Source organism: Clarias gariepinus, chromosome 18 (assembly GCF_024256425.1).
Source record: "Clarias gariepinus isolate MV-2021 ecotype Netherlands chromosome 18, CGAR_prim_01v2, whole genome shotgun sequence".
In the NCBI taxonomy this organism is placed as follows: Eukaryota; Metazoa; Chordata; class Actinopteri; order Siluriformes; family Clariidae; genus Clarias; species Clarias gariepinus.
In genome coordinates, this window is record NC_071117.1 from 27,380,991 (window position 1) to 27,525,169 (window position 144,179).

The 144,179-nt window shown below is 38.9% G+C and overlaps 4 protein-coding genes, 2 long non-coding RNA genes, 2 other non-coding genes and 1 pseudogene across 10 annotated transcripts in view; 2 read left to right on the forward strand and 7 right to left on the reverse strand.

Moving 5' to 3' along the window:
• Nucleotides 1–5,194: 5,194 nt before the first annotated feature.
• LOC128506406 (interferon-induced GTP-binding protein Mx1-like) lies at nt 5,195–27,865 on the reverse strand (annotated as a pseudogene).
• A 14,767-nt stretch (nt 27,866–42,632) lies between these two features.
• Nucleotides 42,633–50,271, reverse strand: LOC128506405 (interferon-induced GTP-binding protein Mx1-like). Its single transcript, XM_053476822.1, has 12 exons — nt 49,940–50,271; nt 48,606–48,758; nt 48,267–48,421; nt 48,007–48,145; nt 47,691–47,889; nt 46,949–47,027; nt 46,735–46,857; nt 46,193–46,334; nt 45,560–45,718; nt 45,327–45,403; nt 44,943–45,206; nt 42,633–43,115 (listed from the first exon to the last, which is right to left on the reverse strand). The coding sequence occupies exons 1-12, from the start codon at nt 50,127–50,129 to the stop codon at nt 42,891–42,893; spliced, it is 1,905 nt and encodes a 634-aa protein (XP_053332797.1). The 5' UTR covers nt 50,130–50,271; the 3' UTR covers nt 42,633–42,890.
• Nucleotides 50,272–54,775: 4,504 nt separating this feature from the next.
• LOC128506408 (uncharacterized) lies at nt 54,776–57,243 on the reverse strand. The gene is made up of 5 exons (XR_008355707.1): nt 57,133–57,243; nt 56,586–56,760; nt 56,319–56,371; nt 55,156–55,193; nt 54,776–54,922 (listed from the first exon to the last, which is right to left on the reverse strand). It is a non-coding gene; the product is annotated as an uncharacterized LOC128506408 (long non-coding RNA).
• On the reverse strand, nt 55,017–55,105 carry LOC128507099 (small nucleolar RNA SNORD60). Its single transcript, XR_008355777.1, has one exon. It is a non-coding gene; the product is annotated as a small nucleolar RNA SNORD60 (small nucleolar RNA).
• LOC128507098 (small nucleolar RNA SNORD60) lies at nt 56,456–56,543 on the reverse strand. Its single transcript, XR_008355776.1, has one exon. It is a non-coding gene; the product is annotated as a small nucleolar RNA SNORD60 (small nucleolar RNA).
• Nucleotides 57,244–80,712: 23,469 nt separating the features above from the next.
• On the forward strand, nt 80,713–90,602 carry LOC128506407 (interferon-induced protein 44-like). Its single transcript, XM_053476824.1, has 8 exons — nt 80,713–80,878; nt 80,971–81,012; nt 81,878–81,908; nt 83,759–83,951; nt 86,447–86,590; nt 88,040–88,211; nt 88,907–89,007; nt 89,197–90,602. The coding sequence occupies exons 2-8, from the start codon at nt 80,973–80,975 to the stop codon at nt 89,395–89,397; spliced, it is 882 nt and encodes a 293-aa protein (XP_053332799.1). The 5' UTR covers nt 80,713–80,878; nt 80,971–80,972; the 3' UTR covers nt 89,398–90,602.
• Nucleotides 90,603–111,676: 21,074 nt separating this feature from the next.
• On the forward strand, nt 111,677–122,500 carry LOC128506903 (interferon-induced protein 44-like). 2 transcript variants are annotated; one of them, XM_053477516.1, is made up of 8 exons: nt 111,677–111,764; nt 112,114–112,143; nt 112,769–112,799; nt 118,630–118,819; nt 118,968–119,114; nt 119,562–119,733; nt 121,879–121,979; nt 122,099–122,500. In XM_053477516.1, the coding sequence occupies exons 1-8, from the start codon at nt 111,725–111,727 to the stop codon at nt 122,273–122,275; spliced, it is 888 nt and encodes a 295-aa protein (XP_053333491.1). In that variant the 5' UTR covers nt 111,677–111,724; the 3' UTR covers nt 122,276–122,500. The 2 variants fall into 2 exon arrangements, with proteins under 2 accessions (XP_053333491.1, XP_053333492.1); XM_053477517.1 differs by lacking the exon at nt 112,114–112,143 and having other exon boundaries at nt 111,683–111,764.
• Nucleotides 122,501–129,286: 6,786 nt separating this feature from the next.
• Nucleotides 129,287–131,966, reverse strand: LOC128506775 (interferon-induced protein 44-like). The gene is made up of 7 exons (XM_053477359.1): nt 131,795–131,966; nt 131,453–131,486; nt 131,154–131,352; nt 130,726–130,875; nt 130,399–130,570; nt 129,943–130,043; nt 129,287–129,558 (listed from the first exon to the last, which is right to left on the reverse strand). Exons 1-7 carry the CDS (start codon nt 131,856–131,858, stop codon nt 129,376–129,378), a joined length of 903 nt encoding a protein of 300 aa, XP_053333334.1. The 5' UTR covers nt 131,859–131,966; the 3' UTR covers nt 129,287–129,375.
• Nucleotides 131,967–140,762: 8,796 nt separating this feature from the next.
• Nucleotides 140,763–144,179, reverse strand: part of LOC128506700 (uncharacterized) — a 4,381-nt gene continuing 964 nt past the window's right edge. The window contains exons 2-4 of one of the 2 annotated variants that reach the window (XR_008355743.1): nt 143,260–143,360; nt 142,291–142,443; nt 140,763–141,049 (exon numbers count right to left, since the gene is read on the reverse strand). This is a non-coding gene — a long non-coding RNA (uncharacterized LOC128506700). Of the gene's footprint in view, nt 141,050–142,290; nt 142,444–143,259; nt 143,507–144,179 lie in introns of those variants that run through there. The other variant, XR_008355742.1, reaches the window with a different exon arrangement.

Sequence of the window (144,179 nt, forward strand, 5' to 3'; positions counted from 1 at the left end):
ACGGGTAAAGAGTTTGTAGAAATAGTTAAAAGGTTAAAGCTAAAAAATAATCTGCTAATCTTTAATGTAATCAGTGATATTATTATTATTATTATTATTATTATTATTTCAGGTTAAAGCCCACGTACATGTCTGCGTGTCTCTCTGTACAGCAGAACTCTCTGTCTAACTTATTAATACAAAGAAATCCCATTCTGTAAGGTTAAGCATCTTATGCCTTGTTTACACCAAGTTGTCCTTCTTTCATCGGAGAGTAAATCACAGATGAGAAATCGTAATGATAAAATTTTGTCTTAAAATGACTCCAGTACGTTAAAAGTAGCGCTACTGGTCCGGTAGTAGCAATAAGTAGCAAGCTCCCATTTCCATAAAGCTAGGAGCTAATGTGAGTAGTGCTAATACTAGTAATAATGCTTGTCTAACCCTACATTCACTATTTTTTGTGTATTTGTTTATCAGAATCAAAAACTACTTTACAAGGTAGAAAGTTTTCTCAGTACGCCTGACCAGCAATCAGACTGCCTGTCTTAAACACTGGCCTCCCAGGAACTCATTTATTGTCTTAAACATGTAGAACTGTCTTGGAGTGAGGTCAGGACAGTACAGGGGATGTGGCAATAACTGTAATGTGTAAGTGGTGTTGGAAAATGATTGTGTGTACAGTTTACACAGACACAGGCGTCTGTTCTTTCCGTAACAAATGATCCATTGATTTTCAAGGATCAGGCGTTCCAGTTGCTGAATGGTCATGGGAACAACTGCAGTGGGCTCTAAAACAATTGAATGAAATGTCATTCACGGATGTCTCAATGTACAATCTGATCATTTTAATTCATACAAATTCACATTTCATACAAACTTCCATAATTCTTATGATTGTGTAAATCTGCTTTATTGTTGTTAAAAGCGCTATACAAAGAAAATTGAATTGAATGTACGGCCTTCTTTAAAACGTTTGCACAATTCTTTTGCACAATGTTATACTACTAAGAGTCTCATCACCGTATTGTCTTTTGTCAATCCCATTTATTCCTGTATTCCCTAGAAATTTCACCGCAGGTCGCGGGTTAATTTTGAGATTTGACTTAACATCCCGTGGAGTCAACTGCTAGCTAGCTGCCATTAGAAATCACATGACTAACAATTTCGATTGCTAGCTCCTCGTGTTCCGGAAGTTTCTCTAAAGGCTGTCAATCTTTTCCAGAAACGATGATGTGACGCACTCATCTCATGTGGGGGCTCAGTGTGTTAGGGCTCTGAGTTACGGATCAGAAGATCGGCCTTTCGAGTTCCAGCTCCGCCAGGTTCCTTGAGCAAGGCCCTTAACCCTGTCTGCTCCAGAGGTGTCACAAAATGGCTGACCCTGCTCTCTGACCCCTGCCTACTAACAAGAAGGTGGGATATGCGAGAAATAAAGAATTTCTCTCTGCAGTAATCTATACAGTATGTGTGACAAACAAAGGCTGAACTTAGTATGTTATGAGATTTGCATAAATTGTTGACGTAATGTTTCTTTATGGCTATGAACCAGAGGAGATGCCTCCAGAGATAAGGATGAGAAACATTAGGAGGTTTGTATTATTTATGTATCTATTAGCCATACCCAATGTAAGTCTATATAAGCCTTGTACATTTTTTTAAATAATATTTAACAAAATCGGAACAGTCTCTGCAAGCGGTCTAGCGCAACCAGTAGAGTTAAAGTTTTTTTTTTTTTCTTTTTTAATAATGTTTGTGGTTTATTCATGATACAAACCTAAATTTGATGCCAAAGGCACCAGACAGGAGGCAAATGCAGAAGTGTAACAGGTTAGAATTGTCACAAATTATACCATCTAGTACACTTTTGTATTTACAGTATCTCATACAGCAGGTGTCAGTATTCACCTAGTTGATGTCTGAGCCGCCAATAAACACAAAGAGTACAAGGAAGAGAAATGTGATCAGTTAAGGCTGAATGAGATCGGAACGAAAAATTCCCGAGGAGACAGACGGTGTTGATGACAGTGTGTTCTCAATAACAGTCCCCTTCCTATTCAGGACTGTATGGATTTCATGTTTGATTCGAGCCGTACCAGAGAACACCATACCATGTTCAAGACCACCTTGGGCCTACTGTATGCAAACAAACTGAACTTTGGCTTCAAGAGTACTCAGGTCTGAGCCTCAGTCCACAGTGTGAAAGCAGACTTAAAGACCTCATCACAAGGGAGGGAAAGACACTTGATGTGAATTCACCTGTAGAGTCTTGATCAAGCTCACTTACTCTGGTTGCTTGTTAATATCTGATTAATATCCTTAATCCAGATTTTATCAATCAACGACATAACATTTATCTTAGCTGGATGGTCTAATTCTCAAAAACGTTTAACCTAAAGTAAGACTTAAGACACTATAACTAGAATATTTACAAAACTGAAAGGTTGTCTTATGAATAATAATAAAAACTAAGCAGATGGGCTATAGAGCAGATCATATTATGAAGCTTCTTTCCGCTCTGTGACCGCACTGAAATCCGACACGACACTACAGTAGGCTACGTCTTGACTCATTTGCATACATGAATAATTACACACAGTGGAGGGACGGAGACATGAGGAAAATCTAATACTGTATTGTGTAGTGTCCCTTTTTCAGCGGATTTTTCCGCTACCGCAGATCATTTTATCAACTTGTAATATATTTATTTTGTGAGTATATTAACATGTGCTTTCTCAACATAGCAAAATTTCGATTTGTGGGGACAATACTTTTATTTGAGGGGGCGCTACCCCCTCTTGCCCCTGCGTAGAGCCGATGTTGTTTGTGAGATGGCTAACAAGTATGTACCCTAGTATTTTTCGATTAATTGATTTATAAATTTTTGTTGACAACATTTTTTTGGGTGGATCATCTATAACACTATGACCACCTGCATAATATTGAATGGGCTCCCACTTGTCACTTAAACAGTGTGTTCTGATACCTTTCTATGGAAAACAGCATTGACCTTTTCAACAAATTTAGCTACAGTGTTAATAACCTGCAATGGCTCTGCCCTAAAAACTGATACTGACTAATATTTTTTCTTCTTTCATTCTTTTTTTTTTTTTAACTGAAAAGAGGGCATTATTGTGATCACCATAAAATTATTATCATTAACAAATAACAGAGAATTTCACCAGCTAATACAGGAAAACAGAAAGAGTCAATCTGATTGGTTGGTTCTTGTCCCATGACCTGCAGTGCACTTGCGGCATTCTGAACATTTGGGATGTTTTATCTCACTGCAGCATGGACACACATGGAAAACGCTTAATGCTGCGAATTGTTGTTCTCTTTTGTAAGTGTGCTTGTCACGTCTTCTTCTTTGTCTTTCGAACCTCAACATCTTTAGCTCTGCTATCTCCAACTCTGCCTCCTATTTTTTCTTCAGTGGCACTGTCTCTAAGCCGTAGAGCATTGCTGGTCTTGATAGCCGTAGAGCAGACACTGTCCTGTACACCTTTCCTTTCATTCTCACTGATACTCTTTTATTGCACAACATGCCTGACCCATTCCAACCTGCCTGTACCCGCCTCTTAACCTCCTTTTTCACACTCTCCGTTACTCTGGACCATTGACCCTAAGTACTTCAAGTCCTGCACCTTCTTTACCTTTGCTCCCTAAAGCCTCACCGTTCCTCTTGGGTCCCTCTCATTTACACACATGTATTCCGTCTTGCTGCGACTAACCTTCATACCTCTGCTTTCCAGAGCATACCTCCACCTCTTCAAATTTTCTTCCACCTTTTCCTTGCTCTCGCTACAAAGCACAGTGTCATCTGCAAACATCATAGTCCAAGGAGACTCCTGTCTAACCTCATCTATCATCCTGTCCATCACCAGAGCAAACAAAAAGGGGCTTAGAGCTGATCCTTGATGCAGACCCACCTCCACCTTGAACTCTTCTGTCACACCTACAGCACATCTTAACACTGTCTTACAGCATATCCAGATGCTGTTTTGAGAACATTGCTCCGGCGCTTTGCAGACAAGCCAATTGATTCCCTCTCACAGGCAGGGGAGGGGAAACCTGTTTAAGCTGCTGGAGCACCATCTTCTCTGGCACACAATTGAACTAACACCTGTCATGTGATTTAGATCATGTGACCCCTTTGTGTCTACATTTGCCAGAGTTACTGTACTTCCTGTGCACCAAACAAATGATGAAGGTGTTTGGATGAACACTGAAACGTCTTGTGTTTTTAAGTATGTTTGTAAGTCCAAGGTTTTTGTAAATTAAACTTTATTTAGAAAAAAATTATCAATAGGCGGTTTGTTCAATAAAATTAAAATTATACACTAATGGTTGATACCTAAAAAATAAGACTGTCATTTGCATTGACTAATTATGAAAATCAGAGAACTGGTTAACAAACAATCACAATCTTTTTATAATAAAATGTGTTTGTGAAACTGTTCTAAAAAAGCAGTATCACACACAAGCTCATGCTGTTGTGCTGAATATCAGCACTCCCTCAATTGCTTAAATGTATTACACAAGCATTAGGAATTGTTTTCCTGATAAATATTGCAGTGTTTGACATTTATGTGTAGGCCACAGTACATGTGAATGGTTTTTAATATATGAAATTGGAAACCACTCTCTTCTGTCTGTTTCATTCTTTTGTGATCAAGCTCTTCCTCCCTTTCCTTTCGGTCTTGTTGGTCTTTCGGCTGCTCCCAGGAAGGGGACGCTAGCATTTCTGTATATCATTCATGTTTTAAATAAGATCAATATTCAGCTTTTGTAGCTTTAACTTGACTCACTGTATTTGAATTGAAGAAGGAAACAATAAAATAATAATGTAAAGAACCACAAATATTAGGATTGAGTTAACATTACTGTATTCTAGTTATCGTAGGTCACACAGATCAACAATTCCCAACAATAACTTCTGTTTGCAAGTTTTACCCACTTTCCTAAAGGACCTCAAGTCACTTCTACAAGTATTCTACAAATGTTCAGTACAGTTGCTGAACTGTACTGGAGGGAAGACAATCATTCTAAGCTGCTGGGAAATCTGGGCACCGAGCATAGGTAAACTTAGATGTGCGGTAATGATTCTGCTACCTACAATAAAGTATAACTATCTTGTGCTTTGTATAGTTCAAAATGTTTGCTTCAGATGTGAAGGCAAGGTAACCAAAACAAGACAAATCCAAACAATATCAACATTTCAATCAGTTTTATTGACACTGTCTTTTCAACTTTTTAGTTATTACAGCATTTTGCGCATGTTTAGGGTATATACAGATATATAAATAAATAAATAAATATTTATTTATTTATTTTACAGTATATACCTGACAGATAATTTCACTAATTATGCAAACTAAATCTTATTATATCAAAGTTCTATTTAATAAGCTAAATACTTTCATAATCAAAGCTGTTTATATAAAATACAGTACATAGTGGTTGTGGGTTTTTTTCCTTACTTCAGAGTGATCAAGACCAACACCATTTCCAAAGCAGAAACAATATGTGACTCTAAAACTTGACTAGGTAGTTCCGGGCCTCCATCAGACGTTTCTGGCGGTTTTGCAGGTTGTTGCGTTTGCTGCCGACGTCATAATCTTCTTTCAACAGCTGATCTGTGTTGGCTTTGTCCTGAATGAGCTGCAGCATTTCCCTCTGCAGCTGCATCGCCGACTCCTGCAGCAGCAGGTACCTGATCACCAGCGGCAGCTGATCAGCCAGACGCTTACTCGCGATCTAAACACATGTTCAGTTAAGAACAAAGTCAAACTCATGGCTCCAATGCAAAACTTGAGAAGAAAACATCAGAGACCCACTATGTTCAATTTTGGCAAAACAAATTTAGTTCATTACACTAAAGCTATATGAAACCAGCCTTGAATCTGTTATTTACTTATTCATTGATGTTTTTGAATAAAGTTACACATCACTTAAAGGTTTATACATTACAGAAAGCTTCATTAAATACTCTATTTGGGTGGAACGGTGGCTTAGTGGTTAGCACTGTCGCCTTGCACATCCAGGGTCGATTCACAGCCATGTTTAATTTGCCTTAGTGTGCTTGGTGCTTGCATGTTCTCCCTGTGCTTGGTAAGTTTCCTCCGAGTCCTCTGAGTTTCTCCCACAGTGCAAAGACCTGCAGATTAGGCTAATTGTCATTCCCCTAATTGCTCTTAGTGTGTAAATGAGTGTGTGTATGTGTGTGCACCCTGTGATGGATTGGCACTCTGTCCAGGATGTACCCCGCCTCGTGCCCCAAGTCTACTGGGATAGGCTCCAGGCCCCCCGCGACCATGAATACAGGATAAAGCGGTATAGATGATGAGTACATGCTTTCAAATGACTTAATATGGCTTAAAAAAATGCTATCCTTGTGCATACTTACACTCAACAGTCCCATCACTAGTTATACCTATTCAACTGCTTGTTAAGGCAAATATCTAATCATCCAATCATATGGCAGCAACTCAATGCATTTAGGCATGGTCAAGGCGATCTGCTGAAATAAACATCAGAATGGGGTTTAAGTGGCTTTTGAATGTGGCATGACAGTTTGGTGTCAGACAGACTGGTCCGATCATTTTCAAAAGTGCTAATCCACTGGGATTTTCATGCATAACCATATCTAGGGTGTACAGACAATGTTCTGAAGAGAAATTATTCAGTGAGTGTCAGTTCTCTGGAAAAATGCCTTGTTACTGGCAGAGGTCAAATGAGAACCAGTACATACTGGTTCGAGCTGATCAAGACTGACAAAAGTAACTCATCTTGTTACGAATGAGCTATGCCAAAAACATCTGCACAACAGATCAAACCTTAAAGCAGATGTGCTACAGCAGCAAAAAAACACATCAGGTGCCACTCCTGGGAGTTAAGGACAGGAAACAAAGGCTGCAGTTTGCATGGACTCCCAAAAACTAGACAAGACAAGATTGGGAAAATATTGCATGGTCTGATGAGTCTCGATTTCTGCTGTGACATTCACATGGTATGGTAAACATTCGGTGTAAATAACATGCAAGCATGGCTCTATGCTGGTGTTATGGTGTGGGGGTTATTTTCTAGGCACACATAGTACCAAATGAGCATCGTGTAAATAAAGTGGAATAGAGCACCTTTTGGGAAGTGGTGGAACGGTAGGTACTTTGTGTAGCAGACAAATCTTAAGCAAATGCATGATGCTGTCAGTATAGATCAAAATCTCTAAGGAATGATTCCAGCACCTGGTTGAATCTATGCCATCAGGAAAACGTAAACAACCAGTACTACATAGCTAATAAGAGATGAGCTCTACAACATACAGTACTTGTATAAAATATTTATAGGCGAAGTTTAAAATTGATTAAGTTTATTGTTAAGCATAAGGTTTTGGAAATCATTGTTGTGGCATTTACTGTGGTCAAGTAATGTTAAAATTGCTAATAATAACAACATTTATGATTCTAAAAGGAGCCAGCTGTTAACCAACCACTTACATTGTAGTAGGACTTGAGGTGACGCTTCAGTTCCTCAAGTGTGGCTCTGCTGTCTGAGTGACTGTATAAACTATATGAAGCAACATGAGACACACGAAAATTTTTTTTTTTTTCTTCTTCTTCCTCCTCATGCTTGAGCGTACTTAAGGTGTTGCTTTACATGCTGTCTTGGGTGTAGACAATCAGCTCCATCTTAAACTGAGTCCTTAGCATTGATTCTGCCTCTGCCTCCTTCACCTGCTTTATGGACTCTATCTTAGTCTGTGGAAACAACAAAGAACTGTTACACCATTACATGCTTAAACATGACATGATAGATGGCATCATATTTATCTGGTGCTCTTGGTCCATCAATCATAGCTAGAGATTGTCTGTAATGTTTGTTGGTCATACCTTTGCCATTTTGAGAAGATTGGGGAAGCCTATGAAGCTGTTCTGAGCCAGTTGAATGAAGGCCCTTCGAATAAGATCTAAAGATAGATTAGGAAACCTCTGTAAATATAACTTCCTGTAATGAATGCTAATAATGATAAACCCTATGTTTGTAGTCGTGATTGGTGGAAATACAGTATAATAATCTCGCTATCTACGTGGTTCCCGTTTCGCTACCATTGAGATGTTCCTGCTTACTGCTCTGCGCTTACTGTAGCTCCGCTTTGCTCCTATATCTGTACTTTTCTGCATACCTTCACTCTAGGAGTCAGATAACTAAAAAAGCAAGTCAAGAATCTTGGGGTGATTCTGGAGACAGTTTCAGTAGCCATGTTAAAGCAGTAACTAAATCAGCATACCATCATCTCAAAAACATTGCAAGAATTAAATGTTTTGTTTCCAATCAAGACTTGGAGAAACCTGTTCATGCACTTATCACCAGCAGGGTGGATTATTGTAATGGTCTCCTCACCGGCCTTTTTCAAGAAGACCATTAGACAGCTGCAGCTCATCCAGAACGCTGCTGCCAGGATTCTGACCAGAACCAGAAAATCTGAGCACATCACACCAGTCCTCAGGTCCTTACACTGGCTTCGTGTAACATTTAGGATAGATTTTAAAGTACTTTTACTTTAAAATTACTCAATGACCTAGGACCTAAATACATTACAGATATGCTCATTGAATTTAAACCTAACAGACCGCTCAGATCGTTAGGATCGAGTCAGTTAGAAATACCAAGGGTTCACACAAAACAAGGGGAGTCCGCTTTAAGCCATTATGCTGCCCGCAGTTAGAACCAGCTTCCAGAAAAGATCAGATAAAACATTAGTCACATTTAAATCGAGACTTAAACTCATCTGTTTAACTTTGCATTTATTGAATGAGCACTGTGCTACATTCGAACCGACTGCATTATTTTATGTTTACCTAACATTTTAAACTGTTTTATTTTTATTTAAAATTAAATTAAAATTATTTTTAATTAGTTTTCTATTTTTATTTTACATTAAATTTTAGATAGTTTAAAAGTTTCACTGCAAACTGTTTTTATTTTTATTTTAATTTAAATTTTTTTTATTGCTATTATTTTCTGTTTCATTTTATGATTATTTTCTTTTCTTTTATGTAAAGCACTCTGAATCACCATTGTGTATAAAATGTGCTATACAAATAAACTTGCTTTGCCTTGCCTTATGTGGGTGAGCCTTTAACTCAAACAAGATGACAGCATTCACCTGAGATTTCCTTCAGCCTCCTGATAGCAGGTTCCTCCAGCTGCTTGATCTGGTCCTTCACCATCACCTCGAAGGTCTTATAGTTGATGAATCCTGGGAGTTCTCTGCCTCTGTATATTTCTTCATACTCTTTCAATTCCTTGTCGATCCTCCAGTTAACTAGAAAATTCCCCCCAAATACTTGTCTTAGGGTACTTAGGGTCACCAGTCCAGAGCAACAGAGACTGTGGAAAGGAGGTGATGAGGCATGTGCAGGCAGGTTGGAATGGGTGGAGAAAAGTGTCAGGTGTTTTGTGAGATAAAAGAGTATCAGCTAGAATGAAAGGCAAGATGTTAAGACTAGTGGTAGGACTAGTGGTAAGACTAGTGGTGAGACTAGTGGTGAGTATACGGCTTAGAGGCAGTGGCACTAAAGAAAAGACAGGAGGCAGAGCTGGAGGTAGCAGAGATGTTGCAAAGAAGATGTTGAGGTTCTCTCAGGGAGTGACAAGGATGGATAGGATCAAGAATGAGTCCATCAGAGGGACAACCCATCATAAATCAGAGAGGCCAGATTGACGTAGTTTGGACATGTTCAGAGGAGAAATTGTGAATACAATGAAACCTCGGGTTGTGAGTAACGCTTGTATGCGTGTGTACAGCGCATGTGTAAAGCAAAAGCAAGTCTCATTAGAGTCTCTGCTCAAGGCTCAGCCTGCTCTTTGTGTCTTTGCGCGCTCGCATCATTGGACACCGTGCCCCCCTGCCCAAACACACACATACACAAAGACCCCTCCTACTTTCTCCTACAGACACACACACACACACACACTCTTTCTCTCTGCTCTACACAGAAGCACTGCTCTGTCGCGATTCTTTTCAAAGGTAAAGTGCAGGTTTATTTGGTTTATTTTTACTTTATAGCAGTGATTCCGTTAGTGTGTCGCCCAATCGAGTGTCATTAGAGAGATTCTTGTTTATTTTTTTAAAAACAGTGTTTCCGTTGTGCGCACGCATGTGTGTGAAAAGAGTGGAGGAAGGGTAACTGTGTAAGATGAGAGGGGGGAGCTTACTTTACATTTACACATACCTGTCGGGATTTATTTTTCCTTTTTTTTAAAGGTAAAGTGCATGTTAATTAGTTTTCTTTTTACTTAATATTTTGCGTTAATTATTTTTATGTATTTTTTTTTTTTTGTGCTGTGGAACAAATAATTAAAGTTTCCATTATTTCTTATGGGAAAACTCTGGTTTCTATGGTTAACAAACGTTTTGGAATACGAGCCCAATTATCGTAATCCAAGGTTCCACTGTATATCTGTAGAAGGAACTGCCCGGTAAGAAGTCTACAGGATGACCAAAGAGGAGATTAATGGATGTAGTGTGAGAGGACGTGAAGGTAGTTGGTGTAAGAGAAGAGGATGCAAAGGATAGGGTTAGAGCGAGGCAGATCCAGCAGAGATGAATTGCTGTGGCGACCCCTGAAAGGGAACAGCCGAAAGACAATGAAGTGAAGAAGAAGTATATCACTTTTCCCCTTTTAGGCTTTAAACATTTGTGATACATCATCACACCACTACTTACACGTTTCTCCTGAGTTGTCCAGGTGATTCTTCCAGAGGGCAAACTGTCTTCGCAGACCCGAAAAGATGTTTAGATGTTGGACGTTCTTCAGTTCCTCACCAGTCGTCAGGTTAATCCCATCCTGAGTGAACGCTGTGACTTTCTAATACACATCATAAGAACGGAAATCATTAATGAATATAAAAATCCCTTAATAGACTTTATAGGAAAGCCAAACAAAACCTAAATGAATCTTCTTTGTCTTTCAGCTGTTCCCTTTCAGGGGTCGCCACAGCAAATCATCTGCTTCCATCTAACCCTATCCTCTACATCCTCTTCTCTCACACCAACTAACTTCATGTCCTCTCTCACTGCATCCATAAATCTCCTCTTTGGTCTTCCTCTAGACCTCCTGCCTGGCAGTTCCAACCTCAGCATCCTTCTACCGATATATTTACCATCTCTCCTCTGTACATGTCCAAACCACCTCAATCTGGCCTCCCTGACTTTATCTCCAAAACATCTAACATGGGTTGTCCCTCTAATGAACTCATTCTTGATCCTATCCGTCCTTGTCACTCCCAAGGAGAACCTCAACATTTTCAAACAAAACCTAAATGAATAGAGAACACCAAATAAAATGGTGATTTCCAATTTATTATCCAACTATGCTAGCTTCTTATGTGGGAAAAATACAATATAATACAATACAAGATTCTATATGTGCATTTATAGAGAAGAATTAAATTCCTGGTTGTTTTAAATTTGTTATATGGCCATTTTTATGCAGTTGTGCTATAATTAATATAATAAAACTTCTTGTTTTGTCTTGACTAGCTTGCTAATTTGAAGTTGCAGTTATGGCACAAACTTGCAGATTTCTGTATAATTTTTAAACTTGTTATTTTAGTGTGTGTTACTCACATCAATCAAGAAGAAGATCCTCTCTGATGGTTCTGTAGGAGGTCCTGAACCATAGCGATCCATTTCAGCTTGTATTTCAGCCAACTTTACTTCAATCTGCTCCTCTAGTCGAGGCAGAGATCGCTAAATACACACATACACACATTTGAGTACCAGGATGGATAGTTTTCCACACAATCTGAGAAATAAAATTGCGTAACAAAGCTATCTTTACTTCAATGTGATTGACGAGTTCAAGTGTGAGTTTCTCAGCCAGTTTAGGAATGGTGGCCGTGCCTTCCTCATACAGAGCGCTGTAAAAACATCAACCACACTTTAGTCCAGCTATGTCAAATCTGTTTGAAGAATAACAGACAGAGAGAGATTACAGCCCATTTTTTCAGATTATTTTATCTTTAATAACTAATTGCTATTATGCTTTTAATGTGCAACCCAGATCTGTAATAATAGGAATATTATAAGTCTGTTTCTTATCAATTTTATTCAAATGACTCTCAATGCTGGAATAATACTAATGGTATTAGGATAACGTTATGCCTCACAAGTATAAATTCAAATTTAAATTTTGTTTGTCACATAAACAGTCATACACAGTACCATATGCAGTAAAATGCTTAGACAACTGCCCGTGACCCTAAAATAAAAGACTATGAATAAAAAAATATATATAAAAAAGAAAACAAAAGGGAAATTTAACTACGAAAGAATAAAATAAAAATAAAATAAAATAACATAACTGTACAGTACAAAATATACAATATAAGAGAAATATATGAAAAATATTGAAAATAAGAAACAGCTGTACAATACAGACATGTAGAATTTATGGACTTTTTGTGTGGGAATGAAGTTGAATATAAATTGAGTAGAAATGGAAATGTCACATATTTAAAGTGTTTAAAGTGACTTGTGCATCCGGGTAACAGAACGTCCAGGAGGGTGTGCAAATACAGTATGCTTGAAAGTAACATATTAAAAGTGACTTGTGATAGGGGTAATTGGGTAATTTAACTAATGTCCACGAATGTGTAGTTGTGCAGTGGCCACTAGTGTAAGTGAATGTCCAGAATGTCCACAGTGAGTGCAAAAACCATGTGTTTGGCTGTGCAAAATGGATCAGTACTCTGTGGTGTATTGATTAGGAGACCGTATTGCCTGCGGGAAGAAGCTCCTCCTCTGTGTTGGTCTTCAGGGAGCAAAATAGCTTTCCTGACCTCAACAGAGAGAACAGTCCATTGCTGGGGTGGCTGAGGTCCTTCACTATCTTCCTGGCCTTGGTCCAGCACCGCTTGCTGTAGATTGGGTGCAGGTCAGGGAGCTCGGTGCGGATGATGCGCTCAGCTGATCGCACCACCCTCTGTCCTGCATCCTGCATGGTACTGTTTCCAAACCAGGTCGTGATGTTTCCCGTCAGGATGCTCTCTTTGGTACAGGAGTAGAAATTCCTGAGCACCTTAGAGGGCAGTCTGAAGTCTCTTAAGCATCTGAGGTGGTAGAGACGCTGTCGGGCTTTTTTCACCATGGTGTTGATGTGACAGGATCATGACAGGTCCTGCTTGATGTGAACACCGAGGCATTTGAAGCTCTCCACTTTCTCCACTTGGCTCTCGTTGATGATAGGGGTCTGGTAGTTCCTCTCCTGCTTAGTGCTAAAGTCCACTATCAACTCCTTTGTCTTACTGACGTTTGGAAGGAGGTTGTTCCTCTGGCACCAGTTCTCCAGATTCCTAATCTCCTTCAGGTAGGCCGACTCATTGTTGTCAGAGATCAGGCCCACCACGACGGTGTCATCAGCAAACTTAATGATGGTGGTGGAGCTGGTAGTGGCCACACAGTCATACGTGTACAAAGAGTACAGCAGGGGGCTCAGAACACAGCCCTGGGGGGCTCCAGTGCTGAGAGTGAGGGAGGCTGAGACATGTCCACCCATCCTTACTGCCTGTGGTGTGCCAGTTAGAAAATTAGAGATCCACTGGCACAGAGATGAGTTGAGTCCCAAGTGCTCCAGCTTGGTGGTGAGTGTGGAGGGATTTATGATATTGAATGGTGAGCTGTAGTCGATGAAGAGCGTTTTAACATAATTCCCCCTTCTAGTGTCTAAGTGAGTAAGTGTTGTGTGGAGGAGATGAGAAATAGCATCATCAGATGAATGGTTTGGACGGTAAGCAAACTGTAGTGACTCAAATGGTTTCTTTGGAACAGGAACAATGATGGACTTTTTGAAGCATGTGGGGATCACCGACTGAGGAAGATGTTGAATATCTCTGTGAACACAGGTGCTAGCTGGTCTGCGCAGGCTCTGAGGATACGGCCTGAGATGCCGTCTGGTCCTGCTGCTTTCCTGGTGTTCACTTTCCTGAAGGCTCTCCTCACATCATGCTCGGAGATGATGAACGGGTTTCCGGTGCTGGCAGTGTCTTCCTGTGTGCAGCCGTTAGCGCCGCTAGCATAGTCTTTCAGTACACCACAAGGTGCTACTTGGACACATCATCAGTGATAAACCCGAGGTCGTAGGATGTTTCGGGTCTTTGATCATCAAACACCCTCGCTCGGGCGACCCAGCCGGAGGTGATCAGTCCCCAATTTGTGTCCAAGTGGCCCACTACTCCTCGGATCCCCCCTCCGGATCCATAACCATCTTGAGGCCTTTTCAGCAGCCTCTATGATGGTTTTGATGGCTCTTCTGCACAGCTGCCCTTTTATTCCAAGGAGTTTAAGCATGCGGGGTAATGACTGACCAGCGAAGCCCCGGCACCCAACCTCCACTGGTGGTCAAGATGTATTCTGGGAACTTGAGTTGTCTCCCCAGGTCGGCTTGGAGTTTCCAGTCTTGGGCAGTGTTGAGAAGCCCTCCAGGTGGACTTGGCCGTTGTTGTAACTTCTGCCCAGCTCTGACGAAGGTGATGGACTGCTTGGAGGTGTGTTGGTATTTGCAATTGGTGATTGCCATGCTGACTATGTCTGCCAGAGCCCTAAGTACCTGGTCGTGACGCCAACGGTACCGCCCTTCCCCCAAGGCCTTCGGACAGCAGCTGAGGATGTGCTCCAGTGTGCCCCTCTTTTTGCACAACTGGCATGCAGCAGTGTCAGATAAGCCCCACCGCAGTAAATTGGTTGGACTGGAGTTCGCATCTCCAGAGCTCTGACCAGGTGATTTTACGCTGTTCGGCGTGCTCCCACTTTGTCCAGGCGCCTTGCATGGCATCCTGCTAACTTCTTCCACCTCTGCTCTTACCTCGTCCTGCACCATTTGGCGTTTCTCCCTTCCTCTCGCCTTATCGTAGCGGGGTTTGGGAAAGCTGCCTAGTCCTGCTCGGCCCACTGCAGTGTTACCAACCAGGACGTTATGCTGCAGCCGTGCCTCAGCTCTGCTGACGGCTTCCTGTGCCTTCCACTTTCTTCCGGTTTTCACCAGGATTCCTGCGGAAGCAACCTTTGTGTCAGAGGAGTACCCGTACATCATCAACTCCCTGGTGGTATGACCTTAAACTCTTCTGACAGGCCGCTGATGGGAAGCTGCAGAATAGTGGAATGGCCATACAGGGCAATGCTGCTAAGGGATCGAGGGAGCCCAAGCCACCTCCGGAGGAACTTGCTGATGGTGCGTTCCAGCGTCTCCACAATGGACATGGGCACCTTGTAGACAAGTAGGGGCCAAAGAATCCTTGGCAGAACTCCATATTGATAGATCCAGGTTTTAAATTTTCCTGGTAGCCCCGACTTGTCTATTGCTGCAAGCCATATTGTCAAATCAGCCCTGATTTGCTGTAGTGCGTCTGTATCTCTTAGGGAGCTATTGAAAACCTTGCCCAGGCTCTTGACAGGTTTTTCCGTCACCGATGGAATTGGTGTCCCTCCTATGATAAAGCGGAACCGATCAACCACTCTGCCTTTCTTCAGGACCAGAGACCTGGATTTGACAGGCTTGAAGCTTATCCTCGCCCAAGAAATGAGTCTTTCTAGCCCCTGGAGTAGCCATCTACAGCCTGGAACAGAAGTTGTAGTCACTGTGAGGTCATCCATGAAGACTCTTATAGGGGGTTGACGAGTGCCAGATTTTGATAAGGGTCCTCTGCACTCCACCTCTGCTGACTTCACAATCATGTTCATAGCCAAGGAGAAGAGTGGCACTGAGATGGTGCAGCCTGTTATAATGCCCTTCTCCAGGCGTTGCCAGGCAGATGTTAACGATCCCGATGTTACCCTCAATTGGAAGTTGTTGTAATAATCCAAAATGAGGTTGGTGATCTTCTCTGGCACATTATGTCTTGTCAGTGCGTTTTCGACCAGCTTGTGAGGAATGGATCCATAGGCATTTGTGAGGTCCAGACAGAGTGTTGCCAAGTTTCCTTTGTTTTGCCTTGCCTCCCTGATTAGCTGGGATACCACTCCAAGGTGTTCCAAGCATCCCGGTATGCCTGGGACTCCCCCCTTCTGCACTGAAGTGTCAATGTAACCGTTTTTCAGGAGGAATTCCATTAGCTGTTGGGACAGTATCTTAAAAAAGATCTTCCCTTCGACGGACAACAACGAGATGATGCGGAACTGCTCGATGTTACTGGCCTTCTCTTCCTTGGGAATCCAGACTCCTTCGGCTGACCTCCATTGGGCAGCGACCCTTCCCCTTTGCCAGATCACCTTGATGATCCTCCAGAGTCGTACGAGGAGCTTGGGGCACTGCATGTAGACTCTGTATGAGACTCAGCTGGGTCCTGGAGAGGAGCTTGATCTGGAGGCCATTACTGCTTCCTTGACCTCTTTCAGGGTGGGCTTTGAGATGTTAAACTTAACCAAGGGCTCTGGCGGCTTGACCAGCGCCTCGCAAGGGCCCAGTTCTTGTTCTCTTAAAGGGTCACCAAAGGTGATATTGAGGTGGTGATTGATCTCCTCTACAGTACACGACAAGTTGCCACTCTTCTTCTGTCCCAAAAGTCGCTTAGTGAAGCTGAATGGGTTGTTGATGAATGCCTTGCGCTTCTTGGCCCTCTTTTTTCTTTTCTTTCTGTGCCACTCGGCTCGTCTGAGTGTGACAAGCTTTGTTCTCATGATTCTTAATGAGCTCAGACAAGGCACTTCTCTCCTCCTCCTTTGCTACTCTAAACTTGCGCTTAAGGGTTTTCACCTCCTGCCTAAGCTCACTGATCTTATTCTCCCGCCGGTTGGGTCTTGCTGATTTACTACCCGTTGACTGTTCTGCCACCCCAAACCGCTCTGCACCGATGGTCATTATGAGGGTGCACATAGTGAGGAGTTTGTGGTCTGCGTCGCCCTTTGATGTTGTCTCCATGATCTTATCTATGTCCTCGTCCAGCTGGGGCCACTCCTTGCTGTTGGCAGCAGGCCACTTCACCCAACGGTGTTCTGGTTTTCCGCTCTGCAGGGGGACTGGTGCAGCTTGGAGGTTCCGGGCACTGTGGGGTGACTCCGGGCCTGGCTCCTCCTTCGTCTTACCAGGGTCAGTGACGAGCACTTTGTTACTAGTGCGTGCCACTACACCTGTGCATTGCCTTACTTGTCCTCCCTTCAGACAGGCCATCTTGGTCTGGTGAATTTTCAGACCTGTTGGGTTTTTGCAAACCTTGCCGCAAAAGCAGACTGTGCTCTTTGTCGAATGTCCATTAGCCAAGTTCGTTACCAGTAGTTCTGTCCGTTTGGGATTCTCATTCTCCCCCCCTCTCGGGAATCCCTGGGGGTATACTTCGGAAGGGTTCGTCGTAGCTTATTTTGGGTGCTCCTTCACAGGAGCTGCAGTTTGGGGTACTAGCCCTCACTGCCCCGGTTGCCATCTTTCCGAGCAGTCAACTGTCTCTCCAGTCATCACCATCCTGTTCATGGTGGTCATCCAGTCTTTCCCGGCAGTCACTGGCAAGGCCAGGTACAATAGTTCTTCAGTACACCACAAGGTGCTACTTGGATACATCCTCAGTGATGAACCCATCGCTAGCGTCTTTAGCTGCAGCCTTGAAGCGAGCATAGAATGTGTTCAGCTCGTCTGCCAGAGTCGTGTCCGCATTCGTCATACCAGATGTTGGTGCTTTATAGTCTGTTATTGTTCTCAGTCCCTGCCACAGGCTCCTAGAGTCACTCTGTTGGAGCTGTGACTCTAGTTTCCTCCCGTAGTGCTGCTTAACCTCTTTTACCGCCTCCTGGACATTGTATGACGCAGCCTTGTACGGTTCCATGTCCCCCGACGCAAGTCCCGCGTTGTGGGCAGCTGTGTGAGATTTCAAAGCGTCGCAGATGGTTTTATCCACCCACAGCTTCTGGTTGGGAAACATTCTGATAGTTGTATTCTTCATGGTATCATCCGCTAGTTTCCCAATGAATCCCACACCACTACCCTAAACACGCTGATGTCATCATCGGAGATTGCAGTCCTGAATGTCTCTCTGGAACTTTACCCTGGCCCTGAGGTCATCGAGCTTGTTTTCCAGTGACTGGACGTTGGCGAGCAGGATATTAGGCAGAGATGTGCAGTGTGCACAGGCTCTCACCCTGTTCCTGACGCCGGCTCGTTTCCCTCGGGGCTGCTGCTTCGCGTCGCGTCCTTTGTTCTGTTCTCTCAGGATCTTACTTGGCCAGCTCGAATCCGGAGTTAAAAACTTTGAATTGTAAGCACATTGTATACCAGTAGAAACAAAAGTGTCTCTATCGTACCAAATGAACTTAAAGGTGATAAATTAGCCGGTTTAAAGTTACTGAAAGATAACTTAACAGACGAAAACAAAGTAAAATAGGTCGGAGCAGTCATGATGGCAGCCAACCTCACTCCGCCATCTTGGAAGCAATAATACAGTGGAACCACGGATTACGAGTTTCACTTTACCTTAGAAAAGAATCGTGACAGAGCAGAGTTTCTGTGTAAGGCAGAGAGACACGCATGTCTGTATGTGTGTGGAAGCCGAGAAGAGGGGGAGTGAGAGGGGGACTGTAAAGGAGAGAGAGAGTGTGTGTTCCTACATACACAAACACACACACACACTCTTAACCTTACACAGAAACTCAGCTTTGTCGCGATTCTTTTTAAAGGTAAAGTGCAGGTTAATTTTTTCTTTTTTCTTTTTTACTTTACAGCAGTGATTCCTTTAGTATGCTCTCATGCGAGTGTGATTAGCAATGTTCCTTGCTAATTAAAAAAAAAACAGTCTCTGCGTTCAGACACAGCGCCTGCGCGCATAAACGGAAATACTTATCTGTCTGTACTTTTTTCATTTTTTTAAAGGTAAAGTGCAGGTTAATTTGTTTTATTTTTACTTTATATTTTGTATTAATTAATTATTTTTATGTATTAATTTTTTGGGGCTGTAAAACAAATAATTTTAGGTTCCATTATTTCTTATGGGAAAATTAAATTTGGTTAACGAGTGTTTCGGAATATGAGCCCACTTCCGGAACAAATTATGCTCGTTATCTAAGGTTCCACTGTAATCTGTAAAATAAAATAAAAAAATCAACAAAAACATGATTCCAAATAGGTTAAATTCCACTACTGTAGGTCAAATTTTAAATCTTTCTTCATTATCAACTCAATATGAATTTGAATTTTCTGCCTGACCCTTTCAAAATAAAACAGAGCACCTAAAATGCGGATGGTCTTTAAAGAAGTCCTTTTCTTTCTCAGTGGCTTCATGCAGTGAGACGCGGTCCATGATCTCCTTCTGCCCTCGACACCTGACGATCATGTAGCCTTTAGTGAGGTAAATGACTTCATTATGGAGGATGGACACCACTGTCTCCTCCGTGCCTTTATCCACCAGGTCAGGCTTTGTTAGAATGCCTTTTAGAGTTAACACACACACACACACACACACACACACACACACACAGACAAGCTCAATGAAGACATTGTAATTCATGTAATAAAGTTAAAGAAGAAGAAAAAGAATGTCAACAGAATTATTCTAAAGGCTTCACAGACCGAGGGTTCTCTCGCCATTTGGATCGACCTCTTGAGCCATCTTCAGTGCCTCAGTAGTAGCGATGTCCACGTTACACGGCACCACCACCAGGTTGATGGTTTCTTGCTTTTCGATGAACTTTTTGATAAGTCTTTTAATCTAAATGAAAGTTATTAGGGTGTATTAGCATTTATAACAAAGCATCATAACTATGACTAAGGATAAGACAACGTACACTAGGCCTAGATCATATGATAGATGCTTTACCTGTTCTCCAATGTTCTCCGGTTGGCCTTTGACTGCCACACGGGCAATACCTGGCAGATCGATGAGTGTGAGGTCGGGAACATCAGCTGACGTCACCTCCAAACTGATGAGCTCATCACTGATGCCCACACCGACACCAGCCATTAGGTCCTGAGCTAAAAAGTGTATGCACACAAGCCAATTACATGTCTAAGCAGTAGTAGCTAGGTAACTATTATTAAGAAATATACACAAACTGGTGTAGTTAGCTAACACCAACCAAATTGGAAAAAAGTGATAAAGACATGAAATGAAAGACCAAAAGATCGGAACAGAGATCTGCCTATAATGAGTAAACAATGGTCTCAGTTGGAGCATTACCTTCTCTAATTCTTTTCTCCACATCTTCTGGATTATCAATCTCTTCCTCATAATCCTGATCATGATCTTTCTTGTACTTGATCTTTCCATGCCAGAAGTCTTCCTCTCGACTTCTCTTCATTTTCAGCTCGAGTGGACATCTTGTCACGATACCTGTATATTTCGTAGTGTACAGTATATCAACACTTATTTTCTTGACTTGTGGATAAATTGTCATCAGGCAACCGTGAAGCTCCCTTGCTAGTTATGTGGCTAAATAAAAACACTATAGTGATATATTGATGAAGTTATGTTGTGTTTACTAAATGCCATCTTGTAGCTAGATCCCCTTTCATGTGGACAGAGAAGGATTTAGATACGTGACCATTATGCTCATATGCATCATCAAATTCTACCCTCGCTTTCAAAAGTTAGTCTCCCTCTTTGTTACATTAACAGCCTCCGCTTTTGTGGGAAGACTTTTAACTAGATTTTGAAACATGGCTGTTGGTGGCACTGATGACAGGTGAGGATTCTCTGGTGCACAATCAATATTCCAGTTCATACAGAAAGTTCTCAGTGGAGTTAAAATCATGGCATTATGCAAAAGGCTTGTTCAATCTGGAACTGGTTTTTTCCCCTTAATTCCAATGAATGTAAGAGATAATTGCCCTTCTTTTAGCAATTCCGCCATGTACGTATGCTTACAACTTTGTGGCCATGTAAATCCTCACATCTCTCTTTCATCTCATACTGTATTTCATCATATTGTAATGTCTCTTTACACCTGACCTGACTAAAAACCTATACAGTGGTTAATCAATCGGACTGTAGGTCCTACCGTCGCCGCGCTCGGCGGTACCGTTTGGCTTTGTGCGTTTGCTGGCTTTTACCGTTGAGTGGCGCTATATAACTACAGGCTGACGCCTCATGCCTTAGTTCATTCTCTGCTGGATTAATGAGACACAGAGTTTTAGAACTGCACGTAGTAGCGGATAAAATCAAGTAAAACATTGTAGTTAAACAAATTTATAATCACAGAACTAAAATGACGATACAAATGTAGAATTTAAATTAAATTAAATCTTATTAGGATCAAATTTAAACAAAATAAATTTTAACACAGTGAGCCTTTAAATTTTATCACGTGTAATTAGAAAAGACGCGTGTAGGGTTTTGTGTCGTCTTATATCTTGTGTTCTTTAAATTTATAGTAGATTTATTAACTAAAATAAATGACCATAAAAATTATAACATTGTCAGGACGTTCTACTGCGTCAGCTGATGTCGGTCATTCAGCCCCGCTTGTGTTTGTGCGTTATTATAAGAATGAAATGCAGTAGACTGTTATGATCTGTAACGGATTCGACCCATGTTGCACGGGCGGCACCATAAAGCACGGACACGAGGCGAGGTCTTACGGGAAAGGGGTAATTTATTTAGGCAAAATGGGGAAGGAAAGTGTTGAAGGAGGGAGAAAGGAAAGAATGGGATAAAGGTTGTGCATGTGCAGTTCCGGGGGCTGTGCCACACTGGCATGCGGGCACACAGCTGACGATGAGTGTTGGTGCGAGTGGCAGAACTGAGCACGCGGAGGCAGCGCTCCTGCACGCTCCCTCGTGACGGCGCTTCTCCCGCTGTCGATGGCCGGCGCGAGTTCTCGCTGACGCAAAAACCTAACCACACTTTTCCTTTTCGGCAGCGGGGCTGAGAGGGCGGGCGCGGTGCGGGAGTGAAGATGCCGCGGGAGCTCGCGCAGCTCTTTCTCGCGCTGTCCTCAGCGCGGAGATCAAAGGGCGGAATTGTTGTTTAAAGTCCCTGGGGCGCGTCACATCTCCCCACTGACATGCTTTTTTTTATATTCTCCATTACATCACGTACTTCCCAGACCTCAGACAAACCTCCGCGCCTTGCTTTTATAATGCGGAGCAAGCCCGAGATCATATTAACGTTAATTATCGCCAGCCGGCACAAATAGGCGGCTCCCGTCCCTTTGCTGCCTATTCAGGGAGCCTACGGAGTGAGGGAGTAGTTATAGTAGATTTGGGCGTACACCCATCACACGCGCACGCCGTGGCAGATCATCATAATTGTCCTAAACTTGTATTTCATAAGGTTTTCCGAGCGGTGGTACAGCGCAACGGGGGTCATTATTTACTATTAAACATTAAACGAATTTACAAAACTTTATGCGTGCGATTAAGCGCTGATTCTACGTAGGAAAGTAAAGAAGAGGATCCTGATGCTCAACATTCCGGAGACCAAACCCCATTTAAATTAAATTAACAAATATTGCATGTAAATAACAATAGCCCACGTTTAAAACAGCATTTTATTTAGATTATAAAAAATAATCCTGCATCTGCTTTAGGTGTTCCAGCTGCCACTGTTCTAGAATTTAAATTAAATCAAATCTTATTAGGATCAAATTTAAGCACAATAAATGTTAACACAGTGAGCCTTTAGATTCTATCACTTGTAATTAGAAAAAAAGCGTGTATGGATTTGTGTCATCTTATTTCTTGTGTTCTTTAAATTTATAGTAGATTTATTAACTGAAATAAATTACCATAAAATTAAAACAGTGTTAGGACGTTCTACTGCGTCCGCAGATGTCGGTCTTTCAGCCCCGCTTGTGTTTTTGCGTTATTATAAGAATGAAATGCAGTAGACTGTTATGATCTGTAACGGATTCGACCCATGTTACTCAAACAACTCAGTTCAGGTGTAAGTAAATGTCTGTGCTGTTTGGGGGAGGGACGTGCTAATGATTTGGTCGGCTCTGTGTGTGTGTGTGTGTGTGAGAGAGAGGGGGGTGTCGCGGTGGTTGATTATTCAGTGAAACAAAGGCTCAGCTGAAAAATGTTAGGCACATCAGTCACTTAACCCCCAATAAAAGGTATTTGAGTGTTATGATAATTGTAATATAACAGATGCGCACTGAATACTAAACCTAAACCAGGCACGGAGATTATTGAACCAAGATAGCCCCCATACCTGTTTAAAAAAAAATACCAAAGAATATTATTGTGTATAGACTGATTAAAAACAATGCAATTTATGCTATCATAAGGAAAATAACAAGTTCTTCCATTCCAATGATTAAAAAAGGTAACAATGTCAACTTTAGAATCTAGAATCCAGGAGATTAAAATTACACAAATTGAAATCACTGAAAGTCTCCAGAAGAGCCTCAGATTCAAGAGGTTTTTAAAGTGTGGAGAGGTCCATTACAGTTTCTCTGAATGTATAGGTGAGAACAGCCGATTCACACCTGGGGAGGGTGAATAATTTGTATTTGAATGTTGTCTGGCATTGTAAAGCACTATAGTGACACTAAAAGAACAACCCAGGATTAATAGGAATTATTATACTGCATACACATTATTTAGCACAAAAAAATTCCTCGCGCTCGGGAAAACTATGCGTGCGGTTGAGCGCTGGTTAGACTATAGGAAATTAAATCGGAGGGTTTTTATTTAGACTATTAAAAAAATAACCTGCGTCTATTTTTAGGCGTGCCAGCTGCCACTTTTTAGTTAGAAGTTTTCAATACAAAGCTTATAATGCCCACATGACATGACGGAATAAGGCACGGCTGGTGATGATTGGGGTTTGTTGGGTTACAGTGGATTTTACTACGCGGTGTGAGTGCAATGGCCATCCGTCTGCTCGCGCTGACTCTGCTCTCCGCGGATGGCCCCCTCCCACCTCTCGCTCCTTTGAAGTCACCGGGGCGCGTTCCATTTGCCCTGCTTGCATGCCGCACTTCCGCGTTGTTGCACGCGCGCTGCATACACAGCGCGTAGTAAAATCCACTGTAGCCCAACAAACCCCGAGTATTTTCTAGCGCGGAGTGCAAGCCCGGGCAACGATAGCAACGATAGCTCACCAGTCATGTGTAATTCTGCGGTCCCGCTGCTTCGCATGTCTGAAGGGGAGGCCGCCTAACTAGTGAGCGAGGAGCGATATTGATTTGGGCGCACGCCGTGACAGGCTGAAAAAACTGCTGTCAGATTAATGTGCAAAAACTATATAATAAAACTATATAAGACTACATGCCTTTATAAAACTTAACTTTTATTTAAGCGCAGTCACAATAACGAAAAAACGTTGTGATTTTGTAAGTGTTGTGATTTTATAAGTGTTGTAAGCTGTGCTGCTCTGTATTGTTTTTGGTGAACTTGAGCGCGTCAGAAAATGAACGCAAACGTTTTTTTTAAAGTCTGCTTGCTGTTTTCCCGACGCGTTCATAATCATTAGTCTACTTCTGCCGGTGCGCTCTGGAAAACTCCATGCATGCGGCTGAGCGCTGATTAAAACTATGGAGTAAATTAAAGAGGAGAATCACGATTCTGAAGTCCTGAGCCCAAACCTCATTTAAATTAAATTAACAAATACTATAAGTAAAAAAAAAAAAAAACAATAGCCCACGTTTAGAAACCGTTTATAAATTATTTCCGACATGAGTTGGCCCGGTGTTATGCGCAGAGCGCCGGGAGATTTCCTGAAGCTCAGAAATCACTGGGCATTTTTTCTAAATAGCTGCTATCTTTAATAACTGATGGAGGTTTTGAGCTGTATACACACGCATTCCTGCCTAAACAACTCTTAAAACTACACCTGTAACACAATAACAGTAATATTTTAAACATTCTGCAGGCTGATATTTGGAGAAAGGAAAGAATAATGAATAAACCAGTTGTTGGGTCAAAATAACCCAAGCAGGTGTTCATTCATAAACTACATCTCATATGAGCCAACATGAGCAACCCAACAATGTGTTTAAAGTACCTGAAATAATCCAGAACTTAATAAACAATAAACAGATACAGAGATACGCTGTATAACGGTCACTGTTGTATTTACGGCAACGAGCGAAAATGTCACTTTGCGCCACCTGGCGGCCATTTTACGAATGACTTTGAAATGCAACTAATTTATTTTGGCCGCTGACGTTTTTACGCGGCGGTGAGCGCGACAGTAATAACCATTCCAATTGATCAACTACTGTATTTCCTACTCCTCTTTGTTCATTATTTTTGTTCATTATTTCTACTTCACTATACAACCCAATAAAAAATTACTGATCTTGTTATTTGTTTAATACTCCATTAAATGTGGTATGGGCCTTTTCATCCACCAAACCCCTTCTATTTTATTCTCCCTTGTTAAATAAATTTTTTTATAAAGATTCTTTGTTTTCTAAAAATGTCCCAAAGACTTGCTACGTATAGAACTCTATAGAATTCAGTAAGACTTTGAAGAACATTTGCTTTGAGATGTTATACAAGATTGTTATTATTTCTGCAATGTAATTTCTGGTCTGTATAACTCTACAGACCAGCAGAACTTCTGCATTAAAATTGATGTTGTACAGAATTGCAACCTAATTCTATAGAACTCTAGGTTGTTTACTAGGAATCGAGAAGATATGTTCTATTAAACTTTTTCCTTGTTAATAGAATCTTTCATTTTAAAAGAAACCTGATCAGGTGTTAACTCCCCCCCCCCCCCCCCCCCCCCTTTACAATTTTATAGACTATCCACAAGTTACACAAAATTGTTCTTGTGCTTGCTAATAATTAAACATTGTTGCTTAGTCTTTAATGGATATTAAATTCCCTATAAATCCCACACTGCACAACATACCATTACATGTGCTGGCAGGAAGCCATTCTTGGCTCTCATGTGATCTGCCTACATACATGTTCAGTTTAAATGCAAAAAAACAATTTTTGTAAGTGAGTTGTTTCACACCCATTTTGTTAATTCTTTACAAGAAGATTACAATCGTCCAGATTGAGTATATATAAATGAACATTGTGGAATCAAAGAAGTTCATAACCAGTAAAAGTGCACATAAAATGGAAAATCAGGCACGTGCACAGGTGCTTGAGCTCTTAAAATCTAAAGATCAAGTGCTCTGCCATCTTTTCAACATGCAAAAAAATACTTACTTTCTTGCTTACCTACTTACTTATACTGAACAAAAATATAAACGCAACACTTTTGTTTTTGCTTTCAAACTCAAAGATCTGAAACATACCTGTATTCTACATACACAAAATACCCATATCTCTTAAAAATTGTTCACAAATCTGTCAAAATCAGTAATAGTGAGCACTTCTCCTTTGCCGAGATAATCCATCCCACCAGGTGTGCCATATCAAGATGCTGATTAAACAGCATGATTATAGCACAGGTGTCCCTTAGACTAGCCACAATAAAAGGCCACTTTGAAATATTCAGTTGTACCACACAGCACAATGCCACAGATGTTGCAAGTTTTGAGGGAGCGTGCAGTTGGCATGCTGACAGCAGGAATGTCCACCAGAGCTGTTGCTCGTGAATTAAATGTTCATTTCTCTACCATAAGCCATCTCCAAAAGCGTTTCAGAGAATTTGGCAGTAGATCCAACCAGCCTCACAACCGCAGACCACGTGTAACCACACCAGCCCAGGACCTCCACATCCAGCATGTTCACCTCCAAAATCATCTAAGACCAGCCACTCAGACAATCGGTTTGCATAACCAAAGAATTTCTGCACAAACTTTTAGAAACCGTTTAAGGGAAGTTCATCTGCTTGCTCGTCGTCCTCATCGGGGTCTTGACCTGACTCCAGTTCATTGTCATAACCAATTTTGACAGATTTGTGAACAATACTTGAGAGATGGTTATTTTGTGTATGTAGAAAATGTTTCACATCTTTAAGTTCATCTCATAAAAAATGGGAGCAAAAACAAAAGTGTTGCATTTATATTTTTGTTCAGTATATTTACCTATACAGTATAATTATTTTATTTACTTTATCTTATCAGCATGGGTAGATGGAAAGGGTTTGGGTTTTTTTTAAAAACTATAAATATCAATTAAATTACATGGTTAATTTAATCACATGAAAAATGCTTTTGTGCCTGCAGGTAATGTCGGAGAGTTACCATCCATCCATCTATACATCTAGGATCAAGTTTATTTCAGACCAGCAGGAAACACAGTAATATTTAATCAATTTCTATACCAAATGTTCATGCTTGGACTCAAAGTTTATAACAATGCTAAATGACTGGTCATTTTACCCATTTATGAATAAATGTGGGCGAATTAATTAATTACCTATTAATTAAGCAACATACAGTTAATTAATTTTTATATCAATTAATCTCTCTATTATCCAGTAGTCATACTTTTTTCATTGTTTTTTTGTTCCAGAAATTAAAAATCATCATGTGATATAACTTAACCCTTTCCATCCTTCTTTCCTTCATCTCTACATTTCCATTATAAAATACGGAAAAAGTCAATTTCAGATAAAGTTGGTAAAAAAAATAAGTTATTATTATTATTGTTGTTGTTGTTGTTGTTATTGTTGCCCCATGATGTCTCACCACTCCCGCGGGGCAGCGCGACTCCGGACAGCGCCTCCAGCACCGAGCTCTTCCCCGAGCTCTGGTCTCCGATCACGGCGATGGCGGGAAGCGCGAGGTCCTTCTCCACACCGAGCGCGCGCAGAGAGTCGATCAGGTCGATGCACGGACGCACCTTCTCCTCATATTGCTCGCTGAGGCTCGCGCTCATCTCCGACAGCTGATCTATTAGACTAATTAGCGTTAGTACGTGATGCTTATTTCGTGTCACAGGACGCGCTTTCACAGGAGCCTCGGTTGTGTTTGGTGCGCTTCTTAAGCAACCGAAACTTGCGCACCAGGATGCTTTATACCTGTCGTGCAAATCCAAAGAATCGGTTCTTAACTAAAGATCCGTCTGGTGGAGTCGATCCCGGGAATCCCTTAAAGGGTGTTGCTTGAAAGAACTGATTCGATACACGGAGTCGTTTTCTGCGAAAACGAAAGTAACGTCGTTTTTTCGACCATTTAATAGGTTTCGTTTCCTGGAAAGTTTCCAACACATCAAATGTCTTAGGCCATGTCAGGGGTGTTTCTAGGCTTTTCAGTTAAGAAGGGCTCAGCCCCCATAGATGTTTAACACATATTTGGCTTGTTCAGAATCAGTACTCAAATGAGTCTTTAATGAGGCTGTTTGCTGCATAAACCTTTTTCTATGTACAGGTACAATCAGTAAAATGTAAAAAAAAAAAACAGTGTATAACTTTAAACTTACATTGATTAGCAATAAAAAATACACACCTCTGAGGCTGGACAATGAAAACTGTGTGGTGCCAATAATGTCAAACATTTATCTGTTAATTCTTTGACAATACTGCTGCTTTTTGTTGGAAACTGGCAGACATAAAAAATGTGAAAAATAGTTTCTGATGCAAAGACTTCAATCAGTGTTGGGAACCCAGTGTTTATGTGCCTGAGAGGCTGCGCTTTCAGAGAACTGACCTGTAGAACTGAACAGAGAACTAGAGATGGAGGGTTCTTCAGGTTACATGGGAGTCGGTCTCCAAATGAGCAGCAGGTAAGGATAGAACATCTTTTTAATTTATTGTGACTTCCATCTTTTGAGCATCATGTTATCTAGTTTAATTTAGTGTTTTAGCTTCATTAATAAGACTGTAGGTTCTACATTCAACCACTTAAAATTTCATAGCTACTAGCCTATTTATTCAAATTCATTAATATAGACAAACATTGTTTTAATGTAATTTAACAAAGCATCTTTTTAATATGATTCTTTATTTTGTTTCTTTTCATTAAAAAATTTACTTTTTCTAAATCAAAGTGATAAAAACCTTTTAAGGCTAATAAATGTATTTTACGATTTGGGGCATTATTTAATACAATACAATATAAATTACAAAAAAAGGATTTTTCTATCTCTGTAAATCTCACTGCTATGCAGTTAAACCGAGTGCACTGAATGCTGTCTGTCACTGTTTTTAATCATTAATGTGTATAACTCTATGGTAGTTAATGCCATATGCACTGTGCAATGTTTTATATAGACAGTTAGGTTTTCCATTTAAACGAGACAGGGGTAGGTGCAGATCGGAGTAATGGGCGTGTCGAAAGGTAGGGGCGTGTCAAAAGGTTGGGGCGTGCCCAAAGGTCTTTATAATTGGTTGCTCAAGTTGCCTGTTTCACACAAAGGTAGGCGAAAACTGCAGAGAAAAATCTCTGTTTTTAAAAAACCCTGTCTACATGTGGACATGGCCCAAGGACGTCGCTAGGCCATTTTTCATCACACCCGCTGTTTCCTCTAGCGAAAATGAAGCCTTTAATACATACTTTATGATCCTATAGTCTATTTTATAAAACAATCATGCTGTTGCTGTTTTAATCAAGTAGGGATAACTGCAGGCTGGAGCAATAGGCATGCCGAATGGTAGGGGGCGTGTCGAAAGGTTTCTCATTGGTGAAAGGAGCTTCTGCATTGGCCAATCACCGGTAATCCTATTTATATGTAAGTACCTTTAGTTTAGCGTGGAAGAACATGTCGGCGATAAGGCCTGGTGTGCTTAGTCAATATAAATCATTGTTATATTTGCATTTAGCATTATAGCAAAAAAAAAAAAGCCTTGGTATAAGTAACTCTTGCCTTTTATTATGGAGACTGATTAGCAGTAATGGAGTATTGCAGGTGGCAGGTAGATATGTATTATGCCATACTCTAGGAAATTGAGTCTTTTCAGAATGTACGCTGGGCAAGAAGAAAAGTAGAGTTAGGCTGTATCCTGTATGATAAAGAAACACAAGGGTTTGTAAAAATGATAACAAAAGGATGTGGAACAGAAGCGATAAGTGCTTCTCAAGAATGAAAAAAATAGCTACTATCGTTTGTTGACTCCACAAACGTGTGGCGTCAACAAACTATACATGAGGTGAAAGAATGCGTTCTATGTGTCGTGTGATTGTTTCTTTGGGAAAGAGGATCAAATCTAACTGATGAGACGAATTTAGAATTTGTTTGTCACTTGCTTTTACCATTAAATAATATCCTGTCATTGGAGTAATTTGGGAGCTGATATAAACAGATGGCTAATTATTATTAGTACTGATTGGCTGAAGCTCGACTTTGTGCCAAATGCATATCAACTGACATAATCTGAAAAAAAATCTGATATTTATTTATTCAGTAATAATAAAGGCACAGATAGCAGTAATGATCTAATTATATAAATATTATGTGAACATAACAAGCAGAAGAGTGGTACAGTATTTATTATAAGCAGTTTTATTGCAATACTAAACTAAGGAGCATAAATATGATTCTAATCAGGAGCCTAGGACACATTTGAACAGAAGCAGGAAGTACAAGACAGTGAGACACAAAGTGTCAAAATACAGTGTTGTAAATACTCTAGTAAACTGTTAAAGTATCCTTGCTCTTGTCCAGTAAGTAGCTGAGGAAGTTATTTATACTTCGATCCTCAGCGGAAGTTTGTTATTTCACTCAGATATTCTCAGTGTCTTGTCTGTTTAGAGGATATCTTAATCAAAGCTTGATTAGTTAACATTGGACATCTAATAAATAAAAGTTATTTTTACTGAAATGAATTTGAAACATGGCTATTCAAGGAGAACAAGTATGTAACCCATTATTTAAGATGAATCCATATATAATTGTTACGGAAGGACCGACTCAATCAACCAGACTGGAGGAGGAAAACCCGAACGGGCACTTTTATTTGAGATGAAGAATAACAGAACTGTGATGGTGAGTGACTGAATGACCCGGAAAGTCTTATATGTGATATAGATGGAGCTGGTGGACGGAGGATCAGGAATGGCAGACGGGGTGGGCAGGATGTGGAGATTGGAGAAACACAGAGACGAGGAGACACGGAGACGAAGAAGCACTGAGGTGAGCTTGCTATCCTGATGCGTAGGTACTGTAGCATGAAGTCCTTGTCCATATTGGAGTCCAGACATTGAGTGAATGGAAGTGACGTGTGTACAGTATATATGTGTGTGGGTGATGAGGTGCAGGTGTGTGTGATCAGAATTCAGGAGATTGGCAGCGTTGATTGGGGCGGAGCCTGGCGTGTCCGTGACAATATTATTGTGCTTATGCTTTGTGTTTAATTCATGATTACAATATTTTTGGGCAACTGTGAAATATGGAGGCTAAGCATAAGCTAGGTAATTATTGGGGCAAACCACAAAATCTCCACTTTAGAAGATTAATACAGGCAGCTCAAAGGCAGAATGATAGAAACATGCTCATGAATGTTAACATTTTCCTCCGGTTTTAGGGCAATTTTGTGGACCAAACCTCATGACAACTGATATTACGCTAAATTTACATTTACCATAAACTGCTAAATCTACCTTTCTTAGATACAGTATAAAAAGATTCATACAAGTCAGGTGTGTGCTGGACACCAGGCATAATTACATATTTACAATAAGGATTTTATTTGGTTAGTTTGTGTAGTGCTTCTAAATAAATGTACAGAAGTTTACTATGTTAAAATATACTTAAACTTATACTTATTTTTTACAAAAATACATAAAGTATATGTCTTTTTGTAAAATACATGAAATGATAAAAGGAACTTTTAGTATTCAATCAAACTTGAAATGTACTGTTAGTGCACTTAAGTATGTTTCCCTTTTAAAAAAAGTAAATGCACAATGTTGATGTTAAAATTAAAATAACTCAATTAATTAAATGTATATTTAGTTTAATCCTGTTATTTAATCTGTTTTAGAGAGTCCTAGTGTTTTAGACTGAAGTTAGCTAACGAATTTAGCCGCGTGTCACAGGTCGGTCCACTGTATATATTTACATTATTTGGTAAAAAGTATATAAGTAGATAAGTATATATAGCAATAGTTATTATGTTATCCTAACTTATATCTGTGGTTTGAACAAAACAACATTGTAATAAGATCGTTGATAAAAGGGCTGGTGGTACATCACTAATTATATAGATATCTTTTTAAATAAACAGAATTTCTGCAGTATTAACTTTAAATTGATCTTTGTTTCTACCTAAATAAATATCTGGTACATTAATGCTAATAATTACTGCAGAAGTAACGGTATCGTTGGGCTCTTCAGAATACCACAATGTCCATTTAGCCTTCAAAAATTACAAGCTGCTATTAGATGGCATCAGATCACAGGTGTACTTAGGAAAGTGTTTTCAAGTTTGTGAGAAATCAGTGTGGACCAAAAGTTAGTGATCAAATACTAAACAACATTTACAGGGAAAAATGCAAACAGGCTCTTTGGAATTCTGTATCAGTCTAGTGATTTCATTTTTGCTTTTTTTGTGAGTGTAACAATAGGATACAGATGGCCGTGCTGCAGAGAGGGATCTTGAACATGTTGTATTTGGCATCAGCATCAATGTTGAGGGAGGTGATGCCACGACCCCTCCAGTTGTTGAAGTGCTTCATGACTTGGGAGACATCGCTACTGCATGTGCGCTCTTAATGGGTGGAATATATGCAATGAACCTCAGGAACTGAAAACATTCTTTGAGGTACTGCAGAAGATCTTTTTCCAGCTGGATGCTACCAGACTTTCACCAAAAGTACAAATTCTTAAAAACAAACTTTGAGTAAACCAACAATGAGCACTTGAGTTTGTTAGGTTCCACATAAAGGCCTTTTTTGCACTAATTGAAAATGTTTTGATGGGTTTTTTTTTGGATGCAATATATTTAGGCTAAAAGAAACTTTTATGTTAATATGGTAAATTAACTAATTTTTAGTCGCTATTATGGACCTTAAAGACAAGGTTGTGCATGATTCATACAGTGAGAACCTTTTTTTTTCTTCTATTTTTGTGGGTGACATTTTTTTCTTATGTAAAACATGTTGAGAACACTGTTGAAAGAAAAGTTTAAATGTGTCAAAGTTGACAGTAAAATTGCTTGTGACAGTAATGTTGTGATAAAATATTTGAATATGTGACAGATATTTTGTTGTGAAAAAAATAATTAAACCCAACATTTTTTTAAATGTGTGTGAGAATTAGATTGTTTGTGTTTTATGAAAGTATGGCACCTGTTATAAGTTGTTCCCTAATAAAAAAGGATATATTACATATTTACTGCTTCTGGAGTTTTCTTCAAGGGTCACTAAAGCATGGGAAAGTGGGGCTGCTAGTCATTATGGTATAACATCTAGTTGTAGTAACACGACTACATCGATTTTAATGAATCCCATTTAAACATATACTGTAGGATTAACATTAAGGAATAAATTATGTATAGCATGAATAGTTGAAGTTCAACAAAAAATAAGTTAAATAGAAATATTTAAATAATGTTCAATCAAAGTTAGCTGTTCATGTTAAATAAACACAAATATTTAAAGTTGGTTTAACATAATCCAATGTTGTTAAGATAATGTGGTGTAATCATGTGGAACCACTGTACACTATTAAATCATGTTCAACCAAAGTGCTTTTTTTTTTTTTTTTTAAAGCTTGAAGCTTCTGCTTCTGCTTCATTAGCGGTTCATGACCGCTGGCGTCTCGCTACTCCCCCTGCTGTATGTATGAAATGTTGACTTAACATGAATGGTTTGTGTTTAGACAATGTATTAGGAATTTGAATCAAGATGAGACAAAATTAGGTTACACTTAAACGAGAAAAAAAAAATTAAATCAACAAATACAATTATTATAAGTATACTGAAAGTAATTACATTATGTAAAGTGCACAACCTGCCTTTTTAATTTTTTTGAGTTGGATTGGTACCCTATAGGCTCCAGATCCCCTGCGATCCTGGATTTAGTGGTATAGATAATTATCCTTACTTTATCCATGAGACTGGTAAAAACAAACTGAATTTTAATACAAAACACCAAACAAACACTGCTTTAGGGACTTTAAAATAAATTTACATCCGACCACTGATAAAAATTAATTAATTAATTAAACAACAACAACTGTATAAGGTGACACGGTGGCATAGTGGTTAGCACTGTCGCCTTTCAGCTTTAGGGTTCAAGTTCGATTCCCGCCCCCGGTCTGTGTGCATGGAGTTTGCAGGTTCTTACTGTATGAATCATGCACAAACTTGTTTTTAAGGTACATAATACCAACTAAAAATGAGTTAATTTACCATATTAACATAAAAGTTTATTTTAGCCTAAATATATTGCATCCAAAAAAAAAAACATCCAAACATTTTCAATAAGTGCGAAAAAGGCCTTTATGTGGAACTTAACAAACTCAAGTGCTCAATGTTGGTTTACTAAAAGTTTGTTTTTAAGAATCTGTACTTTTGGTGAAAGTCTGGTAACATCCAGCTGAAGGAAGATCTTCTGGAGGATCTCAAAGAATATTTTCAGTTCCTAAGGTTCATTGCATATATTCCACCCATTAAGAGCGCACATGCAGTAGCGATGTCTCCCAAGTCATGAAGCACTTCAACAACTGGAGGGGTCGTGGCCTTCCTTTTAGCTCCTGCTGGAGACAAAACAACTTACCAAGGTGAGCAACAAGTAGCCTGCTCCTATTCCCTTAGGAACTAGTGTGAGTAGTTCTTATAATAACACTAGTAATAATGCTTGTTAGATAACCCTACTTTAACAATTTTTTTCTGTATTTGTTTATACAAGATGTGTTCAGGTCAAAGTGAGACTTTGATTGTGCAAAATAAAATAAGTAAGAACTATCTTTATTTATCCTAACCCAGTGTTTCACTAGTGCTTGGATGCCATCAAGGTAGAAAGTTTTCTCAGTATGCCCGGCCCATGCTCAGACTGCCTGTCTGATTTACTGTCTGAAACGCTAGCCTCCCAGGAACTCTTTTTACTGTGCCAGACATGTGGAAATGGCTTGGAGCGAGGTAATGATTGTATGGAGGATGTGGCAATAACTCCTATCTGAGTTTCTGTAATGTGTAAGTGGTGTTGGTGAATGATTTTACTGTCTGTTCTTGGCAAGTTGGCAACAAGTTATCCGTTGATTTTCAAGGATCAGACGTTCCACTTGCTTAATGTTCTTGGGAACAACTGCAGTGGGCTCTAAACCAATTGAATGAAATATCATTCATTGATGTATGGCCTTGTTTAAAACGTTTGCACTGTTCAGATGTTTTACTGCGGCTAAGAGTCTCATCACCTGTAAATGTCAATTCCATTTATTCCTGCATTTCCTAGAAATTTCACCACAGGTCTCAGGTTGCTTTGAGATTTGACTTAACATTCCGTGCTAGCTAGCTGATATTAGAAAACACATGACTAACAATTTTGATTGCTAGCTCCTCGTGTTCTGGATGTTTCTCTGAAGCCTGTCAATCTTTTCCAGAAACCAAAGTAAGCGGCACCTGCTTTACCCACCAAAAACCCTGCATCTGTTTTCAATGACGATGAAATGCTGCACTCATCTTGATACATCTCAATTGCACAAAGATATCATGAGATTTGTATAAATTACCATGATGTTTCTCTATGGCCTTATAGAGTGAACCAGAGAAGATGCCTCCAGAGCCAAAGATGAGAATGAAGAATATTGGAAGGTTTGTCTTATTTATGTATTTATAAGCCATACTTCCCCAATGTGAGTCTATGACAGCCTGAAGTACTGACAGTACCTTGTACTTAAAAAAAAATAAAAAATATTTAACATAATCGGAACAGTCTACGCAAGCAGTCTAGCGCCACCAGTAGGGCACAGTTAAAAACATTTCTTTTTTTAACGATATTTGGGGTTTATTCATGATACAAACCTGATTTTGATGGCAAAAGCGCCAGACTGGAGCACAGAAGTGCCACATATTCTGAACAAACGTATAGGTGACTTAGACTTCCTTCATACCATACCCAGCTATCATCGCTTTCCCTGCTAGCCTCCTGTACCATCTAGTACACTTGTGTATTTACAGTATCTCATACAGCAGGTGGCAGTATTCACCTAGTTAATGCCTGAGCCACCAATAAACACAAAGTACAAGGAAGAAAAACGTTAAGAGTGATCAGTTAAGGCTATGTACTTTAGAGGATGAGATCGGAATGGAAATTCCTGGGCAGACAGACGGTGTTGATGACAGCGTGTTCTCAATAACAGTCCCCTTCTTGTTCAGGATTGTATGGATTTCATGTTTGATTCGAGCCGTACCAGAGAACACCATACCATGCTCAAGACCACCTTGGACCTATGCAAACAAACTGAACTTTGGCCTCAAGAGTACTCAGGTCTGGGCCTCAGCTCACAGTGTGAAAGCAAACTTAAAGACCTCATCACAAGGGAGGGAAAGACACTTGATGTGATTTCACCTGTAGATGGCCCCATAGTTTGAAAATTTATAAACCTGCCCACAACTTGTGAACCATTTAACCTCAATTCAAGGTTTCTGGTTTTCTTTACCTCAAGTCTTTTTAATCAAACAGATTTGTGATTTGCGAAACGGGAAGTCAGCCATTTTCAAATGTAGTAAGAATTTCTTTTGCTGTTTCTCCTACAAACAGACTTGGATAAGGTCACAGGGTGCTGTGCGTGGGCTCGAGGTGGGGTATATACGCAGAGGGGAATAACTTTGGAAGTCTTTTAATAATGAAAACTCAACAGAAACAAACCAATTGGAGACAACATAACTGTAGCTAAGCTAAACAATCTAAACTCACAAGCAAAGAGAACTGCAAGATGCAGAGACATAGAATCTTTTCCACCATCTATCTAAACGGGATCTAAACATAAAGAGGTAAATCTGAAAAGAAGCTAAACATGATAAACACAAAGTCAGCACAACACCTTACCAATTTAGACCCAAAGCAATTGAACAAAAGGCTATTTATACAACACTAATTAGCTACCTCGGTTTAGGTGCGCGTCCCCCCCACCTGACCGAGGTGCATTCTGGGAACTGGAAGTCAAAAACAAAGAAATACACAAAACATAACCGAGGAGTCTTCGGACGCATGGCGCCCTCTAGGGGTTATCCGTGACAGATAAGTTGACAGACTTACTGAAAACATAAAGACAAATCCTGCAGCTGTATTTTCTTAGAAAGTCCCATTTAATAAACATAAAATGATATAAAAGTAAACACTCAAACACATCAGGGAGCTAAGTGGATTGCAGTTATTTTATTTGATATTATACAATATTTCACATTATTTATTATAAGCATGTGCCAGGCACTAGTTCATATATGCATATTTAATGGCTCAAAGGAAGTAATCAGGCTGTGTTATCACGGGGACTGGGCCGACTCTATTCTGTGTGTGTTCACGAGACGTTTTAGCCGCGCTCACATATGATCGTCAAACTCTTCTTGCCTTATGAACAGCTAAAGAAATTTGGAAAACAAACAACTATTTTGGTGAACAGTCGTCCAGGCTTCCACCACACCTGGCGTCTGTACCGGCTTACCTGTTCCGCTTACCACGCACCTTTAGATGGAGGAGATGCTCCAGAAAGCGGGGGAATCGAGGAGGTGTTTTGGTAAAGCTAAGGACACTCACATCGTCTGGCTGCGGGAATCCAGATCGCTTTTTCCCAAGTGAATTTCCAGTGATTTTCCGATCATTAGGGCGTCGCTGGATACAGCAGGTGTTTCCCATTCTGTCGACCGGCGACTCGTGCTCGTTTCCCAAGGAACTGAGTCGTCCATGGCAGAATTGGGTCCGCCCCGGCGGCGTAAATTATGCAAACCTCCGATCGCTACGGCGGGCCTCTCCACTGGCTTATGAGGAACAGACACTTCGTTTGGCTCTTTTAAACGTTAGATCAATAGCGAACAAAACGTTCATTAAAAACTATTTTTAAAAAAACGCGTAATTGGATTTTATTTTTCTCTCTGAGACGTGGGTGAAACCAGGTGAGTTGACTGCATTTACTGAACTTCTTCCCCCCGATTGTTTATTTTTTAACCCCCCCCGGACCTCAGGCCGTGGTGGTGGACTAGCCACAGTCTTTAAATCGGACTATCACTGCAAATTACTACCTGCAGATGATTATTACCTTTGTTGTTAATTTTAAATTTCATGTTCTCTTTGCTCTAATTTATCGCCCACCAAAATTTAACAAGGATTTTATTAAAGACTTTACTGACTTTTTAACGGATATAGCATTGAGTTATGACAGATTTCTTATTTTTTGTTATTTTAAAATCCATGTCTGCTTTGAATCTAAACCTTTAGTCAATGAGTTTCTCAGTCTTGTTGATTGTTTTAAATTTAACTCAATTGGTGAATGCCCCAACACATGTAAAGGGGCACATATTAGATCTTGTATTGTCATATGGCTTAGATCTGTCCGACATTGATATACAACAAGGGTATATCGGACCATTTTGCGGTTTTATTCACTTCCTTTTAACAACTCTTTACCCGTCCAGATTGTAGTAATTTTAACACGGATGAACTGTTCGAACTGTTTAACGCCACATGTTGTAATATTCTGGACTCAGTAGCTCCTATGAGGATTAAATGCTCTAAACCAGTGACTGAACCGTGGCTGAATAAGACCACACGCGCTCTCAGGCGAGCTGAGAGAAAGTGGAAAAAGGACAATCTTCAGGTCTCACTGGACATCTTCAAAAACAGCCTTCAGGAGTATCAGAGAGCAGTTAAAACAGCAAAATCACATTACTTCCCAGAGGTGGTGTCAAACAATAGTCAAAAACCATGTTCTTTTTAATACTCTAAATAGCTTAATTAATCATTCTGATTCTGCTGTTATTGAACCTTTACCTGCACTTTGTGAACAATTCCTTCACTTTTTTAAAGATAAAATTGCAAATACCAAATGTTTACCATTTACCTCTGTTTTAGACCCCTCCACCTCTTCTACTTGCCAAGCTGTTTTTCATCAGTTTGAACCAGTTTCTCTCTCTACCCTAAGTAAAATAATTAAGCATCTGTGGCCATCTTTTTGTCCCTTTGACACCATTCCACCACACCTTTGCAAGGATGTATTGAATTCCATTGGACCATATGTTGTGGACTTAATTAATTCATTTTTAATGTCCGGTTGTGTTCCAGCTGCCTTTAAACATGCTGTAGTACTGCTGATCAAAAAGAGCAATCTGGATCACTCTGATCAACTTCAGGCCCATTTCTAAGGTCCCCTTTTTATCAAAAGTTCTAGAAAAGGTTGTTTATAATCAGTTATAGGCACACCTTGATTTTAATGGGATCTCTGGAAATCTTTTGTCTGGTTTTAAGGCACGACATAGCACTGAAACTGCTCTCATAAGAGTGTTTAACGATTTGCTTTTAGCTGGTGATTCTGCCACTCTGGTTTTATTGGACCTGACTGCAGCTTTTGACACAGTAGACCATAATGCGTTGACATGCGTTGGAATTAAAGGTTCTGTCCATCTAGGAAATTATTCATCCACAGTGGCTTCTCTTGGCTGTGGGGTACCCCAAGGCTCCATCTTAGGTCCAATCTCTTCTCACTGTATATGCTTCCATTGGGGTCCATTTCCAGGGAGCATAAAATCACCTTCCACTGTTCTGTTGATGATCTTAAAATCTATCTGTCTATCCCAACAAATAGTCATCCATCTATTCAGACCTTGTTGAACTGTCTCAGAGATGTTCAAACACGGAGATAAACTTTCTCACTGTGAACAAAAATGAAACAAATTATTGTTTTTGGAAAGTCTAATCTCCTCAGTGGTTATGACAGTGTTATTGGATCGCTGGAATCTTTTTCTCCTCAGTCAGCCAGAAATCTTGGGGTCATTTTTCATGTCTGCCTTTAAGTTGAATGAACAGATCAGCTCAGTTGTAAGGTCCAGCTTTTTCCAACTTCGACTTCTTAGCAAAGTTAAGCACTATATCCCCCTGAAAAGTTGAGACAGTAATTCATGCTTTTATCACGTCACGCTTTGACTACTGTAACTCGTTATACATACAGTAGGTCTCAGTCAGTCACAACTTCAACGGCTACAAGCCGTTTAAAATGCAGCAGCTCGCCTTCTGACTGGGAAGAGAAAACGTGATCATATTACACCCATACTGGCTTCCCTTCACTGGCTTTCTGTACATTTCAGGATCCAGTTTAAAATAATACTTCTTGTTTTTAAAAGCTTAAATAATTTGGCACCTGCTTATCTGTCGGAGCTTCTTGTTCCGTACTCCCCTTCCAGAGACTTGCGATCCTCTGATCATCATCTACTGCACCTCCCCAGAACAAAGCTCAAAACCAGAGGTGGCAGAGCCTTTTTGGTAGTAGCCCCCAGCCTGTGGAACAACCTCCCTTTGCAGTTGCAGTTTTATTTATTTTATTTATTACTATTATTATTATTAATTTTATTTTATCCTATGGATTTCTGTCTTGTGGTTTGTAATAGTGAGGATGAATACTAAGTAGATACCCTGTATAGTACCTGCTGACTCACTTGTACAGCACTTTGGTCAGAGGAAGTTGTTTTAAATGTACTTTATAAATAAATTTGATTGATTGATTGATTGATTAATTGGTAGACTGAAGCTTGGCTTTGCACATCAACTCACATCATCTAAAAAAAAAGAAGACATTTAATAGCACACAATAAATTTAGCACAGATAGCCCCAGTAACCTAATTATGTAAATGTGGATTTAACCTTATAAGTGTATAAAGGTAAACTGTTAAAGTACGCTTGCTTTTGGCTAACAAGTAGCTAAGGAAGTGATGCGCACTATGGAGTGTTTAATGTCCATTATTCAGCTTGTGTCCTCAGTAGAATTTTCTCCCAATGTCTTGTCTTTTTAGAGGATCTCTTAACTGAGACTAAATTAGTTAACACAGGCCATATATAAAAATTTAATAAAATGATTAACAAATAAAATGGTTAATTAAATCTATTTGTGACAGGGCTACGCTGGTCTAACAAGTATTTAGCTCAGTGACAACCTTTTTTGGGGGGCAACTGGGAAATACACTGCAGATCATCCATAACGTTATGACCCCCTTAATATTGAGTAGGCTCCCTCTTATCACTTAAACAGTGACGCACTGTGTGTTCTAACACCTGAACCAGCATTAATCATTTAAACAAATTTAGCTACAGTAGGTCTAGTGGATTGGACTATACGGCCCAGCCTTCACTCCCCATGTGCATCAGTGAGCCTTGGCCATCCATGAGATTGTCACTGAGTTACAGGTTTTACTTTCTTGATACACTCTTGGTATGTCCGAACCACTGCAGTCCAGGAACATCCCATAAGAGCTGCAAATTTGGAGTTGCTTTTGCTCAGTCGTCTAGCCGTCACAATATGAATCTTGTCACAGACCCACCTAATATTATTATTTTGGTGGTGATTATGTTATGGATGATCAGTGTATTTTCCAGTTACTGATGAAATTGCTGTCAACCCAAATCACAAGTTATATATTAATTTATCTAAAATACTGGGCTACATATTTAAAGTGTTAGCCCGGGGTAGCCATGTTACTACTACATTTCATTAACTTTTTATAATTTTATTACACTTTTATACATGGATTGTAAAGTTCATCACTTAGATAAATTCATATAAATTACTGGAAAAGTAGTTAATTATTTGGGAGAAATTGGAAACCAGGTAGACCCCCACCTGAGCGCCAAGAAACACAGTGCCCTCTAGTGGTGAACCCTCACACAACCCAGTAAAACATAAAACTTTACATAGAACAAGAGTAAACAAACTCAAATGCAATGAAATGTAGATACACTTGCCTGTCCCAAGAAAAGGAAGGAAATTACTGACACTACTAAAGGGAAGTGTGAAACACGTTACTAAAACTTGGAAGGATAGTGGTAAACCTTTTGGTAAAAAATGTGATTAGAATTTTTTTTTTTTTATGGACACAATCACGAGAAACTTTTGGTGAAATAGAATCATACAAACAGCACTACAGCTTATAGCCATGTTTAATAGTAAAAGTAAAAACATTTCCACAAGCACAATGTGAGGAAAACTCAAAGGATTGGGACTAAACAGCTGAGCAGCCTTAAGAAAAGCTTAAAACCTTAGAAGAACACTTAACAGTGAGTATCTATCCAGTGACTGGAAACCTCAAAGCACTTTTTGTAAGTCGCTCTGGATAAGAGTGTCTGCCAAACGCCTAAATGGAAATGCAAATGGAAATGAAGTGATGCACCCATCACACCTAGTGCCTACTGTACAAGCCTCTTGAGGCAGTGCCATGATCTGTGCTCGCTTCTCTTGGTCAGCCGTAGGTTCAGCAACATTATGTGCCCAAAAATTACATCATCTGACACCTGAATGTACTGAATGACCAGGTTTTTTTCTTCACTGATGGCATGGGCACACTCCAAGATGCCAGGATTTATCGGGCTCAAATTGTGAAAGAGAAGCTTTCCTGGTTCAGGAAGCTTGAGAACTTGAGCTTTTGGGAATCACGTTTTTTCTTCTTCTTTTCCTTTGTTGTTCAACAGTGTTTTGAATCCAGTAGGTTACATGACTGACAACTGTAGGTCTCATTCTCTTTCATCTTCCACGCCTAATGCATCCTTCCCTGATCTTGTCTTGACCTGTTCTATGGTGTGTGTGTGTACAGTATACAGTGTCAAAAAAAAGTATGCGAACCTTTTGGAATTTCATGGTTTTCTGCATTAATTTGTTAAAAATGTTGTCTGATCTTCATGCAAATCAATAGTATTGACAAACATAATGTGCTTTAAATAACAACACAAAAATATTCTGATCTTTCATGTCTTTATTGAGAACTACCATACAGTAATAAACCTCGTTATACTAATAGAAAAAAAAGTCTTGAGTTAATGACCTCACAAAATCTAATTCGATTCAAAGAGCTTTTAAGAGGATCAATGATCTGGAATTATATTTATATATTTATATAAAATACAGTACATAGTGGTTGTGCTTTTTTCACTTTTTCCTTACTTCAGAGTGATCAAGACCAACACCATTTCCAAAGCAGAAACAATATGTGACTCTAAAACTTGACGAGGTAGTTCCGGGCCTCCATAAGACGTTTCTTGCGGTTTTGCAGGTTGTTGCGTTTGCTGCCGACGTCATAATCTTCTTTCAACAGCGGATCTGTGTTGGCTTTGTCCTGAATGAGCTGCAGCATTTCTCTCTGCAGCTGCATCGCCAACTCCTGCAGCAGCAGGTACCTGATCACCAGCGGCAGCTGATCAGCCAGACGCTTACTCGCGATCTAAACACAAAGTTAAGAACGAAGTTAAAGTCATGGCATCCAGGCTTGGTGGGTTTCCTCTCGGTATCCAATTTCCACAGCCAAAGACCTGCAGATTAGGCTAATTGGCGTTCCCCCAAATGCCTGTAGTGTGTGAATGAGTGTGTGTGTATGTGTATGTGTGTGTGCCCTGCGATGGATTATCACCCTATCCAGGGTGTACTCCGCCTCATGCCCCAAGTCTCCTGGGATAGGCCCCAGGCCCCCCCGCTACCCTGTATACAGAATAATGCGATGTCGACAATGAGTGAGTGAGTAAATACCTTTTAGTTTTTCCATTAACTTATTACAATAAAACGTTTAGCTGCTGTTTGCCATGAGTAACGTAACATCAGTTTCTTTATGTGCGTGTTTTTTACTGGGAACTAGACAAATATTTTACAGATTCAAATTGTTTTAAAAGGATTAATGAACAATAATAATACATTGCTCCTGTGGGATCACATCGCTAATCAAACATCTGATGTAATGTTTAGCAATATTACTTATTATGCTAGGATGATTGGTAAATTTATTATTAACTATGATTTGCAATTCATAGGTTTCCAGAACAGTAATTCAAAAGTAACATTACTTATAAAATGCTATCCTTGTGCATACTTACACTCACCAGTTCCTTCACTAGTTAAACCTGTTTAACTGCTTGTTAAGGCAAATATCGTATCATCCAATGCATTTAGGGAGGTAGGCATGGTCAACGCGATCAGACTGGTCCGATCATTTCCAAAAGTGCTAATCTACTGGTATTTTCATGCATAACAACATCTGGAGTTGACAAACAATGGTCTCAAGAAGAGAACGTGTCCAGTGAGTGTCAGTTCTCTGGGAAAAATGCTTTGTTTGCTGAAGGAGGTCAAAGGAGGACCAGTACAGTTTGAGCTGATTGGAACTGAAAAAATTCACTCCTCTCGTTACAACTGAGCTATGCCGAAAAGCATCTCTGTGTGCACAACAGATCATACCTTAAAGCAGATGTGCTGCAGCATCCAAAAACCACCCCATGTGCCACTCCTGGCAGTTTAGGGCAGGAAACAAAGGCTTCATTTCGCATGTGCTTACCAAAAGTGGACAAGAGAAAATTTGAAAAATATTGCATGGTTTGGTGGGTCTTGATTTCTGCTGTGACATTTACATGGAACAGTAAAAATTTGGTGTAAATAACATAAAAGCATGCTGGTGTAATGGTGTCTGGGTTATTTTGGTGGCAATCTTTGGACTTCTTACTACCAATTGAGCATTGTTTAAATAAACTGAGTATTGTTGCTGACCATGTCCATCCTTTTATGCCCACCGTATAACATTAAATCACAAAACGAAATCATCTTAAACTGTTTTTTTTTTTTTTAACCTGACAGCAAGTTTCCAGTACTGAAATGGCTTCTTCCATCATTCTCAATGGAATAGAGATCCGTTTGGGAAGTGGTGGAACAGAAGGTAGGTCGTGTAGCTGACAAATTTTAAGCAAATGCATGATGTCAATATGGAAAATCAAAATCTCTATGGAATGTTTCCAGCACTTGAATTAACTCGTTGAATCAATGCCATGAAGAAAAAACCAAGTTCTAGAGGCAACAGTGGTTGCAACTTGGTACTAGCTATGAAGAGATGAGCTCTACAACCAACTTGTATAAAGTATTTACAGGCTAATCTTAAAAATTAAGGTTATGTTGTTAAACATATGGTTTTAGGAATCATTGTTGTGGCATTTACTTTGGTCAAGTAATGTTAAAATTGCTAATAACAACAACAATTATAATAATATAAAGGAGCCAGTTGCTAACCACTTACACTGTAGTAGGACTTGAGGTGACGCATCAGTTCCTCAAGTGTGGCTCTGCTGTCTGAGTGACTGTATAAACTACACGAAGCAACCCGAGGTTTATGAACATTGTGTTTCTCTTCTTCTTCTTCTTCCTCCTGAACCTTAAGTGCGCTCAGGGTGTTGCTGTACATGCAGTCTTGGGTGTAGATAATCAGCTCCATCTTAAACTGAGTCCTCATTATTGATTCCGCCTCTGCCTCCTTTACCTGCTTAATGGACTCTATCTTAGTCTGTGGCAAAAACAAAGAACTGTTACGCCGTGCTTGATAGATTGATAATAGATTGCATCATGTTTATTTGGTGCTCGTGGTCCAGAGCTAGAGGCTGTCAGTAATGTTTGTTGGTCATACCTTTGCCATTTTGAGAAGATTGGGGAAGCCTATGAAGCTGTTCTGAGCCAGTTGAATGAAGCCCTTTCGAATGAGATCTAAAGATAGATTAGGAAACCTTTGTAAATATAACTTCCTGTAATAAATGCTAATAGGGATAAACACTAGGTTTGTAGTCATGATTGGTTTAAATACAGTATAAAAATCACTCTATGTGGGTGAGCATTTAACTCAAACAAGTTGACGGCATACACCTGAGATTTCCTTCAGCCTCTTGATAGCAGGTTCCTCCAGCTGCTTGATCTGGTCCTTCACCATCACCTCAAAGGTCTTGTAGTTGATGAATCCTGGAAGTTCTCTGCCTCTGTATTTCTCTTCGTACTCTTTCACTTCCTTGTTGATCCTCCTGTTAACTAGAAAATTCCCACAAAAAATACTTGTCTTAGGGTAGTTAGTACTTAGGGTCACCAGTCCAGAGCAACAGCAAGTGTGGAAAGAAGTCGAAGAGGTATGTATTGAAGTGAATGAAAGGTAAGTTGTTCAGGAAAGTGGTGAGACTAGTGATGCTCTACATTTTAGAGACAGTGGCACTGAAGAAAAGACAGGGGCAGAGCAGGAGGTAGCAGAGATGAAGATTTTAAGGCTCTCTTTGGGAGTGACAAAGATGGATCAAGAATGAGTCCCATGTTGGATGTTTTAGAGATAAAGTCAGAAAGGCCAGATTGAGATGGTTTGGATATGTTCTAAGGAGAGATTGTAAATATATCAGGAGAAGGATGCTGAAGTTTGAACTTCCAGGCAGGAGATCTAGAGCAGGACCAAAAAGAAGATTTATGGATGCAGTGAGAGTGAAGTGATATAAAATGCATCATCATACCACTACTTACACGTCTCTCCTGAGTTGTCCAGGTGAGTCTTCCAGAGGGCAAACTGCCTTCGCAGACCTGAAAAGATGTTTAGATGTTGGACGTTCTTCAGTTCCTCACCGGTCGTTAGGTTTATGCCGTCCTGAGTGAATGCTGTGACTTTCTAATACAAGTAAAGATGGAAATCATTAATAAAGATAACGATCTTTTTATAGATTTGTAGGAGAGCCATACAAAACCAAAATGAATAGAGAACACTAAATTAAATAGTGGTTTTCAATTCAATATCCAACTATGTTAGCTTTTTATGTGGGAAAATACAAAACAATACAAGACTCTATGTGCATTTATAGTAAAGAATTCAAATCCTAGTTGTTGTTAAAATTTGTTATTTTGCCATTTTTATGTAGTTGTGCTACAATCAATATAATGAAACTTTGTCTTGACTAGATTGCTAATTTAAGGTTGCAGTTACAGTATGGCACAATGTTTTCCCAAACAACATCTGCTGAATTCTGTATGATTTTGAGATTGTCGATGTTATTTAAGTGTGTATCACCCACATCAATCAAGAAGAAGATCCTCTCTGCTGGTTCTGCAGGAGGTCCTAAGCCATAGCCATCCAGTTCAGCTTGAGTAATAGCCAACTTTTCTTCAATCTGCTCCTCTAATCGAGGCAGAGATCGCTAAATACACACATACACACATTTGAGTACCAGGATGGATAGTTTCCTACACAATCTGAAAGATGAAATTGCATAACAAAGCTATCTTTACTTCAATGTGATTGACGAGTTCAAGTGTGAGTTTCTCAGCCAGTTTAGGAATGGTGGCCGTGCCTTCCTCATACAGAGCGCTGTAAAAACATCAACCACACTTTAGTCCAGCTATGTCAAGTCTATTTGAAAAATAACAAAGAGCTATTACAGTCAAATTTTTTTGGTTTAGTTATTTTATCCCTAAAAACAGACGAATAGCTTCATGTGATTTATTTATTTACTTTTGCTATTATGCCTTTAATGTGCAACTCAGATCTATAATAATAGAAATATTAAATGTATGGTTTTTATTAATTTTATTTAAAGGACTCTCAAATAAGGCTGAAATAATACTAATAGTAGAGAAGAAATAGTTATTAATTAATTTTACGTAACTATAAATAAATAAACTTAAATCATTCTTGCAAAGTGTATGCTGAGATATGTTTAAATATTATTTACTTGTCTAACTAAGCTAATATTTGTTTAAGATTAATATTATAACATGTTCTTTCTCATTTCTAATATGTAGAGCAGTGAATCAAATAGGTACATTCAACAACTAACAATGTTGACGCTAGGATAATATTATGACTTAAAAATATTATAATTAATCAAATAAAATTCGAGAATTTTATAAAATGATTCGAAATAGTAGTACTCTGTATTTATTAAAACAAATCTCTATTTATTACCAAATCAATATAATTTAGAAATAATAAAAGGTTTCTGCTAGACACTGTTAAAATAAAACAGAGCACCTAAACTGCGGGTGGTCTTTAAAAAAGTCCTTCTCTTTCTCAGTGGCTTGTTGCAGTGAGACGCGGTCCTTGATCTCCTGCTGCCCTCGACACCTGACGATCATGTAGCCTTTAGTGAGGTAAATGACTTCATTATGGAGGATGGACACCACTGTCTCTTCCGTGCCTTTATCCACCAGGTCAGGCTTTGTTAGAATGCCTTTTAAAATAAAACACACACACACACACACACACAAGCTCAAGGAAGATATTCATGTAATAAAGTTAGAGAAAAAGAAAAAGAACGACACAGAATTATTCTAAAGGCTTCACAGACCGAGGGTTCTCTCGCCATTTGGATCGACCTCTTGAGCCATCTTCAGTGCCTCAGTAGTAGCGATGTCCACGTTACACGGCACCACCACCAGGTTGATGGTTTCTTGCTTTCCGATGAACTTTTTGATAAGTCTTTTAATCTGAATGAAAGTTATTAGGGTGTATTAGCATCTATAACTAAGTATCATAACTATGACTAAGAATAAGACAATGTACACTAGGCCTTAATAATATGATATTACCTGATATCAAATGCTTTACCTGTTCTCCAATGTTCTCCGGTTGGCCTTTGACTGCAACACGGGCAATACCTGGCAGATCGATGAGTGTGAGATCAGGAACATCAGCTGACGTCACTTCCAAACTGATGAGCTCATCACTGATGCCCACACCGACACCAGCCATTAGGTCCTGAGCTGAAAAGGGTACGTACACAAACCAGTTGCATAAGTAAGTAGGTAAGATTATGGAATATACACCAAGTGGTGGAATTAGCTAACACCTACCAAATTCGAAAGAAGTGATAAAGGCATGAAATGAAAGACTATAGCCAAACAGAGATCTAGATATCATGAGTAAACAAATCAGTTGGAGTATTACCTTCTCTAATTTTTTTCTCCACATCTACTGGATCATCAATCTCTTCCTCATAATCCTGATCATGATCTTTCGTGTACTTGATTTTTCCATGCCAGGAGTTTTCCTCTCGACTTCTCTTCATTTTTATCTCGAGTGGACATCTCGTCACGATACCTGTGTGTATAGACAACACTCATTTGTGACTTTCCTTGTGGATAAATTGTCAGCAGGCAACTGCCTATGTAGCTATATGTTGTGTTTACTAAATTTCAAATTGTAGCTAGCTCTCCCCTATCAAATGTACTGTATATGGATATGGATCCTTCACCTTTTTTGCAATATCGAGTATCCCCAAATTAACCAAATTTGTTCTTGTGCTTGCTACTAATTACACATTGTTGCTTGGTCTTTGAGGAATATTAGATTTCCTATAAAACCCATACTGCAAAATTCCATTACATGTGCTGGCAGGAAGCCATTCATGGCTCTCGTGTGATCTGCCTACATACATGTTCAGTTTAAACGTAAAAAAAAAGTATTTTTGTAAGTGAATTGTTTCACACCCATTTTGGTAATTCTATACAAAAAGATTATAATCTTTTACCATCCCATATCATGGGATTTTGTTAGCAGTGGATCAGAACAGGTTTATCCGGATAGAGTATTTAGAAATTAACATACAGGACTTACCTACTTACTTATTTACCTTTGTACTTATTTTATTAACTTTATCTTTCCAGCATGGGTAGATCTAGTGGGTTAGGGGTTTGATTTTTGTGATATATTATGTGAAATTACTATAAATATCAATTTAATCACATGAAAACTGCTTTTGTGCCTGTAGGTAATGTCGGAGAGTTACCATCCATCCATCTATACATCTAGGATCAAGTATATTTCAGACCAGCAGGAAACACAGTAAATTAAAAAAAAACACAAATATTTAATCAATTTCTATACCAAATGTTCATGCTTGGACTTAAGGTTTATAACAATGCTAAATGACTGGTCATTTTACCCATTCACGAATAAATGTGGGCGAATTAATTAATTACCTATTAATTAAGCAACATACAGTTAATTAATTTTTATATCAATTAATCTCTCTATTCTCCTGTAGTCATACTTTTTTCATTATTTTTTTGTTCCAGAAATTAAAAATCATCATTTGATATAACTTAACCCTTTCCATCCTTCTTTCCTTCATCTCTACATTTCCATTATAAAATACGGAAAAAGTCAATTTCAGATAAAGTTGGTAAAAAAAAATAGGTTATTATTATTATTATTATTATTGTTGTTGTTGTTGTTGTTGTTGCTATTGTTTTTGTTATTGTTGCCCCATGATGTCTCACCACTCCCGCGGGGCAGCGCGACTCCGGACAGCGCCTCCAGCACCGAGCTCTTCCCCGAGCTCTGGTCTCCGATCACGGCGATGGCGGGAAGCGCGAGGTCCTTCTCCACACCGAGCGCGCGCAGAGAGTCGATCAGGTCGATGCACGGACGCACCTTCTCCTCATACTGCTCGCTGAGGCTCGCGCTCATCTTCGACAGCTGATCTATTAGACTAATTAGCGTTAGTACGTGATGCTTATTTCGTGTCACAGGACGCGCTTTCACAGGAGCCTCGGGTTCTGTTTGGTGCGCTTCTTAAGCAACCGAAACTTGCGCACCAGGATGCTTTATACCTGTCATGCAAATCCAAAGAATCGGTTCTTAACTAAAGATCCGTCTGGTGGAGTCGATCCCGGGAATCCCTTAAAGGGTGTTGCTTGAAAGAACTGACTCGATACACGGAGTCGTTTTCTGCGAAAACGAAAGTAACGTCGTTTTTTCCGCCATCCAGTAGGTTTCGTTTCCTGGAAAGTTTCCACGAAAATATCAAATGGCTTATAACCTGTCTGGGTGGATCAAATGGCGTTTGAGGCAACAGATTTAATTTGCCAAAGGACTTTTATTAATATCCTCCTGTGTAAGTTACAATTTCTACTGACTGTTTCTCTTTATTCATAGCTAATAGCTATAAATTGATTCAATGTCTTCAACGAGGAAGAAGTTGGGCAAAATAATTATACCCAAGAGTCCTCATATGCGGATGAAACAATGAAGCTAGGAGAAAATGTCATGTGGACATTTAGGTCTCCTGTGTACAAGGTTGCTGGGGGCCTAAGGCCTATCCCGGGAGACTGGACATGAGGAAGACAGGGTGCCTATCCATCACAGGGCACACACACACACACACACACACACACACACACACACACACACACAAACACACACACACACACACACAAACACTACAGGCAATTTGGGAATGCCAATGAATCTAATCTGCAAGACTCTGGGAAAAAAAAAAAAAACTGAATCCCCAGAGGAAACCCAGCAAGCAGGGGGAGAACATACAAACTCCACACACATAGTCGGAAGACAGGAATCGAACTCTCGACCCTGGAAGTGAGAGGTCACAGTGCTAACCACCATGCCACCCACATTATTACAACAACATAAAAGTGTAAAACTTCAAAGTCACTGACAAAATTACACACAATACAATGAGTGATATATAAAGCCTTGGTCTAAGGAACTCGATTAACAGTAATAGAGTATTGCAGGTGGCAGGTAGATATGTATTGTGCCATGCTCTAGGAAATTAAGTCCTTTTAGCGAATGTAAGCATCGTATTAAAGAATTAAAAACAAAATTGCGGTCATGACACAATATGTTTCACAAAAAGTGGATACAAGGAATGTATGTACAAGTAATACAAGGGTTTGTGCAAATGATAACAAGATGTGGAACATAAGCGATAAGTGCTTCTCAAGAATAAAAAAAAGCTAATAAAGGACGAAGACAATACGTTAGACTAGCTGTATGAGGTCACAAAATTACCAATCATGATGAAATTCCCCCCCTCCCCCCCAACATTTCAGTTTATAATAAGATATTTAAAAAAACATCTATTGGTTTAAAAAAATGCATCCAAACCACAAGGTGTTGCACAATATAAGTACATACAATATACTGTAAATACAGTATATTAGGGTGTGGTATTCAAGCTAAACAAACAAACAAACAAATCCCCCCCCCCCCCAAAAAAAAAAAAAAAAAAAAAAAGCCCAGCTCCTTATTATACCTTATGTCATAGCATATTTGTAATGGTTATGGACTTTACATGATAGACATATAAACAATTTTTGTATTGTAAAGATAAGGGGTGGAGTTCTGACTACTCCCACAACCACACAATGGTGAAGGAATGGTGTATGAATTAAAACCTGTTCTTTAACTAGTAACAAGAGAGGTAAATGCTATTGTGTATTTAAACCTTGCTATGCCTAATATTACTGATATTTTAGGAGAAAGGCAGGAGCGACCCTCTCACTTGTCTTTCTATTTTATTAGTTATGGTTGTGCATTTTAGAGGATGATCCTGACAATGTTGATGACATCATGTTCCAAACAGCAGTCCACTTCTGTGTTCAGGATTGTTTAGATTTCATATTCGATTCAAGCCATGCCCAAGTACGCCATACCATGTATTCTCATTAATGGACAAACATGATACAGAAAATGTGGACTAAAGCAGCCTTATTGACCTCATCTTATTGGAGCTGAAGAAGTTTTGTCTGGATTCACTTCTAGATAGAACCATAGTTTTTAAATCAGTAAACCTGCTCAAATCTATATTTTTCCCAATATACTACAGTACCACCAAAGTTAGCCAGACATTATTATTAGCAATAGGGATTAGTAGATTATAAAATATAGTGTTCCTGAGGCTGGTCAAATGGTGGCGTCAACAAACTATATATGAGGTGAAAGAATGCGTTCTATGTGTCGTGTGATGGTTTTTTGTGTGAAAGAGGATTAAATCTAACTGATAAGACGAGTCTAGAATTCGTTTGTCACTTGCTTTCACCAATAAATAAGATCCTGTCGTTGGCGTAATTTGGGAGCTGATATAAACAGATGGCTAATTATTATTAGTACTGATTGGTAGACTTAAGCTTCACTTTGTGCCAAATGCATATCAACTGACATAATCTGGAAAATCAAATATTTACTCAGTAATAATATATAAAGGCACAGATAGCAGTAGTAATCTAATTATATACAGTAAATATTATGTAGACATAAGGAAGCAGAAGTGCGGTACAGTACATGTTAGAGATAATATAGCAATAAAAAGTTTTATTGCAAGACAACACAAAACATCAGGATCATAAATATGATACTTGAACCTAGGTCACCCTTGAAGTATTTAAAATTCAGTGTTGTAAATATTCTAGTAGTAAACTGTTAATGTATCGTTGCTCTTGGCCAGTAAGTAGCTATAAGAAAATTATTTATCTTTGACCCTCAGCAGAAGTTTGTCATCTCAACCAGATATTCTCAGTGGCTTGTAAGTTTATAGAATCTCTTTATTAAAGCTTGAATAGTTAACATTGGTTATCTATTAAAATGAAATAAAATGATTCATGAATAAAACAGTTATTTTTACTGAAATGAATTTGTAACATGGCTACTTAAGGCAAACAAGGATGTAACCCATTATTTTAGATGAATCCATAGATAATTTTGTGCTTATGCTTTGTGTTTAATTTACGACCACAATATTTCTGGGCAACTGGGGAACATGGAGGCCAAGCATAAGCTAGGCGATTTATAGGGCTAAAAAATTAATAGGCTAACATGTATCTTTCCTGGAAACTGGGTAACCCTCCACCTCGGGTGATTAATACAGGCAGCGCAAAGGCAGAATGATAGAAACATGATCAAGAATGTTAACATTTTCCTCCGGTTTTAGGGCAATTTTGTGGACCAAACCTCATAACAACCAATATTACACTAAATGTACACTTAGCATAAACTGCTAACACAACATCTAAACTTTCTTACATAAATAAATAGTCATACCGGTCAGGTGGGTGCTGGGACACCGGGCATAATAAAGTATTTACAATAAGATTTTAAGGTTTTGTGTTTGGTTAGTCTGTGTAGCGCTTCTAAATACATGGTATTATGTGTATTATGTTAAAATATACGTTTTTGTTTTACAAAAATACATAAAGTATATAAAGGTAATATGTATTTTTGTAAAATACATGAAATGATAAAAGGTACTTTCAGTATTTAATTATACTTGAAATGTTCTGTTAATTGTTTCCTTTTTCTCAGGGGAAATGCACAATTCAATTATACATTTCATTTGCTCCTGTTATTTAATCTATATAAGTTTAAATCTGAAACCAGATGTTATGCCCATACACAGTAAAACCTCCAGTGTTGATTTAAGACTATAAGAGTTAATTTAAGTCCACTGGACCTGTATAAACACTGTATGTGTTAATTCAACACTGGGAATTTTGCTGTGCAGCTAATCAGTAAGGCGTGATGGTGTAGTGGTTAGCACTCTCGCCGTGCACCTCCAGGGTTCGATTCCTGCCACAGGGGCTCTGTGTGCAGGGAGATTGCTTGTTCTTTCTGCGGTTGGTCGGTTTTCTCCCACAGTCCAAAGACATGCTACTTGCCATTCCTACATTGCCTATAGTGTGTGTGAGATGGTATTGTCACCCTGGCATTGGCCCCAGATCCCCTGTGATCCTGTATACAGAATAAAGTGGTATAGATGATTATTACTTTATCCATGAGACTGGTAGAAAAAAAAAAAAAAAAAGTTCTTTTAATACAGAACACTGCTTTTGGGTCTTTAAAATAAATTTCCATCCAACCTCTAGCAAAAATATATAAATCAATTAAACAACTATGTAAGGTGACACGGCGGCGTCGTGGTTAGCACTGTTTCCTTATATCTTCAGGGTTCAGGTTCGATTCCCACCTCAGGTCTGTGTACATGGAGTTTGCATGTTCTCCCCGTGCTTGGTGGATTTCCTCAGAGTACTCCAGTTACCTTCCACAGTCCAATGACAGGCAGATTGGGTGCTCCCAAATTGCCCAGTTTGTAAATGAGTGTCTCTGCGATGGATTAGCACCCAGTCCAGGGATAGGCTTCAGCCTATATGACCAATATATAAACAATCTTTTATTTAAAAAGATGACTGAAAACTCAGGTCATAATAAAGAACAAAGAATAAAATGTATTAAATCATTTGATAGATAATAGGAGTATTAGTGACTACACAGTAGGCTTGTCATGTTTTGATTTTCTCTTGTACAAAAACCAGTCAAGCTTTTCCATCAAAATGCATTTATTTCCTATCGCACAAGCAATCATGTGACCAAACATATGCAGTTAACAACATGACTTCACAAGCAATAAAAGGACACCCTCAGAAGTGATGCAAGATCCTGAATGACTTCAGCACAACGCGCTCCATCTACAGAAAGAAAAGATTTGTTAAGGTTTTGAAAAGATGAAGAAAAAAAAAAAAAAAAAAAAAAAAGACAATCCACACCATCAACATACAAATCGAGCCTCAGGTTTAAATATTTAATCAAAAACTGCAGTGCAGTTCTCATAGAAGGTGTCAGAAAAATGTTTAAGAGAGTCATCAGCGGCTCGTAAACACTCAAGGTCAGAATAATGTCCTGGGAAAGAAATGCAACTTACTCTGGGCTGCAAGACTCCAGCCAGGCAGGTAGTCAAACCTGTAAAAACAAGGGACACCAAATTAAACAAGATTACCAACAAAAACTGTAGTGTTGTAGTTAGAAAGCTGTCAAAGCTTCAGGGAGAGAGTTTATCATCAGATCCCTTTAGAGTAAGGGCCAGATAAACAAGGTCTCATCACAGCATCCACAGCCAGAAGATACACACACTGTTTCATATCAATAATAATTATATGTTCACAGTGGCAAATGTAAAGTGATGCATTAATTAGGGACGGAAACCACCAGGGAGCAGCTAATACAATATCATGATACCTGGGTGTTGATTTAATTTGTACCAGAACTCTGTAAGCATCACCGTTTGATATTCTGTTTCTAATTGTTACAAACTTGTGAAATAATTAAATTTAGAGAAGCTAGCCCTCATTTATTTCCACATAAATGAGGATTAAGTTTGTACTTTAAACTTTGTATGGTTCACTTATAGTGCTGCCATCATACCGAATCAATCCCTCTAATATGTATTCTGCATATTCCATACAAGGTAGATTTTAGAAGTTCTCATTTTAAATTGTTTTATTGCAACCATTTGTGGATTTTATATTTAACATTTTTACAAGTGCAATTCCCCCCCTCTTCGTACTTTACTGTATTTCATGCTTCCTTTTTTTAGGCCACAAACAGTTAAGCATTTCAATAATAAACCCTACCCTATGAGGCTGCTCTGCCTGACAATGAGTGAATAGATTAAAGTGCACCACCTGTAGGATCAAAGAGGAACTGTAACATTTTACCTCATTTTCAAACATGCATAAATTACAGAATAGTTTCAAATATATACATTTCAGTCAGTATAGCAGTACACTGGCACAAGAACTGCATCTGCAAATGTTTACTGTTTTTCCATCCATCATCTCATGGACATTTGCACTCTCAACTCATTACCACAGGCACGGCATCGTGCTGCTCTGGATGTCACAGTCATTTTATGTCGTCTTTTCTGCTTTTTTTCCCCTCCTTGCCTTAAGTTGTGTTACCGCATGTTGTATTTTTTATTTATTTTCTGCAAGGAATCTGAAGGCTAATCCATACATCATGGATTCTGTCAGCACATTGTGTGTCTGTGTGTGTGAGTGAGTGAAACCCAGACCAACATTAACTCACCTTCTGCACAACGCAATAGGGAGAAGCAGCTTATATTACTGCAACGTCACATCCTGTTTATAAAAAAAATAAAAACAAACACATTAACCTCCAACAGCTAGCTTAAGCTCACACACTACACATTAAAGCAGTTCAATGAACCTCAGAGTGTAATGTATAATCAGGCACTGCTGAGCAGTGTTCATACGAGGTGTCAGAAAAATGTAAAAGGAGTCATCATCGGTTCAGAATGGGTTTTAAAAAAACAAAAAAAAGTAAAGCGTTTACCTGAAAGGGGAATTAAGCCTGAGCCGTTACAGCCAAACTTCCTCCAATCAGATTACTCCATTCTCTGGAAAGTTTGAATTCGTCGTCCAATCAGAGGACTCAATCATGTTTGAGAACCAATCACATCGCAGGAGGCGGGATCACGTGCGACTCCAGTTCTCCACTCCACGTGAGCCTGGAGGAGAGGGGGAAAAAAAGCGTTTTTCTTTTACTCCACAGCAGAAGAAGCGTTGTTTTAAGTCTTTTTTTTAAAATATTGTGCCATTTTGGGAAATAATTATCAGTTTCGCAACATTTATAAGTATCTAACGGCAGCGTTACACGTTTTAAACGTGACTTTTTACTGCAGGTCCATAAACATGCGCCTTTTATTGACTTTATCCTCCTGCGTTATTTACACTGCACACGTTTATGGCACAATAAATCCCTTCTGGAGAAATAAAGCTTATCTCTTATCGTTTTATTTCACCTTATCGTAAATAATTTAACACCGAGCCTAGATAACGTCTTTATAATTATATAAATATAAATTATTCTCATTACTTACCAGAAGCTGTGCAGCCGGAGAGAAAGACAGAAAGAGATGAAGACCTCCACATGTTGAAGCGGAACGCAGTGAAGAGAAGGAGAGACGCGCTCACGCTTTCTTTCATAGTCCTTCTTCTTCGTTATATCCGACAGCAGAGTCATTTCTACTACATACTGCCACCTGCTGGAGAAATGTTGCGATGAAGCCTCGTTTAGGTGTCGTGGCTTCCCAGCCTAGAGTTTCACCAAAAGGCTCATTTCACCAAACATCATTCAAGGGCTCATTGTACTGCCATCTAGTGGACATTTTTTTGTAGCAGCACAATTAATTACAATTGTAGCAGCTGCAAGTAATGTTATTGAATCTCGTGTCAGTTGTGTGTGTTTGTGTTGATGTTTGAAAATTCACTGTTTAAAGGAAGTGTTTACGCAATAATCACCATCTCTGAATCTTTGGAAATTATGTGAAGAACAAATCGGAAATTCTTTTCCTTTCTTTCTTCCTGTTATTTTTTTAAGTATAAACATAAACAAGGCCCCTCTTTGGAATCTTTGAACATGATATTATTATAAACTAGAATATAATTACATAAGTATGTTGTTGTTATTTTTTCGGCTACTTCCATCAAGGTGTCGCACCAGAAGACCATCTGATCTGCACAAGCACTGGATTTATACCAGATACCCTTCCTGACGCAAACCTCCCATTTTATTTGGGCTCGGGACCGACGCTGCATCCAGTAGCTGCAGTTTGGGCAATGGGTGGGAACTGATAAAAAAATAAATAAAATAATTCTCATTCCTCTTCTCCAAGTTTGTGCCTGCTTGCATCTTTATTAAGAAGAAAATAAGAAAATTACTTTGCAATCTTACACAGTACATTTAATGAGTAATTATCATTGTTCTTTTTTAGGTAACAGTTACTTAGTCACTTTAATGCTAATAAATATTTATTTATTCTTTTGTAATTTGAACTTGTATATTTACCCCATAAGCCTCAGCGGCTTTTTTATTTTATGATTTGTGTAATGTGTATATGTAAAAACATGCAATGATAATAAAAACATATTCCGAATCGACAGCCAGATTTTGTCACAGCATCACACAAAACTGTCTGGACAGAATTTAAACAAACTTTGCCAGGTCCTTTAGAATTTGCCTGAAGTTAAAAAGAATGTTGAGTAGAAGTGAAGTTATGAGCAGTTTTGTGCCAGATTAGGAACCACAAGTTTTGAAAGCGAACTGCGCATGCGTCACACTGACATCATGGGGCTTCAGTCACCAGCAAGAGGAATAAAACAGGAAGACATCGTCAAGGCATTTGAGGGACACATTTTAAATGGCTATACCATAAGTACTTTTACATTTTTATGTAAAAGCCCCCCTTTTTTTTTTATACAAGCCCCTTTGTTTACTTTTATGACTTCTGGTCATTTGCTAACACACTTCCAGAGGTAAAAAGTAATGAATTACATTTACTCGCATCACTGTAATTGAGTAGATTTTTTGTGTACTTCTACTTTTTAAAGTAGTTTTAAAATCTGTAATTTTACTTTTACTTAAGTATGTTTTGTTTAAAGTATTGTATCACTACATTTTAAATCATATTCGCTACTGAGTAAAAAATAAATGAATGAAAATGAAAAAATACAAATAATACAACGAGGAAGGAAAAAACTTGCATCCCGGAAACCACTGCACTGATTGATTGATGGGCGTGGAGAACAAACGCGCTAAATTCACAAGAATGATGGAGACGGACAAAACAGATGCCAGTGATGCAGACACAGCTAAAAGTGAAATGCCAACAAATTCTTATGATCAAACCCCTGGTTATATTTAAGCGACCTTTTTGATTTCAAGCACAACAAAGGGAACAGATTTATTATGCAAGGGTGTTCCATCCCCCATCCCACCCCCGCTGTTAAAAAAAAAAAGTAACTCAGTAACTTTTACTCTGAGTAAATTTTTTAATGAGCTACTTTTTACTTTTACTTGAGTAGATTTTTGAAAGGGTAACTTTACTTTTACTTCAGTAAAAGTTCACTAAAGTAACAGTACTTTTACTTAAATACATAAATTTACTTTTACATAAATAAAGTAAATTTTATTACTCTTTCCACCTCTGTACACTTCTCTGTATTTAATTCTGTAATTTGTAGCACTTTCTGAAGGATCATTAACACTGCCACACTCCACATACAGTATATATTTGTGATTCCCCAGTAGCATGTTTTTGCTTTTTTTTTTCCCAGTTCAATCCGGTGGCACCAATCACTAACAAGAACCCAAAATACAAGGAGAAATTAACTTCGTGTGAAAATGGTCACTGCCTAGTGTGTGTGACACCAATGGACACCCATAAATGGACACTCAAGTTTTGAGCCAATTAAGCATAGTAGAATTAATTAGGTTAGGCACCATAATTAAGCTGGCAATGGAGTTGTTGTTTGTGTCTTGTGTGTGCCTGTTCTCTTTTTCTGCTTATTTTTCCAGTGCCCGCTGACGTTCACAACGAGAACCTTACCGAGCAAAAAGGAGGATATAGGGATGAACTGGCCACCTAAAGCGAGCAATCAATCTATTACATTCCAGAACCCCGCTCCCAGTTGACTGGTGACATCCTGACAACCTTATCATGCATCTGTGAGCATAAAGGAGCGTCTGTAAAATGAAGTCGCAGGAGGCTTAACCAGGCATGGGACAGGAAGCCCCGCTGTGTCTGGAGCTACGTTGAGACCAGACGCTGCAAATTAAACCCAAATACAATGGTGTGAATCGGTGATCTTCTAAACAAAGCGGCTTTACCCCGAGTTGGGGACGGGAACCACTTAGTCACACTTTGACGTGCTCATTGACGCCAGGACACGGGATGTCCCGTGTTTCTCCTTGTAGCTCAACGAACAAAGAGGCACACGGCAAGAGACACTATTTTGGACAATCTTTAACATACGTTTATTTAGCATGTTTTATTCCTGTGTTTATGTTTGATTATTCTGCATAACTTGAACGGTGTAATCAGCATTTATAAACACTTTTTATTAGATAAAGGTATAAATAAGTGTGCAAGATATGGGAAAGTTGGTTTTATTCAAAGAACATTTGTGTATGCAAATGATTAGTAGCATGAACAGAGCTCATGCAAAATTACTTCATAAAAGGTATTAAAAACTCCAACCAGATGAGCCCCACATGACAGCGGAAATGGCAGGCTAATGAATGCACAAAAGGGGAAATCACGTGAGGCGTGGCTAAGCCCACAACCACATACGATTGGATCAATCACCTGTGGGATGGACCGACAGTAGAGGGTTAAAACCCCAGGGTTCGAGCACATCGTCACATCATCTAATGGCTGACCATTGTCTAAGGTTGAACATCACCCAACGGGTAAAAGTCACTTACAGGTTAAATCAAGCTCTTTCATCGCTCCAAATTTCCACTGTCAACTTTCGCCCTGCATCTGACCGGCAAGTGAACTACTCATCCACTCTCCGAGACCTTCAAGAAACTTGAAAGGAAAACGTGACAGAAAGCCAAAAGTCCCGCAACGAAGAATTCATGAGAGAAGTGCCAGAGCTTCGCCGTCAGTAACCAAGCAGGACCGAGGGGATTCCCAGAAAGACGTCACCCCAGCATCAGAGCGCCAGCCAATCAGCAATGCCGTGATTTCCTACCACTGAAGGTTATAATGTCCATGAGTGACCATTTCTGTGCAATGTTGCAAAAACATGGACATGATTAGTCCTGTGTGTTAATCTGGTTGAGAGACCATATCGCGTGCGGGAAGAAGCTCCTCCTCAGTCTCTCTGTGTTGGCCTTTAGGGAGCGGAAGCGCTTTCCTGATCGCAACAGAGAGAACAGTCCATTGTTGGGATGGCTGAGGTCCTTCACGATCTTCCTGGCCTTGGTCCAGCACCGCTTGCTGTAGATCGAGTGCAGGTCAGGGAGCTTGGTGCGGATGGTGCGCTCAGCTGAACGCACGACCCTCTGTAGAGCTCGTCTGTCCTGCATGGTGCTGTTCCCGAACCAGGTCATGATGTTTCCTATCAGGATGCTCTCTATGGTGCAGGAGTAAAAGTTCCTGAGCACCTTGGAGGGCAGTCTAAAGTCTCTCAAGCGTCTGAGGTGGTAGAGACGCTGCCAGGCCTTTTTCACCACAGTGTTGATGTGACAGGACAATGACAGGTCCTGCGTGATGTGTACACCAAGGTATCGGAAGCTGTCCACTCTCTCCACTCGGCTTGTGTTGATCCTGGGGGTCTGGTAGTTCCGCTCCTGCTTTGTGCTAAAGTCCACTATCAATTCCTTTGTCTTGCTGACGTTCAGGAGGGGATTGTTCCTCTGGCACCAGTTCTCCAGATTTCCAACCTCCTCCAGGTAGGCTGTCTCGTCGTTGTCAGAGATCAGGCCCACCACAACAGTGTCGTCAGCAAACTTAATGATGGTGGTGGAGTTCGTAGTGGCCATGCAGTCATAGGTGTACAATGAGTACAGCAGGCGGCTCAGAACACATCCCTGGGGGGCTCCAGTACTGAGAGTGATGGAGGCTGAGACATGTCCGCCCATCCTTACTGCCTGTGGTCTGCCAGTTAGGAAGTTGGAGATCCACTGACACAAAGATGAGTCCCAGATGCTCCAGCTTGGTGGTGAGTGTGGAGGGAATTATGATATTAAATGCAGAGCTGTAGTTGATGAAGAGCATTTTAACATAATTCCCTTTCTGAGTGTCCAGGTGAGTGAGTGATGTGTGGAGGAGATGAGAGATTGCATCCTTTGTGGAATGGTTCAGGCGGTATGCAAACCGTAGTGGGTCAAGTGTGTCTGGTAGTGAAGAAATGATGAAGTCACTGACCAGGCGTTCAAAGCACTTAATCACTACTGAGGTGAGGGCTACAGGGCGATAATCGTTGAGGGAAGCAGGATGAGGTTTCTTCGGGACATGAGCAATGATGGACTCTTTAAAGCATGTGGGGATCACCAACTGAGATAAAGAGAGGTTGAATATCTCTGTGAACACAGGTGCTAGCTGGTCTCACAGGCTCTGAGAATACGACCTAAGATGCTGTCTGGTCCTGCTGCTTTCCTGGTGTTCACTCTCTTGAAGGCTATCCTCACGTCATGCTCAGAGATGATGAATGCGGTTCCAGTGCTGGCAGTGTCTTCCTGTCTGCAGCCATTGGCGCCGCTAGCATTAGCATAGAAAGTGTTCAGCTCGTCTGCCAGAATCTTGTCTGTGTTCGTCATACCGGATGTTGGTGCTTTATAGTCTGCTATTGTCCTTAGTCCCTGCCACAGGCTCCTAGAGTCATTCTGTTAGAGTTGTAACTCTAGTTTCCTCCCGTAGCGCTGCTTCGCCTCTTTCACCGCCTTCAAGACGTTATATGATGCAGCCTTGTACGGGTCCATGTCCCCCGACGCAAGTTGTAGGTTGTGGGCAGCAGTGCAAGATCTCGAGCGTCGCGGATGGTTTTATCCACCCACGGCTACTGGTTGGGAAACGTTCTGATAGTCTTTTTTTCCCACGGTATCATCCGCTAGTTCTCCAATAAACCCCCAAACACGCTGACGTCATTGGAGCTGTTTCGGAACATGTCCCAGTCTGCGTCATCAAGTGCGTCCTGTAAGGTGGCCACTGATTGGTCCGACCAGCGCGCGACCTCCCTCTGAACCGGAACTTCCTGTTTGAGTCTTTGTTTGTATTTTGGCATGATGAAGATGGCGGCATGGTCGGATTTCCCAAACGGTGGAAAAGATTGTGCCTCGTAACAGTGGTCCAGTGTCCTTTCGCCCCAGGTGGGGCAGGTGATGTGATGATAAAAGGTTGGTGCTGTTAAAGTCCCCCGCCACAATAAGCGCAGCATCCCGGTGCTGTGTTTGGTGCTGTGTGAGTGCCTCATGCAGCTCGCATGATTTGGTGACGTGCGTTTGTCCGGCTGCGCATTTATACGACGTCAAAAAAACGTTGCATGCAGCTTTTTTTTGGTGCTCAAATCCCAACTAATGCGTCGGAGGACCGGATATATCCCATGATCCTACATGCTATACATACGGAAATGCGGAAAAAAAGCAAAATAAAGTGACTAGTAGTCTCTCTTTCGGGCTAACACCAAATCGCTTATTGGTGTTATTGGCAGACAATTAAAAGTGGAAACTGACATATTACAGTAATTGAAAAACCTGAATAACCACAAAAAGCTGATGTTGTGCATTCAGAGGGTGAACCCAGATTTTTTCTCTCCCTATGTCTCCGTATTACGTGAATTTTTAAAACAAGAAGATTAATGTCTAATGTAGCAAAATGGTCCATATTCAAAGGAGGCACCTCAAATAAAACGACAAGGGCTTTCATAACCAGTTCCCGACACACTGCCCCCACAGGTTAACACACAAACTACAATTTGGGCTGCAGGCTGGCGTTCGACAGAGCCAAACAAACGCCAGTGTAGAAGTCAATCGAGCGCCACTACAAAACACAACATAAATGTTTAGCACGTTCAGAGCGCATTCATTTATCCAAAAATTTAACGCCTGAGTGACCAAGACCTAAATTCTATTGTAAAAACCAAACTGTCAACTACCAAAACTCTTTTATCAAATCAATCCCACAGTTGCCAAAATCTTAAAGACTATTCTTCTGTTTAGGGCACAAATTGCAATTCTGAATCTCCCATTTACCACACCTCTAAAAACATTCTCAAACACAAAACACATTTAGCAGTGTGGTGCACTTGTACCCAAAATGGTGCACACAGGCTACAGAAGTTAAACACAACTAACACACTGTTTTCATCATTTACACACCACCACTCACACATGTGTCCAATCAGTGAACCCAATTAATAAACAGTATATAAGCCTAGTCAAATGCAAATGGCATGAGTGGATCCAACAATGGAGCAATACAATAGAAGAGGAAGAGAAGTCCGTGTTAGAGATGGTGGCAAAGACCAAAAAGAAGATCTGTAATTTCAAATAACATTCAACACTTATTGTGGATATGGTCCGTCAAAATAATGCAATTCGACTGCGTAAAATACAGCAGCGGATTATAGAACACAATATACATTTTGAGGGAATAAATAGTGTGGGTCTGTCAGCAATTGACCGTGTTCTGCATCGCAACAAGATAAGGATGAAACAAGTTTATCGGGTACCATTTGAGCGAAACTGCAACGATGTCAATATGTTCAAGTAAGTAAACTTTTACAGTAAACTTAGTACTAGAATGTATACTGTACTGTCTGGAAAGCAGCACATTGTTTACAGAACAAAATGTGGTTTGTTTTCACTGTGTACAGAGAATCTTTGAGCCTGACTCAATGGTTAGGCCTCATGAATACATCTTCTTGAATGAAGCTGGATTCAATCTAGCAAAAAGGAGAAAAAGAGGTCGCAACGTCATAGGTCAATGTGCCATTATTAAACTGACTGGCCAGCGTGGTGGAAATGTAACTATCTGTGCTGCCATCATCAGCTATGGGGTTCTCCACAGGCATGTTACTGTTGGTCCATACAACACAGAAATTCTACTAACATTGGATGGTCTACGGGATGCTTTGCGTGAGCAGAGAAATTGCGAGCAGGCAGAGCATTTCATGTATGTTATCATTTGGGACAATGTAAGCTTTCACCATGGTCCAAGAATAAGTGATTGGTTTCACAATGAGCAGCATTTATGATTGTGTTTCTTTCACCATACTCTCCCTTTTTACAGTTTTTTCCAATTACTAACACACTAAAATGACATGCACAGCACAATTATTTAAACTGACACACAGAGAACAAAACTTCTTCTCAAGTCTCCAAAAGTCTAACCACATTTTCTGCTTTACACACATTTTGCATTTCAAAATGATAGTGTATGACATGAGCCATTCATGAACTGTACAAATTTCCTGTACAATGTACTCTACTGTGGGGGAAAATATTTAGCCTGCATTGTCCAAGCCCTATATATATATTTTTATTTTATTCTTTCTAAAGGACTGAGAGACAACACCATGCTGGAGAAGGAGGCCAAATGTTCACCGGGGTACAGGAAGCTGCCATTGTAAACTTGGTTTTGGAAAATAATGAAATCTATATTGACTGCAGTACACTACATGCAACATTGTTTCCCAGTGTACTGGATAACACCACATTGACTGATTTTTGTTCATTGTTTTCAGGGAGTACTGGAAATTGATGCTTATGCAATCCCACATGAGTTCATCTTTATAGATGAGGCTGGGTTCAACCTAGCAAAGACCAGAAGAAGGGGGAGAAACCTCATTGGCCACAGAGCCAGTATAGATGTTCCTGGCCAATGTGGTGCCAACCTTGGACCATACAACACAGCCCATATTCTCACATTTCTGGACAGACTTTACAACATTCTCATAAATCACCAGAGCGTATGAATAATGCAGACCATCAAAGAAACCAGTACGTTGTAGTATGGGACATCGTGAGCTTTCATCGTGCAGCCCCAGTCCAAAACTGGTTTGCTGACCACCTAACATTTCTCGTGCAATACCTCCCACCACACTCACCATTTCTGAACCCCATAGAAGAGTTCTTTTCGGCATGGCAGTGAAAGGTATACGACCTGCAGCCCTTTGTGCGCATGCCTCTTGTGATGAGATTGATGTGGGTGCGATTCAGGGATGGATAAGGCACTCAAGGCGCTTCGTCCCTCGATGTCTGGCGAGGGAAGATATTGCCTGTGATGTTGATGAGGCGTTGTGGTCAGACCCAGCTGTACGGCAAGATGCTGCCTAATTATTTTTACTCTTTTTTTTTTTTTACTGTAAAATTTTTTTTCAGAAACTTTCTTTTTCAGTTTACTGTTTTTTGTAAGAATATTTTTGTTCAGTCCCATGTAAATATATCTGCTGTGCATATGTTGCAATGACTTGTTTACTGTAGTGAAAAAAAAATGGTGCAACAGCATGTGTGTGTATCTGCAAATATTTCTGTGCATGTGAACAATCTGATATATATTTTAGTATTATGGCAAAGCATACTAAAGATAGGGGTGCGTTTCATTATGCCCAACAGTGTGTAGTTGGTTAGGCAAAAATCCGGTAATATGAATGAAGTGTGTGCCATTTTCATGCAAAAGTTTGATTTTGATAATGCTATGTGTAGTTTCGGTTGCAGTGCTTCATTTTGCAGGATATATGAGGTATTTTGCAGATTGAGTGTGTGATTTTGTGAATTGTGTTAAGCATTTTGATAAAACCAGACTAGTTTGAAAAATTATGTGTTAGCAATTGGAAAAAACCTGTAAACTCTATTGAGGAGTTTTTCTCTGCATGAAGATTCAAAGTTTACGACCAAAACCCTTACACAACAGGAAAATCTACTTCAAGCAATGAATGGAGCATGTGGTGAGATAGGAGTGGAATCTTGCCAGGGCTGGATTCGGCATGCTTGCCTTGCGAGGGGGAGAACATAGCATGTGATGTGGACGAAGTCCTGTGGCCTCACCCAGCATGATGCTGAGGCAGAATAAATTATCTGAATATGCTTTACAAATATATGTTTTTATATAAACTTTCTTTGCTGCAGTTTTTTTTTTGTTTAAATGTGAGTACAAGAATAAACAAATAAATAGTTATTTATGTAGCGTGTGATCGTTGCTAAGTTGTGTTTGCACATTGGCTGATTTTGTGTGGTTTTTGACAGTAGTGCTTGATTTTGAGTAAAGTTAAAATAGTTTTGGGTCAAATGCTTGGTTTTGCAACGGAAGTCGATGGTTTTGTGACTGTAGCTTGAATTTTAGAGTTTGTGTTTAGTGTTTTGAGACAAAGAGATGAGATTTTAGGAAATGTGTTTTAGCAATTCAGAAAAACTGTAAGTCATATCTCCTATAGTTCTCTATATTCTTCATACAATACATGCTGATCGTTATTTCCTCAAGTGGATGTTTGCAGTGGTAATGTGGGCATCCCACCAGGTGCCATCTATCCAGTGATGAACTACTCTGAATCCATCATTCAAGATCCAGTTATTGATATGTTCATCCTCACTGCATTGAGAGATATTTAATTTATTGTCAACGACTACGTGGAACGTGAGCTGGAAAAAAGCGACTAATAATGTGAGAAATAAACATAAATAGCTATAATAGTCACTGAGGTCAACCCTTGTGTGCTGTATGTTATTTGACAAACTTTAGAATTTACATGTAATACCCCAAGGTTAAGTGTGTGGTTAATGTCTTTTTAAATGTGCAAATGTTTGTGGTTGTCTACTCCATACACATGACAGTGTGAAGGATTGTTATGGTTTTCCTTTATAGCTCTTCTACTTTGTGATACTATAAACCTTGTATTGAAATTTTAGTGATACATGTTAATAACTTTCTTCTTAATTAAGATATATATAATATTCCTGCTCACCAATCATATATTGTGGTGTATTTTTAGGTCTATGAGACAGTTTTAATTTTTTCTCACCTTGGGTCAGCAGCCTAGGTTAGATTATTTGCTAAGGCATTCAAGGTGTGTTGTTAATTGAGGCCTGAACCTTAAAAGAACAACATGTGTACTGTATGTACATTAAGCTTCAATGAAAAATATTGTTATTCTGCTTCTCCAAATTTGTGCTTCCTTGAATCTTTATTTAGAAAAATAAAAGTAACAGTCACATAAGTGCTAATAAATAATTATTCTTATATCATATAATTCCTATATAAATGATAATTCTTTTCTGATTTGAACCTTCAGTTACTTCTTTGCTTCGATGTTTAGTGTAATTTATAAAATGCATTTATAAAGCCTAGAGTAGTAATACAGTTTTTGCCTATTGCTTTCACACTTATTGCAGAATTTGTCCCACCATGTCAAAACTCTACACACAAGCCAATCAGACATAGACACTTGGAGATTAACTACTCACATCTTTGTCAAAATGAAACAATGCAATCGAAACCTAGCACTCCTTTCTAAAAATGGAATACTTGCAACAAAACCATACACACAAGTGCCATTTTAATTACCCTTTCATATCATCAGCAACACATGATGGGCTTTATATAAAACACTCAAGTCTTTGTGTTTCTATTTTTTATGGTATTTTGCTCTTCTGTAAAAGCCTAAAATAATTTCTGCAGTAATTAAATAATAATTTTACCATAAACAGACATTCTTACAGAAATTTAGCAACAAAAAGTAACCTAAACAAAGCAATGAGGTGTGTGGTGGGGGGGTTATGAATCCCGTCTTCTATTTGGGTCTGGCCACAAGACCTCATCGACATCACAGGCGATGTCCTTGCCGGCCAGGCATCAGGGAAAAGATTGCCTTGTGTGCCGAACCCACCCTTGAATCGATCCCACCTCAATGTCTCTGCATGCCTCTTGCATTGCTTGCAGAAGATTCATACAGACGTATGGTTGCCGATCATATACTTTCCACCGCCATGCTGAAAAGAATTCCTCAGTTGCATTTAAAAAGCTGTAAGGGGGCAGATATAAAAGTGTAAACTGGTTATGGGTATTGAACCAATCTTGGACCAAAGCTGCCCGGTGGAAACTGACATTATCCCAGATGATAACAAACCTGGACTGCTCTGGTCCGTCCTGCACAACTCCATGTAGTGCATCTAGAAATGCAATTATCTGCTCAGTATCGTAGGGACCTAGTGAGGCATGGTGATGCAGGACGCCTTGGACACTAAGGTGATATTTCCCCTACACTGGCCAGTGACATTTACAACAGCCCTTTGTCCAACTATGTTACAGCCTCAATGCCTGCTTTTGGCCAGATTAAAGCCTGCCTCATCCACGTAGATCATCAAAATCCAGAACTGTCTGTAAATATTAAATAGTGTTACTGAGAACACATACAGGAACTATAATGTATATATTTTCTTACACACAGGGGCTGGGTTGGGTCAGTATAGACAAAAACTACAAGCTACAGGCAACATAAACCTTCATGCCGACATCACAATATATAGTATGTAAAGTAAAGTGACACATACCTGTACATAATCATGATGCACATCCTTGATTCTGACACTGTTCCTCTCAAATGGCACCCTGTACAGCTGCTTCATTCTGAAATTATGTTTCTGTAGGATGCGACTTATTATAGAAATGCCGACCCTGTTGATGTTGCTGAATACATTTCCATCTGCTTGTTGTTGAGTGAAGAGCAGCTCCCTTCCACCTTGAGGAGGTCGTCCAACCATTCTGTCAAAAATGCAACCACAAGATGTCATTGTTCGTGTTCTTTTTCACATACTGTAACTTCAAACTGTACTATCCAGTACCATCACCATGGTATTTCTTTAGACAACACTACTCATTTTTGTATGGTACAGTTACATACTGTAATACTGTATCACATCAGTATTCATGTACAGATCAGAATCATGTGACACATACAGTAATTGGAGTATAAACTTGAAGATATACCTGTTTTCCAGTCGGAATGTCCTTATTATCGATGCTACTGTGTACTGACTGAGGTTAGGTTGGACTCTTTGCCCAGCCTTTCTCATGGACAGGTCACGATTTATCACATGGTTGACCAGTGTAGCCCTGATGTCATCTGATACACGTCTCCGCTCTAGTCCTCATTTATGTCCTCGTCCTCTTCCACATCCGACTCCTCTCTCTCTTTGTACTCCTCTCACTCTGACTCTTGTTGCCTCCATGTTTGCATAGTTCTCAAAATGTCTTACCTGGGGCCTATTTGTAGTCCTAGGGCTCAGACTGATTGGTGTTCTGTTTTTTGTGCAAGTGCTTTCAGGTGTGTATGTGAGTGACCACAATTGGCAGATGAGCATTGCTTTGTGTGCAGCAGTGTTTTCCCAATGATAACAGGTGATTTTGGTATTGGACAAAGTGTCTAATGTAAGAAAATGTGTGTAGTGTTTCGCAATAAGTTTCTTACAAATTTGTGAACAAAGTGCAAACTTTAACATGTGTTTAAGCTACGGTTACACTGTGTTTAACGCTGTGCTACAAGACGTTTAAGCATTGAGCCTTTGTTATAAGCATTCACTTTTAGTGTGTAAGCGATTGGCAAAAACTATAATACAGTTTTTTCCTTGATTGCTTAAACACATTTCTTGAAACTATGCCTCCTAATCTTAAAACAGTAAACACAAATCTATAACGTCTCACGCAATTTCGCATACATCGTATTTTCAGGTCAAAATGAGGCTCCACACTCAAAACCATTCACTCTTGTTGAAAAACCAAACTTTGCCCACAGACATCACACACAAGGCCTTAAAAACACAAACACACACTACAACACAGTCTTACACATTGGTGCAATAAATTAAAAACAATATTTCCAAAACTGGCAAGTTATGTTGCTTGTGGTTCGTCCCCTCAGAAACCTTTTTACATGATGAACACAAAAGACGCAACTAATGTACTGTATATACAGCGGGACATTTTTATTCATGTACTATATAGTACAACACACACCAAAAACATTATTCCAAAAAAATTATTAGTCTTTGGTCTCGGTCAGGCCAGGGAATCTCATCCACATCACAGGCTATAGTGGCCCTAGACAGGCAGCGGGTTTAAAATCCTCTTGCGTGCCTGATCCACCCCTGGCATGCATCTACTGATATGTCTAGGCAGATGTCTTCCATGGCCTGGAGGAGGTGAACACGGACATAAGGTTCTCTGTCGTACACTTTCCACCACCATGCCGAAAATAACTCATTTATCGGGTTTAGAAAGGGAGAGTATGCAGACAGAAAGATGTTAGAAAACCTTGGGTTATTGGTAAACCAGTCATGAACCAGAGCAGTGCGATGGAAGCTGACATTATTCTAAACAACAACGTAGTGAGACTGCTCTGCTTGCTCCCTGTAGTCCAGCTGTAACATATGTTGTCTTAGACCATCAAGAAAAGCAAGGAGAAGCATAGTTTTATAGGGTCCTAGAATGCCATGCTGACCAGGGACATTTACAATAGCCTGATGCCAATTATGTTACTCCCCCTTCTCCTCCTTTTGGTCAGGTCACAACCTGCTTCATCCACAAAGATAATTTCATAGGGAACAGGCTGTCCTTCAACCTCAAAGATTGTCTGCAAAACACATAACACAGTAGAGTAAATCGCTACCCTGAACCACAGTTCAAGAGTACACAAATGGCAGCATAAACTGCCATGCTGTGATGGAACACAATACTTCATACAATATCAAAACTCATGCCTGAACATATTCCACTCGTTGGTTTTTCACTCTGTCAGAGTTTTGTTCAAAAGGGACGCGGTATGACTGTTCCATCCGGAATTGGTTCTTTTGGAGGATGCGGTCAATTGTGGAGAGGCTGATGGCATTTATCCCTCGAAAATGATGATCATCCTCAATCACACAGATTACATTATTGGCAATTACCATGTTTACAAGCTGCCTGTCTTGTTCCTCCGACAAAAGCCTTAACCTGCGTCCACCAGGTGGTCGTCTCTTGTCCTTAAAAAAAATAGCAGCACTCATTACTGTAACTGTCACACATCCTCTTTACAGGAAAAAAAAAAAATAGAAACTCAAAAAACTTGACTTCAGTAACTCAAAAGTTACTGTTCAGAGCAGTCTTACTGCAAGTACACCTACCTGTTTTCCTCCCTGAAGGTTCTGATAATGGAGGCAAAAGTGAAGCGACTCAAATTTTGCTGTACTCGTTGCCCAGCCTCCCTCATAGTAATACCATGGACAAAGACATGGTCAACTAAAGTGGCCTGAATTTCATCCGAGACCACTTGTCTCCTTGCCCTTCCCGTTCCTTGTTGCCATCATCCTCGACCTCCTCCTCCTCCTCCTCCTGTCCCTCTTCCTTCACCACGTCCTCCTCCTTGACCTCCTCCTCCATCTCAACCTCTTCCTTTGCATTTCTTTGGATCCATTGTTTCAAACCAGATAAGTTGACTTTAGCTCTTTTATCTATCCATCAAAGTTTCTGATTGGTGTGTGATAAATTTTGACTCCTAGTGTTTCCACTTGGTTAATTGTGTGCTAATTGCTTTCTAAATGACCACATGGTATAAGCACTGAAAAATGTAGGGATTTGTGTGTAAAGTTTTGCAGTAACAGTTCACCAAATCTGACACATGTGTTAAAGCAGAGAAATAGTGTTTATAGTTCAGGGAAATGGGCGTGCTTTTTGAAAAATAGTATTAGATTGGTTATAGCATTTTAGCAGTCGAGAAAAACTGTAATATGAATTATAATAATATTAATAAATATAGTTGAAAGCAACGATGACGGGCCCAAGTACCCTGTGCCATCGCCACCCCAGATGCACCGTACAACCTGTGTGTTATGTAATCGTGTTAAGACCTACAAAAAGCCATCGGCGCCCGGAAGCACCACCACACAACTTGCGCACATCACACACTATACAGGGCTGATGTCAGTGTGTGCATGTGTGTGTGTGTGTGCGTGTGTGTGTGTGCGTTGTGTGTGCGTGTGCGTGTGTGTGTGTGTGCGTGTGTGTGTGTGCGTGTGTGTGTGTGAGAGAGACGTATGGGTGTGTCAGTCTGTGTGTGATGAGTAAATGTGTTTGTGCATGTTTGTGTGTGTGGTGTGTAAGTCTGTGTGTTAACATTTGTGATGTTTTTGTTAGTATGTGTGTGATGTGTGTGAGACATGTGACTTGTTAGTGTGTGTGTCTGTGTGTCTGTGTGTGGTGTGTTTCTGCGTGCATGTGTGTGATGTATGTGTGTGTGTGTATGCGTGTGTGTGATGTACGTGTGTATTTCTGCATGCGTGTGTGTGAGTATGTGTGTGTGTGTGTGTGTGTGTGTGTGTGTGTGTGTGATGTATTTGTATGTGTGTGTGAGTGTTAACATTCCTAATGTGTGTGTGTGTGTGTGTGTGTGTGTGTGTGTGTGTGTGTGTGTGTGTGTGTGTGCGTGTGTGTGTGTGTGTGTGTGTGTGTGTGTGTGTATGTGAGAGATGTATGTGTGTACAATACCTCGGAGATGTTGGAAATAAAGTATCACACTATGATATTACTCAAAGTTATTAATCACTTTTCAGCATAAGTTAAAGGCATTGTAACAGCTGACCTGTTTAAGAAATAAAAAATTCCTCTACAATTTTGCATCCTCAATATATTTAGATCACATCGGCCCGGTTTGGTGATGATCGTATAAATTTCCTAGGAGGAGTATATCAAAATCCATTGGGTGTGGCCTCCGGTTGAGTTGAGCCCAGGACATGTAGTGCCAAAGTTGTTCAGCTTAATGAGCTCTAAATGTATACAGAGTTTCATGTACATACGTGCAAGTGTGTATGAGCTATGCAGCAAAATCTCGTGTGAGGGCCTCTGAGGGGTCTCTCAGGCATCCTGATGGCAGCAGATTCCAACCTTTTTGAGAATGTTAAGACGCCAAAAAGCCCAAAAGGGTGGAATAAAAAAAGAATCCTTAGAGAAACAAGAGTCTCCTAATTGGGCCCTACTAATAATAATTCTCTTTTATCTATTTAAATTACTTTATTTATTAATATTAATTTTATGGAACATAAAAAGTACAGTATACAGTAGCTTTTGATGGTCACCTTGAATGACACATGATGTACTTCAGATATTGACTGACTGACAGTAAAATTTTTATTTTATTTTTGTAATATTTTCCAACAAAGTGCAGTCTATATATATCACTCACTCACTCACTCACTCACTCATCGTCTACACCGCTTTATACTGTATTCAGAGTCGCGAGGACCTGGAGCCTATTAGGGCACAAGGCAGGGTACACCCTGGACAGGGTGCCAATCCATCGCAGAGCATAAACACATACACACACACCCACACACCCCTTCACACACTATGGGCAATTTGGGAACCAGTCTATATATATCGGGGATATATATAGACTGATATATATATATATATATATATATATATATATATATATATATATATATATATATATATCTTTAGAACTGTGCTCTGTTATTCTGCTAATCAAAAATCCTGCTTTGACTTAAGCACCCATCATAGTTATATTTAGTCATCTTGTCCACAACTTTTGTTGAAATTGGAAGGTCTAGGTTAGGTTATAACAATTTAGAGTTGCTAAATTATGTGATTTCATTGAAAAGGACTACACACAAAAAATAACTCTTTAAATGAACATAAATAAATCATGGAAAGAATTTCCATGTGATTTAATAGCTTTCTTTCAGCATTATGCAATTTTGTTGGCCCAACTTAATGTTCTTAGGCTCATTCAAATTAATTTTATTAGGTTAAATTAACTTATTTACTACAGCTGCATCCAACATAATTTAATACTGTTAAGCCAACGTATTTTAAGGTTCATCCAACATAAATGAATAGTGTTGGTACAACAAATTTTTCAGTTGTAAATTAAGTTGATCCAACCAAAGTAAATTTGGTCAAGCCCTGGTCAACAGAATTCTGTGAAGGAAGGAAGCATAAGACAAATGGGATAAAACAGAGACTTTATTTCATAAAAACCTTAATTTTACAGATTCAACTTACAAATGAAGTCTCAATTTAAGAAGATGTACAAAACATAAAACACCACAAATAAGTATTAATCATAGAAAAAAAATTAATCACCAACAGAAACGTTTTGTACTTTATAACTGTCCGTTATGACTTTTAAATATGACCGTTAGAGACGGTTGGTCAGGAAACTCCTGAAGTCAGATGCAGACAGGACACTTTCACTCACAAACTCCTGTGAAAAAATACAGAGATAGATTCAATTAAAATTCATGATACTTAATTTATCAAATGAACAATATTTATACTTTCTTCCTCTCGCGTCACAACTCATGAGAACAGACCGAAACCAGAACCGAACCGCAGATTAAGCACGCGCATATAACCCTCGGTATTTTAAGTGTGATTAAAAATACAAGAAATATCTTAAACCAAAATAACGTGACTAAACATTGCTAAACAGCAGGTAACATTTATGTTCAGTATTTCGTTTCTATTTAGAAAGATGGGAATTAATTCCTGCTTACCTTTTCCACACGCCCGCCAAACGTTTGTCTTCTCAACACGCTGTGTTCTCTTCTTGCGATGTCTGCTTTGATATTTCCGGTTTTCATAGTGACAAGATCTCTTTGGTTTATATCAACGTGATTGAATCTAATACATGTTAAGTTGTTGAATTTCATGTAAATACAACATTATTTATTCATGTTCATCTTGGAAACATGAAATTATTATGTACAAAACACATATTACATTTTAGTACATGTAACAGGTAGCCAGTTCCCTTTCAAAAGTTACACTCGATGCCGCGCGAAAGCGCTATGGGAAACGATTCCTCGTGACTGGTTGTGAAGCACGTGTGTGTCAAACACGCCAAATATTTTGGCATGTATAACCTCATGCAGGTGACGTCAACCGATAAGGTGCATCTGAAGGTTATAAATAGGCATGAACTGGAAACACCCTCAGATCATTTTCTCTTCAGGATCCATGTTGTGTGTGTGCGTGTGTGCAAGCATTTTTTAACAGAAAGCGAAAATAGAAAGTGTCTTACTACTCACCAGAAAAATGGCCGAGTTAGACACGAGTTCGTCCCTCCGTGTAGAAGAATATCTCGCTAAGGGCGATCTTCGCGTTTTCTGTTTGAGTGTTTGGGTGAGGAGCACGCTATCTCGGGCTTCAGGGAGCAGGTAAGTACAGTGGAACCTCGGATTACGAGCGTAATTCGTTCCAGAAGCGGGCTCATATTTTAAAACACTTGTAAATCAAGGCACATTTTCACATAAAAAATATTGGAAATTAAAATTATTTGTTCCACAGCCCAAAAAAATAAATACATAAAAATAATTAACACAAAATATAAATTAAAAATAAAACAAATTACCCTGTATGTTACCTTAAAAATTAAAATCCCGACAGATAAATGTTTCCATTTATGCGCACAGGCGCCGTGTGTGTGTGTGTGTGTGTGTGTGTGTGTTTTTCTCTCTCCTGCGCTGCTGACTATGTGTTATGTGTGTGCGCGAGCGTAATTTGACACTTTGACACACAGGTTGTGTGTGAGTGAAGCACCCCCTCTCTGTTTCACACCCGCACACACACACACACACACACACACATTAAAGGCGAGAGATAGATAGAGAGAGAGAGAACCGGCAAGGTGTCAAATTATGCCCGCACACACATAACACACACACTTAAACACTGACACACACTAACGACGAGAGAGAGTACACACATACACACACACTGCAGCGCAAGAGAAAAACACACACACACACACACACACACTCAAACACTGACGCACAGTAAAGGCGAGAGAGAAAGAGAGCGCGGTGTCAAATTATGAAAACAAGAAGCGCATGCGTTATACATGATACTCGGTGCTCGTAAACCATGACAACCCTCGTTTTTTAAGTAAAAAATTATTAAAAATCTTTGCTCGTCCATCGGAACACTCGTAAACCGCGTTACTCGTAATCCAAGGTTCCACTGTATTGCGATTTTCTTCCTATTAAAGTCCCGCGCGCTCGGGTTCGCCGTCTTAAAGTGAAACCGCGACCTGCAGCGCATTTCTTGCGTGCAAATCTGGCCGAGGCGCACGAGACAGGATTTTCCTTTTCTCTCGCTCTCTCGCCGGATTATGAGTCTTTTACCTTCCACTTCTCCAGCGCGCTTCGGCGCTTCTTGTGAAGGGGGAAAGAACTTTCTCTCTCGCTTCCGCGGAGATGGAAACTATCACTCCAGAGCGCTCCTCCAGTGATGAGCCGGTGTGTTAGTTGGTGTTAGAGGTGGTAACGCGCGGTCCAACCCGTACACCTCGATTTGCGGTAAAAATAAATAAATTAAATAAATCCCCCAAATGCTCACGGTCAGCCGACAGGTGTCTGTCGGGTGGCCAGAGGAGGAGGGGCCTCAATGATGTCCCCTGCCCTACTGGCGACCTCCGTGAGCTAACTCTTTTATGGAATAAGCCACATTTATCCTGTGTTTTTGTGCTATTGACATTTGATTTGTTCCAATGTCATGGATGAAAGCGCGGTCCTTTATGATGATGTCCCAGATCAGAGAGACGCTCACGGGTTATCTCTCTCCTGGGAGCTCATCCTCTTGGGAAAAATCCACACTCCCCACCAAGCGTGTAGACTAACATCTTCGTTGGTGGAAGAAGATTTTTCAGGCAGCGGGTCAGCCTGGTGCAGCCCTGCACACAATGGCTTTGCAGGCATACCAGACTGACCTACTGAGAGCTGCACCTTTTAGAGAGGCCGGCAGCGGGGAACCTACTGCCAGCTATGTCTCTTTAGGTACCAAGCTATGAAGAGGACCAGCACCTTTAGGAGGCCGTGGTTCAATCTCCGCCACCACTGGTGTTGCAGAAAGCAGCAGTCTCCAGTGATTCATTAGGTGTCCGGTCCCTTCCTTCTATGTTCAGGATGCCGAACACCAAACACACTCATCTAGTCGAGGTGTTAAAGTTCGTGCACCTTTAGAGAGGCTGGCAGCGGGGAACCTACTGCCAGCTATGTCTCCTTAAGCACGAAGCACTGTGGAAAACCAGTATCCTCAGGACAAAGTGTTAGGTGCTCGGGTTCCTCCTGCCGTGTTTCAGGACACTGAACACCTAACAGCCACCACCATCACCACCCCTCCGTCGGCATCAATACGTCACCCTAGCTCACCTCCAAGGGCCAATCCCCAGAGGCAACAAGGGTTACGCGCCGGGAGCTTTGTACCCTTTCTATGTGGTTTAGACCCTCGTCCTTGATTCTGGGTCCCACTCTAGGTCCGTGCTGTCGGTCGCGAGTTGCTAACGGCAGAAGTTTTTACCCTTAGGGGCCGGAGCGCGACCTAAGATGGCCGCCCAGCCCAAGGGAGCTGGAGAGGTCATCTTCTCGTGTGGCACATCAATTGCCTCGAAACGATGACTATTTCTGGCCCTGAAATACTCCCTCCAGCAACTGAGAGGCAACATGGGTTACGCGCCGAGAGCTTCGTACCCTCTTCATGGAGCTAGCGCCTCAGCATCAATATGTCATCGTAGCTCACCTCGTTTTCTTTAGGATCGAGTCTCAACGCCACGGAAAGCGTTCTCTTTCCTACACAAAGCATACATGGAGTGTCATGTGAGATCCGACCGCAATGCGGGCACAGCTGTCTCCTGCGCGCGTCGAGTCCATTTTGAACACTCTAAATGAGTTCAAGCTAAGTAGGAAGTAACTTTCACCGCTTCTGTGGTGGCTAAGTGCCTGAGGATTTCATCCAAGGGCCAATCCCCAGAGGTAATAAGGGTTACGCGCCGGGAGCTTCGTACCCTTTTTATGTGGTTCAGACCCTCGTCCTTGACCCTGGGTCCCACTCTAGGTCCGTCCTGTCGTCGCAAGTTGCTAACGGCAGACGTTTTTCCTTTAGGGGCCAGAGTGCGGCCTTAGATGGCCGCCCAGCTTAAGGGATCTGGAGAGGTCATCTGCTTGTGTGGCACATCAATTGCCCCAAAACGATGACTTATTTCTGGCCCTGAAATACTCCCTCCAGCAGCCAGGAGGTTAACATGTCCTAGCATGGAAAACTACACTAGGACATGGCGAAACATGCAGACCCAGTCCACTGCCGAACCGCTTCAGTGCTGGAGCTTCTGCAAGAAAGTTGACCTCAGGCTTTTGCCCTAGTGCACTCAGAACATACGTAGCCGCTCCTCGCCTACGTCCTGACTGATGGGGCTGGTGGAAAGCACCCCTTAGTTGCAGGCTTATTCACGGGCCTCATCAGCCTTTCTATTGTGCTTAGACTTTGCCATTGGCTAGCTAGAGCTATTCTGCATCCTCACCCAACTATCTTCTGCAGTTGTCTTCGAAGCTTCTGTTCTCCGCCGTTACAGCTACGGGGCAGTAAGACTTCTACATTAACTGTGTCTAGTTCATGCTCCTTAGGATTTACAGTACACCACCGCACTAGCCAGTGGCGTAAATCAGAGCAGATTTCATATGTCTTGAGGCCGCAGCCAAAGGGCAGCCGCCATTAGACAAGTCGGGTTAAAGATGCTAGCGCCCTAGCCTAGGAGGACAGGAGAAATTCTGTCCCTCGGGATCTTTTACATTCCAGATCTTTTATCTTCCACAGTCGAGCCTTCTGTCCTCCGCCGTTAGCTCCGGAGCAGTTAAGACTTGATTCGCTGTGTCCAGCTCATGCTCTTCAATTTACAGCGCACCTCTGCATTAAGCCAGGGCCGTAAATTAGAGCAGGGTTTCATATGTCTTGGGGCTGCGGCCGAAGGGCAGCCGCCATTAGACGAGTTGGGTTGGAGATGCTAGTGCCCTAGCCTAGGAGGACAGGACAAATTCTGTCCTCCAGGATCTTTTACATTCCAGGACATAAAACATGTAGACGCAGTCCACTGCCAAACTGTTACAGTGCTGGAAGTTTCTGCAAAAAAAAAAAAAAAAGCCGTTCTGCATTCTTACCCAACTATCTCCCACAGTCGAAGCCTTCTGTCATCCGCCGTTAGCTCCGGAGCAGTAAGTCTTCATTCGCTGTGTCCAGCTCATGCTCTTCAACTTACAGCGCACCTCTGCATTAAGCCCAGGCCGTAAATTAGAGCAGGGTTTCATATGCCGTGACTAATTAGACGAGTCGGGTTAAAGATGCTAGTGCTCTAGCCTATGAGGCGCGTGGCGGACTTCGCCTCTAGTGATTAGGGCAGTTCGACCAGAAAGCTTGCCTCATCTATTGCTCCGGCAAGAGGGGCTTCCAAGCATGGCATGCGGCAGGCTGCCTATCCGCAAGACATCGGTCAGGCGTCATGGTTGGATGCCAGGCTCGCAGGGTCTAGGACTCCTTGGGGGTACTGTGTGCACACAACACAACCCTGGGGGTCCAGACACTTGCAGTGTGGCGGAGTGGGTATTCTCGTTCCCATAGCGCTTTCGCACAGCATCGAGTGTAGCTTTTGAAAGGGAACGTCTCGGGTTACTTTGTTGTAACCCTGTTCCCTGAAAAAGCGGGAACGTGATGCTGCGCTCCAATGCCGCACTGCATGCGTGACTAGACATCCTTCAGACAAAATTGACCTGAGGGTGTTTCCGGTTCATGCCTATTTATAACCTCCAGGTGCACCTCATCGGTTGAAGTCACCTGCCTGAGGTTATACATGCCAAAATATTTGGCGTGTTTGACACACACGTGCTTCATAACCAGTCACGAGGAATCGTTTCCCATAGCAGCATCTCGTTCCCGCTTTTTCAGGGAACAGGGTTACAGCAAAGTAACCCGAGACGATTCATAATGTGTTAGCAGAACCTTTTTTTAAAAACCTTTTTTGCTTTGTGATGCTTAGCAAGTCAGGCATAGAAATTAATGAACTATTTTAAGCCATGTGATGAGTCTTTCTTTTTTTGTTGCAATGTTCAACAGTATTCAACATATATATTCAGCAAAGTTTATACAACAATGAGCATATAGAGCATGCAATTACAGATAAAAGAACAAAAAAGTACAAAGAGATAAGGAAATTACCATAACCCCTAAATGAAATCATTAAAAGAGAAAGAACATTGTGTCTTTAGTGCTTTCCTGTTCAGGGAGTGTCATGAACGCCCTGTCACTGATAAGTTTCGAAAGAAAAAACAACCTTCTCATTTCCTGTTTAGTTGGTTTTATTTTGAGGGATCGACAGTAAAGAAACAGAAACACAAAAAGTTTTTAGCTTTAAAATTTTAACTAAAAATTTTTTTTTTTTTTGCATTTTTTTGTCTGTGCTGTTGTAAATATAAAATATAGAAAACTGTGTATTTTAATTTCTACTAACACACAACACAGCACAAAGGTATACAGTGGTTAATAAGCTTGAGTTTCTTTGGAAGTTGTTTAATTTTTGTTTTTATTCCATCTGTGTAACATACTGCTTATGTGATTTAGAAATGGGAAACAAACAATCCGATTTACCTCCTCCCTCACCAGGTGAGTTTTATCTTTTCAAAATGTTTTTTTTTTTAAACATAGGGAAATAATAGTAAAAGAAAAGTGATTTTCCAAAGCATTTCACAAAGCTGGACCTGGAGTACAGTACAGTATATGTCAGCAATCTTGCAAATTTTTTGTTACATTAACTTTGTATATACCTTTTAAATATAATAAGTAATAAATACTATTTAATACAGACTGTTGGATTTTTTTTTCACAGAATTTGTCTTCAATGTGCTGGTAAACAGTTTCTGACATAGCAATGCCAGAAAGCAAAGCTAACGTATTGAGACAAAAATGCCATTTTTTAATTTCTAAAATAATGACAATCAAAATAACAAAAAAATAAAAATATCTATATTTGTAAAAATATTATTATTTTAAATATTTGACAATCAATATTTAATCTGCAATCCTTTATTCTTCAAAATCTTCTGGATCTGCATGGGCATAGAGTCAAAAAGACATCTGCAATAGTTTGCTCAATCCATGCCTGCTCGATTGCTTTCTGAAGATCATGTACATTTCTTGACTATTACTACCTTGACAATTGTCCTGTTGTCTTTAGGTCTGAAGATGGCCCAGGCCATGGCTCCAGAAGCTGAACACTATCATAACATAGCCAACTTTTTACAAGTTTTTCAGTTAATTAGCACAACCCTTCATCCAGGCAGTCCAGAACTAATTAGTGACATTACTGTACAATGTGACGGCACATTGTGCACCCATGGCATATGTTGTCTTAATACTTTCGATCACAGCTGTATATGTAAATTGTTTTATTCAGAAGTATAAAACAAGATGTCAGTTAACTCTATACTGTGATCCTTATAGTAACTTTTATTCATGTTCTTGCATTAAGAATTTGCCAAGCCTTGGAGACGGTTGGACTGGTAAGAATTTATGTCTTATCATTTATGTTTAAACACACATCAATCACCTTCTTAAAAAATAATAAACATCTGCTCATTCATGCAGATTTATCGTAGCATAGCGGCAGCACAATGTTTAATAATGCAGATACAAGTCAAGAGCTACAGTTAATCTTCACATCAAACAAAGTGATCCTGTCATCTTAATCATAGTATGATTGCTGGTGCCAGCTGGGCTGGTTGAAAATGAGATTTTTTTTCCCCTGTGGTGAGCTGAAGAGCAAATCTGTCACAGTACGCCAGGTCACGCCCACGTCTCCAGACAAGCCATGCTCACCTGCTCCTCCAATCCACACTCCACTCACTGTTTATCCTTTAGCCGCCTCAATCTCCACTTTCTGCACTTCAGCTCTCTGTCTCAGTTTATCACCTCTGCCTATTTAAATTCATCAGTAAGCAACCATTCTCCGCCGAATTATTGCTTGCTCATAGCCAAGGTTTTCTCGTGCCTCACGTCAAGTTTTGTTCTCACCTTCACATTGCCGAATTCTTGCCCTTTTTCATGCTTCTCGTCTCAGGGATTAAACCTGTTCTCTACGCTGACTGAACTCCCAGCTTTGATCTCCTGCTTCACAACCATGACCCTGTCTAGCTCACAGGATTTATTACAACATGGAGCGCAGGTATGCGCTTCAGAAATTAGAGCTTCAGCTTCAGCTCTTCTGTCCACAATTGCCTTCACGCTGCACGTTGGATCCCGCAGGCACTTTGTCACTCTGATCTCCAGTGCCCATGCTCATCTCCACCTTCATTGGATATACAAGCTTCACTTTTCTCTAACCAGTGCATTCCACATTTACATAATTAAAACTTCCAGTTCAGTTGTTGTGTCTGCTTTTGGGTCCTTCAAGCCTACCCGACACGGACCACCCGCAACAAAATCGGCATGCACAACACCTCAAACCAGGCCCCTGAAGATTTTAGTTTTGTAGATTTTGGATTAAATGCCTTAAGACATCAGATGATTGAAACATCTTGGTGACATATTGCCAGTTAAACTATGCTCTTTGTGCTACATCTTGCCGATGTTACCCTATTTATCAGGTTCACATCAGCCCGACGTATGTGTGGGATATATTCCCATGTAATACTGTATACGAATTAAATTAATTCCTTCCATGATTACTTACCCCTCCTATTATGTACAATGAAGTGAAATCTTCACTGTCAGTAAAAGAAAAAAGAATTATGTTTAAACCTTAGATTGTAAGATTAGATTAGATCTAATCCTTAGATTGCTAAATTGTAATAAGAAATAATGAAAACTTTGATGACAACCCAAAAATATTAATATCAAAATATTTAATGCAAAATATAAAGTAAATGAATAATACGACTTAACCTGCACTTTACCTTTGAAATTAATCCTGACAGAGCAGTGTTGTGTTCCATTAGTGTGTGTTTTTGCACACACACGTGCATGTGTGTGAGACGATACCAAGTATGGGAGATGATTACCCACAGCGCAAAGGAGAAGAACCATTTGCTCAGTTGTGATCAGTTGTGACGCTTGGCAGACAAAGCCCATGCATACTACACACATATTAAGACCTTACTCATTTATCAAAAAAAAAATGCAAAATGCTTATGAAATTACTGGCAATACAAGGTTCCAATGCACTAACTATAAATAGTTAAATTCTTTTATTTTACATCTTTTTATATTTGAAAGTTTTCTTGATCAAAAACATAAACACAACATAGGCAGTGTTTTTTATTTATTTATTTATTTATATAAATAACTTTTTTTTCCCCAAAAAAAGAATGACAGTATTCTCATTAACTATTAACTCTTTCGGGTTGATCCACAGGGACAGCAATGAAATACTGCATGAAGTGAGAGAATTCAAGCCCAGCACTGAGGTCCTTAGAATTCTGTTGTATGGACCGACTGGAGCTGGGAAATCATCTTTCATCAACTCAGTCCAGAGGGTTCTCTTAGGCCGTCATGCCATGAGTGCTCTGGAAAACTGCACGTCTACAGGAAAAAGCTTTACAAAACAAGTAAGTTTATTTAAGGGACATATGTGAAAATGATGTCTCATGCTGCCTGAACCATTTTTTCATCATTTTAACCTGATGAATCCTGGCATCCTGGCATGGGTAAATCTGGACTCTAGGAAATTGAAGCCTTTTTTCCAAGGAACCTCAATTAGAAGTGGCTTTCTTAAGGCTACACAGCTGTTAGGTCCAATCCCTTGAGTTCTCTTAACATTAGACTTGTGGAAATGCTCTTACATAGGGTTAGGGTTAGGGTTGCCTGATGAAGTTGCCTGATGAAGAACAATAATTTAATCTTTCTTATATTTCTAATTTGTAATTTCTTTTATTCCTTGTATTTTTCTTGAGGTTATCAGCAGTCCTATAAGCATTTCACTTCATTTCATACTGTCTATGACTGTGTATGTGACGAATAAAATTAGAATTTGAATTTGAAAGCAGAGTAACACCTTTGCCACACCCACAGCATATGTCTTCTGACATGGCTGAGAAATTACTCACTTTATTAGTTAGGGTTAGTAAATAACTTGAAACATATTACAGTTTTTGCTCGTTGCTTGAACACATTTTGCAAAACTTCGCTCATTGTGCCAAAACTCTAAACACAAGTAAACATGACACAACACTGGGAAATATACCATTCACATCTGTGCCAAATTGAAACTCTACTCTCAAAACCTAAACTCTGCTATCAAAACCTAACATTCCTTTGTCAAAATGTAACTCTGTTGACAAAATGACACATACTTGCATCATATGCAAACACTTTCAGATCAGGGGGAACACACTAGTCTACTTTATATAAAACACTGCAGTCTTTGATTTTCATTGTTTATTCAGAAGGCATATTTTCAGGAGACACATTTTCAAATAACCAAAAAAGCAAATAGGCCTACTCAATATTGTACATTGCAGCACTGTACATTGCAGTACCATGAATTCAGATAAAGCAAAAAAAAAAAAAAAACATAATACAGTAATAGAAAAAACACTATAGTGTAAACACAAAAAATCATGGCAATTGTGCATACGTGGGCTCCCGCCGTCTGTTGGGGTCTGGCCACAGGACCTCATCGACATCGCAAGCAATGTCTTCTCCCGCTAGGCACCGGGGAAAATATCCTCTTGCATGTCGAAACCATCCATGGATTGCTGTCAAGCCAGGCCTGGACCAGAGCAGCCCGATGGAAACTGACATTATTCCATATCACCACAAACCTGGGCTGATCTGGTCTGTTCTGTACAACTATATTATGGAGAGCATCTAGAAATGTGAGTATATGTTGGCTATTGTATGGACCTAGTTTTGCATGATGATGCAGAAGCCAGAAGGCTTATGGCGGCACACAGTGTGATATTTCCCCCGCGCTGCCCTGGGACGTGCACAATTGCCCTTTGGCCAATTACATTACGACCCCGTCGTCTCGTTTTGCACAGGTCGAATCCAGCTTCATCAATGAAAATGAATTCATGAGGCTGTGCAGCTCCATCCATGGCCAAGATTCTCTGTAAAAAAAAAAGAGAACATATTACTGTACTACAGTGTTACACATACAGAACCCTCACCCCATCACACAGGTACCTGTGTAGCTCTCAGAATGGATCCATGTGGTACTGATATGGTACATATTCAGCTGCTACTGGATTTCACCAATACTGTATTGGTGCAGTATTCATACAAACTTAAATAATTCTTTTGATTGTGTAAAGCAAATAAAAATTGCTAAAAGAGCTATACAAATAAAATTGAATTGAATTGAATTAAATTGTATTGTAAATGTAAAAGACAGTTACACTTACCCGTACATATTCAGCTCAAAGTCCTTTGACCCTGTCACTGTTCCTTTAAAATGGGACTCTGTAGAGCTGCTTCATATGGGTCCGTGCATGGCCTCTTCGACCTCCTCCTCCTCCTCCTCTTCCTCTTGCTCTCCCTCCATCCATGCTTGCAAAGTTCTTGAAATGGCTAAACTGAGGGCTTTTTGTAGTTGTCTAATTGGTGTTCAGTTTTGCAAGTAAGTGCCTTCAGATGTGTATTTGAGTGGTTGCAATTACCCGATGTGTTTAGTATTTTGGATACATGTGTTTTCCAAATGGCACCCTGAGATTTCATTTTTGAACGAAGTGTCTTATGTATGAAATAGAGTGTAGTATGCAGGACCATCTTTGTTGCATAAAGGAGTAAGTGTGTTGCATAATTGCAACTAGGGTGCAAAGCAGCGCTTTTGTTTAAGGTATGGGTACATGTGTTTGAGGTATGGTAACAAAAGCTTCAAATTGTGTTACTTTAGTCTAAGCATGGGTTTATAGTGTTCAAGCAATAGGCAAAAACTGTAATATAAGTAAGCTAATAAAAATCCTTTACATGGACACCAAAGGAATTGTACTGTTAATTAATTGATGTAGTCACATTCACAAAATGCATATACTTACATAAAGAATCATTTCAAGATTGTCTCAACACAACTAAAGTTCTGCAATATGTAAATGTGATTTAGATTAACATACACAAGCTTAAGAAGGACAGAGGTAAGTATTATCCTCTGGAAATTATTGACATCATGGGGCTTCAACGAGAAGGAGGAATACAAACGGACGACATCAGGAGCTTGCTCAACGGACACATTTTAGATGGATACATCGTAAGTACTCCAACATTTGCTTAATGCTTTCTCCTTATTCTTTATTAAGATACACTATTTATAGCATTTAACAAAAATAAATCATGGGCATTTTTTTTTTATTTCCTTGCAAATTTTAAGACTTTATAAGTTCTACAAATAGGAAATATGGGGGACTGATGCACCCCAGACTTCAGGAGAGCGAGGCACCTGGTGGCCATTATATAGCTTTATAATAATAATAATAATAATAATAATAATAATAATAATTATTATTATTATTTACAGTATTTATTCATTTATTTATTATTATTATTTAATATTATTTTTTTAAGCAAGGGTGTAATTTAAAGAAAATTTTTAAAGATATAAAAGTCTTTGTAGACTATAACAAGACATTTTAAATTAATCAACCAGAATGTGGACCTTCAGCTTTAGTTTAAGAGTTAAACAAGAATTGCATTCAATGTTTAGGATTGTTTTTAGGATTTCATTTATTTTGTATTTATTAATACAGTGGAACCTTGGATTACGTGTAAAACCATGACTTATTCGTTTTTCCAAGTCAAAATTTATTAAAAATCTTCGCTCGACTTGAGGAACACTCGCAAACCGTGTTACTTGCAATCCAAGGTCTCACTGTATATAAAGATTTTTATTTAGGTCCCTTCATTTTTACAGGCTCAAAAATAATTTGACAGCTACCTGCTAAGCAGTTAAATGTTGAGGTGTGGTTAAGTTAAGTAGTTATTTCATTAAAAATATAAAGAAAGTTGAGTAAATTTTAGGTAGGGAATTTACATTTGGCCATTCTTCAAGGGAACTCTAAATATATAGTCCAATGAGGTGGTGATGCAAATGAAAGAGGCCATCAAAAAGCTGGGAAAAAAAGAAACAGATGTATCAGAGGAAGAGCATAGCCATTAAAAGGACAAATCACCAATTTGGTAGGGTCTTAAAATGAAAAGAATGCCCTGATGAGCTTAGCAACACAAAAGGCCTGAATTCTAGGACATTGGTGTATTATTGTCAAATGATGCCTGCAATCAAGAGACACCTTCATGAATGTAAATACGAGAGAGTTTACTCCAAGATGAAAACCATTGGGAGCATTCAACAACAAAAAGGTCATATTAAAATGTCTTTAAAATGTTTGCATCATCCTAATAAAGGTTTAATTTGTATTAGAAAGTATTTGCAGTATTTGGCCAAACCTGCAGTGACATTATATCCAAATATATATAAAACAAAAAGTACATTATATGTTATGTCCAGAAAAGGATATATGTCACATGTTAATAAGGTGTTAAGGTTAGGCTTGATGATTAATCTTTTATGGTTAAGGACAAAAAAAAATATTTTAGCTTTTTGTCTAATTTAGCTACACACATTTTTTAAACACACAGGTTTATTTAAAAAAAAAATAATTATAGTACACCAAAATGTTTTTTTATTTCAATTTCTCCGCAGTTGAATCCTGAGGTACCCATATCTGATACTGATTCAAAATACAAAAATAACCCAGTTGTGTGTGATGAGGTTGACTGTCTGGTGTGCGTCCTGCCTGCAGACACTGTCTCCATGATGGACGTTGAGGTTTTTGACAAAATTAAGGAAGTTAGAGCATATGCTAGTCTTCAGGGTAAAGTATGAATTTCAGCTTTCTTTCTTGCTCTACCTTTTTCTGAACTTTTGACTATGTAGTGAAGCGCCACTATGAAATAAAACACGGATTGTTAGAGCAAACATATGCGCAGCAGTCTGAGGTGAGGGCTGGAACAGTCATGTGCCGGACATAATAATCTACTTTAAACAGGGAGTGTATTTGTCTGACAACGAAAGACATAAAACTTAGTAGTTTACATAGTAAACAAGGCGTAAGATACTCACCCTTATACAATGTGATTTCTTTTGTATTAATAAGTTAGACAGAGAGTTCTGCTGTACAGACAGACAGACAGACATGTACGTGGGCTTAAAATAATAATAATAATATCATTAATTACATTAAAGATCAGTAGATTATTTTAAACTATTTTTTACAAACTCTTAAGCCATCATTTATCTATCTAACATTAAAAAATAATATTTTGCAATTGTAGTATGGCATACTTTTTTAAAATTTATAGATACATTTAATATAATGGAATGTCTGCAAAAGTTAGCCCTGGTTCTTACAGTACATTACAGCATCTACAAACAGATAAAGAGAAGGCAGTGTGTAAATGCAGACAAACCTTAGAACATTAAAGGAAAACTAGAGCAAGAAAAAATTATGTAACAAAGACTCTACACATGACCAAATCATGTTAACATATATTAATTTTAATTTTGCAGGAATTCCTCAAGTCATTGTTATGACCAAGGTGGATAAAGTCTGTGAGCTGGTTAATGAGGATTTAAAGAAAATCAATTATAGCAAGAAGATTAAAGAGAAGGTACTCTCTCTCTCTCTCTCTCTTTCTCTCTCTCTCTCTCGCTTTCTCTCTACTTCACTACATTCCTGCTAAAGTTATGATCCTTAATGACGTGAACAATACTGACCTGCTTCCTACTCCTTTAAAAGTGATGACATTGTGTTTTTTTGGAGTAAAACATATAATTGATGCTAGCCTGTATTTTCTTAGGTGAATGAGTGCAATGTTAAGGTGGGCATCCCGATAAACGCCATCTACCCAGTAAAGAACTATGCTGAAGAGATCACTCAGGATTCAAACACTGACATGTTCATCCTTAAAGTATTGAGAGATATTCTACATTTTAGCAATGACTATGTAGAACAAAAGTTGGAACAAAAAGACAAAAAGGTGGATTCAAGCCAACCTTAGAGATTTGGGGATGAACAATCTGTACTGTATTATAATCAACATGTGATTTTCAACAGGATCTTTAAGAAATTCAGAGAATCACACACACTATTTTTTAGGTAAATTAGTTAAACTGGACAACGCAATGGCGCTGTAGTGTTTTAGTCTGCCTACGTACTTCTCTCACCTGTTCATGTGTACACTTAAATATTTCAGCTTCATAAACTTCAACTTTCAAGCACATTTGTCTTAAAACTCTGTAATGTGTCTACGTATGCCTCAAAACTTGCAGCAGGAAAAGTCATGCACACGTTTAAGTTATTTGGAGGTGAGTTATTTACTCTGCTGCATGACTACACTTGGTTTGAGGCTTCGCCCACCTGCAAAATCCAATAAAATTTTTGCAATTTGCTAATTTTGCAAAATGCTCTAACTCCTTCATTCAGTTTTGTCACAACTGATAAAATATAGCTTGCGGTTTGTCATAATTCAAGTATGCATTTTAGTATTTTTACTTCCATGCGGAAGGCCCGGGTTCGATTCCCAGCCAGTGCCCAAACCCCAGCCACTGGATGCAGTGCCGGTCCCAAGCCTGGATAAAATGGGAGGGTTGCGTCAGGAAGGGCATCTGGAGTAAAACCTGTGCCAAGTTGTAGTGCGGACTGGGTATTCCGCTGTGGCGACCCCTTGCCGGGAGCAGCTGAAAGACCAACAACAACAACGTTTTAGTATTTTTAATGTATTGAGTTTTTAGGATTGACAGACATTTACAGTATTACATGTGTAATTATGTATGAGTAAAAATAAAATAAAGTCACTATAGCAAATACAATGTGTTGTATAAACATTAAAACAATTGAACATAGACAAGTCTGATCCTGTGTACACACCAGTGGCGATTTCTTTAAGACTGCAAGGGAAGCTCAGCTTCCCCTATAATGTCACAAAATTAATGGTCAAATTATGTACAATTGTATTAACATTTTATTGACAAAAAAAGCGTTAGAAAATGTTCATCCCAAAGACGAGTTCGTTCAGAATCAGTTAGATATAGCAGGTCGGCTGACTTGATTTTCTTCTCATACATTCCCGTAGCATCACAGTGCATTTCCCCGTTGAAGCCTAGCGTCCATTGACTTCAATGCAGCTGCTTTGAACGTTATTTTTCAGTGCTTTGAAACTAGACGGTCATTGGATAAACGCTGTGATTACGTCCCGCCCACGGATGCTCAGCGTCTCTGGGGGTGAATGAGGAGCAAATGAGGAGTGGGCTAGCCTGGACTCCGAGCTTCTGCGTGATGATTGGAGGGTCTGTTGAAAGATTGCATCTCCTTTTGGCTGACAGCGATTTTGTACTATAAGGAATTGCTGAAGCAGTCCCATTGCGGATTTCTCAAGTTCAGTCGAAATAAAAACTGCTGCAACCTATTTCTTTATATTTGCTTGGCGAAATTGCTTGATTTTCATCATACATTTCACACAATTATACACCACATTCTTCGTTTCACTTTTACAGAGTTTAATATTTTTTTTAGATTCTTCATTCATTCATTCATATAGTAGGCTAGGCTAGCGTCGTGGGCGAAACTGCACACGATGGCAGACAGTGCTAATATTGAATTAAACAGCAGGGCAGATCAACACCTACTGTAAGATTGATTTAGTGCAAAAGATAGGGAAAAATAACAGGTCTTTTCAGCTCTCCTGGTATGACAAAGTTAGCTGGCTGACTGGAAGTGCTGTGACAAATAAAATGTACTGCTGGCCATGCCTCTTGATGAAACCATCTCACGGATGTGTTGTTTGGTCAAAGGTGGGGTTTGGAGATCTGTCTAACTTTGACAGGGCATATAAAAGACATGAAAAGAGCAATGAACATGTGAGTGCATGTGCAAGATTAAGTTGCATGGGAAGGATCAGGGTTGAGCATGCAATAAATGAAGGTGCTCGCATTCAAGTGGCTAAACATAATGAAACAGTCAAACAAAACAGGGCCTTCCTAAACCGCCTTATTGATGTGACATCCTTGCTAGGCCGGCAGGAGCTGTCATTTAGGGGACATGATGAGAGTAGTGAATCATCCAACAAGGGGAATTACAGGGAGTTCACAGAAACATTAGCTAAATATGACTCTGTCCTGTCCACACAATTCGAGTCCTCAACTGTGTTTTCTGGTATGTCCCATACTATTCAAAATGACTTGATCTCTGCTCTTGCAGCCACCATTTCTGATCAGATCAGAGATGAAATTCAGGATGCTCCCATTTTTGGATGGCAGGTGGATGAAACAACTGATATATCCTGCCGTGCCCAACTCTCTGTCATTGTTTGCTATGTGGATAGTGCAGATAAAATTCAGGACCGCTTTATTGGATTTTTTTATGTTTCTGGGGGGCGAGATGCCAAGTCCGTTTTTGAAAGATTAAATGAGAACATGCAGGGCTACAATTTTAAGGATAAGCTTGTGGCACAGACCTATGATGGGGCTGCTGTCATGGCTTTAGATCTCAATGGTCTGCAGGCCAAAGTGAAAGCAATAGCCCCCAGTGCAATGTTTGTGCATTGCTATGCACACAGACTGAATCTGGTGCTGTCACAGGGGGCTAAATGCTTGCCTGAGTGCAGAATCTTTTTTGCATCACTCTCTGGATTTGCCACATTTTTTTCTAAATCCACAAAGAGGACATCTTTTCTGGAGTCTGCAGGCTGTTCAAGGTTGCCCAGAAACGCTCCTACTCGATGGAATTTCAAATCACGGATAGTGAGCACTGTGGCAAACAATTATGATGGCCTCCTGCAGACATTTGAGAACATCATTGCAGATACAACAATGGATGATGATACACTGGATTGTACCAAAGGCTTTGTGAGGAAACTGGAGGATTTTGAGATTGTGTTCATGTTGTACACATATGAACAAATCTTCTCTGAGACTGATGTGGTCTTTGATATTGTTTAGCAGAGAGCGATGGATGTTCTTTACTGCAAGAAAAGAATTGAATCTCCTCTTGCAAGAGAAGAGGTCAGAGGGGGCTTTCCAAGCCGTTTATGCCAAAACAGCAGATCTCACATCAGACCCACGAGATGAGCCAATGAGAAAGCGCCGTCTGACCCAATTACAGGATCTCCAAGAGCGATACAGAAATCTGTACATGGCCATACTTGATAACATCTTGGAGCAGATTCCGCTACGTTTTTCAAATTTGGAAAGCATGCTCTTCTTAGAATTAGCCAATCCAGAGAAACTTGATGACATGAGACAAGTATTTCCAGAGGAGGCCTTCCAATGTGTCCTGAAAAGTTATGGCCATCACTTTGATTCAGGGAGACTGAGGTCAGAACTTCAATTCCTGTATTTAGATCAGGACTTGCTGGGTAACAGGGAAAAGCTGTGTGATTACTTGGTGTTCCTTAAAGAGAATGGAGTTGGACAGTGCAATGCCTCAGCTTTACTAACTGTTCTCATTAGTGGCAACAATTGGAGCTACATCTGCAAGTGTAGAAAGGAGCTTCTCCTGTTTAAAGCGGCTCAAGTCCTACACCCGAAACACAATGGGCCAAGGCCGTTTAAGCAGCCTAGCTCTGCTGGACATTGACAGTATCACTCATCATTTTTATGAATATTTTTCTTATTTATTGTGTCTGGATCAATCTTTGAAAAATATGCTTTGAATGATTTTGTAGTAATTCAGATAGCAAGTAGTGTAGCCAATTAGATTAAGGAATAAAAAGGTTGCGTATTCTTGCAAACTCCTCCTATTTACATTTTAATTTTCATAGGCAGGTGATGCGACACCTTATCATAGTCCAGGCCTGTGCCCTTTAATGCCTGTTGTTACATTGTCTAACTATACACACGCCTGTGGTCCCACATGGTTCAAAAACCGCAATTCAGAACAAGAATAGCAAACAAAAAGACAAGCAGTAAAACGCAACAGCTTCCCATGCACAGCATGTGTACAGATGTGTCTTATATAAATTGTATAGCTGCTTAATTATAAATAAAAAAATATTACTGTAAGTGCATCATGGCTCCCAAATGCACCAAACCAAGGCTAGTGATTTATTTGCTACAAACAACACACACAACAATCAAACATATACATTGACAATAAAAAAACTGCGTAAAAGTCCAAAAATGGTGTTAAATGTGTGTTCCTGTCAACCGGTTCATATAAAGATGAATTACACTACGTAGAGATAGAATAACCTAGAGTTATTGCTAAGCACAGCAAAGGATGCTGTAGGTACTTTTCTTTTTGGTCAAAAACAACTTAAATTATATCATAACTTAAATTACTCTCTCAATCATTGTCTATACTACTTTATCCTGTATCCAGGGTTGGAGGAACACAAGCTGGGGCACCCTAAATGGAGTCCCAATCTATAGCTAGGGCACACACATACACACACTACCGGAGTACCTGGAGAAAACCCACCGAGCATAGGGAGATAATGCAAACTCCATGCACACAGACCCTGAGGCGGGGATTGAACACGAAAGATGGAGATGCGAAGGGAAATGCTAACCACTATGCTGCTGTGGCACCTTAACTTAAATTAATTAGATAAACTAAAAAATTTTTTAAAAATAGCTTCAGAATGGTGGCACTTCAGAAAACACTAAGTCAACATGTTATTTTACAGAATGCTAAACTAGGTTGTTATTATTTATAGACTAGTTTAGAAACAGACATTAATTATCTTGCATTTTAATGCAAATATCATTAAGAAAAGGTTGTAAACAAGGAAGCACAAGGTTATTGGACACTAGATAATTTTACACTATTTAGTGTAAGCTCTTTTGATGATAACTTTACTCTGGGTTTTGCCCATTTTAGCTGTTCTTATGCTGTTACAAATGAACAAGAGTCTAAAATGTCCAATTTTGCCATTTGTTTATTTAATTTTTGTGAGTTATGTATAGGCATCACCCAATGCAAATCGAGTAGGAGGATGAAAATCAGTGTTTCTGAAAATTAAAAATTGCCTTGTCATAAGGCATATGTTTCTCATAAGTCACACTGATCTGCATACCATTAAACCCACTGCTAGATGAAGTAAATTGTAACAGGCGGTTGGAGAGAGAGTAAAATCTTTCCGTGCCACGGGTATATGCCACTCCACATGTCACCGCTACTTGCGCATGGCACTGGCAGCTGTCACTCGCACGCTACCAGTACAGCAGCTGCCACTGATGTGTCCTTCTATCATAGGTTTCAACACGACTATACACGTCTGTATACCCCACTGGACTCCTCACGGTTAAATACATTGGGTCATATGACCGCTGTATAAGCTGGTTACAGGACTCATTATGGTTGTATATCGTGCTCTAAATAATAAATGTTCGGTTATGTCTTCAATCATTGTAATTTGACATTTTTGTGTTTGTTTGCTGTTTTTTTTTTATAGTATGCTGAGCAAAATTAAAATAAAACATAAACGTGCAATCAATGATTCAAAAAGGCTGCATTAAGACATAAAAGGCTGGCACTAAAGAATAAATCCATACATCCATACATGTTCATATGACAAGAAAAATACAACACAGTAGGCTAATTAATTAAGCCTTGTGAGGCTTGGGGAATTGTGTTTACGAACGGGGTACAAAGGTTTGCCACACACGCACACACACACACACACACATACACTTATAATGGGTGTAGACTATACTTTCCGCATACGTCAGTGGATTGTTCTTTTTATTTTTAAATTAACCTCACGGGGAAAAAATTTATATTTAGACTAAGGGAATGTGATGGTGGTCTTTGGTTAATGGAGGATGCTTTAAGTGCTTCAAGTTCATGAGTCATGTTCAAGCAGATTAGATGTATTTGTCATCGCGGGGGAGGTGGAAAGATGTTGGTTGGGTGGATTGGGGGAGTGCGGTTTGCAGAGAATTTGTGTGTGTGTTAGGTGGTGTGAGAGTGGGTTTTTCAAACTTGCAGTAAAACATTTTGGGGGGCAGTTTTTGATTCCCCCTTATCTAAATACTGTAAATACTTAAACAGTCTTGCGTTAAAAAGTCGGCCTTTCAACACACACCCCCCACCCCCAAATATCTTCTTAAGTCACCAGTCGTCAGGTGCCGACACCCTTCCCCCAAATGTACCTTTGTCACCTTTTGTGACCTCCAGTACCCTGTAAGCTAGTTGTTTAATTGGTGTTCATTTTTGTTTGAACTTATAACATGACAATCTAATGCTTTAAATGAGAGACAGATGTAAACATCGAAAGACTTGAATGTTACAACTGGCGACAATTGTCCCGTGAACAAAAGAAAAAATAATCTTTAATTATTTAATCTTTAATTAGCTTCATGCATCCTTGAAAAAAGAGTCTTATACCATTTACAGAAAATCTCTGATTGTAACCCCATGAACAACTTGCCTGAGCTGCTATTTGTGATTTTGGAATAAAACAGAATATCATGAACAATCACAGTTTATTCTGCTACACGTTTTACATAGAAGACTTGGTTACAAACATCTGCCAACCAGAACCCACATTACTGGATATCAGCCAGCATCAGGGCATGGCCAGAAGTAATGAAATAGATGGAATGAAAGATCAAAGCACAACAAGTGGGTTTGGCAGGCAGCTGCTAACCGTACTGACCCTTTTTACTTTTGTGGTGACTAATGTTTTGTGTAATTAATGATTGTTTGAACACCTGTGAGACAGAGTGGTCCATATAGTTTAACGTCCCAGTGTTATTGTATTACTCTGTTGTGCTCTGTGTTTTCTTGCTGAAAGCCGACTAGTTTTGAATGTAAGTTTTTTTTTTTTTGCCAGCTGCTCTTTCCTCTTTCCAGTACCACATCTCACCAGTGAATCTTTCTGTGACAACTTGTATGTGTTTACACAGATCAATCATCCATAAACACTATAAACACCACTGCGAGGTGAATGGAATATTGATACTTGTTTTAATTATATTCTAGTAAACTGGTGACAGCATTATGGGCACCTAAGCCAGACCAAGAAATTTGTAGAAAGTTGGATTAGAAAGTTGTAGCTGGACAGAAATGATGGGCAAGCATGAACAAGCACTGGCCACGCTGTTCACAGAAATACAGGAGATTTTGCTTTAAATTAGCCAATTGATACCTATCTTCCCTGAATAAACTCATGAGTTGACTCGTGGCTCACTGCAGTCTGGAAAAACATGCTCTTGGATCACTCCACACTAGGTGCATTTGTGGAGGCACTTTGAAGGCTACCTTCCATCATCCACATATGCCAGGTGGTTACATATGCCTATGTGAGACCTCATCCCTCAGGCATTCACCAGGAATCCAGTGGACAGAGAAAATTGCCTCAACCAGAAACTGGAGCACTCCCTTAGATGCCTGGCATCCTCCACCCTCTATCCCTGACATATTTTGTAGAAATAGTTTTTCTGCATTTGCTGACCTGTCCAGCAGTAGTTGTTGTTATTTATATGTCCTGACCACCTCTATGTTAACTTCCTTAGTGGTGACAGGTAGTAGTGTGGACCCAGTCTTATGAAATTACCACCTCCTTGAACTTAGAGGTGGTTAGCTGAAGGTGATTTGACCAAACTGTGTATATATATATATATATATATATATATATATAAATATATATTTATATATATATATATATATATATATATACAGGGGTTGGACTATGAAACTGAAACACCTGTGCGTGAAGGCTAAAGGAGAAGAAGCGAGTGTAATGGGGCACGATGTCCAGTGACATGAAAGACATAACAGAATCAGTGCAGGCTGACACAGAGTGAGAGAAAAAAATGGACCTTTAACCTCTCTAATCAGACTTTATTTTGCTTTACAACGCGCGCACACCCCTGTTATAATAAACAGTACACGCTCACTGTACACACATGCAGACAAACACAAAATTAAAGATGCTTTACACACGTAAAGGTTCCAGTCAGATTAAGTGGTCACAAATGTTCTTTTCCTTTCTATATCTTAACAATTTCATTCTCAGTCCTTATATCTTCAGCAGTTCTCTATATTCACATAATTCTGGCTGATCTTTATTTCCTCTAAGGAATAAGTGCAGCGTTACTGTGGGCATCTAATTAAATGCCATCTACCCAGTAATGAACTACTCTGAATCCATCACCCAAAATGAATTAATCAACCTGTTCATTCTCAATGCGTTGAGAGATATTGTAAATTTTGGACTACGGTTCGGAAGATCCCAGGTTCAAACCTCACAACCACCAAGTTCCCACTGTTGGGCCCTTAAGCAAGGCCCTCAACCCTTAACTGCTCAAATGTGTAAGGAGATAAAAAAAAAAAAAGGAAGTCGCTCTGGATAAGAGCGTCTGCCAAATGCCTAAATGTAAATGGAACATAAGTTGGAAAAAGGTGACTAGTAATGTGAGATACTATATAAATTAAGTGTTATAATGTGAAATGTGGACTGGGGTCAAACTTTGTGTGCTGTATTTTTTTGAATAAATATTTTTTTAAAAATAAATGCTTTTGTACCTTGTGATATTGGCAACCTGGTACAGGAGACCCTACCTGGATACTGAATTACCTTATAAACCAATTACAGTATGTGAAGACTCGTGACTGGAAGTCTGACATGGTTGTCTAGAACACTTCAACCACGCAGGTAATGCTCCAGTCTCTGTTCCGCTTTACCGGCTCAGCAACCTGTCACCTGCAGAAGTTCTTTAATGTCTCTCCCATCATTGGCCTGATCATGGAGGATGATGACAGGGAGTACAGAGGAATGATTCAGAACATTGTGGACTGGTACCGATAGTACACATTACAGGCAATTTAGAAACACCAATTAGCCTAATCTGCATGTCTGGACTGTGGGAGCAAACCGGAGTACACGGAGAAAACCCACCAACCATGGGGAGAATATGTAAACTCCATGCACACAGAGACGGGAATCGAACCCGAACCCTGGAGGTGCAAGGCGACAGTGCTAACACTGTAATTGTTATTTTGTTTTGTTTTCAGTTTTGTTAATTTGTTTTGCACTTTAGGGCCACCGTAATTTACACATAAGTGCTTAAATGTAAAGCAAATGCAATTATTAATTTATTGTGTATAGTTAACTTCATTCAGCCATTTAAGTTATATAAAAAATAACGTGCCTACTAGCCCACTATTATTTTCTGTTCAAATTTAAAGATGCCTTTGCGTGTGTGCAAAAAAGACAAAGTACAACAAAGAATACAAAAGTGAATAATCTTTAATAAAGTAAGCCTAATACAATATTGTTTCTAATGTTGAAGCAAACATAATTTTGTTTTAGTATATTCACTGAATGCAACGCGACAGCGTGATCCGAGGTGACACCCACAGAACCCCAGTTACTGTAATCCCTCTTCTTCAGTTCTTCAATACACCACAAGGTGCAACTTGGACACATCATCAGTGATGAACCCGAGGTCATAGGATGTTTCGGGTCTTTGATCATCAAACACCCTCGCTCGGGCGACCCAGCCGGAGGTGATCAGTCCCCAACTTGTGTCCAAGTGGCCCACTACTCCACGGATCCCCCCTCCGGATCCATAACCATCTTGAGGCCTTCTCAGCAGCCTCTATGATGGTTTTGATGGCTCTTTTGCACAGCTGTCCTTTTATTCCAAGGAGTTTAAACATGCGGGGTAATGACTGACCAGCGAAGCCCCGGCACCCAACCTCCACTGGCTCGCAGCGAGCTTTCCAGCCTTTGTTACGGCATTCCACCACTATCTCAGCATATTTGGCCTTCTTACGCTCATAGGCCTCCTCCAATCTGTCTTCCCAAGGGACAGTAAGCTCAACCAAGACCACTTGCTTTGATGCGTCAGATGTTAACACCATGTCTGGGCGCAATGAGGTGGTCAAGATGTATTCTGGGAACCTGAGTTGTCTCCCCAGGTCGGCTTGGAGTTTCCAGTCTTGAGCAGTGTTGAGAAGCCCTCCAGGTGGACTTGGCCGTTGTTGTAACTTCTGCCCAGCTCTGACGAAGGTGATGGACTGCTTGGAGGTGTGTTGGTATTTGCAATTGGTGATTGCCGTGCTGACTATGTCTGCCAGAGCCCTAAGTACCTGGTCGTGACGCCAGCGGTACCGCCCTTTCCCCAAGGCCTTTGGACAGCAGCTGAGGATGTGCTCCAGTGTGCCCCTCTTTTTGCATAACTGGCATGCAGCGGTGTCAGATAAGCCCCACCGCAGTAAATTGGTTGGACTTGGAAGAACATCGTACACGGATTGTATCAGGAACTTGATGTGCTGGGGTTCGCATCTCCAGAGCTCTGACCAGGTGATTTTACGCTGTTCGGCGTGCTCCCACCTTGTCCAGGCGCCTTGCTGGTACATGGCCACCATCTTGATCCTGCGAACTTCTTCCACCTCTGCTCTTACCTCGTCCTGCACCATTTGGCGTTTCTCCCTTCCTCTCGCCTTATCGTAGCGGGGTTTGGGAAAGCTGCCTAGTCCTGCTCGGCCCACTGCAGTGTTACCAACCAGGACGTTATGCTGCAGCCGTGCCTCAGCTCTGCTGACGGCTTCCTGTGCCTTCCACTTTCTTCCGGTTTTCACCAGGATTCCTGCGGAAGCAACCTTTGTGTCAGAGGAGTCCCGGTACATCATTAACTCCCTGGCGCGTGTGACCTTGAACTCTTCTGACAGGCCGCTGATGGGAAGCTGCAGAATGGTGGAATGGCCATACAGGGCAATGCTGCTAAGGGATCGAGGGAGGCCGAGCCACCTCCGGAGGAACTTGCTGATGGTGCGTTCCAGCATCTCCACAATGGACATGGGCACCTCGTAGACAAATAGGGGCCAAAGAATCCTTGGCAGAACTCCATATTGATAGATCCAGGTTTTAAATTCTCACCTTTTATTCATGATACGTGTGAATGTATAAAATGCTTAAAGGTATATTGTATGTGTGAGGGGGGCGATGTGAGAGTAATGGGTTGACCTTACCGGTCGTGATGGTGAAAAATCCTAATTTAAAAAATCTTCAACAAAGCAGAATTCACATTCCAAAAAGTGGAAAACAACTCTAAGGTAAAATGGTGTTTGTTATTCCCCTCATGATTTAAAGACACAGAGGCACATTTCAATGAATACATTTTTAATAAATTGTTACTTGATAAAAGAGCGAGGTTTTGCGCTATGAGCCGTCCATATATGCTTTCTCTCTCTCTCTCTCTCTCTCTCTCTCTTTCTCTCGTAAAAGTGCATGTTTTATTTTGACTTCACATTTTTAATTAATCATTTTATATGAATATTTTGGGTTTCAATAGTTTCTTACGGCAAAATTCGCTCAGAGACAAAATGGTGGGATTTCTCTCGTGATTTAAAGGCACAGAGACAACACTGTGTGATGTTTTAGTGTGTGAGACTCATTGCCTTAGGCGCAGTGTGGTATTTGGCCACATGTTGGCAGTGTGGGACATATTTAGTCAAGAGGATTGATATTTTTTGGATGTTACACTGTATATTTGCGTCCACTTTGTTGGACTTAAGGACAAATCGGACTAAGAACCTGTACTCCAATATTTAACTGGAGAACCTATTTTTTTGTTTATGGCTGGGGCATCATTTTGATGAGCTTATGCAATGTCACAACATTTAATTCCATCCAAAGTTGCATTAACTTCTCTCAAAGTTCTTATATTAATGATGAGAGAATCAAAGTGATGCATAAAGCCTTTTCCGTCACACTCCAAAGATACTCAATGGGGTTAAGGTCAGGACTCTGTGTGAAAATGAAGAGGTGATTAACTCTGCTTACTTTAAGTATTGTTGTTAATAGGTATATAATAAGAATATTAATGATCATGGTTACAGTATACTGTGTGTGTATATATACACTACCGTTCAAAAGTTTGAGGTCACTTTCTAACTCCATGATGGTTCCTGATTTTTATTTCTCTCTACATTGTAAAGGAATGCTGAAGGCGTCCAAAAAATGCATTAATCTCCTTTGAACAGTTAATGGTGAGATGTTTCTGCTACTTCTGCTCTGTAAAGACTTCATAACGCCTCTAATCTGAGGTGCTGTTAATTGGTAATTTTTCAGGCTGATAACTCTAAATGAACTTCTCGTCTGTGGCAGAGGTAGGTTTTGGTCTCGCCCTCCTGGGACGGCCTTCATGAGAGCCAGTTTCATTATGGTGCTTGACGGATTTTGCAAATGCACTTGACAATACTGTTCTTGCAAGAACTATTACAGAAAGGCTGACCTCTGTGTCTTAAAATAACAACTAACTGTTATTTTTCTTGTTGTTACGTAATTACCTAATTTCATATGTGTAATTTTATAGTTTTAAAATCCCCAGTATTGTTGTAGAATGTAGAAAATAAATCACTAAACAAAAACAAAGAAATTTGCAAGTGACAACAAACTTTTGAAAGGTAGTGTATATATATTTTTTTATGCTGAAATATTATTAAGCTGAAATAAATAATTAATTTTACCCATTTAATTAACACAATATATATACATGGCTAAAATTAATTGAGGGTCTGTCCACGCCCGGGGCTTCCACAGGAGATTTTGCTGCATAGCTCATTGACACTTGTATGTCAAACACTATTCACATTCAAATCTAATTGATCTGAATGTGGGAGAGACAGTGGACATGGCCTCTGAGTACAAATACAGAGGTGTGCATCTGGATAATAAACTGGACTGGTCAGTTAAGACAATGGCCCTCTACAAGAAAGGACAGAGCAGGTTGTACTTTCTGAGAAGGCTCAGATCTTTCAACATCTGTAATACTGTACCATTCTTCGGATGTTTTACAAATCTGTGGTGGTTAGTGTTGTCTTCTTTGCTGTGGTTTGCTGGGGCTGTAACATAAAAGCTGCAAACAGAAACAGACTGGACAAGGTCATTAGAAGGGCCGGATCTGTCCTGGGCATGGAGCTGGACTCTGGTGATGTCGTGGCAAGGAGGAGGATCCTGTCCAAAATACGCACAATCTTGAACAATCCTTCTCACCCTCTATACAGAGTTCTCACCGACCAGAGGAGCAACTTCAGCCTGAGACTAATTATGACCAGGTGTTCTACGGAGCGCCACAGGATCTAACTTCTTTTCTAATCTAACTTTCCTTGCTTCCCGGTAAATTAAACTGAGCAACTGTATAACCAAGAGCAATTTCCTTTGGGATTAATAAAGTTCTTTGAATCTTAAATCTTGAGCTGAACAATATTTATTGTGCATGTCATAGGCCCGACTCAACATGAAGTCAGTTATTTTAAATTGTTTGCAAAACATACACAATGTATTTTAATAAACTCCTCCTACACATTTCATACAATTGCTACCAAGCCCGGCCCATATGATCTCAAAACACTAAGGATGCAAAATACACTGTTTTGGGATCATATGGGGTGGGTTTGGTGGCAATCATATACTGTATCCTGAGACATTTTTCAGCATAAGTTTATGGTGCAGTAAAGTCCCAGCTGGACATGTCTTTCTGTTGTAGTCTTTCTGTTGCAGTGTTGACTGGACCGAGCGCCTTTGTTGTGTGGTGTGTCCGGGTGGCGATAGTCGCAGGTGCTTGAGCCAGATTATTGTTGCTCAAAACTACATTTATTAAAATGTAAAAACTTTTATTTATCTGTTTAAAAACATTCAAAAAACAAATTCATTTCTTTTTTTCAGGTTAAAAAGATTACCATAGTTAGTTTTGCCATTGAAAGTTACACTCAGTCTTTGTCATGACAAGGTGGATATAACCTGTGAGCTGGCCAATAAGGATTAACCTTTATCAAATAAGTTTTTATTAAAAAAAAAAAAAAAAGGAAACTTAAGTACTTTTGCAAGTCGCTCTGGATAAGAGCATCTGCTAAATGCCTAAATGTAAATACGAATAACCGGTGGTAATATGGCCCTGGTACCTATATAACTGGTATGTACTAGAACCAATTCAGAATGCCTCATTTTGGTGACATTTAAACACCTGAGCAATTTTTATCATTTTTACTCTGGTTCTTTGTGAACGCACATAAAAATGAATGTAAATGCAGGTCAGAAAACTGTAATAAATACAAAACCAACTAATGTTTGTGGTAACATGGGTGCCCATGTTGTTTCCACATTCTGAATTCTGAACAGCACAAGTTAGGCAGCAGGTAGCGGTCGCTCACAATGCTAAACACGCTTAAATTAAAATGCCTAAAGCTAAACTGTATTTCCCAACAATGGTGAAAACACATAAAACTTAATGAAACATGAGGACATGCAGGATGAATTTAAAAGCTTAGGGATGCACTGTGTGGACATCAGCTGGCAGTCTGGGCATCCCCCACAACTCTAGCAAAGTCAGGAGAGGTGACGTATTTTGCCAGATCAAGTTCAAGTTCAAGTAGGCTTTATTGAAACGAAACAACGTTCCTCCAGGACCAAGGTGCTACATGCAACATACTGTAAATTTACAACGTAAATTAACAGAGACACTAAACTAGCTAGCTGGCTAGCAGAGACAGGACAGAGAGACCTAACATAAATTACAACATAAATTAACAAAAACTAACTAGCTAACTACATGTTTATAGACAACAAAGTGCACGTGCAAATGTGGAAACAAGAGCAACAACAAAGTGACAGTGCGCAACCACGACATAACAGAACATAAAATATGGTGTTGAGGTAGTGGGTAAACATAAACATTTCTTAAAACAGCCGCAAGAATTGAGGAATTAGTGCCAAAAGTGGTCCAGTAATGATCAGATAAGGTGGTCTGGCAAAATCATGGTAATATTTCTGCAAAAGAATTGCTCTTATTGGTGTTAAATTATTGTGGTTGCTTTAGGTAATAGGTAATTTTGTGATGTGTTTGTATTTACTTATATTTATGTATTCTTTGAACTTTTAATATATTGTTTATTTTAAATGCATTTTCAATAAAAATAATTTCGTGTAATGTTATCCACCATTTTTGTGGCAGCAAAGTGTACTTAGTGGAAGATGACAGGGTACACTGTTGAAATCAAATTATAAAAAGCAAGACTGGAATCTGCCAAAAATGCATTTTGACAAACCACAAAGCTTCTTGGAGAATGTCCTTTTAATCGTCCTATATTGCCAGTGACTCAGCTTTACACAGAAAAAGAGAAGTATAGATTTGGAAGTGAAACAGAAGGGTGCAATAGAAAGTACTTTTACTATTGTAACTATAGCTTTCTTAAGTTTATAGTATAGTGTTTGCACAACATCTAAATTACATTATGCCATATTTCACAGAATATACAGTAAGCTGTGACGTTGGGTGTTAAACAATGCTACAGTACCTGTGCTCTATTAATGCTGGGGTGACTGCAAGGGCAGTAACAGAGTGTAAACATGCTTTTTTTTTTGGGCTTGAATCTTTTTCAAAAATCTGTTTAGTTTACTCCTGGAAACAGCTGCTGTTTAGTACAATTCCACTACGATGATCATTTGACAGAAATAAATTTGGAATTGACTTGCCAGCTTTTGATTTAGTTTTTTAAACATATACTTACAAATCCTGGAAATAAAGTATCATTTACAACCAGAATTATTCTGCATTAAACATCAATCAAACCTGATCACTTGCTTGGAAAGCAGCAGTGTAACTGTTCTTAATTGTTTATCTGGTTTTGATGCTGGTGTCTGTTTGCTCATCTTGTGTTTGCTTATACAAATTATAGTTTGTTGATTGCCTTACCCATGCCTGTACCCTAAAAAAGATTTTAATCTATGTTTTTGTCTTGTTTGTCAAGTTTAAGAAAGCCCTGCTTGCCTCCATCCAAACCTGTCTGGGTGATAGGATTTATTAAAATCAGAATAGATTTATTCACCACTAGCTGAAGTACTTATCGTTAAAGAGTTTGTAAGAATAGTTAAAAGGTTAAAGCTAAAAAATGTGTGATCAGCTTTAATGTAATCAGTGATATTATTATTATTATTATTATTATTATTATTTGAGGTTGAAGCCCACGTCCATGTCTGTGTGTCTCTCTGTACAGCAGAACTCTCTGTCTAACTTATTAATACAAAGAAATCCCATTCTGTAAGGTTGAGTATCTTACGCCTTGTTTACACTAAGTTGTCCTTCTTTGGTGCTCAGACAAATACACTCCCTGTTCGGTAATCGGAGAGTGAATCACAGATGAGAAATGGAAAAAGTAGATAAAAGGATAAAGATGAAGTTTTGTCTTAAAACCACTCCAGCGTGTTAAAATTCACTTATACCACTTCAGCGCTGTTATTTCAGCCAAAGTGACAATATGAACTAATCCCAGTAAAAATATTCACTTTATCTTTTCTAATTAATATTTATTGGTGCAGGTGTTTGTTTACATTGAGACAGTAGCGCATTAGTAGATTATTTTAAAGTAGACTTTTAACAGTGACGGTGTCACAACACAATTACTCAGCAAAATGGTATCATAACACAAATACTGCATCTAGTATACAATATATAGATTTTACACTTAATATACCTGTACTATATACTAATATTGTCCCAACACACATGAATATTACACTTTTAGTGGAAATAGTACCTGCAGTTGTAATTTATAATACACTGGAGGTAAAAAATAACTGCTGGAATTCAGCGTAATTTAAATAAAGTAGAAACATTGTGATATAAACTGACTAAAAAGGTAGCACATTTATATTTTGTTGTTGAACAAATGCTTGATAAACAGCTGGTGCATTAGTTAACCCAAAGGGAACCACAAGGTACTTGTAATGACCAGTTGGGTGTCTTTCACTTGTCCCCCTCCGTAATCCGGACCAGATGACAGGCGTTCCCTAAGTCCAACTTGGTAAAAAAATCTGGGAGTCCTACATCAGATCAAATGTTGTCATTAAGGGGAAAGGGATTGGGGTTCTAGATAGTGATGTCATTTAATCCTCTCTAGACTTTTTTTTATATCATCAGGTACATTTGTCCAGTCCATTGTTATTAGACTGGATCACTGCAACACACTTCTGGCAGGTGTGTCTCTGTGCACCATTTCTAGCTTGGGCTTGTTTTGCAGCCACAGAAGACTGAGACAGTTTGTTTGGGAGGGTTGCCTAGAGAAAGCCTTTTCTGTCTAAAATGAACATAGAAGCATGACTGAGGTTTGCAATAATGCACGTGAACAAACCACAAGTATTATGGAACAATGTCCTATGGACAGATGACACCATTTGGCTTTTGTTCCCAGCACCATCTTTGTGGAAAACATAGAAGCTGCTAAATAAGCACCTTGCAGTCATTGAGTTGACTGTGAGCTCCTCTGTATACCAGAGTATTCTAGACACAAATGTTCAATTCAATTTGGTTTTATTTTATTTATATAGCACTTTTAACAATGGTCATTGTCACAAAAACAGCTTTACAGAATCAAAATTAGGGAAATTAGTATGAAATGTGTGAGAAAATATAAATAAATTAAAATAATTTGTTTCTGATGAACAAACTGAAAGCAACGGTAGCAAGGACACACACACCTTTATTCTTCTATTTTAGGTTCTTGCCTTTTTCCCAGTTCAGTCCAGCGACTGAATCCTGTTAGATGGTTATTAGTTTATTGAACCTGTTTGCTTGGGAGGTTGTTCTTATACAGTACATTGGAAGGACCATGTTCCTCAGCATCCCCGCCAATAACACACCTGCTAACTAAACTAATAGCCAACATACCGTAGTAGTTTTCTGGTCAAGTTGGAATATGTGGAGTAATTATTTACAATGCAGACTGGAATGGCTATAATTCTAGACACAAATGGCAAGAATTAATTGACACAACAACAACAAAATATTTTCTAGTTTATGAAGACAAAACTGGTTAATATAGGCTATAATAGATTTTTATTCCAAGGAAATATTAATAAATGCATTGAGTTGGTTGGGTAAGCTTATACACTGAAAACCCTAATAAGTTAATTGGACTAATTTGATTGAGTAAACTCGTTGCCTCAATTTAATTGAGTAATGGAATCTTCCAAAACTTGCATATTTAAGTTTATTTAACTTGGCGGTTTTGTAGACTGTACTTAAATCATTTAGTTCAACAAACTTAGCACTTATTTAATGTACTTAAAAAATTGCGTTCACTTGGTATACATTCTTTTAAGTGTACTTATATATTTAAGTTAACTCAACATGAAAATGTAACTTAAACCCGTTAAACAATGTTCTTATATTTGACTGCAAGCTTTGTGCACACCGAAGTGAAATAAAACAATGAACAGCATTTTTAAGCTTAGATTTTTTTTATTGACAAAATGCCACAATTTTCCGCCGGAAAGAATGTTGGAAAGTACTTTATTAGGCACACAGCATGAGCAGCACATTCACACAGGAACCACCATCCAATTCAGCCTCAGCATGAACCAGAGCACGTTTCACACGTCACCCCTTACCCACACACACAAACAGGGCCGAAGCCACTAACCCAAACACCCTTCCCCAACATGGTGAACACACCGACATCCCCGCAAAGCATGCTGGTCGTCAGCCGCCGCCCCGCCCACCCACATTCACATTTGTGAAAATTGACCTTTTGAAAATGTTTTTTCCCCCAAAGGATTAATCATGATTTTGAGTTCACAACACTTAAAATCTTAAGTTTATGCATTTTGATGGTAAATAAGTTAAATGAACTTATATTTTTAAGTGATGGGTCCAAAATGCAAAATTTTAAGTAATGTTTAGTCAACATTACTTGATTGTATAAGTAAAGACAACATTAGGGTTTACAGTGTAGACCAACATGCTGAGTTTTTTTATATTAACCACAGTTGTGGTTAAAGATTATGCACTTGCTACATTGTGGACAAGTAAGCATCTTCACCAGCTGGACATTACTTCATGCACTCCTCGTTACGATTTGTTAAGCTGATTCCCAATCATTAGCAATAAGCCCAATAAGTCTCTTGGCCTTAAAAATTCTTCTTAAATTGGCCTTAAAAATTGGTATTAAAAATTTCAACACATTTGTTGTAAGATCCCATAACTTAAACCTGGGAACTGTTGTGGAAGATGTGCATTGAGGTTATTGCTGAAAACTACTATAGTGTGCAATACAACCAAGCTGGGGTGTTAACATTCTGCTACACCTTCCCACATATCTGTGACAATGAGTGTGCATGGGCAAAGATTCACATGAGTTTGAAAGCAGAAGTAGAAATTAGCAGAAGTGGAAATGCTTTCAGGGCTTGATGTAGACAAGGAACATTCTTTAATATCCTATCATCCTGACATTAACCAAACAGTGACTTGCGAAACTTTTCCACATTTTGTCACGTTACAACCACAAACATAAATGCATTTTATTGGGATTTTATGTGATGGATCAACACAAAGTGGCACATAAGAAGTTAGCACATAAGTGGAAGGAAAATGATAAATGATTTTCAAAATTATATTTCAAATAAATATCTGACATGTGTGGCACATGTTTGTATTCAGCCCAGAGTCAATACTTTGTAGAATCACCTTTCGCTGCAAGTACAGGTGCAGGTTTTTTTTTGTCCTCCACCAGCACATCTAGAGAGTAAAGTTTTTGCTAATTTTATATTGCAAAATAGCACAAGTTCAGTCAGACTTGATGGAGAGTGTGTGACACAGATTCTCAATTCTCCAAGAGCACAACAAACCCAGAGCAGCATCTAAAAAGCATCTAAAAAACTGCAGCCCTCACCAGGCTCAGTGAAGGTCAGTGTTAATTATTCAACAATAAGAAAGATGAGAGAGTTCCAAGGTGAAAGCCACAGCTGGCCAAAAAGAACACAAAGACTTATCTCAAAGACTCAGCCAATAAGAGAGGACTGGAATGCGCATGCAGAAACAATGATGACTTCACTGAGCTAGTCATTGGGGCACGAGTAGAGCAACAAATTTTATGTTATCGCTGAACACAAGGCTTTCTGGGACGATGCAAGGGCAACAAAAATAAAAGTGTGGCACAAACGCTGTAAAGATCGTCGAGAACTATCTGTTGAATAGTTGAAAGTGATCCACGCCCTGGAAGACCTGCAAAAAGCAGAACACCTGATAATGCTGAATGTGTACAGTATAGACTGCAATAAACCAAGATCAGAGAATGACAGTGTGAGAACGAGTATTTTAGTTCATTACATGTAATGAAGTCATAACATGGCTGCATACTTTTGGACAGACCTTGTTTTCACTGATCATTATTTATTTAACAAAATGGAAATCAAAAAAGAACATTTGGGCAATACTAAGTACAACCTCCTGCTCCCACAGGATTTAAGAGGTTAAAGGCAGTGGCGGCCGGTCAATAGGGGGCGCCGGGGCGCTTAAAGTTAGGGAGAGAAGAATGCTACTTTAGCATGTAACTATTTAACATAATAATTATTTATTTTAATAATGAAATAAAATCATTTAGTCACAATATTCCGCTGTATTTCTTAATATAATTTATTTACAAGAATTTTTTTTTTTTTTTACTGTATAACGTTTATTTGTGTTGGTGTACGCAGGGCGCTGGACAAACGAGTGTCTATGTACAGTAGGCATGTAAATTTTTGAAAAGCACAAGATTTGAGGCTGAGCTCTAATTGGATTTTTTTAAAGCATACTAGCACTGTGCACCCTGAACCCTCCCATTTTGTTTCTTAGCAAGTCAATATTGTTTTTAAATATTTGGGCTCATGTGATTGGACCATTCTTAACGAGCCCTATTAAGGGAGTAGCTCAGTGGTTAAGGCATTAAACTACGGTTCGGAAGATCCCAGGTTCAAACCCCACAACCACCAAGTTGCCACTGTTGGACCCTTGAGCAAGGCCCTTAACCCCTTAACCATAAACTCCTCCGTACACCAGAGTATTCTGGGGGATAATGTGAGGCCATCTGATTCTGATTCTGAGGTTTTATGTGCCCAATAGTGCTACGATCAGACGATAATAATAATTATTTTTTTTTATGTTTTTACACACACACACACACACACACACACACACACACACACACACACGCAAATAATTTAAAGAGGGGGCACTGAAAAAAAGGGAAAAAAAAAGAGGTTTAAAATGAAGAAGAAAGATGCAGAAGGTCAGAGGTGATTGGACAGAGCAGATTATTTCCAATCTATTTAATATAATAATGTTATAAAATGTATAGTGTGAAGCTTTTTTTTTTCTTGTAAACTGACCATGGTTTTTATTGCTATTATGCAAAATACTCTGCTCTGGGCGATTATCTGCTGGGAAACCACCAGTCCTGCCATTCATGTGGATCTTATTTTGACTCGTACCACCGACCTAAGCATTGCTGCCAAGGGATCATTGTTTTATCCTTTGTGACTGATCTTTGATGATTGCGCTCTACTCCATCACATCAAATGCCAGACAGATGTAAACACTGGTTATGATTTCTTCTTGAACAAACACTTGAATTTTATGTGTAAATTTTTTTCATGCTAATGTTATAGTTTTTTTTTTTTCTTCTACTTCTTTTTTTTCTTCTCCTTATTATTATTATTATTATTATTAGCCCTAAATTACCAACATGTAGTTGGAGAATAGACGAGAATCCCAGAATTTCTTTGTGAATGCCCCAATTGGTCAGTCTGGCCCCGCCCCTTTACTTTTGCTAAGGAACATGAGACCACACAGTACAAGTTATATGTAAAGTGAAACTGTTTAGCAAATGAGGGCATTCTGCATCCAGGTTTGAAATCGCCACAACCAACTACAGTTACTCTTTACCACAGCTCACAGACCAAGGTAATTGAGTGTTTTTATTATATATTTATTCAATATATATATTCAATAACCACTAATTATATATTATTATATATAATTACAGCACTGGAAAAAATAAACATATAGACACATATTTCTTCCTATAGTTTTTTTTTTTCCTTTTCTATTTTTTGCTGGTGCATGTATTGCTGAGATAAACAGTTTTGTTTATTTTTTGTGAACTGCTGACAATATTTCTGCTAAATGTAAAATATAAAAATATTGTTATTTAGAGTGTATCACAACACATCATGATAACCCAAGATCATGCACTATTTGCAAAGCTTTAATAACTCAAATCAAACTAAATGCAAATAATTTGTAAATAAACTGTATTAATATTTTGGCTAAATAACATTAAAATTTCAGTATTTGGTGGAATAATAACCCCGATTTGTAGTTACGGCTTACATGTGTTTCAGCTCTTCACCCATTTTTTACATCGCTATTGAGGAACTTTATACCACAGCAGCTCAGCTTTGCTTGATGGTTTTCCAAAGGTTTGATTTACGGGTAAATTGCAGTAATCTCTTATTATTTTTTTTAAACAATATGTTCTCAATGTATGATACCTCAAACTGTCATATACGAATAGTTTCTCTTTTTGTTGGACCCATGTTACATCCATGTTGAACAGAAATGGGAAATCGACTATCCACTCCATCTCACTCCTCACCAGGTAAGCTTTATCTTTACTTAGAATTCTTATCTATCTTTAATTAGATTTAAAACTATTTTGATTTGATTTCTATAACCAAACATTTGAAATTAAAATTAAAACTAAACACCAACACAGGAGATATGGGAATAGAAGTTTTTCAGTGTTTCACAAACCTGGTCCTGGAGTATGTTTCTAAATATCTTTTCTCAAAAAATATTTTCAAATTATCAATAAATAACGGTGTAACCTTTTTTGGGGGATAATTTGGACATTCAGTTTGCTGGTACACAGTTTGGTATATAACAACCAGTGGGAGGAAGAGTGGAGAGACCGTTAAAACTCTTATTTGTGTTTTATCTGGTTCCAGATCTGTCTTTGCCAGCTCCTGAACCAGCCGGTAAGATTCACTGGGTGTTTTTCACCCAAATACAATAGCGTGTTGTTTTTTGATTGGCAGAAGAACAACATAATTTAACAGCATGTTGTTTACATAGAGTATTACAATACAGTTATTACAAACTGCTGAAGAATGATTGTAGAAATTATAAAGCACTTATTGATTAAGAGCAAATAAAATTCGAAAACAAAAATGCAGCGTGATTACTTTAGGACCAGGATGAAGAAACACTGAAGTGATTTCCCCCCACTATTCATGTGTAAAGAAGTACATTATAATAGCTTGTAAACATATTAAGGATTATTTATAATCATTAAATTACTGAAGATAATTAGTGAAAATAATTCTTTAAGGGGGGTTAATAATGACTCATGCAGCTAATGTTACTAAATATGTCATCTTTATCTTAATATTAGTATAGATAATCTTAATAAAGTATGTCTTTCCTAAAAATTTTCTCCACCTTGTGCCTAATGCTCATGAAATTTTATCTTTCATTTATATGTAAATTATAAGATTAAGTAAAAAATGCTTTAAAATATATATTAAAATAAAGAACACTAATAAAATATTTTATGCCGTGATTCATTTAATACATTAAATTTCCTTCTGTTTTTGTATTAAGTAATCCTGATACCTTGGAGGAAAATTGACTGGTAAGAATCTCTATGTACAGTAATGTTTTTTTTTTTTTTCAGTTCGACTAGCAGAATCGTCTCGGGTTACTTTGCTGTAACCCTGTTCCCTGAAAAGGCGGGAACGAGATGCTGCGTGAAAACGCTATGGGAACATCCTGTCATGTTGCCGGTTGTGAAGCATGTGTGTACCAAACACGCCAAATTTTTGGCTTTTATAACCTCGGTCAGGTGACGTCATCTGATAGGACGCACCTGCAGGTTATAAATAGGAGTGAACCGGAAACATTCCTCAGATTGATTTGTCTGAACGGACGTCCGGTCACATAGGCAGTGCGGCATTGGGACGCAGCATCTCGTTCCCGCCTTTTCAGGGAACAGGGTTACAGCAAAGGCTACACTCGATGCTGCGTGAAAACGCTATGGGAACGAGAGTGCCAACGCCGCCGCACTGCAAGTGTCTGGACTCCAAGGTTGTGTAGCGTGTGCGCACAAGGCCGAGAAGGTCTCAGAACTATGTCTGGGTAGCTGACTCAAAGACCCGTGGGCCCCGAGTAGCATGAACATCCAAACTATAAATGTAATAAATGTGTTCGGAGAGGACAACCCTCCATGTCACACACTTGCTGCAGGGGAATACCTCTTGCTAGTGCAATAGATGAGGCGATCCCCCTGGTTGAATGAGCCCTGATTCCTAGAGGCGAAGTGAGCCCACTCGCCTCATAGGAGAGGGCAATAGCCCAGTGTAGTGGGGGCCACCCCCCGTTGCGGCCCCAGACCATGTAAAAGCTGCTCTGACCTACGCCACTAGCTGATGCGGTGGACGTAAATCTAAAGAGCATGACTGGACAAAGTAAGTGAAGTCTTTCCTGCTCCGAAGCTGTAAAGGCGTTGGACAGAAGGCTTCAAAACAATAGGATGCATATTGGAAAATGTGTGAGGAGAGGACCAACCCTCCGCGTCACAGACTTGCTGCCAGGGAATACCTCTTGCTAGTGCAACTGATGAGGCGATTCCCCTGGTTGAATGAACCCTGATTCCTAGAGGCGAAGTGAGCCCACGCGCCTCATAGGAGAGGGCAATAGCATCTCTCACGCCGCTTGTGGCTTCAAAACATGTAAAAGCTGCTCTGACTTACGCCACTGGCTAATGCGGTGGACGTAAATCTGAAGAGCACGTACTGGAAACAGTAAGTGAAGTCTCTCCTGCTCCGAACCTGTAAAGGCGGAGGACAGAAGGCTTCAAAACAATAGGATGCATATTGGAAAATGTGTGCGGAGAGGACCAACCCTCCGCATCACAGACTTGCTGCAAAGGAATACCTCTTGCTAGTGCAATTGATGAGGTGATTCCCCTGGTTGAATGAACCCTGATTCCTAGAGGCGAAGTGAACCCACGCGCCTCATAGGAGAGGGCAATAGCATCTCTCACGCAGCTTGCGGCTTCAAAACATGTAAAAGCTGCTCTGACTTACGCCACTGGCTAATGCGGTGGACGTAAATCTGAAGAGCACGTACTGGACACAGTAAGTGAAGTCTCTCCTGCTCCGAAGCTGTAAAGGCGGAGGACATAAGGCTTCAAAACAATAGGATACATGTTGGCAAATGTGTGCGGAGAGGACCAACCCTCCGCGTCACATACTTGCTGCAAGGGAATACCTCTTGCTAGTGCAATTGATGAGGCGATTCCCCTGGTTGAATGAGCCCTGATTCCTAGAGGCGAAGTGAGCTTACGCGCCTCATAGGAGAGGGCAATAGCATCTCTCACGCAGCTTGTGGCCCCAAAACATGTAAAAGCTGCTCTGACTTACGCCACTGGCTGATGCGGTGGACGTAAATCTGAAGAGCACGTACTGGACACAGTGAGTGAAGTCTCTCCTGCTCTGAAGCTGTAAAGGCGGAGGACAGAAGGATTCAAAACAATAGGATGCATGTTGGCAAATGTGTGCGGAGAGGACCAACCCTCCGTGTCACATACTTGCTGCAAGGGAATACCTCTTGCTAGTGCAATTGATGAGGCGATTCCCCTGGTTGAATGAGCCCTGATTCCTAGAGGTGAAGTGAGCCCACGCACCTCATTTAGAAAAACCATCTTAAGGGTCAGAAACCTGGGGCGCTGACTCTAGTGGTTCAACAAGGGGCACAAGCCAGAGGACAAATTTTTTCTGCAGAAACTCCAGCACTGAAACAATTCGGCAGTGGACTGGGTCTACCTGCTTCGTCATGCACCAACTTTCAAATACATTCTATTTGAGGGGAGGCAGTCCTAGTACTTAGAATAGTCTTAATTACGCTGGCTGGAAAACCAGCTTGACTTAGAGTCAGAGAGTAGTAAAGGGGACATTTGCTGATCTTGCGAGGCAAAGAGGTCCACCTACGCTACATGAAATTTTCCCAGAATGTAAATCGCCCTGAGGGACAGGAATCTGGTGCGCTAGCTATTTAGCGGCGCGAGCACAGTCCACCCTGGCGATTAATATATGAGACTGCCATAATGTTGTCCACCCGCACTAGGACATTGTAGTCTCAACTGCTGGAGGAAGTGCTTTAGGGCCTGAAATAGAGCCATGATTTTGAGGCAATTGATGTGCTGCGCAAAAAGATGGCCTCTCCAGCTCCCTTGGGCTGGACGGTCATTTAAGACCGCACCCCAGCCCATGAGGGAAGCATCTGTCGTTAGCATCTGCGACGACAAGATGAACTTAGAGTGGGACCCAGAGTCAAAAACCGTGGTCTGAACCACATAGGAAGGGTACGAAGCACCTGGCGCGTAGCCCTTATTGGGGATTGGCCCTAGAGTAAAATCCCCTGGTTCTTAGCCACAACTGAAATGCTCTCATGTGCAGAAGGTCCAAAGGTGTCACCGTGGATATAGCTGCCATGAGAGCCAAGATCTCTGAAAGTGATGGTCACTTTCTGGTCTAGCTTGATTTCCTTGACGGTGTTGAGAATGGATTCGACACGAGCGGGAGACAGCTGTGCCCGCTTACGCTCAAATTCCATGTGACACCCAAAAATGTTGTCCTCTAAACAGAAAAGAGCATGCTTTCATGGCATTGGATCTCAATCCTAGGAAACAAAGATTGGCTAGAACGACATGCTGATGTCGAAGCGCTAGCTACTGAGACTGGGCCAGCCAGTCATGTAATTCAATACGGATGCTCTGGAGTCGTAAGAGCCAGAACTACATCCATGTATTTTGTGTATGTGCGGGTGAAAAAGCTAGACCAAATGGAAGGACCCGATACTGGTAAGCTTCGCCCCCGAAAGCGAACCTCAGGAACCTCCTGTGTTGTGGCAATATTTCCATTGATTTATTTTTAGATAGCGGTAAAGCCCGCAAAATCTAAAAAATTAGACACAGCCCCCCGTTCCTCTTGCACTTTCCGGTGTTATGGAAGTGGAGACCACGCCATTGAAACGCGGAGGGTGATGTGAGAACTGAATCCTGTAGTTTCTCTGTACAGTGCTTAGTGCCCAAGGAGATATACCTGGCAGTAGCTTCCACGCTGCCAGTTTCTCAGAAAGGGGCAAAGCTCAGTGGCTTGGTTAAACGGGGGGGATGTTAGATGTTCAGCATCCTGAAACACGGCAGGAAAAACCCGAAGAACTAACATTTTATTGGAGACTGGAGTTGCCCGAAACACCAGTGGTGGCGGAGCGAGAACACCAACCTCCTGGGGGTGCCAGGGAGAACACTTCATTCTTTAAAAGGAATTCTGCGTGCCTCTCCCCATTGGGGGGCCACCCCCCACTGTCCTGGGCACATGAACCTCAGGGCTTCTTTGTGAAGACAATATGCCAGTCTGACCTCTTTTGAGGCGGATTGCGTGATGCACCCCAATCTTGCGAGGGGGTGCCCAGCTCAAAAACACTCTCCTTGTATGTTTCATGCCTCGCTACAGTCAGACCCGGTCGACCCGGACAGTCCCGACTCTTGACCAAGGCGGGGAAGGAATTTCCCGAAGGCTTGATATATAACTTCGCCTCATGAACCTAGTGGCGACCGAGTTAACGACATCGCCAAGTAGGCCGGGAGGCGAGATGGGGCATTGAGGAGGAATACACGATCCTTCTCCTTAATGCCCCTGAGATTCAACCACAAGTGCCTCTCCGCGGAGACCATAGCAGCCATAAAACGGCCGATAGCACAAGCCGTCTGCTTTGTTGCACGAAGAGACAAGTCTGTGGCCAGGCGTAAATCCAATACGCCTTACCTTGCAGAGCCCCGCCAGTACTCAAGTCTTTCAGCAGGTCAGCCTGGTAGGTGTGCAAAACCGCCATGGTGTGCAATGCGCCAACCTGACCTGCTGCCTGAAAAGCTTTTCCCTCCAGGGAAGATAAAAAGTCTACACAGCTTGAAAGGAAATAATAGTTTTTCAGGAAGGATAATGTCCCAGAAAAGAGATAGCCTGGAAGCGTCTCTTCTATCTGGGTGTCATCATATAACTCCGCGTTTCTACCTCAGTTATATTTAAATAAATAAATAAGTTGATGGCAGAAAAACACGGGATGAATACAGCTTACTCCATGAAAGGGTTAACTCATATGGAGATTGCTAAGAAAAGGGGAGAGAGCGTCGTTGAGGCTCCACCCCCGGCCACACGACGTCTATGTTTTTATTTTTATTTATTTATTTTTAAGTGCTTAGAGCCTATTACCATCTCCGCCGAAGCGGAGTCCGTCTCTCACTACTCTGCCGGATGCACGAGTTTAAGCCCCAGGAATGCGCGGCGGCTCGGAATGCGAGGCGCGCGCGTAGCACTTAATCGAAGCAGTAAAGTGTAGAGATCGCCCTCCGATATGGATTATACACACGGAGGGACATCTCGTTTAAAACTCTGCCATTATTGGTGAGTTAAACACTTATTTTGCTGGTTAGACACAACACGCTCACAACTAGGTGAAGACAAGAATCTGAGGAATGTTTTCGGTTCACTCCTATTTATAACCTGCAGGTGCGTCCTATCAGATGACGTCACCTGACCGAGGTTATAAAAGCCAAAAATTTGGCGTGTTTGGTACACACATGCTTCACAACCGGCAACATGACAAGATGTTCCCATAGCGTTTTCACGGAGCATCGAGTGTAGCCTTTGAAAGGGAACCTCATTCCAAACTGTCATCTTGGCTTCATGCATGAAGAGAATTCTGCATGTACAGAGAATCATAATTGTCACATCACACAATTTTTATGAGCTGCTGTTTATGTTGTTGTAATAAAACAGAATATCATGAACCATCACAACTTATTTTGCTATACATTTTACCTGGGAGATTTTGCAATAAACATCTGCCTGCCAAAACCCCACAGCACTTTGTATCAGTCACCTGCAGCATTTTCAGCAATAAAGAAGAAAAGACAACACTAATGGTTCCAATGAAATTGTTTCCAATTTTACCATGCAGCCGCTATCTCTATCAAATATCTTAGACCAGACTGTTAGTGTAATTAATGATTGTTTGATCAGTGTTCAACTGTGATGCAAAGTGATGCATGTAGTTAAACGTCCCAGTGCTGTTGTACTCCCATGACTGGTTTATGCACAATCAGGAATTTATGTACAGTTTGTTAATGACTTAAGAATTAGTTTTTTTTTTTTTAAATAGTGGCAAACATTCTCTTAATGTAATAATTTGTGTTATCCCCGATAAATGTGTTTGAATTCCAAATGGCCAATACTTTAACCATGTAATTTTAAATTACAGGTTGTAAAATGTAGTATTAAGTGTGTATATAATATTACAGTTAAAATAATATAATATTACACAGTTTATGCAATGTGTATTATTGTATTGCTAGTGCTTTAATGACTCCAGTCTTCTTACAAAACTCTTCATGATGCTTGCAGTGAAGATAATATATTGCATGAAGTGAAAGATTTTAAGCCCAGCACTGAAGTCCTCAGAATTGTGCTGTATGGACCAACTGGAGCTGGGAAATCCTCCTTCATCAACTCAGTTCAGAGGGTCATCTTAGGCCGTAATGCCATGAGTGCTCTGGAAAACAACACACATACAGGAACAAGTTTCACAAAAAAGGTAAGTAACAAGACAAAATAGAGAAATATAAAGACAGACAATGGGGAAAATAATTATTTGATTCCCTGCAAATTTTGTACGTTTGTCTACTTACAAAGAAATGATGGGTCTATAATTTTATCATATGTTCATTTTAAATGTGATTTAGATGAACATACACAAGCTGAAGAGTGCTAGAGGCGTGCCTTATCCTCTGGAGATTGTTGATATCATGGGGCTTCAGTTATCAGAAGGAGGAATAAAACAGGAAGACATCGTCAAGGCATTTCAGGGACACATTTCAGATGACTACATCGTAAGTACTTTTACATTCTGATGACTTGCTAACACACATCCCTGTAAGAAACTATATTGCTGTGAATATTTTCTTGAATATTTCTCAAAATGTAGTTTTTAATTGATGATGTAATTTATTAAGAGAAAAAAAGCTGTCCAGTTGATCTGAATCATCAAGACAAATAAAGAAAATCAGGCTAATACAGCAAATATTTTTCATAAAACTGTATATTATTTTTAATATCATTCTTATTAAAATGCCACTGAAGGATGTTTTTCAAAATAAATAATAATTTATTGAGTTACTATTTGATTTAATTACACATATTTCTTTCTTTATTTCGTTCTTTTTTAACAGACGTACTAAAACTAATTAACCATAGAAAATCATGCTTATGGTTAAACAGGCCTAATTTAATATTTACTAAGAAACTACAAGTAACTTTTGTTTTCCTTGTTGTTGCAGTTTAATCCTGGGGTATCAATAACTAATGAGGATCCAAAATACAAAGAGAAACCAACTCTGCGTGAAAAGGTTCACTGTCTGGTGTGTGTTCTGCCTGCGGACTCAGTGTCAAGAATGGACACCCGTGATTTTGAGCAAATTAAGCATGTTAGAGACACTGCGAGCCTTCTGGGTAAATTATTACATTTGGTTGGGTTTTTTCAGCCCTAGTTTTGATCTTAACGTATTATTATTATTATTATTATTATTATTATTATTATTATTATTTAAACCTCTCTAAAAGTTATTATTCTGTGGGTATCACTCGCCTGTTTCCCCTATTGTGATCTCATAGTGTGAATCTTCTGATTTGTTTTTGTTCGCTTTTTCTTTATGTTTTTTTTTAGTGGTTGGCATCCAATAAGTTACATTACTGCCACCTTCTGGTCTTGATGTCCCTCATATTCATTTTTAATGTTTAAATACACATATCAAATACTTACTTTCTTGTTTTTTTCCTACATTTAAATTTACAATTATTTTTCAAAGTGTGCTTAACCTTTGCAAACTCCCATTGCCCCTCTTCCCACCCGTACCCCCCCCCCCCACCCCAATGGAGAGAGCTCCTCTTTGTCCCTCTTTACTATAGTAACTACACCCGATCTCACACTCCTTAACTTCCCTGCCATCTAAAGCTGTCACAGATGTGTCTATCTATAGTATTCGTCAACCAGTAGTTCGTAAAAAAGATCGTACAACTGATCTTAATATTAATGACACAAATAAAGGATGACTTGCTGGTGTGCATGAAACCCAGCCATGTATTGAACATGTCTTGGTTGAGCATCATGAAGTCTCATCTCGAGTACATTCTCTTCCTCCACCTCTTCATCTTCCTCCCTAATGTCCAAGGGCATTCTTGCCCTCACTGCAATGTTGTGCAACATAGCTGTTAATGTTATCACAGCACAGCACTTTTGTGGCACAAAGAGAGATTTATTTCCTCTAAAATAATATTAATTTCTTCTTTTTGAAAAATGGTTTCAGCCATTTTGCTAATGTCTCCACCCCTAGGTATGTGCTTATTTAAATTTTTCTCCTATTTGCAAATGCACTTCAGGTGAAGATAATTAGGCTAAACTTTTCAAAAATAAATGTAAGAGCTTATTTATTTATTTACTTATTTATTTATTTTGATGTGAGATAAGCAATTGTTGATTAAGAAATTAATAAATAATTTTACTTAAATAATTAAGGTTTCATATAAATATTTAAAATGATTATGTTAGAACTGTTAGAATTTGTTTTATGCGAGATTAGAGCAAGATTGTTTTTACAGAACGACATTTCCTGTTAATTTATTTTTTTAAACTTGTTCAAGAAGAAATTACAGGACTTTTTATGTTATTCGAGTTAAATATACACTCACACAAGTAGAAGAAACGGAAATCAAAACTTTCTGCTATAACAGCATGTGCAAAAATGACGAGCCATTCTACAGCGTGACATTTCAGCACTTGACCAACAGACAGCGACTCCTGAGTAGCACTTAAAGCAGGGCTAAGTGCAGTTGTGTTAAGTGCAAGTTTGGGAAACGCACATGAAACAATAACGAACATTCGCAAAATGTCTTGATTAAGACATTTTGCGAATGTCTAGATTCGCATTATGTCTAGATTAATCGTTATCGGGAAACGCACCCCAGGTCAGTTGTTGCATCAACATGCTTGATTGTTATATTTTCAAATCAACATTTGGTGTTTCTAATATTCTATGGTTTAACACTACAGGTGGGCATTACAAAATCAATATATATTATATTCTTTATCAACTTAAGGTTACATTTACAACTGTGGTATTTGTGTTTGAAACATGGCAAATTTGTGTTTGTGTTTGTGGTTTACTTAAGGCCACACAACTGTTTAGTCCCAATCCAGTTCTCATCATATTGTGCATGTGAAAATGTTCTTACATTCATTTGACTTTAAGGTTCAGCAAAGTCCTTACAGGTTTTAATAGTGTATCAGACAGTTCCCAACCCAATTCCAGGATTTTCAAATCTCCTTAACTGTTTTTGGTTCTTGATGGTCTATAATTTGGTTAAAGTGGTGACTTTTTTTGGCTGGTCAGTGTATAAGCTCTAACAACCAAACAAATAATAATAATAATACAAATAATAATAATAATAATAATAATAATAATAATAATACAATGTTTTCTCACCAGTCTTTATATTCATGTATAACTATCTTGGTAAATTTGTAGTTTAGTTTGAGCAGCAAATAAAATAAGCCAACCAAATATTTGAGTATTGAAGAATTTAATGTTGATTTTGTAGGAATTCCACAAGTCATTATCATGACCAAGGTGGATAGAGCCTGTGAGCTGGTTAAAGTGGATCTAGGGAAGATGTATCAGAGCAAGAAGATCAAAGAAAAGGTAATTAGTTTGTATGTGTGAAGATGTGTGCAATCTCATTTCCAGTCCTCACTAAGTCATATCTCTGGCAATTCTCCATAATCATATACAGTAATGCATGCCGATCTTTATTTTCTCAGATGGATGTGTGCAGTGTCAATGTGGGCATCCCATTAAATGCCATCTACCCAGTGATGAACTACTCTGAATCCATCACGCAAGATTCACTTATTGACATGTTCATCCTCACAGCATTGAGAGATATTTTAAATTTTGCCAATGACTATGTGGAACGTGAGTTGGAAAAAGATGACTAAGTATAAAATGAAATGTGGTCACAGTCAACCTTTGTCTACTGTATTACATTTTTTAAATAATTCCTTTTTCAGGTGTAAAATTTAGGTGTAGGTTTTTAAAAAATGTTTTAATTTAGGTTTTAGGATTTAGATTTCTTATACAATCTGTACATGGCAACATGGAAAATAGTTATAATCTTTCATTATAGCTCTTCTACCTTGTGATATTATCAATCTGGTATAGAAGACCCATTGGTAAATGGTAAAAATATACTTTGTAATAAAATCCTACTCACTGATGATATACTGTGGAGTATTTTTAGGCCTATGAGAAAGCCTTACTTTGGGTCAAAGCCGAGGCCGAATGGTTTGAGAAAAGGCCTTTTGCTATGCAGTATGTATGGAATTACCTTTGAAGGGATAACACCTCTGTATGAAGATTTAATAATAAAAAAAATCTTTCTCAAATTTATGTCTGCTTGTATCTTTATTAAGAAGAAAATCAGAAAATTACTTTTTAATCTAACATAGCGATCATTATTGGCTGACTGACAATAAACTGTACACGGAAGAAATCACTTACTTCCTTGTAAAAACTGAAAAATAAACTGTGGAAAATAGTGTGGGTCAAACTTGTTATTTATCTGGGACTGAAGCTGGTGTCAGTAAAAAAAGCATGCGACAAAAGAGAGAGAAGGAAAAGTCCATATGTAAATTAAAACTGAGGTATGAAAGCACACAATTTGCTAATGGAAGTTGAAGAAACCAATCCGGTAGCTGAGAACACCACTGAAGTGTGATGTCGCCCCCTGGTGGTCGAGGTGAATCTGGTGTGCAGCTGAAATTTCAATGAAGCCGAGGGAGTGTGTCACAGCTTTTGGTACTCTATGATGAAGTTAACTGACAACGTCGTCGGTGTGTGTGAGTTATGAGTAGAGCGGCTAACCAGTTAAGGCCTCCTACAATACACAGGAAGCCTGGGAGTCCTTCAGATAATCAGGGATGAGAATAAGCTATTTCATCGATGCCTGCCATCCACTGACTGGAGCAAACAAACAAACAAAACTATTGGTTATTCTTGCTGCAAGGAAATCAAAACATATTAATTACAAAGACATTTCAATTATTTTATTATTATTTTTATTATTATTATTATTATTATTATTATTATTATTATTATTTTTATTAATATATTATTGTTAAAGGGTTAAAAGCTAATGTTTTTTATTCTCTTATACCCTCAGAAAGAGGGGCAATTTTCTGTATGCAAGTGTCACTTATAAGACTATATCTCAGAAACTGGACAAAGCATTTAACAATATGGCAAAATATGACAGTCATGAAATAATGAATAATTTACGAAAAAATATTTTACTGTACAAATTTAAACTAACATAAATGGAAATTAATTAGGTGAATACAAAATACAGAACAGAGAGTTTGTTGTTGGAAGCTCAGGGACAAAACTGTAGAAAAGTCCAGTCAACTGAGTGATTCCAGTCACAAGTCCACAGAGACCGGCCGTCTGCATCAGCTGAGGCCAGGACTGTCTTCATGGTAAAGTGGAACCGTCCCCGGTCACCACACACATCTTATTAACACCTAAAATAACACTAATTGCACTTATTTTTGCCTCTGTGTGCATGGAGTTTGCATGTTCTCCCCGTGCTTGGTGGGTTTCTTCTGGGTACTCTGGATCTCTCCCACAGTCCAATGACTTGCAGATTAGGCTATTGCTGTTCCCAAAATTGCCCATGGAGTGTGTGTGCCCTGCGATGGATTGGTATGGAGGAAGAAGAGATAAATAATGTCTCATAAACATATTGATAATTATTTTTAATTACTGATGTAGAAAATAATAGATATTAGAAAGTAGAAAATACAAAAATGAAACTAAGAGTTTTCTTTGTTGTTGTTGCTGTAGAGTTTTGTGGGTAATAATGCCTCATGAAGGTAATATGTCATGTTCATAAATATGTCTTATTTGTCTTAATATTAGCACTATATTTCCTTGCACCTTTTCCCTGCACCTTGTGCCCAGTGCAAAGTGACTTAAGGACTGAAGTGAGTGTGATCCTGTGCAAAATAAAATTAAACATTTTTATTTATTTCATCTATAATTTTAAAATCTTAGAATAAACAAACAAACAAATAAAACCATAAAATATTATATATTAATAAAATAAATTTTGCGTTAAGTACTTCCAGTGCCTTGGAGAAAAATTAACAGGTAAGAATTTTAATGTAATAATACAAATACACACACTTTTATTTTATTGAGATCATCAAATACATTTTTTTATTACCTACAGATAACTGAGTTAAAACAAGAATATGATTTAATTTATTAAAGCAAACATTCTGTCCAAACATAAATTCCAGAGCATGGAAGGAGAGCATCCTGAACTATAGAAGAGCTCTCAGTGCTGCTAGGTCAATGTATCTCTCCACTCTTATGGAAAATAACAAAAATAATCCTAGATTTTTATTTAATACCATAGCTAAATTAACTAAAAACAAGACCACTGCAGAAATCTTTACAACAACAACATACAGTAGTGAGGATTTCATGAACTTTTTCAGTAATAAAATCATAAATATTAGGCAAAAAATTCAGGCTTTGAAACCAGACAATTTAAGTGATACAGATGATAAATTAATCACACCACATGAGAACCCAGAATATTTACTCCCCTTAAAGGATGAGAACTAATTTCACTCATCTCCCCTTCAAAATCGTCAACCTGTATATTAGATCCTATACAGACACATTTTCTCAAGCAGATAGTTCCAGCAATAACAGAACAGAACGTAGCATAAACAAATTCTATCAGTCAGGATTTAGGCCTCATCACAGCACAGAGACAGCACTCGTTCAAATAGTAAATGACCTCCTAGTGGCCTCTGATCAGGGTTGTGTCACTATATTTGTGTTACTCAACCTCAGTGCAGCTTTTGACACTATTGATCATAATATTCTCCTTTACAGATTAGAAAATGTAGTAGGAATTAAGGGAACGGCCCTCTTATGGCTCAGATCCTATTTGACTGATCGTTTTCAGTTTGTAGATTTAGATGGTGACCATTCCTCATATTCTCAAGTTGAGTTTGGTGTTCCACAGGGTTCTGTTTTAGGCCCACTGCTTTTTTTTCTTTACATGCTTCCTCTGGGCAACATAATTCGTCAACATGGTATTAGTTTTCATTGTTATGCTGATGACACACAAGTATACGTTTCAGCAAAACCATATGAGAAAAACCAGTTTACTAAAGTTGAGCAATGTGTGCAGGACATAAGAGATTGGATGTTAATTAATTTCCTTCTGCTTAATCTCTAGTCATAGGACCACAAGCAGCTAGAAGTAAGCTTTCTGATCACACTGTGATTTTAAATGGCCTTTCTGTTACATCAAGTGCAACAGTAAAAGACCTCGGTGTGATTATAGATTCCAGCCTTTCATTTGAAGCACATGTAGATAATATTACCAGGATAGCATTCTTTTACTTCAGAAATATTGCCAAGATAAGAAATATATTGTCACCAAATGATGCAGTAAAACTAGTTCATGCTTTTATCACGTCTAGGTTGGATTATTGTAACGCCTTACTGTCTGGTTGTTCAACAAGGTGCTTAAACAAGCTTCAATTAGTCCAGAATGCAGCAGCGAGTCCTCACTAGAACCAGAAGATATGAGCACATCACCCCTATCTTATCTTCACTGCATTGGCTTCCTGTAAAATTTTGCATCGATTTTAAAATACTACTCTTGACGTATAAAGCATTAAATAGTCTCGCGCCGCAGTATCTGAGTGAACTGCTAGTGTCTTACAATCCGCCACGCCTACTTCGATCAAAGGATGCAGGCTGCCTAACAGTACCGTGTATTATGAAAACTACAGCTGGGGGCAGAGCTTTTTCTTACAAAGCCCCAAAGTTATGGAATAGTCTTCCAAATAGTGTTCGGGACTCAAACACAGCCACAGTGTTTAAGTCCAGGCTAAAAACCTATTTATTTAGCCAAGCATTTTTATAAATAGATTAGCCTTAGGTAAAGGAGCAGATCTGGGGGACTCATGGACGTAGAGTATTATGGTGAACTGGTATGTTTAGATGCTGTCTTCCTCACTCTCATTGATCATTCAGGTTTCTTGACGTTGTGGTGATTGGTTGCTTTACATCTCTGAAAGCCCTCATGTCTGTGTTTCCTTCTGGCTCTCCCTTTTTAGTTATGCTGTCATAGTTAGTCCTGCCAGAGTCCCTACTTGCACTCTGCACTAAATATACATTCACATTATACATTGTTCGACTGTGACCATACCTAACTGTTATTTCTTCATCTCTTTTGCTCTCTCTCTCCTTTTCTGCTCTATCCTATCTCTCTCTCCGTCTCTCCTTGTTCCTCTACCTATCTCTCTGTCTAGCTATACATGTCGCTCCTGAGAGTCCTGCTTCTGGTTGGAGATCTCATCACATGGATGCCCCGTGTGGGCTGCCTGGGATGCGTATGGTGACTGGGGTTGGTTCCACTTTTCCATGAAGGTGGTCCTGTCCTCGACTGATGCAGACAGTTGTTCTTTGAGGACCTGTGACTTCAGTCGCTCAATAGTTCAAGACTGGAATTTCTCACAGTCTACCTGAGCCTCCAGGAACAAACTGGACTTTAATCTTACACATCTCCTCTTATACTGAACTTCCAGTCTCGCATATTATTATGCACATCAATCCCTGCTATCTGTTTTCACCCAGATGAGGATGGGTTCCCTGTTGAGTCTGGTTCCTCTCAAGGTTTCTTCCTATTACCATCTCAGGAAGTTTTTTCCTTATCACTGTCACCATCGTCCTAGGCTTTCTCATCAGGGACAAACATATCATTTTGATTCATACACATTCACATTTCATACAAACTTAATTCTTTAGATTGGGTAAGGCTGCTTTGTGATGATGTAAATCGTTAAAAGCGCTATACAAATAAAATTGAATTGAATTGAATAAATGTCCCTATGTAAAAAAGTAATTTATTTATTATTTGAAAATTGTATTTATTTGATTTATTTATTTTTTTTATCAAAGCACAATCCTTTAACTGTGTTACGTAATATTGCTTTAGCTTAAATTGAACTAGTCTTTTAAAAATTATTTCTTACCATCAAAGAGATGAAATCCTACATGAAGTGAGAGTATTCAAGCTCAGTACTGAGGCCCTAGCCACACACACACTCTCACACACACACACACACACACACACACACACACACACACACACACTGAAATGGCATGAATTATTATAAACAGAAAGTTGAAGTGTTTAAGATATTCATTAGACTTTCACTGATTTTTCACTTTTCTTTAACATTAACTTACTTTTATATTTGTGTTAAATGTTTTACTGGGTGTGTGTAGTGAAATGATAGTGAGTATGCATGACTAAGAAATGATGCTTATTCGCTCACTTACTCATCATCTATACTGCTTTATCCTGTATACAGGGTTGTGGGAGGCCTTGAGCCTATAACAGGAGATGTGAGGCAGAGTACACCCTGGACAGAGTGCAAATCCATCACATGGCACGCACACATACACACACATACATGCTCATTCACACACTAAATGGCAAGTAGCATGGTCATTACTCAAATAGACCTTCATTTGCTCTTAAATATTCTTGCTATGTCCAATATAACAATAATGTCAAATATAAAGTTATTAACTTGATGTAGTGATTTATTGATAATTTAAGCAGGATCTGAATAATTAAAAAATATATATATTTAAATATCTTTATTGGGATCAATGTAAAGTTTTTTTTTATTATTATTTTTGTGGATTTTTTCCCGATTTTCTCCCTAATTTAAGCGTGTCCAATTCCTCCCCGTCACTAGGGGGCTCCACATTAAGGCTACTACTACCACTCAGTCTGTAGGACCGGAGACTATCAGGTGTGTCCTCCGAACCACGTGACACCAGCTGACCGCATCTTTTCGAACTGCTTGCTCACGCACCGGTGGGAGCGGCGTAACACACTCGGAGGACAGCGCTATCCGCTTCTTCCGCTTGCACAAGCTTACAGACGCCTCTGATTGGCTGTGGAGCCGTGTTTACTGTGGGAGCACGAGGTCCCTCTCATCCCTCCCCTCTGAAAGAACTCGGTTAATCAGCTCTCTCCAGACCTCCGGCTCTATTAGATAATCTTATAGTAAAACGGTATAAGAATATATCCAAGAACTATACATTTATGACAGAATAGACTGAGGACTGAATCCAGAGATTGAAGTCCATAAAAAATAAAACCTTAGAATTAATACAGGATACAAGATCTGAAGAATGGCGAAGCTCTATTCTTATTAAATAGCTGGATAATCAAAATGCTACTGAATGTTTAACCATGCTATTATTGATCAAAGCTAAAGTGCATCATTCACACACAGCACATGCACCAATGAACATGCCGTCACCACAGCTGATAAACAAAATAAAATTTGGGATGGAACTGTTAAAGAACTGACTGTTTTAAAGCCATATAACATGGCAACAGTGCAGCGGTATTAAAATAAATAAATAAATACAATTAAAAAACCTACTAACTAAATTAATAACTAAAGTTGCTAAAGTAAATAAGTAATAAATTAATAAACAAATAAATAAATAGATTTATTAGAAAAAAAAGAGGCCCTCATGTGGCCCCACTGCCTCTACACTTAATACCTAATACTAATAACTCGACATTTAACTCGACTATGAATGCATTTTTTTATATTATGGGATAATTATCATTTTTGTCCATGTTGTATCTCACTCTTTATGTATAAAACACACACACATACATTTTAATTTTGTTCTTTAAAGCCTTTGGGCTGGAAAAGTTACATATTAATTATTAAGTAGTAATGTAAAGTTATTTCTATTTATTAATTTATTTAAAAGGAAGACAGGTTTTGTGTAATTGATTATATTAATTTAATTAATTGCATGTAAAACATATTACTTAAAGACCATAGTACAGGCATACCTCAGTAACAACACCGGTAATCATATCACTTTATTTATTGTTATTTTTGCTTTATTTATTAATACTGCTTATGCTACCTGTATGACCACTCTAGTGTAGGGGAGAAAAATGGCTTCACTCAATTTTGTCACAGTGGTTTAGATTTTTCAGAGCATCATTAGCAACATTCACAATCTGCTCAAGTGCTTTGAGGATCAGAACGTCCATGTTAACATCTGTGTCCGACTCCTCATGGTAGTTCTTCACTGGAAAAATGTTGTTCATTGGAACACCCAGCCGATTGCTACACTCTTGCATCTGAAAAAATTAAAAAAAGAAGTAATAATAACAAGAATAATAATCATAATCATAATTTAAAATGAATACATTTACAACTAGGACCTTAAATCAGTGTAAAAAAATCTAGTTGCAAAACAAAACTTTATTTAACTCTTTAGTCCCTGTGAAACTTTCAGAACTTTTGCTCATCATACTTGATAGTAGTCTCCCAATAAGAGGTAAACTGAGAATTAGACACTTTTATAATTTACAGGACAGATAATTTTCATATAGATGAAAAAAAAAATCTTGTTGATTGGAAAAAAAAATTTTATTTGCATTTATATTTATTTATCTGTTCAATCCCAGTATTGTAATATTTTAAGTTACATTCAAATTATACACCATTAATTAAATAATTACCTTTTCTTTGACCTTCTTACTGGTGTAGACTTTAGTCAGGTCATTTTTAACCAGTGGGCAGGCTTCATCCACTTTTGTCATGACGATTACTTGAGGCAAATCTGTACAATAAGAAAATAATCAATGACAAGATTTTCTTATTACTTAAAGTTAATGTTGTAAAGAATCCAGGAAGTTACTTTGTGTCATGATTTATGCCATAGCAGCTATATACAGTTATTTTTTTATCTCTTTTTACTTCCCTGAAGTTAATAAAACAAGAATTGCTGGTTGTCATGTTACCAAGAAAACCTACATTTCTCCTTCCTTAGAAAATGTCTGTAAAATGTCCATAAAGTCTGTTTGACCTCTAACTATTACAAAGTGCTATCAGCGAATACTCCTTCCATTAATGTTAAATAAATAAATGTCCTTTTATAAGAAGTTTTAAAGCTACTGTATTATAACAGGACTTACTATGTTTTGAAGCCTCCTCACGGATCTTTTTCATCTTTTGAACAACCTTATCATCCATGAACGACACTTTGTCACCTGATATAATGTTGACCAGGCAGAAGGTTTGATCAGAAACTCTGGGATTATTTTTGTAGTTGTTGTCATTCTTGGACACGGGGTTAGCAGGGTTAAACTGAAAGACATTAAAGGGATAAATATTACTCCCATTTTACTGTGTAAAACTCTGTTACTGTTACTGCTGAACTACTCTTGTACTGTGATGTTAACTATTCCAAAATATATTAATGTTATAAAGCGTAAAAAATGCTGAATGTAGGAGGGTCTCACTTCGTATCCTTCCTTAAGAAACCCCTTTAAGGCTGAGACAATGTCCTGTACATGTGCACCATTATTATCTGCAGGTTCAAGTCCCATGATATCATTGAAGACAAAAGGCAGAATGCAGTCGTCCTTTCCTCTGATGTTATGAGTTTTGTACTAAAAAATAAAGACACACATTGTTAAGAAGGTAATTTTATTTTTTTTGCTTTGCATTCTAGTTCAGGTTTACAATCATAATGTTGAACTGTGCGAAAGTCCAGTTTAAGAATATTTTAATATTGAAGCAAGGAAGAATTTCAGCTTGATGAAAGCCTTGCCTACAGAACTACACTAAGATGGTGAAAACATGAGGATTTCACTTAAATAGAAAAAAATTCATATAAATGCCACTTGTGTGACTCCGGACAACACGTGACAAGTACTGAAGTACTTACAACTTTTGTGAAACTGGTTCCAGATGCTGTATCAACAAGAGCCCCACAGGTGATTCGTCCTTGGAAAGCATTATTGATGGAATTTATAAAGCTGGACTTTCCTGCTCCGACTTCACCAACAATCAGAATCCTGACAAACTTAACATCAGGATTGCTGAGCTTAAAGTTCCTCAGTTTAACTTCTAAATCATGTTTATTCCTATCACACACAAAAAGTCAGAGAATGATTAATAAAATATTAACTCCAAAGATTTCTTTAATAAATGTTAATATTTTTGAAAAATGTTAACACAACTTACCCCCAAGGCATTTTCCTCCATGGTTCATCAAAGACTTTAAATAAATAAATAAATAAATATACAATTTAAAAAAATTATAGTTACAGTTTGCATTTGTTTAAATCATAAATCACATTCTTAAATCATAAATCTTACAGCGCAAACATTATTCATCATTTCATTTTAAATTTTGTATTATGACTCATAGATTCCTTCTTAATAATAAAAAAAATACTAATTAAGAACAGTTGTAACTACATAAGAATCTGTTTAAGTATGTAATAATAAGAATAGAATAATAAACATCATCTAAAACATAGAAGAGGACTAAGAAGTATTTTTCCTTCTGACCACTAAACTTACACGGAGGTGGTGGTGGAGTTCGTGGACGTGGTGGAGTTTGTGGACGAGAGTTAGAACTTCCCATTTTAATTCAATAAATCCAGAAGAATCGTCTTGACAAGAGAAGTATCCAAATATATACATATATATATGTTAGTAGAAAGAAATTTGCAAACACATACTCACAGGTACGGTCTTGGTCGACTGTTCCAGACTCATGATTTAAACTTTTATACCCTGAGTTTTTGAGGCCCAGCCCACTTTCTGTTTCACACACACGCACACACACACACACACACACACACACACACACACACACACATATGCACACACTTCTAATCTGAAAACACTTTTTCGTGACAGGGCATGATTTACTGTAAAAAGAAAGTATGAGTTGCAAAATCTTATGGTTAAAAAAAAAGTACAAAAATTACTATTGGATGTAGTACTGACACATTCATTGTGCTCAAAAATGTTTATTGGGTTGGAGTTCTGTTATTGGATATTTTCTTTTATTTGTATTATTATTATTATTATTATTATTATTATTATTATTAATTAATTAATTAATTAATTTAGTTATTGGTTATTATTTGTAAGTAACCTAATGGAGTAGGTCAATGCTGAACCTTGCTAAACTGGATTTTAATTTTAACTATATATTCATACCTGATTTTTAAATATGTACACATTTAAATTTAAGAACATAATTTAAAAAAATGTAAGAATGCACTAAATGCACTAAAGAATGACTACAAAGCACAATATTAATGTCCTGAAAAACAGAACTAAATAATAAAAATGCTACTGAATTTAAGGGTCATTTTAATCCAGCTGTTCAACAGTGACAATTGTTGACTGAACGTGGACTGAACAAGTTTAAAAGAGTTTTTAATGAAACATGTAAAAAAAAAAAGCTAAGCTTTAGCATTTAATGTGATCCAGAGCCAAAATGCATCATTCACACACTGCCTGTGTGCCGGTTAACATGACTTGTATTTTTTGCACAGCTGATATAATAAATTTTAATCTATGGAGGGTTGATCTAAATGGTAAAATGTTCACTGTTTTAAAGTCATATAACATACAGTAGCAAAAGTGCAGAGATACTAAAAAATGAAAGCAATGAAATAATAATGAATAAATAAATGATGTGGCCGCACCATCAGTATTTTCCTTTTTCATTGTTCATGTCAAAAGTGAATTTTGTTGAAAATGTAAAAAAGCCATAATTTTACTGACTCTTTACTTAATATTTCAACTCAACTGTAAATGCATTCTCTACATGAGGGTCTGTGTAGATATCATGAAGATCCAGAATTTCAGAATTACCATTTTATGCCATGTTGTTTTTCTTCCTTTATGTAAAAAGACACACACACACACACACACACACACACACACACACACACACACACTTGTGAACTGAAAACACTCCTTCTTAAAAGAAAGTGACTTACTGTAAACAGAAAGTGTTGGAGATAATTATTAGAATTTCACCCCTTATCTTAGCTCAGTTAGATTATCTTACTTTTAACTTTGGGTTAAATGTTTTCCATGTGTGTGCAGTGTGGTGATACTGTGTACACATGACTCATCCTGTTAAATGTTTTACTTTATCTTAGCAAAATGTTCTCATAGTAACATTTAAGTTGGATTCAAAATTTTAAAAAAGTTGGTCAAATCTGTCTTATTGTTATTGTAACTCATTATACTATTTATAGAAATTATTACCATAAAGCCAGAATATTACACTCATTTAAACAATGCAGTGGTCCCCTTGTTTATCTATAAATAATAAGAAATTAATCTACAGTGGAACCTCTGTTTGCGAGTGTTCCGCAAGACGAGCAAAGATTTGTAATAAATTTTGACTTAAAAAACAAACAAGTCTTGGTTTATGAGCACCAAGTATCATGTATCGCGCATGCGCTTCTTGTTTTGATGCCGAGCGTCACGTGATGACAACTGAACCAACATTTTTTTTCTCTCTTGTGCTGCGGAATTGTGGGTAATCGTCTCACACAAAATGTCTCCCACTGGTATAATCAACATCTGTGCACGCATGCACTGTTTACTATAACACTGTGACCATGTACGATACCGTTCAAAAGTTTTAGAACTCTTTCTAACTCCATGATGGTTCCTGATTTTTATTTTATTCTACATTGTAAAGGAATGCTGAAGGCGTCCAAAAAATGCATTAATCTCCTTTGAACAGTTAATGGTGAGATGTTTCTGCTACTTCTGCTCTGTAAAGACTTCATAATGCCTGTAGTCTGAGGGGCTGTTAATTGGTCATTATATAGGCTGATAACTCTAAATGAACTTCTGGTCTGCGGCAGAGGTAGGTTTTGGTCTCGCCCTCCTGGGACGGCCTTCATGAGAGCGAGTTTCATTACGGCGCTTGACGGATTTTGCAAATGCACTTGACAATACTGTTCTTGCAAGAACTATTACAGAAAGTCTGACCTCTGTGTCTTAAAATAACAACTAACTGTTGTTTTTCTTGTTGTTGCGTAATTACCTAATTTCATATGTCTTCTTTTATAGTTTTGAAATCCCCAGTATTGTTGTAGAATGTAGAAAATAAATCACTAAACAAAAACAAAGAAATTTGCAAGTGACCCCAAACTTTTCATCGGCAGTGTATGTGCACGTAAAACATCTTTTAGTTTGTATTTGTATGCTTGTGTGTACAGCGTGCGTGTACTGTTTATTATAACACACGTGTGCACGTGTGTAAAGCAAAAGAAAGTCTCATTAGAGACGTTAAAAATCCATTTTCTTTCTCTCTCTGGGTCAGCATGCCGTTATATCTGCGTGTGTGCATAATTTGACATTGTACCCCTTCACACACACACACACACACACACACACACACACACACACACACACACACAGATGGGTCATAGGTGATGCAGAGTGCAAGACAGGCAAAGCAAGCACTGCTACAATAGCAGAGAATCTGAGAGAGAATAGAGTCCATAGCGTAGGACATACAGTAGCGTTGTTGTGATCCAGAAACAAAGGCAAGAAACACAAGAAAACTGGGCATAACAGTTAAACTGGATTTTAATTTTAACTATATATACCTGATTTTTAAATATGTACAAATTTAAGTTTAAGAACATAATTTAAAGAAATGAAAGAATATATTTTAGTAAACAGAAACATTAATGCACTAAAGAATGACTACAAAGCACAATATTAATGTCCTGAAAAACAGAACTGAATAATAAAAATGCTACTGAATTTAAGGGTCATTTTAATCCAGCTGTTCAACAGTGACAATTGTTAGTGTTGTGGACTAAACAACTTTAAAAGAGTTTTTAATGAAACATGCAAAAAAAAAAAAAAAAAAAAGCAAAGCTTTAGCATTTAATGTGATCCAGAGCCAAAATGCATCATTCACACACTGCCTGTGTGCCGGTTAACATGACTTGTATTTTTTGCACAGCTGATATAATAAATTTTAATCTATGGAGGGTTGATCTAAATGGTAAAATGTTCACTGTTTTAAAGTCATATAACATACAGTAGCAAAAGTACTAAAAAATGAAAGCAATGAAATAATAATGAATAAATAAATGATGTGGACGCACCATCAGTATTTTCCTTTTTCATTGTTCATGTCAAAAGTGAATTTTGTTGAAAATGTAAGAAAGCAATAATTTTACTGACTCTTTACTTAATATTTCAACTCAACTGTAAATGCATTCTCTACATGAGGGTCTGTGTAGATATCATGAAGATCCAGAATTTCAGAATTACCATTTTATGCCATGTTGTTTTTCTTCCTTTATGTAAAAAGACACACACACACACACACACACACACACTTGTGAACTGAAAACACTCCTTCTTAAAAGAAAGTGACTTACTGTAAACAGAAAGTGTTGGAGATAATTATTAGAATTTCACCCCTTATCTTAGCTCAGTTAGATTCCTAAACATTATCTTACTTTTAACTTTGGGTTAAATGTTTTCCATGTGTGTGCAGTGTGGTGATACTGTGTACACATGACTCATCCTGTTAAATGTTTTACTTTATTTTAGCAAAATGTTCTCATAGTTACATTTAAGTTGGATTCAACATTTTAAAAAAGTTGGTCAAATCTGTCTTATTGTTATTGTAACTCATTATACTATTTATAGAAATTATTACCATAAAGCCAGAATATTACACTCATTTAAACAATGCAGTGGTCCCCTTGTTTATTTATAAATAATAAGAAATCAATCTACAGTGGAACCTCAGATTGCGAGTAACGCGGTTTGTGAGTGTTCCGCAAGACGAGCAAAGATTTGTAATAAATTTTGACTTAAAAAACAAACAAGTCTTGGTTTACGAGCACCAAGTATCATGTATCCCGCATGCGATTCTTGTTTTGATGCCGGGCGTCACGTGATGACAACTGAACCTACATTTTTTTTCTCTCTTGTGCTGCGGAATTGTGGGTAATCGTCTCCCACAAAATGTCTTCCACTGGTATAATCAACATCTGTGCACGCATGCACTGTTTACTATAACACTGTGACCACGTACACTACTGTTTTAACATTAACATTTCTAACTCCATGATGGTTCCTGATTTTTATTTCTTTCTACATTGTAAAGGAATGCTGAAGGCGTCCAAAAAATGCATTAATCTTCTTTGAACAGTTAATGGTGAGATGTTTCTGCTACTTCTGCTCTGTAAAGACTTCATAACGCCTCTAATCTGAGGTGCTGTTAATTGGTCATTTTTCAGGCTGATAACTCTAAATGAACTTCTCGTCTGCGGCAGAGGTAGGTTTTGGTCTCGCCCTCCTGGGATGGCCTTCATGAGAGCCAGTTTCATGGGACGAGTATGTAGCTCTAAATGAAGCTAGTCCTCCTGGATACAGCTACATACACCAGCCTCGGTTAACTGGTAGAGGAGGAGGCGTCGCAGTTATTTACAACGATAATCTGGCTATCGTACAAAAACACAGATTTAAATTTAATGCATTTGAAATTCTCTATAGTAACATAAGTCAGCTCAGATGATTCCGCCAGGGCCGTACTCTGAATTCCTCTGTGAATTTGCAGATTTCCTTTCAAACCTTGTCGTTTCCGTAGAAAAAGCGTTAATTGCTGGAGATTTTAATATTCATTTTGAGAATCCAGAAGACCCTCTGAGAACAGCATTTATGTCCATACTGGACTCAGTAGAAGTAAATCAGTGTGTAATAGGACCCACTCATAAAGCAGGTCACACTTTGGACTCACAATATTATCCTTCGGATTAAGTATAAGAAACACAATTACAATTCCACAGTCTGAAGTTATATCAGATCACTGTGTTGTCTCGATTAAAGTGTCTCATAGTAATAATGTACGCACAGCACCGCGCTACCGCCTTAAATGTACATTCACATTAAATACCACACAGAGCTTTATCGATAATCTTCCAGAGTTATCAACTTTGATTGGATCACCATTTGATTTCACAGAACTCGATCAAGCGACTGAATATCTAGAGTCAACACTTCGTCATAGCTTAGATAATGTAGCTCCAGTTTAAAGAAAAATAGTTAAAGATAAGAAACTGGCTCCTTGGTATAACAATCACACATGCACTCTAAAACAAACCACATGAAAATTAGAACGCAAATGGCGTCAAACTAAATTGTTAGTTTTCCAAATAGCATGGAAGGAGAGCATCCTGAACTATAGAAGAGCTCTCAGTGCTGCTAGGTCAATGTATCTCTCCACTCTTATAGAAAATAACAAAAATAATCCTAGATTTTTATTTAATACCATAGCTAAATTAACTAAAAACAAGACCACTGCAGAAATCTCCACAATAACAACATACAGTAGTGAGGATTTCATGAACTTTTTCAATAACAAAATCATAAATATTAGGCAAAAAATTCAGGCTTTAAAACCAGACAATTTAAGTGATACAGATGATAAATTATTCACATCACATCAGAACCTAGAATACTTTACTCCCCTTGAAGCGAGAGAACTAATTTCACTCATCTCCTCTTTAAAATCATCAACCTGTATATAAGATCCTATACCGACACATTTTCTCAAGCAGATAGTTCCAGCAATAACATAACTCCTGTTAAAAGTAATTAACTGTTCACTCAGCAGTGGGTATGTTACTAAATCCCTTAAATTAGCAGTTATTAAACCACTAATAAAAAAACCTGACCTTGACCCCTGTCAGCTTTCCAATTACAGGCCGATATCAAACCTCCCCTTTATCTCTAAAATTCTGGAAAAGGTAATATCACAGCAGCTATGTTCATATCTACATAGGAATAGCATACATGAACTGTATCAGTCAGGATTTAGGCCTCATCACAGCACAGAGACAGCACTCGTTAAAGTAGTAAATGACCTCCTAGTGGCCTCTCAAGTTGAGTTCGGTGTTCCACAGGGTTCTGTTTTAGGCCCACTGCTTTTTTCCCTTTACATGCTTCCTTTAGGCAACATAATTCTTAAACATGGTATTAGTTTTCATTGTTATGCTGATGACACACAAGTATACGTTTCAGCAAAACCAGATGAAAAAAATCAGTTTACTAAAGTTGAGCAATGTGTGCAGGACATAAGAGATTGGATGTTAATAAATTTTCTTCTGCTTAATCCTGATAAGACAGAAGTTCTAGTCATAGGACCACAAGCAGCTAGAAGTAAGTTTTCTGATCACACTGTGATTTTAAATGGCCTTTCTGTTCCATCAAGTGCAACAGTAAAAGACCTCGGTGTGATTATAGATTCAAGCCTTTCATTTGAAGCACATGTAGATAATATTACCAGGATAGCATTTTTTCACCTCAGAAATATTGCCAAGATAAAAAATATATTGTCACCAAATGATGCAGAAAAACTAGTTCATGCTTTTATCACGTCTAGGTTGGATTATTGTAACGCCTTACTGTCTGGTTGTTCAACAAGCTTCAATTAGTCCAGAATGCAACATCACCCCTATCTAATCCACATTGCATTGGCTTCCTGTGAAATTTTGCATCGATTTTAAAATACTACTCTTGACGTATAAAGCATTAAATGGCCTCGCGCCGCAGTATCTGAGTAAACTGCTAGTGTCTTACAATCCGCCACGCCTACTTTGATCAAAGGATGCAGGCTGCTTGTCAATACCGCATATTATTAAAACTACAGCAGGGGGCAGAGCTTTTCCTTACAAAGCCCCAAAGTTATGGAATAGTCTTCCAAATAGTGTTCGGGACTCAGACACAGTCTCAGTGTTTAAGTCCAGGCTAAAAACCTATTTATTTAGCCAAGCATTTTTAAAAATAGATTAGCCTTAGGTAAAGGAGCAGATCTGGGGGACTCATGGACGTAGAGTATTATGGTGAACTGGTATGTTTAGATGCTGTCTTTCCCACTCTCATTGATCACTCAGGTTTGTAGACGGTGAGGTGATTGGTTGCCTTACATCTTGGAAGCCCTCATGTTTGTGTTTTCTTCTGGCTCTCCCTTTTAAGTTATGCTGTCATAGTTAGTCCTGCCGGAGTCTCTGCTTGCATCTTATACATTGTTCGACTGTGACCATACCTAACTGTTACTTCTCCATCTCTTTTGCTCTCTTCTTTTCTGCTCTATCCTCTCTCTCTCTCCGTCTCTCCTTTTTCCTTTACCTATCTCTCTGTTGAGCTATACATGTCGCTTCTGAGCTGCCAGTGATCAAGACCCACTCTCCCCGCTGGACCTCTCTAACTTATCCTGGAGTCCTGCTTCTGGTTGGAGATCTCATCATATGGATGCCCCGTGTGGGCTGCCTGGGATGCATGTGGTGACTGGGGATGGTTCCACTTTTCCATGAAGGTGGTCCTGTCCTCGACTGATGCAGACAGTTCTTCTCTGAGGACCTGTGACTTCAGTCGCTCAATAGTTCAGGACTGGAATTTCTCACAGTCTACCTGAGCCTCCAGGAACAAACTGGACTTTAATCTTACACATCTTCTCTTATACTGAACTTCCAGTCTCGCTTATTATGCACATCAATCCCTGCTATCTGTTTTCACCCAGATGAGGATGGGTTCCCTGTTGAGTCTGGTTCCCCTCAAGGTTTCTTCCTATTACCATCTCAGGAAGTTTTTCCTTGCCACTGTCGCCGTCGTCCTCGGCTTGCTCATCAGGGACAATCCTATAATTTTGATTCATACACATTCACATTTCATACAAACATAATTCTTTTAATTGTGTAAAGCTGCTTTGTGATGATGTAAATCGTTAAAAGCGCTATACAAATAAAATTGAATTGAATTGAATTGAATTATGGTGCTTGATGGATTTTGCAAATGCACTTGACAATACTGTTCTTGCAAGAACTATTACAGAAAGGCTGACCTCTGTGTCTTAAAATAACAACTAACTGTTGTTTTTGTTGTTGTTGCGTAATTACCTAATTCCATATGTGTTATTTTATAGTTTTGAAATCCCCAGTATTGTTATAGAATGTAGAAAATAAATCACTAAACAAAAACAAAGAAATTTGCAAGTGACCTCAAACTTTTGATATATGTATATGTAAGTATATGTGCACGTAAAACATCTTTTAGTTTGTATTTGTATGCGTGTGTGTACAGCGTGCGTGTACTGTTTATTATAACACACGTGTGCACGTGTGTAAAGCAAAAGAAAGTCTTATTAGAGACGTTAAAAATCTATTTTCTTTCTCTCTCTGGGTCAGCATGCCGTTATATCTGCGTGTGTGCATAATTTGATATTGTACCCCTTCACACACACACACACAAACACACACACACACACACACACACACACACACACACAGATGGGTCTTAGGTGATGCAGAGTGCAAGACAGGCAAAGAAAGCACTGCTACAATAGCAGAGAATCTGAGAGAGAATAGAGTCCATAGCGTAGGACATACAGTAGCGTTGTTGTGATCCAGAAACAAAGGCAAGAAACACAAGAAAACTGGGCATAAAAACACACAATAGAAACGTATACCACTTATGATCAAAGTAGAAGAAATGTGCTTTATTTTAATCTTATTATCCATATGCTATGGTCTTTTTACTATACTTAAATTTGAATATATTAAAACAGCATTAGTATAGGGAAGAAAATAGCCTTCACTCATGTTTGTGAAGGGTTTCGGTGGATCAGGGCATCATTAGCAAGATTCACAATCTGTTCAAATGCTTTGAGGATCAGAAAATCCATGCTAATATTTGTGTTCAACTCATTGTTATAGTTCTTCACTGGGAAGATGAGACACGTAGCAGATTACTACACTGTTGCATCTGAAAAGAAGGAAAAAATAAGTAATGACTTTAAATTGACAAATTTATTAATATGCCCTCAAATAGCAAGTTGCAGAACAAAACTTTATTTGCATTTATTTAGAATATATCTGGTCCATCACAGTATTGTAATATTATAAGGTACATTTAAATTACACTCCATTATTTAAATAATTACCTGTTCATCTTTTTGCTAGTATAAATAAATTTTTTTTTTTTGCTTTGCATTCTAGTTCAGGTTCACAATCATAATGTTGAGCTGTGTAGTGCTGTGCCTCTACAGGAGCGAAAGTCCAGTTTAAGAATATTTTGATATTGAAGCAAGGAAGAATTTCAACTTAATGAAAGCCTTGCCTACAGAACTAAACTGAGATAATGAACAGATGAGGATTCCACTTAAATAGAAAGAAATGCAATTCATATAAATGCCACTTGTGACTTCGGACCTTAGACAGTTTTCACACCATTAAAATATTATTGATGGAATTTATAAAGCTGGACTTTTCTGCTCCGACTTTACCAACAATCAATATCTTGACAAACCTAACATCAGGATTGCTGACCTTAAACCTCATCAGTGTTTCTTCCAAATTGTGTTTTTCTCCATCACACACAAAAAGTCACATAAAGATTGATAACATATTAACCCTGGACATTAAAAAAAAAATGTGAACACAACTTACTATGGAGGCATTTTGCACCATGGTATATTAAATACTTAAAAATAAATAAATAAATAAATAAATACTGGTTATAATTTGCATTTGTTTGTATAAAACATTAAAGTTTCTGACATACATTTTCTAAATACACATGATTTGTATTTCTTACACAAGCATTTCTCATTTACAGCACGAACATTATTTCATTTTGAATTCCACTTCATTACTTATAGATTTTCTTCCATAATAAGTAAAAAAAAACACTAATTAGGAGCAATAAAAAAGTCAATAAATAATAATCAGTTTATGTATGTAATAAAAAGGTTAAAATAATAAAGATAAATATAAAAGATAAAAAATAAAAGATAAAAGAGGACTAATCTGTGTTTGTCCTACTGCTCACTAAACTCACGGACACAATTCAGACCCTCTCATTTCAACTCATATTCAATTCAATAAATCCAGATGAATAGGCTTACAGTACATGTATACAGACAAACAGATAAATGTTTTTTAAAAATACTGAGAATATAATTTAGTTTGATACTGTTCACATTTGCAAAGATACTGTATACTTACAGGTTCATTCTCGGTCGACTGTTCCAGAAGACTCCCAATTCTAACATTTATACCCTCAGTTGTTGAGCTCCAGCCCCCTTTCTGTTTTACATAAACACCTATACACACACACTTATAAACTGAAAACGCTCTTTCGTGAGAGGGCATGATTTCCTGTAAACAAAAAATAAATTGTTAAATTTGCACAGTTTAATTTCTAAACATTAACTTACTTCAAACTTCGGGTTAAATGTTTTCCTGGGTGTGTGTGTAGTGACACACAACTGAGATGTGATGCATCGTGTTAAACGTTTTACTACATCACACAAAATGCTCTCATAATTACATTCAAGTTGGATAAAAATGAAAATGTAATAAAAATGTGTCTTTGTCACTGCAACCAAAGTTTGAAAGTTGTATAAACATTATAAAGCCAGAATACCACACTACACAATGCACTGTTTTCCTTAGTCATTTACAAATAACAGTAATCAATCTATTTTTAAAGCACTCTATATTGCACTAATGTCTCTGAGGCACTGGGATCTGATGCTCTAATCAGGTTTGTCACCAAGTTAAAGGGCTGTTTTCCTTAATGCGTGACAGACCATGTTAACAATCTGATCCAGTGCCTTGAGAGCATCCGTGTCACTATCTGTGTCCATCTCCTCATGGTGGTTTTCAACAGGGAAGATGTCACATGACTTGAGAATGAAATTCCTTTAATACCTTCCAGGAAATTTTTCTTTTTTATAATTGTAAAGCATAATCATATAAGGGAAAAAAAAAATCACGTTCATTGTACAAGTATATTTTTTCATTTAGAGACCAAAATGTTATGGAATGGATCTCTTGTTTGAAAGAGTTTAAATGATTAGAGAAAGCACTTTTTTATCTGGATTTGTATTTATTTAGAATATGTCTGTTTTATCCCAATAAAGTAATATTATAGGTCACATTAATATTATACACTATTAATTAAATATTTACCCGTTCTTTGACCTTCATGCTGGTGTAGACTTTAGTTATGTCATTTTTAACCAGTGGCCAGGCCTCATCCACTCTTGTCACAATGATCACTTGAGACAAATCTGTACAATAGAACGAACTTAATCAGCAATCCTAATATGATATGAAATGATTACCAAAACACTTGAGAAGCATGCAGTTATAGGAAAATAATTAATGACTTAGTGATGTACTAAAGTGGGGATCCTGTGACTCCATCCACCCCAACATTATTATTTTTTTTTATAATTACAATTCATATTAATTATTGTTTTCTAATTCATTATTTACAGTTGATGTTGTGGACGATACCTAGCTTCATTGCATTGCAGGTAAAGTACATATACACCATTTCTTTTATTAAACTCTCTTTATTTTACTTGTTATTGATGTTAATTAAACAGAAATTGCAGGTTCTCATGTCACCGAGAAACCACATTTCTGTCCTTAGAAAATTATCTGTAAACTTAATAAAGTCAGTTTAACCTCTAACTATTGCAAAGTGCTATCAGTTAAATAAATAAAAGTCCCTTTACGAGAAGTTTATAAGCTACTATAATGGGACTAACTATACTTTCAAGCCTGATGCATTGATCACAAACACTGGGATTATTTTTGTAGCAGGATTAACTGTCAGATGTGGGGTTAACAGAGTTCAACTGAAATATGTTGAAAGGATAAATATAATTCTCATTTTACTGTCTAAAAATTAATTTCTGTTACTAATAAACTAGTGTTGTTCTATGATGCTAATTATTTAAATAATATCCTAACATATAATCATATACAGTACACTATAATCATTTTTTTATATATAATTTAATATTGAAGCAAGAAAGAATTTCAACTTGATAAAAGCCTTGCTTACAGAACTGCACTGAGATGGTAAATACACAAGGATT

Excerpts from the sequence above, each read along its gene's own strand:
- LOC128506405 (XM_053476822.1), bottom strand. The coding sequence starts at position 50,129 with ATGAGCGCGAGCCTCAGCGAGCAGTATGAGGAGAAGGTGCGTCCGTGC. Across the intron at positions 48,422-48,605 it reads GGAGAAAAAAATTAGAGAAG|CTCAGGACCTAATGGCTGGT; the intron begins GTAATACTCCAA and ends TACCCTTTTCAG. Across the intron at positions 46,858-46,948 it reads AACTCGTCAATCACATTGAA|CGATCTCTGCCTCGATTAGA; the intron begins GTAAAGATAGCT and ends GTGTGTATTTAG.
- LOC128506407 (XM_053476824.1), top strand. The coding sequence starts at position 80,973 with ATGGGAAACAAACAATCCGATTTACCTCCTCCCTCACCAG. Across the intron at positions 81,013-81,877 it reads TTTACCTCCTCCCTCACCAG|AATTTGCCAAGCCTTGGAGA; the intron begins GTGAGTTTTATC and ends TCTTGCATTAAG. Across the intron at positions 88,212-88,906 it reads AGCATATGCTAGTCTTCAGG|GAATTCCTCAAGTCATTGTT; the intron begins GTAAAGTATGAA and ends TTAATTTTGCAG.
- LOC128506903 (XM_053477516.1), top strand. The coding sequence starts at position 111,725 with ATGGGAAATCGACTATCCACTCCATCTCACTCCTCACCAG. Across the intron at positions 112,800-118,629 it reads CCTTGGAGGAAAATTGACTG|TGAAGATAATATATTGCATG; the intron begins GTAAGAATCTCT and ends TGATGCTTGCAG. Across the intron at positions 118,820-118,967 it reads GAACAAGTTTCACAAAAAAG|ATGAACATACACAAGCTGAA; the intron begins GTAAGTAACAAG and ends AATGTGATTTAG.
- LOC128506775 (XM_053477359.1), bottom strand. The coding sequence starts at position 131,858 with ATGGGAAGTTCTAACTCTCGTCCACAAACTCCACCACGTCCACGAACT. Across the intron at positions 131,487-131,794 it reads AACTCCACCACCACCTCCGT|TCTTTGATGAACCATGGAGG; the intron begins GTAAGTTTAGTG and ends ATTTATTTAAAG. Across the intron at positions 130,044-130,398 it reads TGAGGAGGCTTCAAAACATA|ATTTGCCTCAAGTAATCGTC; the intron begins GTAAGTCCTGTT and ends CTTATTGTACAG.